This window comes from Protopterus annectens, chromosome 3.part0 (genome assembly GCF_019279795.1).
Source record: "Protopterus annectens isolate FY-2018-M chromosome 3.part0, PAN1.0, whole genome shotgun sequence".
Classification (NCBI taxonomy): Eukaryota; Metazoa; Chordata; order Ceratodontiformes; family Protopteridae; genus Protopterus; species Protopterus annectens.
The window spans coordinates 1,841,032,740-1,841,176,918 of NC_056731.1; positions in this window are offsets into that span (position 1 = coordinate 1,841,032,740).

The window sequence follows — 144,179 nt, forward strand, 5'->3', positions numbered from 1 at the left end:
GTTTCCAATGTCTCTGTTAATGAGTTCCATGATGATGCACTCCATAGCCTTGCAGACCAGGCTAGTCAGGCTTATAAGGCGATAGTTCCTGGGGTCCGTTGTGGCTCCACCTTTGTGGAGTGGGATAACCGTTGCTGTGCGCCATTCCATGGGTACGTAGCCTGTAGAGAGGCTGCGTTTGAACAGTGTGTTTAGGTGAGGGGTTAGTTCATTTTGGAGTTCATGTAAGACACAGCCTGGGACACCGTCCGGTCCCATTGAAGCTGTGTTTTTGGTTTGGATAGGGCTGTTTTAATGTGTACCAGTGATTGCCAGGGCTCTACATTCTTCTGGTATGGTTATGGGCCCTTTACGGGGTGAGAGGGGGGTGAAGTTTGCACTAAACCTGTCTGCCAGAATGTTGGCAATATTAGTCATTTCAGTGTATTTTGTGCCATTCTGCACTAACTCAGAGTAGATCTGAGAGTTTCCACTTAGGTTCTTGACATAGCTAAAGAATGCTTTGTGGTTATCTTTGGAGTCCTTGGCAATTTTTCTTTCTAAGCTAGCATTGGATGATTTTATGAGGGATCGTAGTTTCTTGCTGATACTGATTAGGGATGTCTTTCCTTCTTGGGATTTTACTCTTTTCTGTACTAGTTTCCTCCTTCTATTGTATAGCTTGTTTATGACAGGGGTCCACCAGACTGGTTTCCTTTTCTTGGAGGAGTAAGTCTTGGTTTTGCTTGGGATAGCACGATCCATGAATTCTTGCAGGTGCTCATAGAGTGCCTTTGTAAGGGATTCAGCAGCTTGAACAGTGTTGTCCTTTAGCATGGGGGCTGTGAACCTTTCCACCTCGGTCTTAAGTAACGTGAAGTTTGCTTTTGAAAAGTTTTTCATGGTGGTTTCCTTGATTGGGGGTGGGGACGAAATGTGGATATCCAGAGTGATTAGTCTATGGTCTGATCTAACCAGTGAGGGGTTGACCTCCGGTATAGAACACTGATCGCTCATGTTGGTGATGACCAGGTCCAATATGTTGTCACCTCTGGTGGGGGTGTTGGCCAGTTGATCCAAGGCATTCGAGTTTATAAATTCTAGGAAGCATTGGGCAAGGGAGTTAGTACTTGAATAGTTCTCCCAGTTAATGTTTGGGTAATTGAAATCACCCAATATTAGGGTGTTTGGTAGGACCTTCATATTTTCCATTGTCTCCAGAAACACAGAATGGGGGTCCTGGGACATGGTGGGTGATCTGTAGCAAGCTACAATTTGAATTGCAGTTTTTCCTGTTGTTAGTTGCACATGGATGATCTCTCAGGCATTGTGCTGCACCACTAACCTGGAGGTGTGGGTATCCTTGATGACTATGGATACACCCCCGCCTTTTGTGTTTCGGTCTGGGTTCTGTGGCCGAAAAGTATGGTATGAGTTATAGCCTGGTAGTGCTGGGGTGCTCTCTGGAGCCTTAAACCAGGTTTCTGTTATTGCATAGATATCAATGTTCTCCATACTGAGGAGTGCCTCGAATGCATGCATTTTGAGGTTTAGACTTTTGGCATTGAGTAGCATTACCCTTAGTTTTTGGTTACTTGTGCTATTTACGATGGTGGGTTTGTCTTTTGAGCCTTGCCTAAAAAAGGCACTATGGGAGCGGCAAAAGCCTTGGCCAGTATTTGAAAACCTAAGGGTGACAGGTGCAAGCCATCTCTTGTGAAACAACATGGCTTGTCGAGCATATCATCCCAGGCGGACAGATACTGGATCCCCTTTGAATGACACCAGAAACTTAGCCAATTGTTGAAATTGATCATTTTTTCTTTATACTGTGGCATCATTCTTGGTGAGGGCAGGATGCTACTCAGGGTCACGGTCATACCAGCTTGGGCTAAGTGATCAAAGAGCTCCTCCATGTCTCTTTTCTGGTCCAGGGAGGTAGGTCTCAGATCATTCACACCAACATGGACAATGACAGAGTCATATTTCTATTTGTTCTGGAGCGACCTGAGTGCTTGTGTTATGTGGCAGATCCTGGCACCTGACAGGCAGCTAACTGTAACCTTCTCCTTGTCCAGCCTAGTTAGTGGGACATCAGTGTGTCTGACTATAGAGTCTCCTATTACTAGTGTGTTCAGTATGTTATTATGCCTTAAGGGCTGTGATTGCATGGCACACTGGTTTTGTGAAGTATGCGTTTCATGGTTTGTGACGGGGTGTGGAGGTTGCTTGGGTGTCTGCTTTGGAAGTCTCTGTTGTTTTTGCAGATTTTTATTTAGAGCCTCTGAGTATGTTTTTGTGTATTTATGTGTGTTATTTGTCGGTGTTGGTTTAGTAGGTGTATGTGAGATTGGTGATGTGTTGCAAGTATTTTCCTTCTCCTCTTGACTGTCAGTTCCAGTCTTGGGTTGTGAGAGCTTGGCCTCTAGTTTGGCTGTATAATTGCATCTCTCGCATATATTAGTGTTTGGTGGTAGGAGGAGAGGGTTGTTTGTGTACATAAGGCAGTTGTAACATTGCCTCAAAATACTCAGATTCACCAGTTAGACTGGAGAGTACACCTGAAACTGCCCTTTGTACATGCCTGAATAGGTAAAGTGGGCTGTTTTACTGATTCATTGGTAGGGACGAATAGAGAGCCTTGTCCTTCTGGACAGTATAGGGGGGGGTCTAGTGTTATGGTTAATTAGTGCTTGCTATGAGTTTTGAGCAAGTGCTGGGCTGTGAAATGAATGGTTTGAGTGCATAAGTTAAACATTTGTCTAGTTCCAAGGGAAGAATTGAAGAGTAGACTTCGTGGAGCCGGGAATAGTTTAACCCTTGCTAACCAACGCTGCCTGGCACACAAAACCACGCAAATGCAGTTTTTATAGCAGGGCAATGAAAGAGATAGAAATTAGCCCAAAATGGCTAATAAACTACTAACTTCTAGACTGAAACCACTCCTCCAGGGACAGATAGGCTGCTCAAAGCTCCCCTCTCTCACAGGTGGACAGAGAAACTTCCTTCTACCCAAGTAAGGTATGGGCAACACAGAAACTTGTAACACAGCCCTGAATTCAGCAATAACTTGAAAACTGGACTATACTAGTTCAGAAAGGTGGGAAACAAGTATATATATATATATATATTTTTTTTTTCCAGAAATTAAAGCAGATACAATAAAAAAACACTTTAAATGCACAGAAATGGCTATTGCACTTTAGTGTGTAGCCTACAACAGTTAAACAGATTATTTAAACACAAAAAGACTTAGTTCAAGTGCAGGCAGCAAATAAGTACAATAGGTAGTAGAAACAAGCTTTTTAAATCACAGAAACACTAAAAAATTGACGTTTTAGGCGGAATTAAAGACAGCAAGAAAATGCAGAGAAATTATACTTAATCACTCCAAATTCTCTCTTTTGTCTCTCTGCTGCTGTAGAACTCTGCAGGACACCTGGCAGGCAATCGCTGAGCTGAATACAAGCACAAAAAATGTGCAAATGTGGTTTTTATAGCAGGGAAATAAAAGAGATAGAAATTAGCCCAAATTGGCCAATAAACTACTAACTTCTGGGCTACAGCAAACAGTTCAAATAAGTAGGCACAATAAGCCTTTAACCAGAAATTCCCAGCTCAGAAGGGCAGGATCTAGCTTCTCCTCCCACAAGAGTGCAGACCACAAACCTTCTTAATGTAAAATAACTGGCCTGAAGCCGAAGTGCTTAAACCAGAACTAATGTGCTTTTAGAATAACAGACACTGAGCCTTCATTCAGCAATTCCCAACTTAGAGGGATGTAAGCTACCTGTCCTGCCACAACAATGCAGTCCACAAACCTTTTTAATGTAAAACAACTGGTCTGAAGCCTGAGTGCTTAAACCAAAAGGCTTAGAATAACAGTTACAGTGGAATCAGGCTACTACCAACCAGTAATAATTGAATACTTTTAAGAAGAAGCACAAGCAAAATGAGATAATAAAGTGGGAAGAAACACAATTACAGTAAAAGCAGATTAATAAAGTGCAATTTTTTTTAGCAATCGTAAACGAGCAAACTGATTTAAACAAATTACCCAATTAACCAGTAAAAAACTCAAAACTGAGCCTTGTTCCAGCAGTCTTCAATCAGACAAGTTCTAACTGCACACTCCTGCCAGTAGGGTGCAGGGGAACCTTCTCCAAGAAAGATGGCCTGGATTAGTGCTCAAGTTATACAAACAAAGCTAGATTTAGCAGGCCTGAATCTAATCTATGCTACAGCAGACAAGGTGCACCAATATCAGAAAAACAGTTCAAATAAACAGGCACTTTAAGCCTTTGGCCAGACATTCCCAGCTCAGAAGGGCAGAAACTAGCCTCTCCTCCCACAAGAGTACAGACCACAAACCTTTTTAATGTAAAATAACTGGCCTGGAGCCCAGGTGCGTAACCTGAACTAATACACTTTTAGAATAACAGACACTGAGCCTTCAATCAGCAATTCCCAACTTAGAAGGATGTAAGCTACCTGTCCTGCCACAACAATGCAGACCACAAACCTTCTTAGTATAAAACAAATGGTCTGAAGCCCAAGTGCTTTAACCAAAAGACTTCGAATAACAGTTACAATTTAATCAGGCTACTACCAAGCAGTAATAAATGCAGCAGAACAAACACAATTGAGTACTTTTAAGATGAGACAAAAGCAAAATAAGGTAATAAAGTAGGAAGAAACACAAATACAGTAAAAGCAGGTAAAGTGCAACATTTTTTTTTTTAATATAACAATGGAAAACAAGCAAACTGATTTAAACATATTACCCAATTAACCAGTAAAAAAACCCCTCAGAACTGAGCCCTGTTTCAGCAGTCTTCAATCAGACAAGTTCAGGGCCTAAGTGGGTATGCCTACTCAGATGTTCTCTCTGTATTAGTTAGGATGAGCTAATGAGACTAGACTAGGCTAGAGCTGGGATAGGGCTGAACAGATGGGAATGGTAGGAGTGTCTGAAATCAAAATATGATCTCACTGTTCTCGGTTGAGTGAGCAAATGAGATGGGCCCAGGAGGAGTGTTCAAACAGAATTTTACAGGAGGGGCGGTCAATTCCAAAGCCACCAAGATTAATACCAAACCAAGAACAGGGAGTGTGGGTGGGGAAAACTAACTGCAGACACAGAGAGAACTCACAATTTTCAGTGAACAAATAAATAAGCAGATAAATGCAGTACTATTTTTAACACAATATTCAATGAAATAATAAATCAAATCATGCCAGCCTTGGCTAAATCCTGACATACCTACACCCAGTCATGGATTATTGCTTAACTGTACAACTCAAAGAATGGGTAGAAAGTGAGAACATTTTCTTTGGCTTTTTTTCCCCTTACATCTCCAGCTATATTTTTTGTGCTCAGTTCAAAGTGTTATCTTCTCATTTGTTATCTTCTCATTGTGAATTTTAAAGTTAAAGATCAGCCAGCTCTTCAGTTTCCTTGGGGTCAGTCTGTCAAAAGATAGAAGGTGCTGTATTCTCTCCAACCAGTATAGCCACTGGGATCTCAATGTCCAAATCTTCTCCTAAAAATGACAAGTCATATCAGAATTCTTTAGTGCTTGTTACTATTTCTACCTTATTTGTTTATCTTCTTGTTTTCTGTTATAAAACTGATGCATAGAAGCCATTCTCTTCTGTTTACAGTTCCTGTATTTTGACTCAACAGGAATATCATTGTGGCTCAGTTCAAGGTTATGTTTCTCTCAGTATGCACAACCATAGCTCTCAACCTTCTATCTCCAAAATGAGGAACACTTGCCTTCATAATGTGGAACAAATGGGGAAAATGTGGAACACATACTAATGGCTTACTAACAACTTCAACTAGGAAAGTCATAGGATGATTAAATATGCTGGTTTTACTTATAAAGAAGATCATTTAATGAATTAATATGATTAATTTCTATTTACCATGGATTTCACTTAAAAAATTCCAAAGACTGAATCTGTGACAGACTCTTTCAATGTGGAACTTTAAGAAACTTCGAGGAACATGAACTTTTTAAGACCCCAAATGAGGTACACTTGAGAGGTATGTGCACAACTCTCCAGTGTCATTTCTTTAGTTTTCTCTCCCACTATCTTATCTTGAGTGAGCACTGTACTCACTTTTTACTTCCCCTGCTTGTTCTCCCCTCTGCAATGGGTATCTCAGTAGAAAATGTATATTTCATTTTAGTTCTGTTTTCCTTATTTGCTTAGAGTGTTCCCTTACTTGATTTTTTTGTCTTACACTGACAAAAATGGTTTATATAGCTAACCAGATACATTTTCTTCTTTTCTTACAACACCAATGAAGTTTTTCTTATTAGTAAGTTTCTCTCTCAACACTTAAGCTGCTGCTTAGAATTCTCCATCTTTGGGGTATTCTGTTTTAGCTTGACAGAAAGTTTGAAATTCTACTTATGCTGTGCATTTCCATACTCCTCTACTTTATTTCTTTGGATTACAGTCCTTCAGTGAATGATTCTTTCTCTCCTGTTCTTCTAGTCAATATATTTCCCTAGTTGGCAACACTTTTAGGATGCAATGTTTTGTTATGCACCTCCCTTCTGTCTACTTCCTCTGTTCTTAAATTTGTGCTTGATCTTTTAGACCCATATAATCTTATGAGTGTATATGGTGGTTGCTCCCCTCCCCTTTTCCATGTTAGGTAGAAGTGTGTCTGTAGATTTATTTGATATTTTCTCTCCCTAAAATGATAAGTTTGTCTCCCAAAAGGAATATCTTCATTCCATTGTCAAGTTTTTTAAAGAGGGCAGAATCGTTTCCTATTATCAGATTTAACTCCTGTAACTCACACACTTATCCTGTACTCAGTGGAGTTCATCGAGGCTCTGTTTTCAATCCCCTAACTACCTTGTACTCAGTGGAGTTCCTCAAGGCTCTATTTTCACCCCTCTATTATTATCTCTTTCTCTCTCTCACCTTCTGCTTTATTTATACACTAATGACATGCTCCTCTGTCACTCAAACCAATAATGATATGTTCCTCTATCTACAAGATGAATTACAAATCTGATTTCCTCTGCTTCAGTGAATGGATCAAAAAGAAAACTCTCATTCTTAACACATCAAAAAACAATATAATGCTATTCATCAGTAATAAGAATCTCAGCAGATCCCCTAATACTATAACGATCTAAGATCACAACAATTCTTCGAACAAGTGTACTCCTTCAAGTACTTTGGTCTCTGGTTAGACCCCTCACTCAATTTCATCATTCATCTTAAAAAAAAAAAAAAAAGAAAACACATCAAATAACAAATACCCTTCTATTCTGGGCACAAAAATATCCCTGTTCCTGTCATACTCAACCAGAGCTGCACTAGGGAAAGAAATCAGATTCCTCTTGTCTCAGCAACATCTGCTAAAAACTCCACTACTGTCCAGGCACTAGAAAACAAAATATGTAGATTTATCACTCATTCCCCAAGAAAATAACACCACTGTATAACTTTAGAAAAAGAAAACCGGATCCCAGTTAAGCAAAGAGAAGACCTACAACTGTACATACTACTACATGGTTATATTCTCCCTCCTTTTTTATCAAACTAGTAAGACATGCCCCCACATACATCCTCAGAAATCTTAATCATTTGGGTCCTTTAACACAAATTCTACTTTCCAAACTTCATGCCTCTGACAATGCCTTCTCAATTCTTTGCCTTAAGCTATGGGACTCTTTCATACTCAAAGATACTTAATCTTATTCCAAGTTCTACAGACTGCTAAAAATATCATCTACTTAATCAAAGTAAATGTTCCTGCAATCCAAGTCCCCAAACCTAAATCAACTAATATCTCTCCACTACATTACCTTCTCTTCTAATTTCCATTCTCCATTTCTCCCATCTCAAATTTCTATATTCCAAGCTTATAGATATCGATCTGTCTTCCCAAATGTAAGGGCAGCTTTGTACTAAAATGGTTGTAAAGACTAAACAGAGATTATTTCTCAGGAATACATACAAGTATGAATAAGAAGATAGATATCTATAAAGTACATTCCAAAAGGGCCATTGTATGCAAAGACATAGGTTCATAGGTAGGTACTATGCTATTGGCCCTAGGGCCTATATAAGCCTAGGCAAAAAGGTACCCTGGCTTTCGCCACCCAAGAAAATTATTTTTCCTGTTTCCCTGTCGAGCAGAGCCCCTGAGGTGATCCCGGGGTGAATTTCCTATTTCCCATCCAACCAGCAAGATTTTTCTTGAAGAGTGCTAATGTTGAGCTTTGTTTGATATAGATAGGTAGTTTGCTCCAGAGTATGGGAAGTCTCTGGGACAGGAATCTATCCCTCCAGCATGTTCTGTTTTTTGTGACAAGGTTTAGGTCCCTAGAGCATGTAGCTCTGAGGGATTGAGATTTCTTTAAGGGGAGCATGTCCAACAGCTCTGGGTTTGACATAGCTTTGTATGTTAGGCAGAGATCACCTCTGAGTAGGCAATATGCAACGGAGTAAAGCTGGAGTTTCTTTGAGACGGTCTGCGTAGGGCGTCTTTTTGAGGCTGGTAATCCTCTTTGTGAGGTATTTCTGCGGCCTTTCCTGTTGTTGTAGATGTCTTGTGGGATACATACCAAAAGGGGCATTGTACTCTACAATGGGTCTAATGAGTGATGAGTAGAGGGGAACAATGACTTCTTTTTTCCTGGATGAGAAACCTTTTGTGATGAGGTGTGCCATGTAGAAGGATTTCCTGACTACTGTGGCAATGTGATTATCAAAGGAGACACTACTGTCTACCTGTGTCTCAAGCTTTCTTATCACACTTTCAGTGTTAAGTAGACAACCACCTATGTGGTAGCTCATGGGTACAGAGTTTTTAACCAAAGGGGATGACAATGCACTTTTTGGCATTGAGCTTGAGGCCATGGCTTTGACACCAGCCATCTGTCTCAGTGAGGCTCCATTGTAGGATGTCCACATTGTTAGGAGTTTCGATTATGGCTCCTAGATTGCAGTAATCTGTGAACTTTGTTAGCCAAAGACCTTCTGTGTTAGCCTGTACTTCAGAAAAGTAGATACCAAACAGGAGAGGACCCAGAACTGAACCCTGTGGTACTCCACTTGTCACTGGTCTGAAGTCGGATTTGGAGTCTACTACTTTCACAGTGTGGGTTCTGTCAGTGAGCCATTTGGCAACCCATCTTGTGACATAGGGATTTATACCTAGTTTAGTGAGATTATCTATAATTCCAGAGTGGGGTGGTGGTGTCAAAAACCTTGGGTCCGTGGTGGCTCCCCCTTTGTGGAGTGGGATAACCATTGCTGTGCACCATTCAGTGAGCTCAAAGCCTGAGGTGAGGCTATGATTGAACATGGTGCTTAGGTGGGGTGCCAGTTCATTCTGCAGTTCATGTAGAATGCAGCCTGGGATGTTGTCAGGTCTCATGGATGCTTTGTTTTTGGCTTTGGAGAGTGTGGCTTTTACCTGTGCAGCCATGATTACAGGAACTTTGCATTCTTCCAGTATAGAGATGGGCTCTATAGGGGGTGAGAGAGGAGTAAAGTTAGCACTGAACCTATCTGTCAGGATGTTGGCAATATCAGTTGGATCTGTATATTTAGTGCCATTGTGCTGTAACTCAGAACAGATCTGAGTGTTGCCATTGAGATTCTTGACATAGCTATAGAATGCTTTGTGGTTGTCTTTAGAATCAGTGGCGATTTTGTTTTCATAACTAGTTTTGGAAGATTTTATGAGGGATCTCAGCTTCTTACTGAGGCTGACCAGGGAGTTCCTCCAATCATGGGATTTTCCTCTTTTTTGCAACAGTTTCTTTCTTCTGTTGTAGAGTTTGTTTATGGCAGGGGACCACCAGATTGGCTTCCTTTTTTTGAAGGATAGCATCTTGGTTCTGTTAGGGATGGCAAGATCCATGCACACGTATAAGTGCTTATAAAGTGCATTTGTGTAGGATTCAGCAGTCATACCTCTATTGTCCATTTGCATGGGTGTCGTGAAGTTTGCCACTTCCGTCTTAAGAAATGTAAAGTTGGCTTTGGAGAAATTGTTTATGGTGGTTTCCCTAATGGGGGGTGGAGGTGGGATGTGGATGTCTAGGGTGATTAGCTTGTGGTCGGATCTGACCAATGAGGAATTGACCTCTGGTGTGGAACACCAGTCGCCCATGTTGGTAATGACCAGGTCTAGGATATTGCTGCCCCTGGTAGGGGTGTGAATAAGTTGATCCCAAGGCATTGGAATTTATGAATTCCAGAAAACATTGAGCAAAATAGTTGGTACATGAGTAGTTTTCCCAGTTAATGGTGGGGTAGTTGAAATCACCTATTTTGAGGGTGTTGGGTTGTACCCTAATATTTTCCAGTGTATCAAGAAATGAGGAGTGGGAATCCTTGGGCATGGTGGAGGATCTGTAGCAAGTTACAATTTGGATTGCGGTCTTGCCCAGAGTTAGTTGCACTTGGATAATCTCAGATGCATTATGCTGAGCAACTAGCCTGGAGGTGTGGATATCCTTAATGAATATGGACACGCCTCCACCTTTAGTGTTTCAGTCCAGGTTAGGTGGCCAAAAGGTGTGATATGAATTATAGCCTGGTAATGCAGGGGTGCTCTCTGGAGCCTTGAACCAGGTCGCTGTCACTGCACAGATGTCGATGTTCTCCATTTTAAGGAGTGCCTCGAGTGAATGCATTTTGAGGTTTAGACTTCTAGCATTGAGTAGCATTACCCTCAGATTTTGCTTGCTTGTACTGGTTACGGTGGTGAATTTGTCATTTGAACCTTGCCTAAAAAAGGCACTATAGGGGTGGCAAGAGCCTTAGCCAGTAACCGGAATCTTAAGGGCGAAAGGTGCAGGCAATCTCTGGCAAAGCATCGTGGTCTGTTGATCATGTCATCCCAGGCAGACAGATACTGGATCCCCCTAGACTGACAGCAGAAGCTTAGCCAATTGTTGAAGTCAATCATTTTTTCCTCATACTGTGGTATCATTCTGGGTGATGGCAGGATGCTACTCAGGGCTAGGGTCATACCTGCCTGGACTACAAGATCGGAGAGCTCCTCCATGTCTCTTTTCATGTAGTCCAAGGAGGTACATCTCAGGTTGTTCACACCAACATGGACAATGACAGAGTCATATTTGTACTTGTGGAGTGACCTGAGTGCATGGGTTATGTGGCGGATCCTGGCACCTGACAGGCAGCTGACAGTATCTTTTTCCTTGTTTAGCCTGGTGAGTGGAACATCAGTGTGCCTGACTACAGAGTCACCTATGACTAGAGTGTTGGGTACATTGTTATGCCTTATGGGCTGTGGTTGAGTGGCACACTGAGTTTGTGGGCTATGTGTCATTTGGGTTGTGTTGGGGGGTGGAGGTTGCTTGCATTTCTGCTTTGGAGGTCTCTGTTGCTTGAGCAGATTTTTATTGAGAGCCTCCACAAATGTAGGTGTGTGTTTTGTGTTTCTATGTGTCTGTTTTGGTGGTGTAGGTTTTGAGGGACTATGTGATGAGTGTGGTGTGGTGCAAGTGTTTACCTTCTTCTCTTGACTGTCTAGTCCAGTCTTGGGTGAAAAGCGCTTTGCTTCCAGTTTGGCTATATAAGTGCATCTGTCACAGGTTGTAGTGTTGGGTGGTAGGAGGAGAGAGTTGTCTGTGTACATGAAGCAATTGCTGTATTGCCCTAATATGCCCAGATTCATTAGGTAGACAGGAGAAAATACCGGGAGCTGACCCTTAGATATGCCTGGATAGATGCTTATTTATTAAATACTAAAAACAGTTTTCCTCTAAACAAGTGAGGAAAGTTGAGTGCTGTAGTAATTTGTAACTTATTTAGTGCTTACATCAAGTTCTGAACAAGTGCTGAGCTCAAAGAAACAGATTTGAGTGCTAAAACTGAAAAAGAAATGGCTAGTTTTAAGGGAAAATTTAAAGAGCAGACTTTATGGCACTGGGAATAGTTTAACCCTAGCTAAGTGGTGATGCATAAAGTGTATTTTTTTTTATATAACAATAGTGAATGAGCAAACTGTTTTAAACAAATTAACCAATTAACCAATAAAAAGAAAAAAAACTGAGCCCCGTACCAGTAGTCTTCAATCAGGCAAGTTCTAACTGCACACTCCTGCCACTAGGGTGCAGGGAAACCTTCTCCAAAAAAAGATGGTCTGGATTAGTGCTTAAGTTATACAACCAAACATAGATTCAGCAGGTCTGAATTTAGTCTACGCTACAGCAAACAAGGCGTACCAATTTCAGAAAGAAACAGTTCAAATAAGCAGACACAATAAGCCTTTAACCGGAAACTCCCAGCTCAGAAGGGCAGAATCTACCCTCTCCTCTCACAAGAGTGCAGACCACACCTTCTTAATGTAAAATAACTGGCCCAAAGCCCAAGTGCTTAAACCAGAACTAATACATTTTCAGAATAACAGACACTAAGCCTTCAATCAGCAACTCCCAAATTAGAAGGATGTAAGCTACCTGTCCTGCCACAACAGTGCAGACCACAAACCTTCTTAATGTAAAATAACTGGTCTGAAGCCCAAGTGCTTCAACCAAAGGCTTAGAATAACAGTTACAATTTAATCAGGCTACTAACAAGCAGTAATAAATGCAATTAGGTACTTTTAAGAACAAGCAACAAAAGCAAAATAAAGTAATAAAGTAGGAAGAATCTCAAATACAGTAAAAGCTAACTAATAATCGAAGAGTATGGCAGGACCAAGACTGGAAGACTTGTGAGAGACACCTCCACCGATGACCACAGTGAGTGTGAAAGACTGCACTGTGATCAAAATAAAGCTCATTATCAACATAAGTCATCCACTGCTGGATAATTGCATCTGTTCTGCTAGTGTTACTGGCAGTGATTTAATCGGAAGCAGTGGTGGTGCATTTAACTGATGTAAATAAACTATATTTCTTGGCATTTAAGGTGAATCCATAACTAACACACCAGGCATTGATCTGGTTCAGCCCCTGCAGGAGTATGTGTGGGTGTCCCAGGGAGATTTCGCAACTGTGCCCTGTTAGTACTCATTAGTTAACTTAGTTAGCTACACTGAATTCACTTCTGCTTTCACTTCTGAAAAGTAGATGCTGAAGGCCCCCCTCCACATCCCTTGTGTGTACATACAAACCAGATTGAATTTGTCCCTTCTGTGCATGTTAAAGCTAATGTTTGCTAATGGATGTTAAGTGTGTCAACATATTAGCCTCTATATAGACAGATAGATGCAGACACACACGTGTGCGCGCGCGTATGCACGCATTCGCACACACACACACACACACACACACACACACACACACACACACACACACACACACACACACACACACACACACACACACACACACACACAAATACTCTTCAGGTACTCTGGAGTATATGGTAGAAATGGAGATGAAGTCATTATTTTTTTCTCTGAAGTGACCTCATTTCCAGAAAGTTTTCATGTAAATTACATATAGTCCGTTTTATTTTGAGTGTATTACTAACACTTCAGAAAAAAAAAAACATGTCTCTTGTCAATTGAAATGTTATTGTTGTCTGTGAGGACAGCAGCATAGTTGTAAAGCAATTGCTGAGCATAATGTAAATGTACTGAATTAACATTTGCCTGAAGATGTTATGTTGAATATGTGCAGTGCTTTTGGACCTTGACCATGCATTTTATCACTATCAACTAGTGTAAGTGTCTTGTTGTGGGCATGACCCTAACACCAAATGCACACACATACACAAATCTACTTTGTGGTGCATATTTTATACATCCCTCCTGTGCAGTCTGTAGGTGAGAGTTTCATAACATCTATGAGTCTGTAAACAGTACAAAGACAAAATTATCAGTTTTAACAATTGGCTTAATTACTGGTATCATTCTAAGGGGATCCAATGTCTGTCTGCTTGGGATGACATGCTCGACAAGCCACGCTGCTTTGCAAGGGATGGCTTGCACTTGTCACCCCTGGGCTTCCGGATATTGGCCAAGGCTCTTGCCACCCCCATAGTGCCTTTTTTAGGCAAGGCTCAAATGACAAACCTACCTCCCTAGAAAACACAAGTGGAAAAAAACTAAGGGTAATGCTGCTCAATGCCAGAAGTCTAAACCTCAAGATGCACGCTCTCTAAGCCCTCCTCAGTATGGAGAACATCGATGTCTGTGCAGTGACTGAAACCTGGTTCAAGGCTCCTGAAAGCACCCCAGCACTATCAGGTTTTACCTCATGCTTTCCGGCCCCAAAACTCGTACCGAACCACAAAAGGAGGGGGAGTATCCATATTCATCAAAGATACCCACACCTCCAGGTTAGTGGCAACGCACGAAGCATCGGAGACCATCCAGGTGCAACTAACCATAGGCAAAACTGCCTTACAGTTTGTAGCATGCTACAGACCACCCTCTCAAACTCAGGAACCCCACACAGCCTTCCTGAAGACACTGGAGAGTATGAATGTCTCTCCAAATACCATCATATTGGGAGACTTCAACTACCCAAACATAGACTGGGAACATTACTCAAGCCCCAACACCCTAGCCCAAAGGTTCCTAGAATTCATAAACTCAAATGCAATGGAACAACTTGTCACCATTCCCACAAGAGGAGACAATATACTAGACCTGATCATCACAAACATGGGGACAAAATGCTCCACACTGGAAGTATATCCCTCATTGGTAAGATCAGACCATAAATTAATCTCACTGGAAATCCACATCCCCCACCCCTGCACAAAGACCACAGTGAAGAACTTCTCAAAAGCCAACTTCACACTTCTTAAGACTGAAGTGGTATCCTTCAAGGCCCCTGGGCCAGAGGAAACCACAACCCACACTGCTGAATCCTTTACAAATGCCTTCTATGGGCACCTTCAAGAATGCATGGATCATGCAATCCCAAATAAAACCAAGACCCATTCCCCCAAAGGCAGGTGCCCGGTCTGGTGGACCCCAGCCATAAACAAACTTTACAACAGGAGGAGGAAGCTACTACATGACAGAGCAAAATCCCTAAAAGGGAAGGCATCTCTGATCAGTACTAGCAAAAAACTACGATCACTCATAAAATCATCCAAGGCCAACTTTGAGAGAAAAATCGCAAAAGATACAAAAGACAATCACAAGGCCTTCTTTAGCTATGTTAGAAACCTGGGTGGAAACTCCCAGATATGCACAGAGTTAGTCCAAAATTACACAAAATACACTGAACCCACTGACATTGCCAACATTCTGGCAGACAGGTTCAGTGCAAATCCCCCCCCCCCCACCAAAAGGAGAAATAACTATCCCAGCAGAGTGTAGCCTCCCTAACATCTCAGATGCCCAGGTGAGAGCTGCCCTCTCTAAAGCTAAAAACACAGCATCAATGGGACCAGACGGTGTCCCGGGCTGCGTGCTACATGAACTCCAAGAGGAACTAAACCCACACATAAATCTGCTGTTTAATCTTAGCCTTACTACAGGATACGTACCCAAAGAGTGGTGTATGGCAACAGTGGTCTCACTTCACAAAGGCGGTGCTTCTACGGACCCTGGAAATTACCGCCCCATAAGCTTGATGAGCCTGGTCTGCAAAGCTATGGAGAGGATCATTATGGAACTCATAAACAAAGACATTGGGGACCTACAGACATTGAATCCTACCCAATTTGGCTTTGTCAAGGGCAGATCCTGCCTTTTGAACTTGGTCGACTTTTTTGAAACAGTCACTAAGGCCATTGATGAGGGTAAGGCAGTTCACACAGCCTACCTTGACCTTGCAAAAGCCTTTGACACAATACCCCACTCAGTATAGACAAACTCACCAGCTTAAAAGTAAACCCATATGTCACAAGATAGGTTGCAAACTGGCTCAAGGACAGAACCCACAGGGTCAGAGTTGCTGGAGCTATGTCAGACTCTAAGCCGGTCACAAGCGGTGTCCCACAGGGCTCAGTCCTGGGACCCCTCTTGTTCGGCATTTATTTTTTCGAGGTACAGGCAAACATAGGAGGATTGTGGCTGACAAAGTTCGCAGATGACTGCAAACTAGGCGCCATAATTGATACTCCAGCGGACACAAACATCCTTCAGAGATGCCTCATAGAAATGGATAATTGGTGCCAGAGCCATGGCCTTAAGCTGAACGCCAAAAAATGTATAGTCATACCCTTTGGGAAAAACAAGGTACCCACAAATTACCACATAGGTGGTAATCCATTAAGTACGGAAGAGGTAATCAGGGACCTAGGGACCCAGGTTGACAGTAACCTCTCATTTGACACTCACATTGCCAAAGTGGTTAGGAAGACCTTCTATATTGCCCACCTTATCATGAAGGGTTTCACAACTAGATCAAGAGAGGTCATTGTGCCCCTGTACTCTTCTCTTATCAGGCCAATGATTGAGTACAATGCCCCATTTGGGATGTACCTTACCCAACACCTTCAGCAGTTGGAAAGACCCCAAAAGTTCCTCACCAAGGGGATAAAGGGTCTTAAACATATGTCATATGCTGCCCGACTGAAAAAACTCCAGCTCTATTCAGTCGCATACTGCCTACTCAGAGGTGATCTGTGCCTGACGTACAAGGCCATGTCCAATCCGGAATTAATGGACATGCTCCACCTCAGAAAATCCAAATCCATCAGAGCCATGAGAGCAAGAGACTTAAACCTCAACACAGAAATAAATAGGACATGCTGGAGGGACAGATTCATAACCCAGAGGCTCCCTACACTCTGGAACAGAATCCCAATCCATGTTAGGCAGAGCCCCTCACTAACTCTATTCAAGAGAAATCTTGACGAGTGGATGGGAGATCGTAGATTTACCCCGGGGGTCATCTCTGTGTCACTACGACAGAGGCACAGTAAACTAAACCCTAAATGGGCGTAGTATTCTCATCCTAAGGGGTGGTGAAAGCCACACACACTCTGGCTAGGCTTATAAATGCCCTAGGGCAGATAGCCTAGTACGAACCTATGAACCTATGAACCTATAATTTGCATGCAGGTCTACATGAGACTTGTATAGAACACTTGCATTTATCCCAGTATGCGGATGCATTTACACATGGTTACAGTAAACACAGTATCCCCAAGACTTAATGTAATGCACAATTACTGCATTGTTCACCCCACTACCACCCAGTTACCTCAGCTAAAAACATTGCAACCCAGAAGCAGAGCATGCTTCACCATTCCATAAATCCATGCTGTGTCCTGTCTTCATGGAAGACATCCAAAGAGCAACGTGTACATAGCACCGAAATAAAATATTTACTCAGTTGTGTGCAGAAGTGTAAATGTGTGCTGCTTATACTTATTTTTTTCCCATGAACATGCATTCCCCTTCAGATCTACATTCTCAGCACCAAACTACTGACTCACCATGGTCCCATACAACTGAGATATGTAACATGCTATCCCATCCACATATCTTCCCAAAAGTAAATGTTTAGATACAACTATCTTACTAGGAACCTTTTATGAAGAATTGTTCATTAACTGTTGACCATCATCATTCTTAATATCACTAGATACATTATTTTATAGTTTCAGTACTGAAAACAACATGCCATAGTAGTATATCATGTAACGTGCCATAAGAGGTAGCTTTGGTGATGTCCCTGAAATTTCCTCTGACAAGAACTATAGATGGTTTCATCAGCACTGTAGGTAGCCTTGCCACAGTAATGCATATCTTACCAAGCACATGTCAGTGTTGAACATGCTGCACATGCTTTTTCACTACCATTACTGAGATGCTGAGTTTCAGTTGACCAGATTATTGCCTTTTCAATGTAACCGGTGAGTGTGTGGAAAGCCTTCCATCTTAACTGCCTGCATTGCTCATCACAGCGTAGTTCAGTGGCATTGCTCATTTTTGCTTTTGGGTTTGTACCATTTTATTGTATTGCTGATAACTTGGGTGTTTGATGGACAGTATAGTATTTTATTTACCATTATGAGCTGTGTACATGACAATTGTTGTAGTTTTGGACTTTTCAAGTTCAGCAATGAATAAAGTGATGGGTTCAGTTTGGGAGGTTGGATGCAAATTTACTTATTTTACTATAAACACTGTTGAAGCTTGTTCATTAATGTACTCTGAAGATTAGTGAAAATTGTAGGTGCATAGAATAAGCTAGGAAGTAAGAAGGATGTTTCAGTTACCTTCCTGTTATAGTCATTGAGAAATGGCCTGGCCTTGTTAAATAGTTCTAATTTATGAAGGTTTTTTGAACAACAGCATTGACACACTCGTCAAATTTAAGCTTGTCATTTATTATGATGCCCAGTAACTTGGTATGGGTGATTTACTGGTCATATTTAAGCTTGTCATTTATGATGATGCCCAGTAACTTGGTATGGGTGATTTACTGGTCAAATTTAAGCTTGTCATTTATTATGATGCCCAGTAACTTGATATGGGTGACTTACTAGTCAGATTTGAGCTTGCCATTTATGATGATGCCCAGTAACTTGGTATGGGTGACTTACTGGTCAGATATAAGCTTTTCTTTTATGATGATGCCTAGTAACATGGTATGGGTGACTTGTTCTATTTCAGTGTTGTTAGATGAGACTGTATTTAGTGCAGTGCTAGTTTGTGGGATGTTATTGGAGGTAAATATGATTCATCTAGTTTTTTTTTGGGGGGGGGGTTAAAGAGTAGCTAGGATTTTTGTAACCAGGTCTCAACAGAGGAGAAGGCTTGGGTGATTGTTTGGGGTTGGTACAGTGTTGTGCCTGAGCAGACAAAAGTTGAGATATCATCATATTTGTATGATTATTGCATGTCTGGCTACCTTGTACATGTCATTTAAGAATATATTAGATAAGGGGGGTTCTAGTATTGACTCCTCTGGTACTCCTGCTTGTACTGGCTGGTCAGTAGAGTAGGAATCCTGCCATTTGACAGATTGTGTAAGGCTGTTATTAGAAACGGGGGTGGCACCTTTAACATCGATTACAAAGGGTAATATTACTTAAGTGGACATAGAGTTCCACAGTTCAGAGCCAGAAGACAGTGATTCTGATAACATGGACTAAATTGGGACTTCCAAAAATGGCTGCATAATGATCAACAGCTTAACTTCAGCTTTCTCAGTGTGAAAAAAAGAAACTGAGAGATAATGGCTAGTAATTCTGACAGTTTTAGCAAAGTTCAGTTAATAGCTGGAAAGTAAACTGCCTGGATGCTAGACAAAAAGAAACTTAGAAATCCCAAAAGAAATCAACTAGAAAATGTGAAGAGAAAAAACTGACAGGGAAAATCCTGCAGTTGTTCAGCAAAAAGCAGTTCAAGCTCCAGCTTTGGTTCAAGAGGTAGCTTACAATAATTTACAGGAAAAATAAATCAAATGTGCTCAGAGCTGATTAAAATAAATGAAACATTAAAGGACTATATTAACTCAAACAACAAATAGCTGGAAAAAAATGGAAGAAGCATTAAACAGTTACTCGGATGAACTAATAAACCTGCAAAAATCAGTGGTCAAAATGAAGAAAAGGCTGGCTGAGTATGAGACTGCTCAAGAAAAGCTGTTTCAAAAAATAGTTGAGTTAGAGGACAGAGCATGCAGATAAACCCCGAGGTTTTCTGCTGTACCAGAGAAACTGGAAGGAGCAGAAAGCAGACTGTATTAATTTTATAAAAGCACATGTAAGTAGCTGGACTGGTAACCCACAGCAGGATTTGTTAATTGAAAGGGCACATTGTGTGTATGCTCCAAGCCTGTCAATGAGAAAGCAGCCAAGACCTGTATTAGTAAAGATAGAATTATACCAGCATAAATAGTTGATGCTGACAAAACTGATCAGTTATTAAAAAACTGAGACAGTAAAGCATTTGTAGAAAGTGATTATTTACTGTATACCAGAAAGAAGAAAAGCAAATTTATCCTAGCAATCAGGGAATGCTGTGAGGCAGGTGTGAGATTTTAGCTGCTACATCCAGCTGTCTTCAGAATATTTTTTCCTGGTGGATCAAAGTCATTTTTGATGCAGGACAGGATAAGGAGGAAATACAAAGATTTGTTCAACAAAAGTGAGAAATCAAACAAAAGAGGACTCTGCTTCTCATTCTGCTGATAATAAAGTCGATAGAGATTCTTGACTTTGCTAGTGAAACCTTTTCTAATGTTCCAAACAAAATGCTTGAGAGACAGAAAAGAGCACATGAATACACTGGACTTGAACCACAGTCTATGGTTGGGAGATGGAGATGAACAGGACAAAGACCAGCAAAACTGAATAAATGTGAGACAATAAAGCATCAACCACATTTGTGAAGTATGGCTTTACAAGAAAAAGTGGATGAGAAAGACTGGATTTTGTTGACTAAAAAGAGTAACTGTAAGTAAAACAATTTTTGTCTTAAAACTATTTGTATAAAATATTTCATGATGTAAACTGCATGTTATATATTAAAGCATTTTTCATGACTGTATGTGATAAAGTACTAAAGTAAACAAGTTCTTTTTTCATAATTGTATGTGATAAAGGTACTAAAGTAAATAAGTACTTTTTTCTTTTTTAGTTTTAAGAAATCTAGGCATTGCAATGTGAAATGATATGAAAGGCTGGACAAAAAGCATGTTCAAGTCAATATACTGTAATCTTGGGAAGTTGAGATGGGGAGGTGGGGGTAAAAGTCCACTGATTATAATATATGTAGAGATGAGATGTTTTCTCTTACATTTGCACAGGTGAATGTATGGACTAATACCCTTGGCTTAATCTAAGAACAAGTTTCTTCTGTAAGGACATGTGTTATAAAAATAAGAGAACACTGAAAGTAATGAAAAGTTTACCTTTAGAAAATAAATATGTGTGATTTGAGAAGTTTGCAGCTGGGGGCAGCTATATATTCTGTTCTTATGTTTCCATGGAGGCAAGCTGACTATAGGTCCAGGCAATAAATCTTGAGAGCTCTGGAAATTGGGTGCTGAAAGAAAGGTAGATTAAAAGGTAGAAGGGCAAACACCCTAGTAAAAAATAATGTTTGAAATTATTTGAAGTGAATAAGAGATAGTAGTTTTCCGGGTACCTAAACACCTTACTGCTTTTACTAGAACAGTGTATAATTTAGTTTTACTTATATAGCCACTGCACTCTTTCTTAAGGCTAAAAGTTAATGTTTTATGAAAGCATACAAGCTGTTTTTCACATCTGGGAGGGGACTAGAGATAAGACAAGGACATACAACAATCATTGTAAGTATGAGCACATGTTGTAACATGCACTTTAGCATGGATAACCTTAATTTTTGGTTAGGTAAGGATTGCAGATGCAGCTTTTGATTTGGGACAGTTCATATCAGGAGGGTTAAACTTCATTATTTGAAGATGTATATAGTTTTGTATGTTTGTTTTAAGCTAATAGGTTAGGGAGGTGTTCTGGGTGTGTGTATGTGTGTGTTTTGAGGGTTTTCATTAAAAGAAAAAGGTTTGTAAAATGTAACATAGGTTCATAGATTCAAATGGAGATGGCAAGAAACAACTGAATAAAAAGTCAAGCTGCCAAATATTAGTGGGTGCATGTAATAAAAAAAGCAGGGCATATACACTTAAAAAGCTGACATACATAATGGGTGGTTATAATAACTTCTTATCATAATGGCTACAGTATCCATATTATTTTGGAATGTCAATGGCCTCACAGGTGAAGACAAAAAGGTAAGAATATTGAAATATATTAAGAAATGCAGGGTGCAACTAAAGGAGACCCAAATGGAAAGAAGCAAGCATTTGAATTTGATAAAGAAAGGATTTCAGGATGGATATTCAACAGACTATCAAGGACAAAGGAAAAGGGAAGTAATTATATGCATTGCTAGAGGAGCTCCAATAGTGACAGAAGAGGAAAAAAAGATACTGATGGATTTGCAGCAGTAAGGGGCTACTGGCAAGGGATTATGCTTATCATGTATTTATATTATACCTAAAACTTGTATTATAAAGCTTAATAACATTTTGGGAGAAATAATCAGCTTTTGGCAGAGAATATTACCTGTATGTGGGGACTGGAACTTGATTTGCAACGAGGACATATCTGGGGGACCTAAAAGGAAAATTATAACAAAAGTTGGTAGATTTCTAAAGACATGTATGCAAATATTTGGTAGGAAAGACAAGAATTCAATAGCAATAATTTACATATTATTCCCTAAGGTACAATAACTAGGCTAGACTAAACAGAAATTATATTTCACAGGAACATGTGTATTTAATTGAAAGGTTCAACACACATCCAATTACTATTTGAGATCATGCACCAATAACAATTAGGATTAAATTTTAGGGTAACGAAGTAAAAATGAGACACTGGCACTTCCCCAACTACCTGTTCAAAAGAGAAGAATTTAACGAATGGGTAGGGGAAATTATTGGAGATTTATTACAGAAGATAGAAATTTCTTCAGAAGTTATAAGTAGTGAGTGTGATAAAATGAAAGTGAAATTTAAAAGGGCCTAAATAAAAGAAAAAGAGATATGGTTATGAAGTAGCTAGAATTATTTTGAGGGGATGACAAAGGTTAAAGTATTACAGAATATGGGGAATCTCTCAGAACAAGAAGAAATGCAACTGCAGAGTGCAGAAGAGAAAAAAGAGAGTATCTGGATAATATGCATGAATTTAGAAGGATTACTGTTAAGCAACTGTTGTTTGAAAATAACTCCAGAGCACAAAAACTTTCAGCACAACTTAGACAACAGAAAATAAAAAGGATTGATGTCAAACTTACGGAGCATATAACAAGAAAATAGCTAGAGATCCTTGAGAAATTTTGGATTTTTTTAAATGCTGTATAAAGCACAGAAATGTGGAAATCAAGAAAGAGCACAAATGGAAATATTTGTGGACGCCTTAAGTATGACAAGGTTAGAAGGAGATGAGGCTCAACAGTTAACAGTTAAGATGGGAGGAGATGAGAAAAAAATTGTGACGTATAATAAATCTGCAGGAAAGTCTGCAGGAATAGATGGTATGCCTGTAAAAGTTTAGAAGCTTGGCAGGAAGAAAGTGATAAAGATCTAATAGTTTTTAATGGTATTTTAAAAGGAAGGGAAGCACCAACACACTGGAAGAAAGCTGTGGAGGCTGTTAAGACCTATTAGACTCAGCTTGATATAGGCCCATTTCAATTTTAAACCATGACTACAAAGTGTTTATATCCATAATAACTAAAAGAATGATAAAGGTGTTACCAAAATTGATAGGTATGGATCAATGTGGCTTTGTGGAAGGAAGGCAAACATTTGACAACATTAATAGAACAATAATGATCGAGAAGGAAGCAGAAAATACCACTGTTATTGTAGAGTTTTGATGCAGAGAAGGTATTTGAGAGTGTAAGCTGGGATTTTTTGAGTAGGGCAATGGAAGCATTACCATTCCCTAATACAATAATAAGGTTAATTAGGAGGATATATGAGGGAACAGAGGCAAACATTAAAGTGGAAGGTTCCTCTCTGATAACTTGTGTATAAACAGAGGAACCAAGCAGGGGTGTCCTATTTCCTGTTTATTTGCATTATATTTAGAGCCACTGGCAAATAAAATAAGGGACTTAGAAATTAAAAGATATAATTGGTGCATTTGTAGATGATATTACATTGTACCTGATAAAAACAGAAAAGAACATCATAGTGTTGCGGAACATTTTGAGACAGTTTCAAGTCTTTTTGGATATAAAATTAATGAAGATAAACGAAAGGCTATAGCTGCAAACTATGTACCCACACATGAATTGGTTCAGCAATACTCATATTTATGGGGTCACTATAAAAACAAGTATTTAGGAGTATGAATTAAAAGAGTTTCTGTTATAGCAGCTAAGGATATGTGGGAAAAGACTAAACAAAAGAAAATGCAAAAACTGAGAAACTGAAAGCTCTTGTTTTTTGATATGGATAAGATACAAACTGTGGAAATGTTTTTAAGTCTCTTTAGTTTTATCAACCAGAAGAGAAGTTGTGAAGACTAATTAATACGGAGTTGAAGGATTTTATCTGGAAGGGAAAAAGGAAAGAGTCAAGTGTGATAAGTTGATCATTCCAATAGAATAAGGTGGTTTAGGATTACCTGATTTGAAGGGATATTTTCGAGTTAAACATTTAAGGTTCATATACGTAACACAAGCAGAAAACTATAATTCAGAGTAAAAAGAGATGAAGAAGAAGACAGATCTTCGAGAAGTAAGGAGAGAGAATGGGATTTTGGATACAGATCCTTAAGGAGAATAACAATAGCAATACAGAATATTGTATTCATAAAGTAGCAGAAAGTATTCTAAGAACTAAGCCAACATGAAAATGGAGAAAGGAGTATTTGCTGATAGGGATGGCTGCAATTAGGGATACAGAGAATAGGCAACAGGGGCTGGAATTTACTGGAGAAAAATGTCAAAATAACCTGAGTATTAGGTGCAAATAGCTAGAGAGGGAAAGGTAACAGAATGGGAAGGGGGCAAGAAGACATTTGAACTGCAGGCTGGGGACTTTCTTCCTATCAGGGACTGGTATCTGAGTATAGGCAAAAGAAAGGGATAAGTGAATCCTAAGTGAAAGACTTGCTCTGGTAGAGTTTGTAATTTACTGTAGAACATATGTTAATGTTAAAAAAGGGATAATTAGTAGGGCAGGTACAATATTGCATGATAATATTAGGAATCAGTCAGATGGGATTAGAAAAGATTGGGAAGAGTGCTTGGATAAGCAATTCACAAGGAAACAATGGGAGGACATGTATATGTCTCCTAAATATGTAACACAGTCTAGAACATTTAGGATTTTTGCTTGGAAATGTTTGTATAGGTATATTTATTCCCCAAGCAGACTCCAAATGATTTTTCCTCAGGTAGATGGCAAATATTGGTAGTGTTATGAGGAAGAAAGAGGTAACTGGGAACACGTTTTGGGAGAGTTGGCAGACCAGAGTAGATATTACACATATTAATGAGGACTAGATCAAGTATGGTTGCACCCCTGGTTGGTGTATTGACGATCTGGTCCATGAAGTTTGTGTTTACAAAATCCAGTAATCTCTGTGCCTGTACTTTTGGTGTCATATATGACTTCCAGTTAATAGCGGGGTAATTAAAGTGACATATGAGTATGATATTGGGTTGGATGGAAAGTGTTTCCAATAAGTTTAAATACATGGTATGGGTTTCCTGGGTCATAGAAGAGGATTTATAGCTTGCAAGGAAGTGGTATTGGATTTTGCCTATGGTGATTTGAATGTGGAAACGCTCAAATGCATTGTCCTGTTTGACCAGCATTGAGGTATATTTATTTTTTATGTATATCAAGACACCTCCACCTTTAGTCCGTATCTGTGTAGTAGTTGGTCTAAATGTGTGGAAAGCATTATAACCTTGCACTGTTGGTGTGTTCTCCATGGCTTTAAACCATGTCTCAGTGACCACACAAATGTCAGCATTCTTTAGGGTGAAGAGGGAGCTTCTAGGGAGTAGAGTTTTTTTGTTTAGACTCACAACACTGAGCAGTAACACCTTTAGATTGTCTTGGTTTTGATTTGCTATTTCAGGAATGTACTTTCACTTTGGCATTTCTTAAAAAAAAGGCACTATGGGGGAGGACAATGATTTAGGTAATATTCAAAAGCCTAGAGGAAAGAGGTGCAGACCATCCCTGGAAAAGCAGCAAGGTCTGTTGACCACCTCCTTCCATGCTGACAAATATTGCACATTGTTAGAATGACACCAGGAACTAAGCCATTTATTAAAATCATTCATCTTTTCTTTGTATTGTGGCTTCATCCTTGGAGATGGTAGAATGCTGCTCAGTGCTAGGTTCATATCTGCCTGGGACACATAATCTGAGAGCTGCATGATGTCTGCCTTCATATAGTCTAGGGAGGTACATCTCAGGTCATTTACACTCACATGGACTATGACTGAGTAATACTGGTACTTGTGGTCCAATGACCTGAGTGCGTGCGTAATGTGGTGGTTCCTGGTTCCTAATAAGCAACTGATCGTGACTTTCTCCTTACTCAGCCTGGTGAGAGGGACATCAGTGTATCTTACAATGGAGTCTCCAATGACTAGAATGTTTGATTCTGTGGTAGCTTGCCTTATGGACTTAGAGGTACAGGCTCCTTCAGATGTGGCTCTATGTGTTGATGTGAGTATTGCTTTGAAAGATTGCTTTTGGGGGCTGCTGAGGGTGTTTGTTATATGTACTCCATCTAGGAGGTATTTGGGGTTTAGGAAGGTCACATTTAAGTGTCTCAGCATATGTGGGTTAATATGTCTGCTTTGAATTGTGTGTGATGGGTGTAGTGTATGGAATACTGATAACCTTATTGACATTAAGAGTGCCTTTATGTGAGAGCTTTGCCTCCAGTGACATTGTGTAAATACACCTCTGACATACCATATCGGTTTGTTTGAGAATTAACTGGTTGTCAGTAAACATGAGGCAATTTCTACATTGCCTCAGGATGCCCATATCCATCAAGCTGGTAACGGGGATAGTGGAAAAGTTAATATCCATGGCAACAGACATTTTTTTTATTGATTAGACAGTTGGAGTGAGAATATAACATAATGTCAGTAGTATCTGGTTTGCAACTCTGAGGGCAGTGCTTGTCACTGCAAACTAGTTGTCCTGTGTGCAACTAGGTACTGGTGAAATTTCAGCGATGCTTTTACAGGAAAATGCCAAATCAAGGTGTCTGTGGCTACACAGGGCACTGCCAAACACTTGAGGGGAAACTAATAAATAGAGTCTGATGATTTATGGATGAAGTATTTAGGTAAGTATAAGTATTCTGAAGTTAGAAGCAAATCAAGCAGTACTTGCTGAAAAGAATTAGATTAGTGTTGGTTTCACCACAGCTTCACTCTGCTGGGATACAGTGCTCTTTTGCTTTCCCTCTCACCAGAAGCAAAACATTAGCATTACTCCCAAGATGAAAAGCAGGCCACAGCCTGTTTGGTGATCCACAGTCTTGTCCCAAATGATGTATGGGTCTGTAGGCTTGTTGCAGCCTTATCTTGGTAGATACCTTAAATAGCAACCAGACCAATCAGGAAGGCCAAGCACAAACACTTACTTCAGAGCCAGAAACAGTCAAGAATCTATGCACTCTGCTCCTTCTCTCACCAGGATCAAATTCCAAGCTGACACATGTGAAGCAGTTATTAGGCTTTCCAGCGATCCACAGTCCCCAGGAAATAATGTCTCTATGCTCCTTCTGTCATCAGGAGCAAAACAGAAGCATTAATCCCAACATGAGTGCTGAGAAGCAGAATGTGAACTCTCCAATAATTCGTGATCTTGGAAAAGATGTTGCAGATTTTAAAGGTAAGATGGAAAATTGATTGATATCCTAAGAGCTGCAGTGTGCACTAAGTAGTTAGATATAAAAGGGGGGGTAACTTAAGCTTTAGCTATCTAAGTGGAGAGCCACTAATTTTAAAAGAGCAAGATATACTGGAAGGGGGTGGGCACTTTGTATTATGGTTTTATGGAATACAGTGGGATGGCCAGTAAATGTAAATAGCTGAAGGGGAGTGATTATACAAAATGATAATTTTGAGCTTACTCACAATAGCCAATGAAAGAGGAGAGGGAAGGAGATGTGTGGTCAAATTAACATAAGGGACGGGAAACTAGAAAAACAACTGAGTTTAAAAACACAACAGCACCAGGATGGTGCGGTGGGGAAAAACTTTATTTCTGTGTGACTCACAAGAGACACAGCTGTGGTTTCTTTCCTAGTTTAAATATGCAGTTAAAAGCAGAATACAAGTAAACCACACTGTAAAGAAAATAAATCACAATATACAGAACAGAAGAAAACAATAAAGCAATGCAAAATACAAGAAAGCAAAAACAAACTAGCAAGTTGTGGCAGAATCTGGGTGAGCTTTTTGAGTAAACTTAATAAACTGGGGAGTGTTAAACACAATCAACTTAGATAAAGCTGCAGCATTATTTAAAGGAGCATTTTTAAAAACACTAAATGAGGCTGCACCAGTAAGGACCAGACAAATTAAATTAAACCCAATTCCTGATTAACCAAGGAAACTGAACAACTCATGAAAAACAGGGATAAAGCATGGAGAACCTGGAAAAAAAAACAATACTGGTGCCAACAAAGAGAAATACAATTACCTTAGAAATGTTTTTAAAACCAAAATCCAGTCTGACAAAAAAAAAAAAAACTGCTATATACAATTGCAAACAGCAAATCAGAACAACCCTAAGATATTCTGGTCTGCCATCAACATGCAATCTGCATCATGGACATGCTGCACCTCAGAAAATCCAAATCCCATCGAGCTACGCGCTCGAGAGACTTGAACCTCAGCACTGAAATAAATAGGCTCCCTTCACTCTGGAATAAAATCCCATTCCAGGTTAGGCAGAGTCCCTCATTGACTCTCTTCAAGAGGAATCTTGATGAGTGGATGGGAGATCGTAGGTTTACCCCAGGTATCACTTCTGTGTCACTGTTAGACAGAGGCACAGTATACTAACCTCGAAAAAGGGCATAGCAAAATAAATTTAAAATGGGTGGCGAAAGCCAAACACATTCTGGCTAGGCTTATAAATACCCTAGGGCAGATAGCCTAGTATGAACCTATGAACCTATGAACAAACTCAGACATCCATTCACAACACCAACGCAGTCCCAAAACAGGTACACCATGAGACTGCATTGCTAACCTATTTAACTCATATTTTGTAAATGCTGTTGCCTCTCTCTTAAACCCACAATCTACTGCATTTAGTATAATACATCTAGAACCTGCAGCTTATTCCAGAGTTCTCAATCATCAACTCATCCCAAGCTCCATGATCAGAAAACTACATAAAACATTGAAACCCACCACCCTTTCACAGACAACTTACTAGCGGAGTACAAGAAAATAGCGACAAATGCTTTGACATACTCTGAGTCTATCTTAATAAACTGGTCTATCAAGCAAAGCTATGTTTCCACCCTTTGGAAAAAAAATCCTATATACTTCCCTTACATAATGGTGGAAACTCCACAGACCTGTCTAATTAGAAGCCCAAAGCCATTCTATTTCCTCTGTCTAAAATAGTTAAAAAGTGTGTAAAATCCCAGGTTCTTACCTACATTACTGAAAACTCATTACCTTCCTCAGTATGATTTCCTTCCACATCACAGCACCACCACTGTACTAAGTTTTTACAGCAGTAAATCCAAGCAGAAACAATAACTTTGTCTCTTAAACCCACAATTTTCTACAGTTAGCATATGTAACAATCTGTTCAAAGACCAAAAATTACTATGCAAGATGTCTTCTTTAGGCTTTGATAAACTCTTACCATTCTGGTTTGAGTTACCTCTCAAACAGAAAACAAGCTGTAAAGGGGTAAAACAATATGGGAGTCCCTCAAGGTTCTATATTAGGTCCATATTTTTTAATATATTCATTAATAACTAGCAATCAAACAGGCAACCATCATTCAAGGTCCTGCAAACACTCCACACTCGACCTGATTATTGCAAACATACCAAACTCTATCGTCAACATATTCTGCCACCATCACTAAGTGACCACTGCCCAATTACCTTTACAGTTGTTAACAATCCTATAAAAGTACCACCATTATTAAAAACCTCCAGAACCAGAGCAGCACAAACATAGACAAACTCAGAACCTTTCTCATGGCCCACAACTGGAATCATATACACCCCTTACATGACCCTAATACAGCAGCTATAAGCCTAACCAATGTCCTACTTCAGTTGGCTATCCACTGAACTCAAACATTTTTTTAACTTTAAGGGATGAAGCATGGCAAAAATGAAACAGACCCCCATGAAGCATGGCAAAAATGGAAACAGACCCCCCCCCACAACTGACAACTGTACTGCCTTTATAGTCTTGTGTAACCTAGCCAAGAAGTCCCTCAGAAGACACAAAAGAAATCTCGAAAGAAAAAAAAAGAGAGAGAGAAACAAATTACCCTCTTGCATTCCTTCAAACACTTTTGGAAGAGAGTAACCTACTTATAGGAAGAAAACCTCCTTATGATAGCCTGTCTACAACCACTATTCAGTATGGTACAGTAAAACTTTCTCCAAAAGATTTCCTTAAAGAACTTAGCAATCTCCCATCAGTAAACTCCATGCACCTCACAGATCATATATTACCCAACCCACCATCTTAAGTCTCCCTCTTCCACTTCAAATGCATACATCCCAAAGTTGTCTCTGTTCTGCTTGAAAATATTTCCACTGATACCCCTCCTGAATCTGACAACATAAACCTCTGGTTCATATATCACTGCAAAGAGCATCTATATCTTCCTCTCACCGACAAATATAATCTATGTTTCACACAAAACATCATTCCACAAATTTGAAAAGGTGCTCTAATTAAACCCCTCCTAAAGCAAACCAACCCAAAAGATACCATTCACTTCTATTGAGTATTCATCCTCCCAATTCTGGGTAAACTTCTTGAAAAGATAGTCTACACCCAGCTCTCTCTCTATATCCAACAGTACCACCTGCTCTCACTCTGATAGTGGCTTCCTTACAGGTGCCTTGTTTATAGACCTGAAAAAGGCATGTGACATCATTGATTACTATCTTTTCCAAAACAAACTAGATGAAATTAGTATCAGTCCAGATGCTGCTCCCTGGTTTAAAAAATGTGCTCCCTGACAGACACTTCAGTGTTAAAATTGTATCCTCCCAATCCCAATCTGCACCTATTGCCACAGGTGCAACACAAGGATCCATTTCTGCCCCACTCCTCTTCTCTATATTCATTAACAAACTTCTTTGTGACCTCCCCCATCTCCTGCTTATTCTCTATACTAACGACATGGTCATTTACTGATCAGGTCACCCTCACACCAACATTCAATCTCAACTCCAGTCAGACATACATGAGCTCCACCGATAGCTCATAAATTATAAACTACTTCTTAACCCCACCAAGTCCAAAACTATGCTGTCTGGAAATCCACAGAAAATTTTCAAGCACCTGACTCTTTAACTATATTTGACCTATACAACCATTCCACAGAGACAAACTTCACCTTCAAATACCTAGGACTGTGGCTTGATCAGTCACTAAACTTCATTTTCCAAATAGACAAAATGAAATCCAATATAAACTCCCTCCTCTTCTGGGCCAAAAAGATCACCCCTTTTCTATCCCAACCTACCAAAGCAGCCATTGGCAAAGGGTCTCCTGATTTTCACTTCTGCCTCCAAGAAAAACATTGCCATACTCCAGACTATCTCTAACAGCATCTGAAACTTAAAACCTCTGCTAATGATATGTTTGCTAATTCTACTATGTCAATTATACTTAATTATTTTGTAATAAGCTTACACTGTATGCTTGTATATTTTCTAAATATGCTACTTTGAAATTAAGCTTATTCTTTGAGTTTAGATATATTCTAAATGTATTTCTTGGAGCTTTTCCGGGCCACCACTAAAAATGGGCTTTGCTTGGCCCAGTGGACTATCCCGGTAAACAAATTCCAATAAATAAATAAATTACAAACTCACCTCTCTGTGAGCATCACTGTATCACCCTACAAAAAGTCAAATGACAGCCCATAAAACAAACATCTAATCTACTTTTAGGATTCCAGCTCTACAAACTACTCCAACTTCACACATTGACTCCCCTTGCAGCTAGACTTCACAAAAACACCTCCTCTTGCAATCTGAGACATTCTCCACAAGCCACACCAACTCTCATTACCCGTAGAAACATACTCCACAGCACTGCACATGTTTTCTCCTCTCAGGTGCCTACTCTTTGGCAAGCTCTCCCCATCGACATCAAGGAAATCAACCCTTATTCCAAATTCAGAATGTAACTCAAAACACACTTCTTTATCCAAGTCAAATGTTCATGCTTCAACCCAAGATATATCACTTAACGTGTCCCTTTCCTAGTCTCTTCTCCTCTCTCAAGATTCACTGATGAGTGATCCACTTTAGACACTAGTGATTTTACATTGCACTGTGCTCATTCACTGGAATGTACATACACTGTTTTTTTTCTATGTAATTAGTCTAAACTATTCTGTTATTGGTTGAATTTCTGTAGTTTTTGTCTGTGAAATGTTTTGATTTCACCCAGGCTGAGCCTGAAATTGGTCATTATTGATCAGTACACTACCTCAGTAAACAAATATAAATAAATAAATCCAATAAGGAGACAATTTCACAACCATCTGTACTGCCAAAAACATGGTTAAACTAAAACAGTACATCCAAGAAGCTTTCTCACAGACTGAGACATGGCTAACTGACTGACAGCTCCTTCTAAACCCCCCAAAATCCAAACTTATCTTATTCATCTCTAAGCAATTATTCGACCCTGTCATCAGACTATACCAAGAAAGAAATGGTAACCCATGCCAAACTACTAGGGGTTACCTTTCATGAAAATCTGAAATTTAGAAAACCCATCAAAAATTGGGAGGTCTCTATAGATCCAAAGCCTACCTAACAGAACAGGCTAGGATGAGCATTGCCTCATCTTTTTTCATCCATACTCTCCTATATTCAACCCCCCATACTTGTCAAGTTGCAATCCAGTCAACTCTCTTCACTCGAGCAATGCTATAATAAAACTGTAAAATTTGCTGCCAAGCATTATTACAGGACACATCACTGCCTCTCTCTAAAGCAACTTCAGTGCCTGGAATTAAGGCACTTTCTATCCTGCTCACACCTTGTCATAGCAAATACGCTCATATATGACCCAGACAAATGCCCAAGTCTAAGCAATATTCTGCAACTCTACAGTCCAAAGGATCACTATGCTCTTCTGACAAAATATTGAAAACTGTAACTAAATCAAACAGTGGGGGAGACTCCCTTTACTTATACTCCTCTCTCTTTCTATCTAAAACCTGGAATTCCATACCCCTCTTTTTCTTAGAATAGTAGAAATCAATACATCTTTCAAACTACACTTAAAACATCACCTAAAAATACTTGCCATGCTCTTGCACCTCTACTGGGATAACCTAAATGCTGCCTCTCTCTCAATCTCTTTTACTGGCCTCTCTACTCTCTATATAGCCTCTCTACTCACTAAATGGCTTTCATGCTCCTCCTGGTATAATCACAATCTGGGATACTGATCTTTGTGCTTCAGAGGACCTCCTACACTTATTTTCAACCTCACAATTTCAAAAAAAAAATCTGCAATAAAGCATTGTAACAAATTGCATTATATGTCAATCATAAATAACCTATTTTCATTTTCTTGTCCTTAAATGTTATGCTGTATGGGCTTTTTATTCAGCTGTGTATCATTTCAATATCGTGTAAACAATATTTATCAAACTCTGACTAATATGTGTTAACCTGAAATGTATTTATGCTTATTGTCTAAAAAGTATTAACTATTTTTTATTGTGGAGCTTTTCTCCACATGATTCCAATGAAAAGGGGCAGCTTGTCTACCCAGTTGGACCATCCTGGTAAACAAATGCAATAAATAATAAATAAACTGCTGATATCACAGATGCACTGCTTCTGTCTTGGTTAGCAAGAGATCTTGGGTGTCTGTGCTCTGAAACCAAAAACACACGGACTATGAAGTGAATAATAAAATCAAGAACAAAAAGTCACCTAGAAAGAGCAAAACAATACCCATGGTCCTTTACTAAAGCTTGATTGTTCTCATCTCACTTTTGTGAGACTTCATCCGAATCTAAAAACACCATGCCTCTTTTATATCACTATCAGTTAATAATCTAATTTGACAATTAACTTCAATAAAACTCAAACTGCAAACAGATTAGACCTAACAAGATGTGCTTTGTACTGACAGCCTAACTATTAAATAAACATTCACATGCAAACATTCATTACCATGTACTCATAACTTAGTCTGCTATGTATGTGGTAGTTGTGAAGAAAAATTTTGAGGAAAGAGTAAGCCAATGTGACTGCTGAATCATGCATGAGGTTCTCTGTCAGCAACCATTTATATTGAAGTGGTTGAAGTAGTCATTGTGATGGAGGACTAGTCATGACAAAATGGCTAACCCTTCTGAATCATGTGTGTGAAATGCAAGACAACCATAGTGATGTTTCCATGCAGCTAAATTAACAGATGTGGTTTAATAAAGGTCAGTATATATGTATCTCATACATATGCATTACCTGTTGTGAGCAGTATATTATTACACAAGGTCCAACTGGGTAGAAGGAGAATTGGTATGCTGGAATCTGTGTTAATATTTTTGTATCCCTGATATTGTATATGATAGACTAATTACACTGTACTGCATCTCCTTTGTCGCATTTACTATTATAAGAGATAAATTTGTTTTGTTTTTTCCTTTCTTTGTATTATTGCAATGCATTAACCTCTGTTTCACTGTGGAGCTTTTCTCCCCGGGCCTCCGCTGAAAATGGACATGTATCCAGTCGGACTATCCCGGTCAACAAATGTAAAATAAAAATAAAATAAAATAAAAGTATAGTTGTGGACTGGTTTGTATACCTTTGCCCTACTCTTTGGAAAGTAACAGTAAATGATGCATTCCAATATAAATGGTGTCTATATCATATTATCGTACAGATAATATAGAAACAACAACAAAAAAAAACTTAAACACAAATTTAAGTGGGGGACTGTGTCCCCTACACTGCCCCTCCTTAAATATACCAAATCTGAGATTGCACCATAGCGGAGGAAATGGCAAAGTCCCGAAGATGGCCCACCAAATTTTTTCCCTGGGAAAAAATTCAATGTTCCGTGACTTTGCTATTTTGCCATTTCGACAGTATCGGATCCACTAAATAGCATTCGCTATTTAGTCCATTCAATACTGTCATATAGACCCTATAAATGTACAGGGCTTTATGTGACAATTGTTTGAAATAGGCACTGTAGACAAATATCTTGTTGTGCATAATAATCAGGGTAACACTTGAATGTGCAGTGCTGAGTAGGTAAGTGAGAGTGTACTTCCATGATACTCTTGCCGTACTATGGTAAGGGGTATGCTAGTATGATGGATGGATGCACCCCTCCCTAGAATGTTAACTATTGCCATCAACATTATTAGCTAGGCATGCAATTTGTAATTGTAAAGTAAGAAAAAACAACCCTCCCCATACTTTTGTGTTACTTTTGTAGATACGAGCATACAAATTATTGCCAACTCAGCTATTTGGCACAACGTCTCATTTATCTCTGCTTCCTATCAGACATATACACTTGAATCCTGTCACAGAGTAGCCACATTATTCACTCCAAAATGATTCATTGCTTGTGCCAGTGGCATAGAGGGATAAAGCCCTGATTACAGCCCTGGTGACGTGACTTCAACTAGTGTCTCAGGCACTTGACTGTACAGGAAGGGGAGAATGGATGCAACTATCCTAACGGAGAAGTGACTGTGTTTCTCTCCTGGATCGTATTGCTGCTTTAATGACAGGGCCTCAGCTAGAGAGCAGAAGCCCATTATGAAGTGGGGTTACCAGTCAGGGAGAACCATATTCTATAGGCTCTGCCTTGTGTAGATATCTGCACATTATTCTGATGTAAATGAAAAAATCTGTAAGTGAAACTATAACAATGCATGTGGAATTGTTTTTTAACTTCTTCTTTTCCCAGCAGGTGGTTGCATAAATCATAATGCCTGAAGAATTTATTCTGGAATAGTGGGGGTAAGTCTCATTATGCAATATAACATATGCCATACATAACAAGATTTATAGTAATTGATTTTTATGTATTTTGTCATCTTAGCTGTTGTTTGTCTTGTTCAGTTTTGTTAAATCAAAAACTGTGAAAAAATGTAGGTTAAGCAGGTTAATGAATGAGTAAAACCAACTAAAAAATCCATATGATCAATCAACTAATTTTGCACAGAATGCATACTGTTGCATATTATAACTCTTATTTCCAGTAGGTGGTGACATGTCTACATGAAACAGTACATCTGAACACTACAGAGAAATACAGGAACAGTTCAAGGCAGAGTAACCTCTGCTATTTCCACAAGATGGCAGTAAAATTAGGGACTTCATCCCTTGTAGTGACTATGACAAAGTACAACATTAATAGGTAGGCAGAAGGTACTACATCAGAAAACAAATTCTGGTGGAAAATGTAACTTTTCAGCAGATTTTCAAAATGACACAGGACAGTTTTCCTTCAAGTAGTTTATCTGATATAGATATATGGGGATTAAAAATGCATTTATAAAGAAACTGAATATGGGTGCTAACTGCTATCCTGAAAAAAAAATCAGTTGCTTTAGAACTGCAGAACGCATCATTGCCTGGCAAAGAGAATATATCACTACTGCATATAGTGAGTACAAAATCAAGTTTACACTCAAAAATGAGTAAAGCAGTTGATTTATTTATTGAACAGAGTAGGGCACTGATTCACTTTGATCTTTTTCAGATTTAGCCCGGCAACATTTTGAATTGCTTAGAATCACACAGTGGGTAAATGTAGACTGACAGAATCAAACCACAGACTACAGGAAAAAGCTCATTGCCTTAATCATATGTCCTGTCACTTCAGGCTACACGTCCACCAGACAATATTTCATTGATCAATCTAATCTACCACAGAACTTGTACGTCCAAAGATTATTTATTTATTTATTTAATTTTGATAGCTTGTTTGTTGACCAGGATAGTGGGCCGATTCACAAAAGACTCATGATCAAAACTGAAAGAAGTGCTGAACACAGTGGAATCAGCTGCACTAAGGTTTATAAGGTCTGTAGATTACAGAATGTCATAAAGTATAATGCATCTGTGCTCTTACATTTCATCGGTCATTGTTGAATACTGCCTCTTTCCACAGTAAAAACATTTTTTGTGAGACGCAATGAGTGTACATCATAAACCATAAGGCTGTATGTAGCCTCACCTCTCTTTGTACGTACTTGGCTAGAACATCTGCAGAAGTCAAACTGAATATTGTTATATATCATGCAAGATATTAACAAGCCTCCTTTCTAGCACACTATTCCTATATTTTAAGATATAATGTGTTCTGTGATGCATGTAAACCATTACATCACATGCTGAATTTGTTGGCATTTGAAATCAATGCAACAACGTAGCAAAAGTGTACTACACCATTCACCACTATAATCTTACTCCACATAAGCATAGTGAAACATACACATCTTGAGTTTTCTGATCCTATTTTATCTGAAGTATTCTTTCTGGTTTATCCCTGATAAGGGCTGCTGCACTGTTGTTTAACCTATGGAACTAAAATAAAGAATAAGGCAAATGTCTAAGGCCGATGTCATTACGGTTTCCCAGGTTGGCTGAGAGTGCATTTTACATTCCTTATACAGAGTGTGACTGCAAGTAAGGACTGCTTGGGACCACCAAGTTTGTCTGATACATGACTCCATGGATAAGCTGTCTGTGAAATAACTTGTACTTACTGTCTCCCTGCTGATGTGCACAACTTGTCTGTCCAATGACAGCTTGAAATCTCCCACAGTTCTTGAATTCACCAGCTTCTGATGAGGTCCATTACAGGGATCTACAACCCCTCAGTGAGAAATATTTATAATTTCAGTACTGAGCAATCCTCACCCTCTATCCCCCCCCCCATATGCTTTATGCAGTTGCTTTTTTCAGTGAAATGTTTATTTGTTCAGTTGTTCTTAATGTCATCAGTCCCTCCGGCCTGAGGTCATTTTTACAGGTGAAATTTGAGGGATAAGGACAACATGTCCAAATGCAGGTAGGATACAGACATAACAATGTTGTTGTTGTGTCTTTCGGCTTTTCCCGGTTAGGGGTCGCCATAGCGGAACTCCGGTCTGCTAATGACTGGCAGTAGATTTTTACATGCCGAGTTGCCGGCCCTGACGCACAACCTTCAACGAAGGTACGCCCATTCACACATGTCTACACACAGAAGACGCTCTAGCTGAGAATCGAACAGGACAACGTCTTACTGTGAGGCGACAACGCTACCGCAGCACCACCACCGCAGCTGATACAGACATGACAATATTAAGGATATGTAGCACGTCATTTATTTATTTATGTATTTATTGACAGCCATAGTTTGTTGCTGTCAGTAACAAATAATGTATAGGCTAGAGAAAAGTGATAAACTTAAACCAGACCAGGCAATTGCAGAAGATATACAAGTTTTTATAAAGTACTGCATTATTATTTTTAGTCTGCTGACCAAGATCCTCACTTGGTAGAGTCAGTTTTTAAAGAAAAAACACAAAATATAGACAGTAAGCATGGTAGATATATGCAAGAATGTGACATGGTTAGCTACTATCCATTTCATCAAAGCTCATTCATTTAAGCTCAGAAGACCAACCGTGCAACTTAAAGACAATGTTTTAAGTAGGAAATGGAATCCCCCATATCACCTATGTGGGAGAAATTTCTGCACCCTCCCATGCCTCCATAATATGACTAAACTAGAGAATAGTAAACTAGTTGTTAAGCTGTAGCACTTGTGATGGGTTGTCTGTTCAGCTTCCAGAGGCAACATAGGAGTAAAGTTTTTTTTTTTTTTTTGCAATTGATAATACTGGATAACAGTAAAGTATAAGAGAGAGAGATGAATACAGATTAGCAGATTGTTATCAAGGTGGGTTTGAGCAGTGGCAGATCCAGTGCCCTTTGAAATATTCTTTTAAAGTTAGTTTAAATTGTTTGGAATGTGTGAGTATTTGAATTTCAAGAGGAAGTTTGTTCCATTCAATAGAGGGGTGGTAGCTATATAGGTTGCACCCTGCTTTAGACTTGGCTTATAGATATTTAAGAGGTTTTGGGAAGAGCTACTAAGGTTTCTTAAAGGTGGTGGTACTGCGGTAGCGTTGTCACCTCACAGTTAGACGTTGCACGTTCGATTCTCAGTTAGAGCGTCTTCTGTGTGTCGACATGCGTGAATGGGCGTTCCTTCATTGAAGGTTGTGCATTAGGCCCGGCAAGCCAGCACGTAAAAATCTACTGCCAATCATTAGCGGACTGGAATTCCACTGTGGCGACCCCTAACCAGGAAAAGCCAAAAAACAAGTGGGAGATGACAAGAGTGTAAGGCTGGACAGAAAGATGGCTGGTAAAGAATTGAGTGTATAGTTTGGAGCTGAGAGAGGAGGAGGAGATGAGGCAGCTCAAGCCAGTTTAAATATTTTAGAGAGAGAGAGAGACAGTGGTGAGATCTATAGGACTGTTGAGTTGCAAATCTAACTACTTTGTGGTATGTAGTCTCAAGTCTAGTAAGGATACAGGGGTTAAGGTTAGTAAGGATTTGTGAGCAATATGTTAAGCAGGGGAGAAGGTAAGCATGAGTGAGAGAAATTCTTGCTTCTTGAGTGAGAAATTTTTTATTTCTATATGTTGTTGTTGTGTCTTTTGGCTTTTCCCAGTTAGGGGTCGCCACAGCGGAACTCCAGTCCGCTAATGATTGGCAGTAGATTTTTACATGCCGAGTTGCCAGCCCTGACGCACAACCTTCAAAAAAGTACATAACAGTCCTAATTTAAGGTGAGTTTTCCTGATGCAATTATTTATGTGGAGATCAATTTTTGTTGATCATCAATTGTGATACCGAGGAGTTTTGAGCTAGACTCAACTACAATGGGGGTATTCTTAATTGACTGGATAGTAAAAGAGGTCTGAATGTGGTTGGCTGTTTTAGGGAGGAAGAGTAGGAGTTTTGTTTTATTAGGGCTGAGGATGAGTTGGTTGTTTGAGAGCCATGCTTCCACCAAGTTATAGGAAGACTGGCTAGCTGATAAGAGTTTGGAGGGAGAGTTTGCTATTGTTATGACTGTAGAGTCATCAGTGTATTGGATAATAGAGGAGAGTGGACAGGAGGTATAGAGCAAGTTGGTGAAAACCAAATTAACTAACCTACTTTGAGCACAGCAGTTAAAAGTGCAGCATAGTAAGTTTCTACACAGAAATAACACTGATACATAAGTAGAGAATTTTAACAGGTAATGAAATTAATGTGTGCAATGCTTGTTGGGTAATTGTGATAAATAAACCCTAGGATTCATTAAACTCTACACGGAGTGTAGGAATAGTGCAGCAGCTGTTGCACGGAATACGGCCACTGAGCGATTCAGCAAACAGCTGATCTGACGTGCATGAGCTTGGCAGCACTATTCCTGCACGGACAGCACTGCCTAATGCTAATTACCTCATTTGCTGGTGAAAACCATGCAAATTAGGTGAATTAGTGATTCAGCAAGCAGGCAGGTGTCCGTGCAGGAATAGTGTAAGAAGCAGAAATGTGTTCAGTTACTAGCTGAACACATTTCTGCAAATTAGAAAACGGAGGCATGACAGCTCATAATAAAGCATGTATTATGCCCATACATGTCAAGCTTAGCCTCTGTGGCCCTCTTCAAAAGAAACCTTGACGATTGGATGGGAGATAGGAGTTTCACCCTGGGGATTACGTCAGTTGTCCTGCTAGACAGGGGACCAGGGAAGTAAATATTCTGGGAAGAAATAGCCAGGGAATTAATAAGGCTAGGCTTGTATAGGCCCTAGGGCCAATAGCCTAGTACCAGCCTATGAACCTATCAACCTATTATATCTAGTAGGCATGCCAATGTCTAAATATATGGCCATTGGCATGCATGATAAATAGTTTCAATTTTTTTAAATAAAACTTTCTTTTTTTTTTTGGCTGATCTCGGCCGTTTAAGCATAGGGCAGTGGCACGCAAATGGGATTGTGCCGAAAATAAACAAAAAAGGGGAAAAATAAATTTTTACAGAAATCTGCATTTTGCCATTATAGTCAATGGCAAGCAGAATGAAAACAAGACCAGGGAATAGTAGCTGCTAAGGAGAAAGGCCCAGTGTAAGTGTGGTAATTATGGAGTAAGGCAGTGGTGTATGCAAATGAGGGGATTTATACTGAATCACAAATTTCTTTTAAGTGTCAGACTGCACCTAACCGTGTAGGCGCTCTAACACCACCATGTAGACAGGAGGAGCAGCTAACATGAAAAGGGGGTGTGACATGCTTGCTGTAAGCACACTGGAGCTCAGTGGCCCAAGTTTGCCGTTAGCTAAGCACAGCTAAGGAAGGGGATGTGTCTGAGGCTGTATTGTCTTATTCTATGAAATGCAGAGTGTGTCCACGTCCAGGGAGGGCCAGTTCTGCTTAAAACTGTTTACTTTAGCTAAATGGGTTTGTGTGCTGCGCACCGGACCTAAAAAAAAAAAAAAAAAAAACCCAAAAAACAAAAAAAAAAAAATACAACAGAAATAGCAGAACTGTTTACAATTGAGCACCGGGTATGCACGGCGTGCATTGGGGCTTAAACAGAGAGGAAATGGGAAGGGGAAACAGCAGAAGGAAGACAATCAAGGAGAACTACCATAGCTGGCAGGTGGAATGTATCAGAATCAGCCAATTACATAGGCAGCAGCCCAGCACACTACTATAAACTATGCTAACACCTTTCAGTCTGGTTTATCCCACAAACTCTACACCACTGGTATACACATTTGGGGAAATTTTGAACTGACAAAACTAACAAAACATATTACAGGCTGCTGTTGCTCTGATCTATTACTATGTGCTAGAGACTGAGGGTGGTGAGGAGGATAATGCTGACAACAATTCAGACCGAGGAGGAGGAAAAGGTTATTCAGACCCAGGGTAACCTACCAGGGGCTACATGATCTGGAGATAGTAGAGTGCTACAGGGTGGACAGGGCTATACTTCAGCAACTTGTTGAGCTGTGCCAGCCTCGCCTCAGACCCAGAACCAATAGAGAGGAACCCATCCTAGTGGATACCAAGGTATGTGTAGCCTTAAGAATACTAGCTACAGGTACTTTCCAAAGACCAACTGGGGATATCATGGGGGTCTCACAGGCATCAGCGTCCAGGATACTCCAACAGTTCCTGGATGCCATGTGACCACATGGCACTGAGCACATTTACTTCCCCAGCACCCATGAGGAGAGGACCAGCAATATGCATCTCTTCCACCATGTAGCAGAATACCCGTAGGTACTGGGTGCCATAGACTGCATGCACATCCACATCAAAGCACCACCTGGTGACCAGGGTAGGGTCTACCTAAACTGCAAGGGTTTCCACTCCATCAACTGCCAGGTTGTGTGTGATGCCCAGGGCATTATCATGAATGTCTGTGCTGGCAGCCCTGGAAGCTATCACAACTCCCACATCTGGCATTTATCACAGCTGTACCAGGCATTTGCCAATGGGGACATCCCATATGGCCATCTGGTGGGGGATGCTGGCTACGCACTGGAGCCGTGGATGATAATACCCATCAGAAATGCACCCACACATCCACACAAGAACGCCATAATGAAGCACACGCACAAACCAGGATCATAACAGAGTCTATGTTTGGGATGCTCAAGTCACGGTTCCACTGCCTTGACATATATGGTGGAGCCTTGCAGTACTCTCCAACCACATGTGCACACATGTTCATAGTATGTGCCATGCTACACAATATGATCCTGCGGAAACAGCTGCAGCAGGATACAAATGGGGAAAGGCCACACAACCCCTCACTATTGTCAAGGTCTTCACAGGCACAGAGGGACTCAGAGGAGGAACATCCTGATCCTGCCCCTATAGGCAGATGGAGGCGTGCCCAGTATGCCCTGTCCTTGGCAAAGAGGCAACGCACAGCACATACTCTGACACAGTAGGGCCCAAGGGACTGATCTCTCTCTCTGATTCATACACACAGTAAAATGGATGCCAAACATCATACCACCTATACAGTGTACTGTGTGCATCCGACATAGTCAGCCCTCAAGCACCATCCTCACAACAGCCTCAGACACAAGGTAAGGCAGTCTCCTTAACAAAATAAATGAATGGAGTGGAATGTTCTGATAGCATATCTATGGTATTGAATCGAGTATGCAAGGGAATGGGGTGGCTTACTGGGATAGCAGCAGACAACTGACAGCTCTGTGGGACAGCAGGAAGTGTATTCTTAGTACTGGCCTATCCACACCATGCAGTACCACCCTAGTTGACAAATACCACTGCAGTATATATGGTGAGCCAAATAACTGGGAGGTCATAGGTCACATGCATGGATGTCAAAATGGGAGTCCCATACCTACCCCCAGCCTCACCCAGCAGATCAGCTGTAGAAAACCATACAGAAATCTCTGGCAAAGGCCCCCACATGGTGACATCCATGAAATCCCCACCTACAGACTTTTACATGGTGATATCATAGCAGGTCTGGCAGTGGCAGAATGGCTTTGAAAGATAAGAAGTCTGAAACTACAAATGTTTATGCCAGAACAATCTGACCTGTGATTGATACTGTTATGCCTGTAGTCTCAAAGGTAGGGCACACTGCTATGCTAAATGGGACCAAAATGTTAAGCAAATATCAGCACAGTCTCTGCAAATGAGTATTGTGTATAGATGTGTCACTCCCCCCCCCCCACAGTCCCATAGAAATGCAGTAACATGTCCCTAGACTTAAGCAGCATCCGGCCGTCAACTACAGTGATGGCTCAACACAATTAGAAAGCAATTGTCAATAATACCCACAGTCAACTTACTGGTACCATCCCAGGGTTGTCTACTGCTGGCAGCCTGGAAACATATGATCATCAGAATGCACTGCTTTGCTATAGATGACCTGCATCTGTCACACATGGCCTACAGGCCTGTGGCAAATGCCCATGCCTCACACACAGTGCCCTTTTGGGGGTGTCATGAGGTCCATAACACCAACATAACTCAGTCTACAAAATGCAAAGAAAGGCCATGCTACTAACTGCTAGGAGAAAACCTGCCAGTGTCAGGGAGCCAGAAATCTGGACAAAGCCATGAATAATAGGGTGAAAAAGGTCCAAAGAGAAGGACACCTTTGAAATACTGCTCTAATAATGATATAAAGTTGATGGAATGATTGTTGTAGCATGGAATGTCTGATGGGTACGAAGTCTCAAACTGCAATGTCAACTGTCAGTAATATCTCACTTCAGCCCTGAGTGACTTGCAAAACACTTTTCCTTGAAAACCACACTTGTTTGGGTAATCAACAGGATATATGAGTCATGGATGTGGACATTCTATGATACTCTGTACAGTCGACAGGCAGGGCTATGAGTCTAAATATGAGAATGCACTCATTGGAGGCAGTCCTAACCCTGGAAGGTGACATGTCTGCACCCACAGAACCCTGGCCCACAGCCATGGGAAGTAACACACCCTTCCCTGATCACTCATCCTATGCAACATCCTGACCCCAAAATGTGGCCATCTAAGCAAAATGAGGTGGGCCATACATATATGTGAGACAAGCACACACCTCCAGGTTGGTCAAACAGTCTGACACACACAAGACCCTCCAAGTGCAGTCAACCTTGGGGACGACCCCTATGCAAAGTACTGGTAGCTATAGGCAAACATATCTGACCCAGGACACCCCCCCACACACATATCTTATCCCCTACAAATATATCCGGTGTCTGCCTATCTCACCCTGATGTTATCTGACTTATATTACACAACCATGGACTGGAAATCAGACCAGGCCAGAACAGAAATGCACAGAGATTCCACCACTGTAATATATCACCAAGGTGCTGGACCGTTTCCGCAGCACCAGCAGTCAATTGCTTGTAGGCACACCTCTCAAAAGGTTGGATTGTGCAAGAATGTTTAGCATTTGGCCCATAATCCTGGTGTGTGCATCATCCATCCTGTATTCTTCTGGTAAATCACTGTGATGATTTGAGGAGGTATGTCATGAGGTACTAAAACAATACATGACAGTGTCAAATGGCATATAAGTCAGATAAAAACAGATAAAACAAGCCCTGTAACCCTAGCAACCCATACATTACTGAGAGAAATAGTCACAATCACCGTATGGCCCATTGTCTCCCTATTTTTGATAGGCTATCTCCAGATATCCTGCACCAACAGATTGAGAGGTATGGCTGTAGCACAGTATAAACTGGACTGGAGTACAACAAACCCTGGTATGGAGTCCCACATGCACTATAGAAGGTCACACTGGGCATGCTCATACACTTAGAGAAATGTCAGTAGGATCTAGGAATGAACAGGCCTTCCCTACCCACTGCACTTCCCATTGCCCTACTTTAGCAGTCCTGAAGATATCAGTCACCTTAGAAGTCCCTTTCGTCAGGCCTCAGCAATGTGGCGCGTGCGATAACTGCATAACACTATAGTACAAATAACTAGTTAGGTTGGAGTTATAATCTCAGTTCTGGTAAATGTAAAAGTGTGTGTGTGTGTGTGTGTGTGTGTGTGTGTGTGTGTGTGTGTGTGTGTGTGTGTGTGTATTTAGAAGTTAAAGCTTTTGGATCCATTCAAACCCAGTACACTTCCCCTTTCCCTACTTTAGCAGTCCTGCAGATATCAGTCACCTTAGAAGTCCCTTTCGTCAGGCCTCAGCCCCATAAGCTCTGTGGTGCATGCGATAACTGTGTAATACTATAGAACAAACAACTAGTTAGGTAGGAGTTCTAATCCCAGTTCTGGCAAATGTTTGTGTGTAAGTGTGTATATATGTAGTTTAAAGTATTTTGTGACCTGTCTCACCCAGTACCTCACCCATTGCCATACTTTACAAGGGCTGGTGATGTCCCTCACCTTAGAAGTACCTTTGGACAACCTTCACCCTAAAAGATCTGTGGCACATGCGATAAATGTGTAACACTGTGGTAGTAATAAATAGATAGGTAGGGGCTCTATTCTCAGTCCGGGCAAGTGTGTGTGAACCATATCCATTGGGGGGTGGGTGGGTTTTGCTACTTTTTGCTGTTGCCCACCCAGTACATGTCCCAGTGTCCACATTACAAGGCCCACAGTTGTCATCCACTGCAGAGGGACCTGTAGACACTCTGCAGCCCTATAAACATTGTGCCATGTGCAATAACTATGTGACAGTATGGAATAGATAACAAGATAGGCTGCCCATCTAATCCTTGGATATCACTCTCCACTCAGGAATCATACACAAACACAGTCAGTTAGGCAGCCACACCTACATCAGTAGGTGGCCTGCAAACCGGCTCACAGATAGAACCCACAGTGTGAAAGCAGCAGACTCCATGTCAGACTGCTGAACAGTCACAAGTGGAGTCCCACAGGTTGTGGACCTGGGTTCCCTCATGTTTGGGATCCACACCTCTGAGGACCAGCCCAATACAAAGACCCCCTGGCTGACAATGTTTGCAGATGGCTACAAGGTCGGTGCTATTACTACCCCCCACGTGAGGTTGACATCCTTCACAAAGGCCTCTCTGAGACCTATGACTGTTGTCAGAACCCTAAATATAAGCTCAATGCCAGATGATGTGCCGCCATCCCCTTTGGGTATGACATAGTTCCCATAAAGTAATACATTGATGGAAGTCCACTGAACACTGATGTTGGTATAACAGAACTGGGAACACAAGTTGACAATGAGCTGTATGGTGACCACCACAGTGCCACTGTCTTCTGAAAGTCCTACCATGTGTCACTTCTCCTGACTCAGGGTGTTGAATCCGGGAAGTAAAAGGACAGTGTTTCCCTGTACACACCCCTCAGTAGGCCAATCAATGTGTACTATGGTCCATTTTCCATGTACCCCACTGGACACCAGCAACAACAGGAGAGGCTGCAAATGTAGCTCACAAACAGGATCTTACGTACTACACACTTGCCCCATATGGACAGACTCCAACTGCTATGAATCCATGTCTCATATTGGCTACTTAGGTGCGATCTCTGCCTGACATACACAGCCATGCCTGACCCAACCCTGTCAGGAATGCTACATCCATGGAAACCAATCTGTCCACACAAAATGCCCCAGATACCTCAACCACATATTCACAATCAACAGGACATGCTGGAATGACAGGTTCACAACCCAGAGACTGGCCATGCCATGGAATAGACACCAAATACATATCAAGCTGAACACATCACTGGCCCTCTTCAAGAGAAATCAGGAGGAGTGGATGGGGAATAAAATACCCACCCTGTGATCACTCCAGTGACTATACTCAGTAGACACACTGGGGAGTATCGTCAGGTGGCATGATGCCAGTGTATTCCCATGGGCTAGCCTTGTAAAGCCTCCATGGCCATTTGCCATGTACACACCTATGAATTTTTGAAGCCGTGGATCTCAGTACTGTCAAGTGTGTGTGTGTGTGTGTGTGTGTGTGTGTGTGTGTGTGTGTGTGTGTGTGTGTGTGTGTGTGTGTGTGTGTGTGTGTGTGTGTGTGTGTGTGTGTGCATTAGTGTGTCTGAAAGTGTTTGTGAGTGTGTAAACATGTGGGTGAAAGTAGTTGGTGGCCCGTCTCACCCAGTACAACTACCACTGCCGTACCTTACAAGTGCTGTAGAAGTTATTCACTATATAGGTACCTTGGGACACTCCACAACCTATAAGCTCTGTGGTGTGTGCAGTAACTGCATAGCACTATAATACCAATAACCACATAGCTGGGGGTTCTAATATGAACCAAATGGGTCAAATGGGTGTGTGTTTGTGTGTGTGTGTGTGTGTGTGTGTGTGTGTGTGTGTGTGTGTGTGTGTGTGTGTGTAAGGGTTTTTATGCGTAGGTTACAGTATTATGTGGCCTCTCTCACCCAGTACATCACCCATTGTCATAATTTGCAAGGCCTGGTGTTGTCCCTCACCTTAGAAGTACCTTTGGACAAGTGGCACCCCAAAACCTCTGTGGCTTGTGCAATAAATGTGTAGCAATGTAGTAACAATAAATAGGTAGGGGTTCTACTCCCAGTCCTAGCAAATGTGTGTGAGAGAAGAGTATCTTATGTGTTTGTGTGTGTGTGTGTGTGTGTGTGTGTGTGTGTGTGTGTGTGTGTGTGTGAATGACATCCACTGGATGGGCATGGATTCATATTTTATGTTATGGTACACAATCCTAAGTCTATTGTATGAGGTCCACTGTTCACATCAACCGTAGTGGTATCTGTAGACACTCTTCTGCCCTATAAGCCCTGTGCAATGGTATGGAATAGTATGGTATGAATAACAAGGTAGGGTGGTCTGCTTAGTGTTACTAATACCAATAATACATCATGGTTGAATAGGTATACACACACACACTTTGATGTGTATCCATTACAAATGCCAGATGACAGCACCTTACACAGCATTAAATAGCTACACTCTACTAAAGCCACCCTGTGCATCAGACCCATATAAGCATGTCCCTGCATCGATGGTATGGATGGCATGGATGTGGCACAGGTATCATCATATGCACAGGGTGTTGTGTGGGTTTGCTAGAAGCCTAGGCTGGGCCACATGGTTGACATCATGTGGGTGTGTTTGGGGGGTGTTCATTAAATGTGCAGTGCATGGGTAGTGTGTGTGTGTGTGTGTGTGTGTGTGTGTGTGTGTGTGTGTGTGTGTGTGTGTGTAGGTGACTTTTCTGATGGTGATGTGTGTGTGTTTGTATGTACACAGTCACGCCATGTGGGCACCCTACACAGGGGTATTTTGGACAGCTGAGGGCCATACATGGCAGGGTGTACAGTTCACCATCTCTGGCCACGGACACGGGAACTGGGTCTGCTGAGGGTATCACCAGCACCACCAGGGCCGATTCCAGATGCAGTACTACTCCCCGCTGGTGACTGCTGCCTGCTGGATCCGTGTCCCTGCTGGGACTGGCCATGTCCTGCTGCATTGTGGCATGGACAGCACTCCCCCTTCAGTAGTGTGGTGATACTGCCAGCATGGGAATGTGATGGTGCACAATCACATAGACCCTCAGCTGATCATGGTGCTGCCCTACAGCCACATGGCTGTTGGCCAGTGTCTACTAAATGCTCAGGCACAGATATTCTACTGTCAAGGAGTGCCAAGGTCTCCCCCCACCATCTATCCATGACCCCAGTATGCTCAAAGATGGCTGCAGTGAGTTCGTACTGCCACAGACATCAGGGATGTGCTCATCCACGACCCTGCGTATATGCCTGGTATTACATTTATTATGTGCTTGTGCCCCCATGACAGCCTGAAACATGCATCTGGTGACTGCTGCTGCTGTGGCACTTGCAACAGGGGCATGATGGACTGCAATCCTCCTCCGAGCACCACTGCCTATCTGCCTGTGTGGGACCTTGTCAGCAATCTGGCTATGGCTAGTGCCTGCACCCTCACTTGCCATAGTCACCACAGTAGCCTGTTCCATGCCACCACCCGCCAACTGTCCATTATCTGTGGCCACTGGTGATGGGGTGTGTGTGGGCATTGTGACTGTGTGCGGGGATGGGGTTGACAATAGTGGGATGCCAACTGATGGCACAGTATCAACCCCCCACCTGTGCCTCAATATGAGTATCATCATGGTCAGATTCTGCAGAGACACCGACATCAGTATCAGAGCATGAAGGACCGCAGCCACCATGTCCACCTTTGACAGAAAAACAACATATGTAAATCACTACTGGTACTATAATGTTTGCTGGTACACACACGCACACACACACACACACACACACACACACACACACACACACACACACACACACACACACACACACACAATGTTCCTCAAAGGCCTTACACAGACCTCACATTAGCTGACTGGGGGCATTCACGACACACAGTCAGATAATAACATACACACTCTGGATGGACCCTCAGCATCATTCAGTGCAGCCCTTTCCAATTAACGTTACTACTAATATATACCTCTGGGATACGTGAGTGGTGTTAGAAGGTGATGGCCCTTCACCTAGCACACACTACACCCATGTAAATTACTGCTGTTCACTTGTATAGCACTGTGGCAACTCCTACAGAACATACCCCCAACTGTACAGGGTTTTGTTGAATGTCTACATGTATGTCTCATATGTTTGGTCTGTTCCTCATAAGTCCTGTGTTTGTCTGATACATTACTGGGCTGGCCTGTGGATTGGTGCCACTAAGTAATGTCCTAATTGGAAGTGCAGACTGCATAACCTGCAGTACATGTATTTTAAAACAAAGCTGGTTACTCAAACAACTTCCCAAACATACAGTGGATATAGTAAGTGTACACACACCTGTTAACATGCCAGGTTTTCGTGGTATATCACATGAGACCTCAGAAATCAGGCCATAACATTGTCATCATTTCATATGACATATGACCTGTGCAATCCAAATGAAGAACATGCACATCAGTTACAGGTAACATCTGGTAACTAAAACAGGTACAATAGGCTGGTTGCATGAGTGTGTACACCCTTAAAGTAATACTCATTAAAGCAACTTTTTATTTAATCACAGCATGCAGTCCTCTTGGGAAGGTGTCTATCAACATGGCATATCTTGACTTGCCAATGTTTGCTCACTCTCCCTTGCAAAACACCTCTATGTCAGATTGCAAGGGCATCCCCTGTGCACTGCCCTCTTCAGGTCGCCCTGCATATATCCTATTGGATGTAGGTGTGGGCTCTGACTTGGCCAGTGCAGAACATTGCATGTGTTCTGGTGAAGCCATCCTTTTGTTGCTATGGATGTATGGTTTGGGCCATTGTTGTGTGGAAAGGTGGAATTCCTCACCATCCACAGCTATGTGGCAGACATCAGAACGTTTTGGAGCCACAAGGGACCAGTGCTTGGAACTGTTCAAAATCCGCCCTAACTTGGCTACAGCCCCAGTTCCAGCATGTGAACAGCAACCCCAAAGCAAGACACTGCCATCCCCATGCTTCACCATGGGGGTAGTGTTGTGGTGATGTGTAGTGGTGATATTGTGCCAAACACATCTGTCAGAATTTTGGCCAGTGAGTACAACCATGGTCCCCATATTATCATAACACATTTTCCCACTTGCATTTTGGAGACATGATATATTGTTTTCAGACTTTCACCAGGCCTGGATATTGTTTGATGGGAGGGACTTCTGCCATCTTCCAATCATACCCTATAGGCAGGACATATGGAGACCATGGAAGGTTATTGTGACATGTAATATACACCCAGTACTTGCTGGAGATCCCTGCTACTCCTTCACTGTTGCTGTAGGGCTCCTGGCAAGTTTTGGTCTTGTATTCTTATAGACTATGGTGGGATGTCCACTCCTTCACAATGTCACTGTAGCCCCATATTTTCACCACCTTCTGATGACTGTCTGCACTGTGTTCCATGGTATGTGTAATGCTGTGGAAATGTTTGGGTACCCCTCTCCAGGCTGATACATCTCAAACATGTGGTCCCTAAGCAGCTTTCTTCAGCTCTATGTGAACCATGGCTGTTGCTGTAGCAGGCAACTGGGTATATGTTAGGATAATCCTGGTAGGGCAGCTGACCATTAGTTGCTTTTAATCAAAGAGTCTCTGTAATTAATGGCTATTGTGTACCCAATAAGATGAAAGCTGTCTCAACACAGTACTAGCTTCAGCCTGTGCACACATATGCATCTAGGTTGTTGTACTATTGTTATTTGTCATTATTGTTCCCCTAACAGATTTGTTTGCTTTACAATTGAATTGTACAGGTTATAGATCACATGAAAGGTTGGCAGTATTCTGAACTTGTCTGTTGTGCTCTCATTTTTGTATATCACACATACCTGGCATTCTAGCAGGTGTGTACACCATTTATATGCACTGTATACCACTAATTTCTACAATATGACCCTAGTTTTGGGCCTTTTCTCCTCCCATTTTGTTGGTCTTTGTCAAGGTGTCCTGCAATGACAGGTTGCGAGGTATGCTACAGATATGTGACATCTCCTGCAAATAGGCTCCTGTTATGACCACCATGATGCAATGCCGTAAACACCACCACAAGTAAACATGCAGATATTGCCAAATGGCAGAGTGTAACAGTTGTGTGCATAGTCACAGGCATTAATTTTAGCATGCCTGAGGTACTGGTGACCCACAACAGGGAAACCCCATACTTACTGGGTTCAGGCTGCTGTCCCATGTGCAGACCAGAGGGACCTATGTAGTTGTGAGGGAGATGTATTGTCAGCAGATTCACATTAGGCAGTGTTACAAGATGAACGCTACGTTTCTACACAGGTACAGTACACACTATGATATTACACAATTTGCTGTCCTTCACCATAGATGTGCACTTGTGTGCATTACTACACACTACCCACTAATCCATTTTGCACTGACATATACATCTAGAGACTTTGTAGAAGAGAGTTTAAATGCTACCTCATTACATTGATGTGCACTTTGGCCTTACCTGGATGCTTTTCGCCTGTTGCCTGGGTGCCACCCACCTACACAACTGCTGTTTCCCGTGTTTGAGTTTGTGTGGGGGCTACCTCAAGGTTGGCAAGGAGCTCCTCTGTCACCGTAAGTGGGGCCTGTGTGGCTGGCCCCCCACCATTAGCAGTATAATCCCTCACTTACAGCAGCAGCCCTTTGCCGGGCATGACAATTCAGGTCAGTTTTTCTATGCCGGACCTGATTGTATGTGCATTCATGGTGGGCCGACAATGTTCACTCTGTGGATGATCTCATCCAACAGGGCAGTCCGCTGCTGCAGATTTTACCAGCTATGGCCAGAAGGGATGCCATAGTTTAAGATTACAGCTTCTGTGATGGCTGCTTTCTCCACATTGGTGTAAGGCATTTGCTGCTGCATGGCACCTGGAGGATATACACAGGGAAACACATCAGAGGACCTCAGACATTGCCCAGTGTTCTTTACAGAGCCAGCACATGCATATGGACTATCATTAGCCACTACTTACCAACACATCATACCCCTGTACCTGGTAGCACTGTATGAACATGCATTGTACTCCTGGTCCTGATGTGTCATGTTTCCCTCAGTGAGGGGCAGTACATTGCATAAATTTCCATTCATCATTCCGATTTGTGTAGAGGGATGACAGTGGTTATGTTCTTTGCAGATGGGATGTCAATGGTGCTCAGGTTTTGCTTGCATATAGTGTGTAATGGAGCTGGAAGCATATGCCTGGGTTCATGTAGGACGCAGACAGGAATGTTATCAGGCCCCAAGGAGACCTGCTTTTGTCAACTTTGATTAGGCAGTTTGGACCTGATCAATGATGATGATGAGGGGAGGGGTGCGTGTGCTGTGCATAGCCACCTATACTGATGGTGATCCAGGGTGGTGATGTTTGCCCTAAACCTGTCTGCAGCAGGTTGGCTGTAGCTATGGTGTGTGTGTGTGTATGTGCTGTGATTGATCACCATTACAGGGTGGGTTGGGTTGGTGTCTCTGAGACGGCAGACATATGTGAAGATGGCCTTGTGATTGCCCTTAGTGGACGTGTCCAATTTTTACTCATAGTTAGCCTTACAGTAATCCACCTGTGACCTATTATGCTCGTTCAGACAAAGGTTGACATGCTGCCCAGTTGGTGCCTGCTCCTACTTTGCTCTGTACAACCAGTATAGCATCACATTATGTGTTTTGTGCATTACTACTGTCCGGCAAAGGGGTTTTCTCTACTTTGGTGGAGACAGATTTTACAAGTAAGGTATTGCTGAGGCCATACAGCTATGTAGGTGGTTATATATCTGTTTGTAGTAGGCATGGACACAGGGTCAGAACACAGTTAGCCACCTCTACAATTTCAACGTGATACTCATGCTTATTATACTACCCATGTCTGTGTCAGGGCAATGACACCACCAGTAGCTGTAGAGTTGTAACTCTGTTGGATGCACAGAAATTAAGGTTACACACGTGTACAGCTTATTCACCTGACATTTAGCATCCCATGTCAGTTGCTATGAGGCAGCCAGGTACACCTACCCATACATACATACATATGCACAGATAATACCTGCTATACATTTCTGTTCTATGTCAGAATGTCACACTGTAATGACAGTCTTGCTTCTCAGTCAGTCATGTCAATCTGTTAGGGGAGGACATCTGTAGGACAACGCACATACACGGTGGGCTATGGGCTGCAATTAGTGACACTTTCTTCATATTGCTGTAACACACATATGTTATTTGATAGTGCAGTAGCCTTTGCATTCACAGACATACCCCGGAGGATGTCTAATGCTCATATGGCAGGCAGAGAGGTGAAAGGCTAGGTGTGTGGTAATGAGGGTAGGAACTGTTAATGTTGTGAGTATGACTAATATGGGAACACAGCTAGCTGATATGCTGGACAGAGGAAAGGTGGATATATTGTATGTGCCAGAGACCAGATGGAAGGGGTGTACAGCTGTGTGTATCAGAGTCGGCCGGGTACAAATAGTTCTATCATGGCGTGTATGGGAAGGGAAATGGTGTAAGGGTTAACCTGAAGGAACATTATGCAAAGAGTGTTTGTGGAGGTGATAAGTGTGTTGGGTAGAGTGATGTTCGGGAGGCTAGGAACTGATGGTGTAATGTTGACAGTTTTTAGTGCATATGCTCCACTAATTGCGTGTGTGATGGATGAGACAGACGTACTTTGGTGTGGTTGGATGAAGTGGTGATGGGCGTACCCAAGGGTGAGTGAGTGGTGATTGGAGCAGATTTCAATAGGCATGTTGGTGAAGGGGATAGAGGGGATGCAGAAGTGATGTGTAGGTATGGTGATAAGCAAAGGAATGCAGAAGGTGAGATGGTGGGGGAGTTTGCAACAGAGGTTGGACATGGGTGTGGTGAATACATAGTATTACAAGACAAAGGGCCATAGGGTGACATACAAGACTGGAGGAAGATGCACACAGGTGGATTATCTCCTATGCAGGTGGGTGTGTTTGAAGGGGATTGGTAACTGTAAAGTGGTGACAGGGAAAGTGTAGTTAGGCAGCATGGAAGGTTGGTCTGTGGGACAACATTGGTAATCATGAAGAGGGGGAGGAGTGTGAGGGCAGCACCACGGATCAAATTGTGGATAATGAGAAAGGTAATTGTGAGGTTGAGTTCAGGGAAGAGTTAAGACAGGCAGTGGGTGGCAGTGAAGAGTTAGCAAATATCTGGGTAACTACATCTGAGCTAGTAAGGGAGATGAGTAAAATGGGGCTTGGTGTGACATCTGCACAAAGGAGGACAAGGACACCTGGTGGTGGCATGAGGAGGTACAGGGGTGTATAGAGATAAAGAGGTTGGCCAAGAAGAAGTGGGATTGTCTGACAGATGCAGAAAGCAGACAGGTGTATAGGGAAATGGGGTGCATGATGGATCCAAAGTCTGCAAATTCCTATGTCTTTATTTATGAGGTCCATTATGATCCTCCCATGGCTTGCAGATAAGGCTTGTCAAGCCACGGGGGTGTGATTTCCAGGGTCGGTGGAGGAGAGGCTTTTTGAAAGTGGGGGACAGTTGCAGTGCGCGCCCCTCCTGATCACGATTCAGTAAGACTATGATTATTAAACAGCTGTCCTAGCTGTGGGTTTTAATTTTCGTTGAGGTCAGCGCGCACAGACACCGCTAGTCCTATGGATGCTGTGTTTTTTGCTTTGTTTTTGCTTTTTCACTTGGGCGTTCAGGATGTTTGGGGAGATGTTGGGGGGCTGTAACGCTCCTTGTTGGGGGAGATCTGGGGAGGGGGGGAGGGGGGGAGTGTTGGCAAGCCAGCCTGTATGTTGGCAAATGTAATCTTCATCAGTCATCTCAGTTCATCTGATCTCTTAGTTCTGTTTCTCTCCAGGTTTAGCCTTTTTGTTATAGCTAAAGCAGCCCTAGGCCTTATGATTGTCTTTTTTTTCTTTTTTAATTTTTTCTCTTTTTTCTTGCTTAATTTACTTTGGATGATTTTCTTAGTTTACCTTTTAAGGATCTTTTAAGGTGTTTTGCTCTTTCTTGTAGTTGCTTCCTCCTGTTGTAGCTTCCTCCTTTTGTTTTAGAGTTTGTTTTTTGCCTGGGTTGGGTTTGGACTGGACTGTTTTGTTTGCTTTGTGCAGTCTGTTTTGCTTGGGTTTGGTTTGCATTTGTGCAGGATTCTGCATGCTGGTAGTGGAAGATTGGTTTAAAGGGGCTTCTGCGGCTTGAGTACTGTTTTCTGCCGAAGAAGGCCAGCTAAAGTGAGACCACACTTGTGTGTGGGTGGACAGGTGTGGGTGATTTTGTGTGGGTTTTTAGTTTGGTGGGGTTGTGGATCATAGTGAGGGGAGAGGACCTGCAGCTGGATTTGTGCTGTGATGAGATCGATGATGAGATCAAGTATGTGTTTGTTGGCTCTTGTGATGATGATGTTCGTTGTGTTTGTTTGAGCTATTGTTCCAGATGAGGAACTTTTGGGCTAGGGCTTTTGGCATGGCATTTTCCTAGTCTTAGGAATGAAGTCACCTTTTTAGGGTGTTGTTGTTTTCGTTTATCCCCTGGTAAGTTTCTAGGAGTGGAATGTGATGGTGTTCCTGAGGTTTTGGTGTTTGTGTTGGTATTTCCCCAGAGGAGTGTCCTGGTTCCAGGTTGTTCCTGCCCGATGGTCTTGCATGCTGATGCACCTGTACCATCCACCATGCTGGAGGTAGTCCAGTCTTGATGATGGTCTTTTTGATGAATGGTCTTCTTGATTTTGTGTCTTCTTTGAGATAAGGGGTTGGAACTCCTGACTTTGAACCTGGTAAGATTGGGGTGGGGGTCGTATGTTCTGGAGGTAGGGGCCACTGCACAGACACAGACTGCCTGAGCCTTAGACCTGGGGTGAGAAACTGTGAAGACATCGATGTTCTCCATACTGAGGAGTTACGAGCCTTTTTCCTTTTTTTTTGGTGGTCTGTTTGTGTATTGAGCCTGCATTACCTTTAGGTTTTTTTTTGGCTTGTCTAGGGTGGTAGGTTTAAATCCCAGGGTCCAGTAAAAAGCCGTTACAGGATTGGCAGGAGCAGGTTCAGCATGTCATCCATCCAGCACAGACCCCCATCCAGAGAGACACAGGAATTGAGCAATCCAGCATTGCATCCCAAGCATCTTGAACATTCTCTGGGGCAGGGAGGAGACAGAGGTTGTTTTTAGGGATGATATGTGGTCACATTGCTATACATGCCTTCCACCATCTCCAGCTGTGAAGGGCCTGCTTTCTAGGGTACGATCCATGAGGCTATCAGACAGGCTCCAATGAGTAAAAGAGCTTCTGGTCAGACGGCCTCTGCTGTTGAGAGTTAGTGGTGTCGGGTGATGACACCATCTAGTTCCAACCTGCTGTTTTACTGTGACCTTACTCAATTTGTAGTCTGGAGCGAGAGAGGTGGTCTGCTTGATGAGTCCACCAGTGACTCTCTGTGGTGTGGCGGTGTGTTTGGCCTGTGGTGTCTGGGGGTTTGTTTAATGACTGGGCTGTCTCTGTACTGTGCAGGTGAGTGTCTTGAGTGTGTGTTGTTTGGGTGTTCGCTGGGTGGTTATGCTGTTTTGGTAGATTTTCTACGTGAGGTGACGAGTATGTTCTTTTGTGTGTTATGTTTGATTTGAGGTTGCTTTGGTACTATGTGAGACTGGGGTCTTACTGTTGTGGTAATATTTCTGAAGGAGGTGTTCTTCAGTCCTATGTGTTGAGACTAGCCGAGAGAGTTGTGGTAGTAGTTTGGTCTGACTTGTGTGCGGTATTTGTGGGTGGAGGAGAGGGTTGTTCAGAATCACGAGGTGATTGTGACATACATGCAACAATTTCAGGTTGGGAGGTTGAGGTTGAGAGGACAGGGTGTCAGAGGCCATCAGCAACTGAAAGTCTTAGACAAAAAACTTAAAAAGAGATTCCGGGGACAGAGTGAGAGACAAACTTGGGTTTTTCTTTTGATAGAGCTAACTAGAGGAAAAATGCAAAAAGTAAAAAAGAGGACAAGTGCGAACAGTTAAGTTAAGTTTGGAAATTGGGAAGAGTTCTGTAGAGAGATAATCATAAATATAGAAGCAGTATTAGGGATGAGGACAGGTAAGCTTGAAAGAAAGAAAGAAAAGACTGCAACATAGTGAGTACTAGAGAAGTTTAGGTATAGTAAGAGTAATCTTTTTAAAAAGGTAAAAAGCAAAAGAGGCAGTGTGAGAGTAACAGTAAGTAAGAAAGAAAGTAGTGGAAAGGGTTGTTACTTTTTTTTTATGGAAAGTTAAAGTGAAAAAAAAACAATTGGAGTTAAAAATAATTAAAACTGAAAGGTTTTGTGATTACTATAATATTTGTGCAGGAAAGTATACTGAAAAAGAGGTGGATGGCTTGATTATTAAGTGAAGGTATGATAGAAAAGACAATGGTGAAGGTGAAGTATTAGACAACTCAATGGGTGGGAGGGAGGAAAAAATCGATCTGACCACAGAAGAGAGAGTGGTAGACAACTGAAAGTTTATGTATGGGACAGAGACACAAAATGCAAGTGGGCAAAGAGAAAAAAAGAGCAGTACTCACTCAAGAGAGCTGTGGTCTCTAAATAAGAAAAAAATGCAACACTAAAAGAACCTTCAAAGCAAACAAAAGTGTAGTTTCAACATGCTGGCCTTTCTGTAATTTGGCAAAGAGAGTGGTGGCAAAGGCTGAGGATGGGGCATCTGAAGGGTTGTATGTGAGGTTGGACATCAAGGATGGAAAATAGGACCTTTACTAATTGGCTTGACAGAGACATGTAGCTAGGAAGGATGTGCAGCAGATAAGGCTGAGAAAGGATAATGGTCGAACTGCACTCACTAGCGAGGAGAGTGTGTCGAGCAGGTGGAAACAGTACTTTGATGGGCTGTTGAATGAAGAGAATGAGAGAGTGAGAAGGTTGGATGATGTGTATATGGTGAATCAGGATGTGCAACAGATTATCAAGGGGGAAGCAAGGATAGCTATGAAGAGGTTTAAGAAGGGAAAGGCTATTGGCCCAGATGACATACCTGTGGAAGCATGGATGTGTTTAGGACAAATGGCAGTGGTCTTTTTAACCGGATTATTTACTGTAATCTACGAAAGTGAGAGGATACATGAGGAGTGGATAAAATGTGTTTGGGTACTGATTATGAGAATAAGGGTGGTGTGCAGAACTGTAGTAACTACAGAGGGATAATATTGATCAGTCACAGCATGAGGTAATGGTAAAGGGTGGTGGAAGCTAGGGTAAGAAGGGAGGTGAGGATTACTGATCAGCAGTATGGTTTCATGCCAGGATAGAGCAGTACAGATGCGATGTTTGCTCTGAGAGTGTTGATGGGGACATACTGAGAAGGTCAGACGTAGCTGCATTGTGTCTTTGTGGACTTACAGACAGCATATGACAGGATGCAGAGATAGGAGTTGTGGTATTGTATGAGGTGGCCAGGAGTGGCAGAGGAATCTGTAAGAATGCTACAGGATATGTACAAGACTAGTGTGACAGCAATGAGTTCTGCATTGGGAGTGACAGGTGTGTTTAAGGTGGAGATAGGAATACGTCAGGGATCAGCTATGAGCCCTTTCCTATTTGCAGTGGCGATGGACAGGTTGACAGACATGATCAAACAGGAGTTTCCCTAGACTGTGCTGTTTGCAGATGACATTGTGGTCTGTAGTGAGAGTAGGGAACAGGTTGAGGAGACCCTGGGGAGTTGGAGGTATGGTCTAGAGGGAGAGAAATGATGGTCAGCAGGACTAGGATGGAATATATGTGTGTGAATGGGAGGGAGGATGGTTGAATGGTGAAGATGCAGGGAGTACAGTTTGCAAAGGTGGGAACAACAGTTCAGAGTAAAATGGCAAGTGTGAAGGAGAGGTGACCACGTGAGTACAGGCAGGATGTGAATGGTGGGGAAGAGTGTCATGTGTGATTTGTGACACACAAGTACCATTAAGAGTGATAGGGAAGGTCTACAAGAGGGTAGTGAGACCAGCTATGTTATATGGATTGGAGACATTGGCATTGAAAAAGAGGCACAAGTCAGAGCTGGACATAGCAGAGTTGCTGATGGTATGATTTGCACTGGGTGTGGCCTAGCAGTGTCACAGTCGGTATCGTGCAACACACACTCCAGTAGTGGTCATTTGTGAGCCATTCTTTCAGGGCCCTGAGCTGTGCTCTATGTCACTGCAGACAGACACAGTTTCATAGGTTCTTCTCAGCAATATATCAGTACAGCATGTGTTGTTGAGACATAATATTGTTTGAACTTCTAGTTTTCCCTGCTTACATGCCCTCTACTACATTCCATTACAGGCTTGATTGTTTGACGTAGCTGTGTTTATTTGTTTTCAGTTCAGTTGGTATACTCTATCAGTCTCAATGTGTCTGTATGTCTGTCTGTCTGTTTCTGTGTGTGTGTGTGTGTGTGTGTGTGTGTGTGTGTGTGTGTGTGTGTGTGTGTGTGTGTGTGTGTCTCTCTCTCTCTCTGAGACAGATGTAGGATATACATCTGTTTTGTATAGGCAGCATCTTGCCTTTAGTAGGTAATGCTCAAGAGCAGCTGATGCCCTGTGCACCAATTGGAGTCCCCCACTTGTTAATTGCATGTGGAACAGCTGTGGTATCATTCCCATACCCAAATAGCATGGAAACACACTCCTATAACTGAGTACTTCATGTGGACATTGCCCCTTTTTCTTGCCTGGGAGGAGTACGTCATGGAGGTGTGTGACAAACAGCATCGCAGAGTGTAGTTAGGAATACCTCTTACAACAAACACTTGGAGACAACCCATCAAACTGGGGGAGAATGTTTCAGACAGAGGGACAGAATGTAAGTATTGCTGTTATACAGTTGAACTAATGCTAGTTTGACAGGGTTTGTGTAGATATGGCTGCTCTGCATGAATTTGATTCTAATAGTGTTATGTGGTTGACATAACTTCCAAATGTAGGGCTATCCGCAGACTGGCCAGCGTTTGGACTCATATTTGGTGTGTTACTCACACATTTCTTGGCCTTGGGAATTCAGTAGCATACTCTGAGGATTGCAGTCAGTAAATGGTAACATCTATGTGTGTTTTATGTTACAACAACCCTGTTACACCAGCAACTTTCTCATTTTATGACAGCAATAGGTCAATAATGCCCCTTTGTTTGGGCCTCTGCCTCCAAATATGTCAGGCTTTGTCCAGATGTCATGCTGTAAGAGGTGTATAGGTGTAGTATATCATTATATAGTGAATTCATTCCAGATGTCATCCCAGTGATGTATCAGACTGCCAGACATGTTACGTGTAGAAGGCCTTATATATGAGGATGAAGCCTGAACGTTCTGTGGGACTCTATACAGTTGAGAGGACTGTGTATTTCTGCAATTGTTGATAGACTGTCAGGATTGTGTAGCAGTGTATTGCGAATGTGTTATTTGGCCTGTGTGGAGGATTGATGTAAGTGTTGAGGGTCCTTTTCTATCTGACTTTGCATGCTGCTCCAGCTTCTGGTGCTCTGTCAGCTGGATATGTTTGTAGGGGCAGACTGAGATATGTCACATATCACAGTCAGGCATCAGACTACACTGTGGATTGGGCCAGTATATATAGGAGTAGTATGTGAGTGGCAAACATGCTGATTATTTTGTCCACACAGTTCATATACTCGACTGTTCCTGTGGCTTACCAGTATGTCACTTTGAATGTGGTGAGATTGGTTTTGGGTAAGCACTTTCACGCTGGTGTCTGTTGGTCAGTGCTGATACATCTCTGTATTGCCTGATATATTTGCAATTACATGTGTATTCCCCCATAGCAAAATTGGGTTTGTGTTGTGTCAGTCTGCCTGTAGTTAAGACAGTATTTGGTGACATGCCTAGCAACTCAGTGTAGTTTTTCTACTGTGATGTTATGTCCCGATATTTATCAGATGTACTGTTGCCTGGCCCCCATATGTGTTGTGTATGCCTGACAAATCAGTGGGATGATATGAAAATGTATGTCAGTGAGTAGGGAGTAATTTGGTTTTGGACTTGGGCTATTCCAGTCAATATATGATGCAACAGACAGGAGGGTGTTACTGCATCAACTGTGTCACCTTATCTACTCCAGTATTTGGGATATGTTCCCAGTTTCATGGCTTTACACCCCCCCTGGTCAGGCTTGTTCCAGATTTGTTGCACTAAGGGGTTCTGAACATACTTCTCGACTGGCCAGATTGTTTCAGACTGTCCAGAATTATTGCTCATATATATGTTCTATTGCATAGAATCATTATTTTAATTTCTGTGGTAAATCACAGTGATGATGTGAGGATTTCTGTCTGCAAATGATGACATACATTTCTCACATCCTTCTGGACATGTATGCTGACACAAACCCTGTTACCGTAGGAACATTCTACATTTATAACTGCAGTACATACATTATGTCCCTGTTCTTGGACCATTGTCCCCCCATTTTGACATCCTTTGTCCAGAATTATTGCACTAAGAGGTGTAGAGGTATGGTGCTGGGTATGATTCCACTGCATGTTATGGGAATACACACACATACACACACACACACATATATATATATATATATATATATATATATATATATATATATATATATATATATTCCTTTTTTGATATCTATACATATGTTTATATTACAATATATATATGTATGTATTCTATACTATACGTATTTGTTTTATATGTATAGCTACATATATCTGATGAATATACTTTTTAATATTTATCTATCACCATACACATCTATATGTGCATATTTATGTATACTAAACATGACTGATTCCACAGTGTTTGTTCCCTGCTATTCTACACCTGTACTGACTGATATATTTGAAAAAACAGCATTTATTATTACATCTCAGATGGTGTAGTGGTAAATTGCTCTGACTATGGTGTTCAGGACTTGGCAGGGCTGATTATTTTGTTGCTGGGCAGAACAGTGGCTGATAGAGACAGGGTGATTAAGGCAGTTTTAAGCAGTTGTAAGTGGGTTTGTGTGGGTTTGCGTGATGGTAAGCGATGCCAACCCACGGTTAAATGGGAAACTGCTTAACCTGTATAGGTATCGCTTAGCATCATGCAAACTTGCTTACTGCCACTTACTGCTGCTTATTGCAGCTTACTCCCGCTTACCCCCACAGTAATTTCTTTAAAAGAAAAGAAAAAAGGGGCAATAGTAAAGTGGTGAAAAAGGAGGCATGCAGAGGGAAAAATGATGTGACAGACTGCTAGGGATGTGCAGGATGGGTGTAGGGAAGGTCAATAGCTGTCCCTTTCTAATACAGCAACAGCTGTGCATTTGTACAGAATGTGGAGGTGAATTTGGACACTCAAACTCCTGACAGAGGGGTGAGGACAACAGTAATGTGTTATTAAGTCAATTAGACCAGATTACATGTGTCCAGTGGACACGTGTATGAAATGGACAATTATGTATGGGGTGAGATTTTTTTGTGAGAACAGAATATCTTTTTTTTTTTTTTTATATGGTGAGAGTGGGATGTTGGGGAAGGATCGTAGGTATATTTGGGGAGGTAGGTTGGGTAGGAAGACAGACAAGACAGCAGAAACGGGTGGTATATGACACATATGGGGGGGTAAACACCTTGGATGGGGAGGGTGGTTGGGAATCAGACACCCACGAGCCCCCAAATGGATACAGTGGGACTGAGGTCCCCACCCATGGCCAGTCACCACTGCACCTTCATGGCCCCAAAGGTGGCTGTGCTGGGGGCTGAGCAGGAGAGGCAAGCTGACCCTCAAGATGCACCACAGGTCCCTCAAGCTGGCATAGCAGATCTCTGAACTTATTTCGAAGCTCGCTATGCACCAATACCCAGACCTGACTTTGGATGACAGTGTCCTGTCCATGCCCGGTCCCAGGAGGAGGATAGGTCCCATCCCCTGAGGCGGTTCCACCTGAAGGTGGTGCAGGATCAGCAGCTGAGGATGTCCCAGGTTGGGTCCCAGACATGCTGGGGCCTAGTGCTACGGCCCGTTGAGGCAGGACAGGTGGATCCGTTGGGATCGGCCTTCCCAGACGTGCTGTGGTGTTGCAGTTTTATAACATATGTTGGTTAGTCATGAAAAACACATTCCAGGATTAGTTATAACAGCATGCATAGGTATTCACATTAACCCAAAACAACAGATTTGGAACAGTTGCATAGCAAACAGAACACATACATATATGGAACCACAGTGGGCATTATAACGGCATGCAGGTTACATTGATAGCAACAAGCCAGCAATGATAGTATTTGAGCAGGGAACATTAATAGTCAAATGTTTAAATATTTGTAGAACAATAGGACACATGTCTCAACAGTAGATTTGGTGAAAAACATAAACGACAATTCAAAAAAAGAAGAAGGCCAGCACCAAAAGAGTAATAAACGTATATTTATTGTGGCTACACCAAAAAAAAACACCACCCAATCAGACCGGTTTCGGCAAACCTGCCTTCTTCAGTGATGATTAACAAACAAACCATATGGACATAAATATATACCATGATCAATTAAACAATTAAAATATTTAAAGCAACAGCACCATAAGGCTAGAAACCCAACGGTATATTATAAATGATCATTAAGGCCAGGGGTGAACAATCCACCCAGCATGATTATCCAAGTTTTTTCTTTTTTATTGAGTAGGGCATGCCACCCTAATTTATTGGACCTATCCCCCTGGATTTTATCAATTACCTTAAAATTAAATCTGGCTGCGGTGTGGATTAATGTGTGTTTATATAAGGCACTGGATGTCCGCTTGTTCTGGATATCTCTAAAATGTTCGGACATGCGTGAACTGCATTTTGTGAAGAATCTATTTTGTGGACTGGCAACAGATGGGGTGTTGACTGTGGCCCATTTAGGTTTGTTTCCTTACTTATTACCATCAGGTGAACCATGGAATCATTGCTGGGCATGGATGGTGTGTTTACACACTTTTCTTTGCCTTTTCTGCTGTCAGCGTGAGTTTTGACCACATATTGTATGCTGGGCCTGTACAGGCATACGTGTTTACTGTGTTGGACATTTATTCAAGCTTTGTTCCTGATGTCAGCATTTATTTAAGGGACAGACGATGGCTCCAATGTTCATTGTGGTCTATGGTCTTTTTGGATTCTTATTAGGGAATTATGTCTGGTGTAGAAGAATTTATTTAGTGGATTGGCGACGGATGGAGCGTTGATTGTGGTTCATTCATGGGAGTTAATTCCTTTCATTATCAACAAGTGAGCATGGAGTAATTTTTTGGACATGTATGGTTTGTTTATATACTTTTTTCCTGCTTTTTTCGCTGTCAGCAATTGTTCGGGGCGTTTTTATTCACTTTGGGCCTTTTTTGGGTCCTGTGACTAGGCAGGCTGCATTGAACTAGTGTGGCGAGTGTGAACATCATTGGATTTATTAATTTACCATAGAACAACAAACGGATTGTCATATGATATATGATTATTTTCACATTATTTTTCTTATTTTGGTTCATCATTACTGTAAGTACTGACTTTCTTGCTGGTTGTTTATTCTTTTCAGCATTTACAACCTGCTGATGGGAACTTATTTTGATTCATCAATATGGAGATGTTGGATTGAACTGGTTGTTTTACATTCCATTTAGAACAACATTTGATCTTCTCAAGTGGACATTTTATATTTTCCAAGCATTTATTTATGTATATATTGTACAACTAGGGTTTGATGGCATTTGTGCATCTCCTTTGTATGGTGAACACACTGTCAATTTTGCAGTTTGGAATCTAAACTAGTTCTGGGATAATTTTCATCAGTCCATTTTGGACATCTTCAGCACAAATGTATTATTAGATATGTGTATGTTTGATCAATAGTTGATTCCATTTTGGATGTATGTCACTTGTTTATTGTTTTTGCTCATAGTATATTTAAACATCAGGGCATTTCTCATAGTATCATCTAGATCATAATATTCATTCTGCTTGCTACTATCCATTTAGATAAAACTCCACAGCCTATTGTTATTATTTTCCCTTCTTATTTTCTTTAGGGGATTACAATACACACATATATTTATTTTTTAAATAGGATTTGTTTTTTTTACATCATGGATCTCACAACCATTCTGCGGGGACTTTCAGCTGACAAACATGATGTACATGTTTTTGGTTTGGCTGAGTCTGGGGAGTATACAAGGGGTTCTATTGCCCAAGATCCTACAGATTGTTGTTTTGAGTTATTTGGCAAACTGACCAAAAGTATGCCCACTTTCCGTACCAGTGTTTGGCATTTAAAATTATTTAAAGCCTATCAGGCCAAAAACATTACCCCTAGAGGTTTGAGAATTTGTAAACAGCCACTAGTGTGTTTTAGTGATGATAGACTAGCTGAAGAATGGGCTAAGCCACAACAAGAGGCCTCAATGGGCTTTGTAAATATTTTAGCATCTTACCATGAGCGCATTATTGACATTAATATTGCAGAGGTCCAAACAATTTGTGAACAAATCAAACCATACGAAGAGCAAACCCATTACAAAATGTGTTTTCATAGGTTAACTAAGGATTTGTTAACACTTAAGAAGAATTTGAAGGTCAAAAGAATTCATACGTTCAACTGGGATTTAGGGGATTATGAAAGAGGTAAACCTTTTTGCCTCAGAAAAAATGTTAAATTCTCTGATTTGGATACCCCTTCAACCAAGCCAAAAAGAAAAAGACCCCGTTCCGTTCTTAAAAAGCCCAAACATGGGCAAAGCAGTACCTCAGGAGAGGAATCCTCTACCACTGATACAGAACTTGTTCATACTCAAGAGTCCCTCGACCCCAAGAAACATAGAGGTGATGACTACCCTTTCGGTTTGTCACACATTGGGGGGGTAGAAAGCATAGAAAATATAGACAAGCATTGCTACAAGTACTAACTCCTCGATGAATGTTTTTTATAATGTACACAATATTTCATCTGTTGAATTAATGGAGGTTGAACAACAGCTGCTTAATAAAGGATTGAACTATATCCCTGTTTTTTTTTGTTACAGAAGACAGTGTGGTTGAAGATGTATTAAGTTTTTTTAGAACTCTTAATCTGAATTGTTTTTTGGTTTTAAAGATGACTCTCAAAGATCTGATGAGTTTAGATTTCATCATTCTAGTTTTGTGCCTCCTATGTACAAACATGTCTCGATATTTCAAGACACTGTGCTCAAACATTTACATTTTCAGACTGGTCAGTCCAGAATACTCAGTAATAATTTAACAACTGTAGAACAACAGGCACTAAATAAATTAAAAAAGAACACCAATTTAGTTAATGTGCCAGCTGACAAGGGTGGCGCAGTGGTGGTAATGGATACCAGTTATTATCTGTCCGAGGCTTATAGACATCTGCAAGATGCCAGATAGTATATGCGGATGCCAGTGGACCCTACCACTGGAAATAGACACTTTCCTTGAACAAGCAGTTGATGAAGGCATCATTGGTGCTTCTGTTAAGAAACATCTTATGGTTGGGGACCCTCGAAAACAATATCTATATTTGTTGCCAAAAATTCATAAGAACTTGGAGAAACCACCAGGCAGACCCATTGTCTCCGGTATTGGTTCTGTCACTGAGCCTTTATCTGCCTTTCTGACCAAATATTTACAGCCATTATTAAAACTTAATCGATCTAGAATTCAGGTCACTACAGAGTTCCTGAAAATAATATCTGACTTACAGTTAGAGCCTGATTGGTTGTTATGTACATTGGATGTCTCCGCTTTATACACTAATATACCGCATTGGGCAGGTCTGGAGGCATTGAATTATTGGTTGGAAAAAGCGGATTTGGATCCTCCAGGATTAAAAACCCTGCTTATATGTTTGGCCGAACATGTCCTCATGAAAAATGTTTTCTTTTTTCAAGGTCAATGTCATTGGCAGGTGTGGGGTACGGCTATGTGAGCATCTTTTGCACCCATATATGTCGACTTGTTTATGGGATTCCTTGAGGGTCAATTGATTTATGATAGCTCACATAATATCTTCCTGGAGGAAATAGATATCTGGAGAAGATATCTAGATAATTGCTGGATGATATGGCAGTCGGATCATACATATATATCAGAATTTATTCAATACCTCAATGATAACAAATGGGGCATTGAATTCATTGTCAACACTAATTTACAACAGATCAAGTTTTTTGGATGTTATTATCACCAGAAATACTGACAACACTTTAAGTTCACAGATGTTTCGTAAACATCCACAATATAATAATCTATTATTAGCCACCAGCCTTCATCCACATCATATTATTAAAAATATACCAAAATCACAATTTTTACGTATTAAGCGTATTTGCTCCATGGAGGATAGTTATGAAGTTCACAAGAGGGACCTTATATGCAGATTTTGGGTGTATCAACACAGGCACATTGTATCTGCCAGCACTTGGGCAACTAACCAAGACAGGAGGAAACTCTTGGACTATCGGAACAAGTCACAAACCAAGAACAATGTCATCAGGTTTGTAACCACTTATGACAGAAACATTAATGTTATCAGGGACATTATTAATAACAAATGGAACATTCTTCTTGCTAACGAGGATCTGTGCAAATTTCTGACCCCCACATGTTCTTTCTCTTATCGTACGGGCCGTACTTTAGGGTCTTACTTCAATCATTACAAACAGGGGGCTCTACTGGACATTTGGAATGCCAACTCACTTTGGTTGGAGACAAATTGATTGGGTCCTTCCTCTGTGGTCACTGCTCCTTCTGCCAGTACATGCTGAAATCTAAACAATTTTCCAGTAGGAATACTAGTAAAGTTTATGGCATCCATTTTTTTGCCAACTGTGGTACTGATTGACTGGTATATTTAGCCACATGTTCATGCTCTTCCGCTTATGTGGGACAGACATCAAGGCTGCTACATATACGCATGTCCGAACATTTTAGCGATATTCAGAACAAGCGGACATCCAATGCTTTATATAAACACACATTGATCCACACCATAGCCAGATTTAATTTTATAGTCATTGATAAAATCCAGGGGGATAGGTCCAATAAATTAGGGTGGCATGCCCTACGCAATAAAAAAGAAAAAACTTGGGTAATCAGGCTGGGTGGATTGTTCACCCCTGGCCTTAATGATCATTTATAATATACTGTTGGGTTTCTAGCCTTATGGTGCTGTTGCTTTAAATTCTTTAATTGTTTAATTGATTATGGTATATATTTATGTCCATATGGTTTGTTTGTTAATCACTGAAGAAGGCAGGTTTGCCGAAACCGGTCTGATTGGGTGGTGTTTTTTGGTGTAGCCACAATAAATATAAGTTTTTTACTCTTTTGGTGCTGGCCTTCTTTTTTTGAACTGTCGTTCATGTTTTTTGGCCTAGTGCACTGGCTGTACTTGCGAAGGTTGCTTTAACAGCTTGGTGAAAAACATACCCATTGATTTATGTGTTTAGATTATTGGTGCAGATAGGGTGAAGGAGAGAGAGAGATGTCAATTAACAACTGTATAGGCTTCGATTGCTCTCAACTTTAATGATCATTGCTCTAATCATTACTCTCCAGGTATTACTTCACTTTACATCGACTTACGGCCTTGGGTTGGGCAGTGGTATGTTTGTACACAGAGTATAATTACAACCTTCTTACAGCTAATTTATACCTTTTCTTACGTGGCAGACCTGTGGAGGAAGTTTCTGTTAACACTACCTGTTTCTACCCATATTCACATAGTCAGGGTTACATATGTGCACTCATAGTGTGTGTGTGTGTGTGTTTGTATGTGTGTATGTGTGTGTGTGTGTGTGTGTGTGTGTGTGTGTGTGTGTGTGTGTGTGTGTGTGTGTGTGTGTGTGCTACTGCCATACTCTGCCTCGATTTCTATTGTTCACTCTGGGTGTTGGTGGCGTGACCACTAGCTGTGACAGTGTGACACTTGAGGGACATTTCTTAGAGGAGACTTCTTGGTGTATGTACTTATCCTGCTGTCATTTGCAGCCTTGAGGTTGGACAGTGGGTGTTGTACACAGTGTATAAGTACAGCCTTCTTACACCTAAGATATACCTTTTCTTACCTGGCAGACCTGTGGAGAAATTTCTGTTAACACTATCTGACTATTTCTACCCATATTCAGATAGTCAGGGTTACATATGTGCACTCACACTGTGTGTGTGTGTGTGTGTGTGTGTGTGTGTGTGTGTGTGTGTGTGTGTGTGTGTGTGTGTGCACGCACGCTACTACAATATTCTGCCTTGATTTCTATCGGTCACCCTGGGTTTTGGTGGCAGTGATCACTAGCTGCGACAGCGTGACACTTGAGGGACATTTCTTCGAGGAGACTACTTGGTTTATGTACTTATCTAGCTGTCATTTGCAGCCTTGGAGTTGGACTGTGGGTGTTGTACACAGTGTATAAGTACACATTTCTTACAGCTAAGATATACCTTTTCTTACCTGGCAGGCCTGTGGAGGAAATTTCTGTTAACATTACCTGAATGTTTCTACACATATTCACATATTCCTGGGTAAAATTATGCATGCAGCTTACTACCACTCCCGGGATTTGAACAGTGCCTGTTTGTGCAAAAAAATACAACAAGTTTGTGTTTCATCAGAATGAGGTATTGAGAAACTGCTATCTCCTGTTTGACTGTTTTCTGCCTAATACTGTCTTGGTTGTACAATCTGAGCTTGCAAGTCTGACATTTGTGCATGGCAGATAGTTTTTATATTGTGTATTCAAACTTTGACATAGCACAGTCTGGAAAACACTGGTCAACACAACATTACTATTCAGGTATCAGATCTTGGTGCATGGAACATTTCATATAGCTAATCTCCTATTTTACAACTCCACAATCTTTGTCAGATGAGCCTTGATTATTTAATGCTTTCAGAGCTATAGTTGCTGTGCAGAAACTGTACAGATTTCAATTCATACCACCATATACCAAAGTACTGCAGTGGTGGTGCTGCGGTAGCGTTGTCGCCTCACAATAAAATGTTGTCCTGTTCGATTCTCAGCTAGAGTGTCTTCTGTGTGGAGACATGTGTGAATGGGCGTACCTTCATTGAAGGTTGTGCATCAGGGCCGGCAAATCGGCACGTAAAAATCTACTGCCAATCATTAGTGGACCGGAGTTCCACTGTGGCGACCCCTAACCGGGAAAAGCCGAAAGACACAACAACAACAACCACCATATACCAAAGTAAACATGACCAGTCCGGTGTTTTGACTTTTATTGACAGGTACTGACACTTTTATTGATATATACCCTGTATGTCACTATTACTCTGCAAATGTCTTGTTTATTCAGTACAAACCATACCCATTTTTAAATACTGACAGGTGACATTCTTCTCCTTTCTATTTATTTGCCCTGGATACTACAAGCTAGATTTGTACTCACCAGCCTCGCAACACAGCCTTAGCAGCCTGCTGGCGTGGGTGTCCACATTTCCAGCCCTCTTATCTGCAGCTGTACAGGAGATACAGAAACATTTATGCATACCTATCCATCTCATACTTATGTTGGACTTTGTTACCCAATAATTGATAGTGATACTTACACACTGCTGGGAAATTCTGTGTCCGAGCGTCTTGGATCCACTGGTCCAAGAGGTTCCTCTTTCTATGCTTCAGGTCAGCATAATGGTGCTGGACCTGCTCACCAGTCTGTGGGATTCCAGTAGCACTGGTGAGGTCACGTGCGAGATGGTCCCAGTATACATGCCCCCTGCACTCTAGAATTGCCATATGGCAATTCTAAAGCAACTAACAGTGTCTGCGGACACTGTTATCACATTGGCTTTGTATTGGGAGCTCTGGTACTGGTCCTGCAGCAGTCTCCCTTCATGGTGTTTTACAAGAAATCCAACCATAACCCTGGACTCCTAAATGCCCCAACGCTGTGTCTGAAAGCATACACCTTCACCAACACCAGCCATAGTGCCTGCAGTGATCAGCTACAACTGGTTATGGTTGTATTGCCACCTGCGGGGTTTAAATTGGACTGGATTCCCACCCTTTGACCTGATCGGCCGATTTTAAATATGCTGAGCTAAGCTAAGCAATGGGCAAACCTGCTTAGCATAGATAAGCATTGCTTAAAGGGGTAGATGCTAAGCACTGCTTACCAGTGCGCAAATCTGCTTAGCTACACTAATTATTGCTAAGCATACAATTTAAACACTGTTTACTCCAGCTAAGCATAGCTCAGCACAATTTAGCATTGTTCAGCTTTCAATTTATGGACTATCAGGATTGTGGGGTTGATTCCTTCTTAATGACATCTTATGATATGTATGTTTCCCTTCCATAACACCCCCCTATGTGCTTTCATTACATTATATTCTTTTCTGGCTATACTGTATGGGACACCTATGTTTATATGGGGGTTTCACATCTGTACTACACTGACACCTCACATTTGGACCTGCTACACTACCCTGGTTAACAAATATATATTATTCACTATCTATTTATAAAAAAAGATACTTAGGTTCATAGGTTCATAGGTTCATACTAGGCTATCTGCCCTTGGGCATTTACAAGCCTAGCCAGAGTGTGTTTGGCTTTCGCCACCCATTTTAAAATGAATTTTGCTATGCCCTTTTTTGAGTTTAGTATACTGTGCATCTGTCTAACAGTGACACAGAAGTGATACCCGGAGTAAATCTACGATCTCCCATCCACTCATCAAGATTCCTCTTGAAGAGAGTCAATGAGGGACTCTGTCTAACCTGTACTGGGATTTTATTCCAGAGTGAAGGGAGCCTCTGGGTTATGAATCTGTCCCTCCAGCATGTCGTATTTATTTCAGTGCTGAGGTTCAAGTCTCTCGAGCGCGTAGCTCGATGGGATTTGGATTTTCTGAGGTGCAGCATGTCCATTAATTCCGGGTTGGACATGGCTTTATACGTCAGGCATAGATCGCCTCTGAGCAGGTGGTATGCCACTGAGCAGAGCTGGAGTTTCTTTAACCGGGCAGCATATGGCATCTGTTTGAGCCCTTTGATCCTCTTGGTGAGGTACTTTTGGGGTCTCTCCAGTTGCTGCAGGTGTCTGGTAAGGTACATCCCATAAGGGGCATTGTACTCAATTATGGGCCTGATGAGGGATGAGTAAAGAGGCACGATGACCTCCCCTGATCTAGATGTGAATCCCTTCATGATTAGGTGGGCTATATAAAATGATTTTCTAACCAATTTGGCCATGTGGTTGTGGAATGAGAGATTGCTATCAACTTGGGTCCCCAGGTCCCTAATTACTTCTTCCGTACTTAATGGATTACCATATATATGGTAATTTGTGGGCACTTTGTTTTGCCAAGGGATGACTATACACTTTTTGGCATTTAGCTTGAGGCCATGGCTCTGGCACCAGTTGTCTTTTTCTATGAGGCCCTTTTCTAGGATGCTTGTGTTGGCTGGAGAGTCGATTATGGTGCCCAGTTTGCAGTCATATGCGAACTTGGTCAGCCACAGTCCTTCCGTGTTGGCCTGTACCTCTGAGAAATATATACTGAACAAGAGAGGTCACAGGACTGAGCCTTGTGGGATGCCACTTGTAACTGGTTTGGATTCTGACATGGCTCCAGCAATTCTAACCATGTGGGTTCTGTCCTTGAGCCAGTTTGCAACCCATCTAGTGACATAGGGGTTTATATTTAAGCTGGTGAGCTTATCTATAATGCCAGAGTGGGGTATTGTATCGAAGTCTTTTGCGAGGTCCAGGTAGGCTGTGTGGACCACCTTCCCCTCGTCAATGGCCTTGGTGACTGTTTCAAAGAAATCGACCAGGTTTAAGAGGCAGGATCTGCCCTTAACAAAGCCGAAGTGGGTAGGATCCAGTGTCTGTAGGTCTCCAATATCTTTATTTATGAGGTCCATGATGATCCTTTCCATAGCTTTGCAGACCAAGCTAGTCAGGCTTATGGGGTGATAGTTTCCAGGATCCGTTGAGGGACCACCTTTGTGGAGAGGGACCACTGTTGCTGTACGCCACTCTTTGGGTACATATCCTGTAGTAAGGCTGAGATTGAACAGTAGTTTTATGTTTGGGTTTAGTTCTTCTTGGAGTTCATGTAGGACGCAGCCCGGGACAACGTCTGGTCACATTGATGCTGTGTTTTTTGCTTTGGAGAGGGCGGCTCTTACCTGAGCATCTGAGATGTCAGGGGGGCAGCACTCTGCTGGGATAGATATTTGCCCTTTTGGTGGGGAAGGGGGGTAGAAGTTTGCACTGAATCTGTCAGCTAGGATGTTGGCAATGTCTGTGGGTTCAGTGTATTTTTGTAATTTTGGACTAATTCTGAGCATATCTGGGAATTCCCACCCAGGTTTCTAACATAACTAAAGAAAGCCTTGTGATTATCCTTAGTGTCCTGTGCAATTATTCTCTTGAAGCTAGCCTTAGACGATTTTATGAGTGCCCATAGTTTTTTGCTAATACTGATCAGAGATGCCTTCCCTTTTTGGGATTTTGCTCTATCATGTAGTAGCTTCCTCCTTCTATTGTATAGTTTGCTTATGGCTGGGGTCCACCAGACAGGACGCCTGCCTTTGGAGGATTGGGTCTTGGTTTTGTTTGGGATTGCATGATCCATGCATTCCTGAAGGTGTTCATAGAATGTGTTTATAAGGGATTCTGCGGTCTGGGCCGTATTTTCCACAGGCCCGGGGGCTTTGAAGGATTCCACCTCAGTTTTGAGGAGTGTGAAATTTGCTTTAGAGAAGTTTTTCACTGTGGTTTTCTGGACAGGGGCTGGGGTTCGGATGTGAATATCTAGTGAGATTAGTTTATGGTCTGATCTTACCCGTGAGGGATACACTTCTGGTCTGGAGAATAGAGTCCCCATGTTGGTGATGATCAGGTCCAGTATATTTTCCCCTCTTGTGGGAGTGGTAACAAGCTGTTCCATAGCATTTGAGTTTACAAATTCTAGGATCCTTTGGGCTAGGGTGTTGGAGCTAGAGTAATGCTCCCAGTCTATGTTTGGGTAGTTGAAGTTGCCCAATATAATGGTGTTTGGAGAGACCTTCATATTTTCCAGTGTTCTCAGGAAGGCCGAGTGGGGTTCCTGGGTTTGGGAGGGTGGTCTGTAGCAGGCTATAAACTGGAAGGCAGTTTTACCCACTGTTAGTTGCACATGGATAGTCTATGATGCTTCGTGCTGTGCCACCAACCTGGAGGTGTGGGTATCTTTGACGAATATTGATACTCCCCCTCCTTTTGTGGTTCGGTCCAAGTTTTGGGGCCGAAAAACATGGTATGAGGTATAACCTGGTAGTGCTGGGGTGCTCTCGGGAGCCTTGAACCAGGTTTCTGTTACTGCACAGATATCGATATTCTCCATGCTAAGGAGAGTTTCGAGTGCGTGCATCTTGAGGTTTAGACTTCTGGCATTGAGTAGCATTACTCTTAGTTTCTTATCCCTTGTGATACCTATGGAGGCGGGTTTGTCTTTTGAGCCTTGCCTAAAAAAGGCACTATGGGGGTGGCAAGAGCCTTTGCCAATATCCAAAAGCCCAGTGGTGACAGGTGCAAGCCGTTCCTAGCGAAGCATCGTGGCTTGTTGAGCATGTCATCCCAGGCTGACAGGCATTGGATCCCTTTTGAATGACACCAATACTTAAGCCAGTTGTTGGAATTGATCATCTTGTCTTCATATTGTGGCATCATTCTTGGTGAGGGTAAGATGCTACTCAAGGTCAGGGTAATACTGGCCTGGGCTACATGCTCAGAGAGCTCCTCTATGTCTCTTTTCATGAAGTCCAGGGAGGTACGTCTCAGGTCAATAACACCAGCATGGACAATGACTGAGTCATATTTGTACTTGCCTTGGAGTGACCTGAGTGCTTGTGTTATGTGGCGGATCCTAGCGCCCGACAGGCAGCTCACCGTGACCTTCTCCTTGTTCAGCCTGGTGAGCGGGACGTCAGTGTGCCTGACGATAGAGTCACCTATTACAAGTGTATCAGGTGTGTTGTTTAGCCTTAAGGGCTGTGACTGTTCGGCACACTGGCTTTGTGAGCTATGTGTTGCACGTGTTTTGTTTTGGGGTAGCAGTTGCTTGGGTGTCTGCTTTGGAGGTCTCTGTTGCTTAGGCAGATTTTTATTTAGAACCTCTGAGTATGTTTTTGCATGTTTATGTGTTTGGTTTGCTATCGTGGTAAGTCTATGTGAGACTGGAATTGTAGTGAGTGTGGTTTCCTTCTCCTCCTGGCTGGTTACACCAGTACTGAGTTGAGAGAGCTTAGCCTCCAGTTTGGCTATATGGTTGCATCTCTCACATGTGTTGGAATTTGTTGGGAGGAGGAGAGGGTTGTCTGTGTACATGAGGCAGTTGTAACATTGCCTCAAGATTCCCAGATTCACCAGCTGGACCGGAGAGGAGATTGACAACTGACCTTTGGACATGCTAGAATAGTATTGGGAATTCATTTATAATTGAAAAAAGGGCCAATGGGGAACAAGGTACTCAAGGGGAATTTGTGAGGGTGTAGTGCTTTTAATTTTTTAGTGCTGACTTATATAATTGTTTTAGTGAGCAAGTGCCAGGCTTTAGAGTAGGAATAGGGTGTTTATTATGAGAACTAGATCAGTTCTTAGGGAAAAAGTGAAGAGCAGACTTTGTGGAGCCGAGAATGGTTTAAACCCAATTAAGCGGCGTTGCCCGATGCTGCGCTATGTGCAAAATCGCGCAAAGCAGCACTAAAGCGGGTTTTATACAGGGGGGGATTTGAAAGAGCTAGAAATTGGCCCAAAACCGCCAACAGACTACCAGATTCTTGTGCTGGGAACACTCCTCCAGGGATAGATAGGCTGCTCTAAGCTCCCCACTGCCACTGGTGAACAAAGAAGCCTCCCTTTATCCAAGAAAGGAAATGGGCAACACAGGAACTTTCCAAAAGTCCAGAATACAGCAAAGCCTGTATTTGGACTACTCTAGGTCAGGAAAGATGGGAAACAAGGATAATGTTTTTCTTTTTTTGCAACAAACAGCAGGAAAATGCAATAAATATGTAACACAGACTAGCACACTTGAGTGTGTAGCCTCAACAGGTAAATGCAACAAACAGGGCAAACTTTAAATGTGCAGGTGCAAAAACAACTTTAAACAGTTTAAAACAGTTCAAGAAGCAGAAATACTTGCAGTTTAGCTAGATCTGACAGTCGCCCAGGTAGTAGCAGCAAAAAAAACACTTTTATCAGGTTAGCAGTCACTCTGCTGCTAGCACCACTCTGCAGGACCACGAGGAGCTTGGCTGAGTAGTAACAAGCGCAAAAAATGCGCCAAAGCGGGTTTTATACAGGGGGACTTGAAAGAGCTAGAAACTGGCCCAAAATGGCCAATAGACTACCAGATTCTTGTGCTGGGAACACTCCTCCAGGGATAGATAGGCTGCTCTAAACTCCCCACTGCCACTGGTGAACAAAGAAGCCTCCCTTTATCCAAGAAAGGAAATGGGCAACACAGGAACTTTCCAAAAGTCCAGAATACAGCAAAGCCTGTATTTGGACTACTCTAGGTCAGGAAAGACGGGAAACAAGGATAATTTTTTTTTTCTTTTTTGCAGGTGTTTTCACATATGAAAATGAATAGACTGCATTAGGGCTCGAACTGTGAATGACTGCATGCTAAGCATAAGCTCTAACAACTACACTATTTCACTTTGACTATTTTGTATTTTGGCTGTATATTTCTATTTATCTCTTTCAGATGTTTAAGCTCTACTATACACATCTGTGCAATGCGCACACCCACTCAGCTATGATTAAACTTTATTGGGAATGGAAAAAATAAATAAACATGCGTTTTCTATTAATTTACTTTAGGGGTATGCACATTGCTTTCTGCCTCTTAGGGCAGGACATCTGGGCAACTACATCATACAGGGGGTATTATCTTACATGTTCTTCTCAGGAACATGCTTACTTATTTGGTATGCCAGTATGTACACTGGCATACCATTGTGGACATTATCTGTGCTGGACCATTGTAGGGGCTGTGCTTCTGTGTGTATTCTAATCATACCTCTCACCTCTTAGAGCAAAAACTCTGGACAAAGTCTAAAATGATGGGGGGACAAATAGGGACAGATTTATAATATTGCTCTTACAAACTTAGAAAGTTGATAGCATAATATGTTTTGCATTAGCATGAATTTTCTGAACGATGTGGAGTCTTAAACTCAAATGTTAGGAGGAACACATCAAAACTATGAGGCAAAAATCTGGACATTCTGTGAAAATCTGTACAGTTGAGAGGTATGTTTAATGTATTTTGTCCGCGGACACTGTTATGTTTTTTATTACTCAACTTTTCGTTATTTACTGTCTTACTGAAATGAATTATATACTAAATGATTCACCTAGATTTTAATTTTGTTAAGTAGATCAAGGTGTTAGACTGATTGCTATTACCTGCTACTGTACTCTGTTAGTGTTGTGTTTACCTTATTTAATTAATACCAGTGTTAACTCTATATTGAAATTCTGCTTGTCTCATATTTTACACATGTTGTGGTAACAGTGTCCGCAGACACTGTTAGTTGCTTTAGAATTGCCATATGGCAATTCTAGAGTGCAGGGGGCATGTGTACTGTGCGAGAAATGCTTGGACATGCCCCCTGCATTTGTTCACGGATCGTGCACGTGGAGGTTATACAGCAGCACACCTTCATGAATATGCAAGGTGCACTGCTGTGCTGCACTGGCATGATCCGCTCCGTGCAAGAATAGCACTATTCCTGCATGGAGTTTAATGAATCCCAGGGAAAATGATATTACAGAAGAGCTTCAATTCATGTTGCACTTGAAACTTGAGATGTGAAACAGAATGCAGGGACTGGGGTAGATTATGATGATGATGAGGTGTAAATAAGAGACAGAAAAGTGTGGCAAAATAAGGAGTATTTAGGGAATTATGGGAGGAAGAATATATAAACATACCCAGGGAGGAGGCCTGGGTATTTGGGTTTGTAGTTTACAGTACTACTTCCACAATTCTACTAAATACCAAATTTAAATGTACATCCTCCATTCGTTTGTAATGCTTAAAATAATTTAGGTTTAACAGCCATATGTGTAATACATGTAGCAGTATGTTTCCTCTGCCAAGCTACTGATTAAGTAATTATCTACAATATTATGACAATATAGCTAGAACTACTGCAAATTATTAAGTTACTAAATCCTAACATGAGTTTAGTATGGTTGTTATATGGTTTATCATGTTTGGTACTGGACATTCAGTCTGCTGAGGAACAGAAGGACAATCAGTAGATGTTTTACAATAAACATTTGTCATAACAAACTCATAACTTAAATGTTCTAACACTTGGTCATTTATTCATCCACAATGAGTCCTTCTTAAAGGACAACACTATCCCAATATTAGACTTTTCTCTTTTTTGACATATTCATTTCTATTATCAGATTAATGTAGTGCTACAAACACATTAATTGGCATTTGAAACAAATCTGATAATTTGATTCCCTCAGCCTCCTTTGCCTACCTGCGCAACACTGAGCAAGACACTTAACCAGATACTGCTCCTGGGCTGAGTCTGAAAAATGTCCATGAAGATCAGTGCTCTACCCCAGAAAACAAATACAAGTAAAGTAAGTACATTTTCTTTCTCTTGTGTACCATACTGATGTACAGGCATCCATACTTTTAGTTCACAGTTGAAAGTAACTGAGTTTGGTCCAAAGCCAGTTAAAACACAGTTCTGGTGTAAGTGTTTGAACATTGTTTCCCATCCAGTTGTCAAGGAAATTTTTAAAAGTAATTAAAGTCCCAGTACTTCCAGCAGCTTGTGAATGAAGAAAACTCCACAGCAGCTGTACAGCCCCAGACATGGCCTACGATGAAAGAAGAAGAGGACCCCACTCTAGATGACTAGCACTAAGGCAAATAAAGTCAGGGAAAATAGCAGACTTAGATGAGGTCACAGCAGATAGGATAAAGATGTTGGGTGAGATAGGGAAGAAATGACTCCTGAGGGTACTCATAGCAGTGCCAAGAGAAAGGCATATCCCAGATGGCTGAAGAAGAAGTATACTCATGTCAGTGTACAAGAACAAAGGGGACATTCACAACTGCGGGCAGTACAGAGGTATCAAACTCATAGGATCATAGGTTCATAAGAGTTTACTAGGCTAATGGCCCTAGGGCCTTTACAAGCCTAGCCTTGTAAAAACCTGTGTACTCTAATTGACCATAGTTAGATGGTTGTTGTTAGCAGAGTGATTCTATGATCAGCACTGACTACCCCTGTCCATGAGGGACATAGGTCCCACCCCAGGGTGAATTTACGATCACCCATCCAACTGTCAAGGCTGCACTTAAACAGGGTCATTGAGGGGCTCTGCTTCATGTGCATTGCATGAAAGTTCTGGAGAGGGTGATTGATAAATGGATATGCAGAATAGTAGAGAGTAGGATGTGAGATGAACAGTTCAAAGTCAGATCAGGATGCAGCAAAAGTGACCTGAAGTTTGCAGTGAGATAGATAGTTGAGAAGAAGCTAGAGATGAGGAAAGTGTCTGGGCATTCCTAGACTTGGAGAAAGCATATGACAAGGTCCCAAAAAGCTGATTTGGGCAGTACTGCAGTGATTCAAAGTCCCAGAAACATTGGTATATTTAGTGCAGGCTATTTACAAGGATCCAATGATTTAAGTATGTACAGTGTTCGGTCTCACAGAGGGGTTCTGAGTGGTAGTGAGTGTGCACCAGGGTTCAGCTCTTAGCCCACTGCTCTTCATACTGGTGATGGACTAAATTAGCAGACAGGTCGGAGGGGACAGATCAACGAAGTTGCTGTATGCAGATGATGTGCATTGCAGGCAGACTCTGAGCAAAAACTTCTGAAAAGGATAGGGGAATGGAATGCAAAACAGAAGCACATGGGATGCAACTAAGTACAGAAAAGTACTGACAAGGAAACCCAATACAAGATAAAACAAGGAATAAATGCCAAACAGTTCAGACCACTGCAAAACGGAGCCAAGGAAAGCCAATGCGTAGTTCCAAAACTTTAATCAAGACTTAGCACTTTCACCAACAAACTGTGGCATTCTCAGAGTCAATAGTTACAATACAAAGACACCAAGTTTAAATAGTGTAATAATTATTCAGTAAAGCAATTACACCCTCAATCAATCAAGCACAACCATCCAATAAGTCCTTAAAAACATAAAACTATTAAATTTCTAACCATAAAATAATATTTAAAAATATATTACATGTTCATTGTGATGCATAAAACATTGTGTACAAAAAGAGGAGAACAACATATTCCCCCATTTTAAGAAAACATATGGTTGATAAAGGATTGAACAGGGTTATTGAGGGTGCACGTTTCAATGAAACAGAGAGGATTGATGTGGGTCCAGTTTTTGTTTTAAATTTTAGTGAAAAAGCTTCAGAAATGCGTACTGTGATGAAGCATGCATGGGACAATAGTTTGAGTTCTTGAACCTAGGATTGTTTTCAGTAAGGGACCAAATTTGAAGAGTATCCCTGAAAGGGTCTCTAAGCCAGCAAGGTCTATGATGGGTAGATGTGGAACATGTAGTGCATGTAGGTTTGTGGCGGAAGGGCCTTATATTTGTGTGCCAAGTTATGGGCGTACTTTAGCATGCCCAGGTACATGTAACTGCAATAGTAAAAACATCATTTATGTAGCTTCATGTACCTCTTGCGACGCATTTTATGTTGGAATGACCACCCGTAGGTTAAGGGATAGGGTTTTAGAGCATGTTAGATCTGTGAAAAACAAAGATGCTCACAACGCCCTATATCTTCATTCTGTTAAATGTTCTAGTTTAAAGAAATTTGTGTTTTTCATTATTGATCGGGTGGTCACCGATCAAGGTGGTGATATTGGTAACAAGGTTGCGCTTCGTGAAGCAGAGTGGCAGCTTAGGCTTAACGCAATGAAGCAACCTGGTTTAAATGATTGTATATCTTTAAAACCAATTTTGAGGCAAAATTCATATGTGATTTAAGATTCAATTTATTGCATTTGTATTATTATATTAATTATCATACAAATGTTTTATGCATCACAATGAACATGTAATATATTTTTAAATATTATTTTATGGTTAGAAATTTAATAGTTTTATGTTTTTAAGGACTTATTGGATGGTTGTGCTTGATTGATTGAGGGTGTAATTGCTTTATTGAATAATTATTACACTATTTAAACTTGGTGTCTTTGTATTGTAACTATTGACTCTGAGGATGCCACAGTTTGTTGGTGAAAGCGCTAAGTCTTGATTAAAGTTTTGGAACTACGCATTGGCTTTCCTTGGCTCCGTTTTGCAGTGGTCTGAACTGTTTGGCATTTAAGTACAGAAAAGACTGTTATAATGGCAGCAAATGGGAGAAATCAGAAGAAGCTGAGAATTGAGATAGAAGGGACAATAGTGAAATAGGTTAATAGCTTCAAATATCTGGGAGAGGTGGTTGAGGAGAAGGGAAGTCTGAATGAAGAGGTCAAAGCTAGAATCAGAGAGGCTGCAGCCAACTGGTATAGAGTGTCTGGTATAGTGTATAACAGAAGAATGCAAAAGAAGCTGAAAAGTAAGATGTACAAAACATTGGTGCAACTGGTATTACTGCATGGTACAGAAACCTAGGCAGTAAAAGCAGAGCAGATGAGAAGGCTAGAGGTGATGGAAATGAAGTGCCTGAGTAGGGTGGTAGGACACATGCTGTGGAACAGATGAAGAAATGTGGATAGAAGAGTAGAAGCCAAAGTTCTAATTGCAGAAAAAATCAAAGAGAACAGATACAGTAGTTTGGGAACATGTGCAGAAAAGCTGAAGACAACCTGGTGAAGAAGATTTGGAACAGACAGGAAGAAGGTAAGAGAAAATGAGGGCATCCAGCAAAGAGGTGAATGGATTGTATGACAGAAGATCTGTGACAGTCAGGCATGAGGGTCGAAGAAGGTAGTTGTGTGGCATTGAATTTAGAGAGATTGAGATAATTAACACGACACCTCGACTCCATGCAGAAAATGGGGAAATGGTCGATGATGATGATTTGGTATATAAATAGAGAGATCGTGTTCCACAAATATCCCATTGAGTTGTTAAGAACCTTGATCGTAGTGTGATCCTATACTTATTAAATAATTAAGTGAAATCCCTTCCTCGGGATGTATGTTTAGAATATAACAGCTCAACATTCAGTAACAGGTGAAGTTCCTCATCTTGAAGCCCCCTAAAAGTAAATTACAACTTGCCACACAGATGCCTGAGGCTAACTGACTAAAACCCTACCTGTTACTGTCTTGCATTATATGGAAGATGTTTAATGTACTAAAATTGTCTGGTATACTTTTACTGAATGCATTCTAAAATAAGGAACTCTCTTGTTATAAGCATACAACAGTGAGTTAGATTCATTTATTGGACTCACATAAGCTACAAATAACTTTGTCAGAAAGACAGTATCTCTTGAGATACATTTTTTATATATTAACCCTGATACTCTCACTGCATTAGCTTTAGATATCTCTGCTTGCTTTCTAAACTTCAAATTATTGCATGCAGTAATCCTAAAATATTTGTACTCTGGCCTTACAATAAGATAATCCATCTCCAAACAAACAGCTATACTTATAGTTGGATTTCCAAAATATAAGATGCCACATTGTCCTTACTAATGTTTAATTCTTGTTCTTTCAACTATACAGCTACCTTTGTCAAATAGTTATTAAATTTATATCTGTCTTATAGGACATGTTATCATGGTGCCAAATATGATGTAGCTGCAACATGTGGTACAAAATATACTCTGGTTGCAAGCAGCCTGACATCACCATGGCTTACAAAGATTTGTATTTTTTCCCATAGACCATCTGTTCAGTGACATCATGTAGGCTTTGCAAGTGTTCTTATCCTCCTGGTCCTTAAAAGCAAGTGCATGTCTGTGAGAGCTTTTTTAGCACTTGAGATTCCACTAATTTTATTTCTATATGAGAAATTGACATCTCAGTTGGGATCAATGCCAAAATAACTACTGGAATGATCATGAATAGTGAAAAGCTACAGAAGAAATTAATTCTCTTCTTTTTTTTTTTCAAAAGAATTGCACGTTTTTATGCATTGTTGCTTTTGTCAGAGTGAGGTAGTCAGAGACAAGGACAAATGCAATTGTGACAATAGGAGGTACTGCCAGCACAGCTAGCTGGAATTTTGTAAATAACTATATGTCATTTGTGAATATCAAACTGATTTATACAAGATGCTTGTTTTACAAATGTATTAGAACTGTATGTCATGTGTATATCAAACTGATTTGTACAGATGTCTGTGATGAAAAAATATTTGTAAAGTGCTTGTGTTTGAAATGTATCCAAAGTGTGCCCTACTGGACAGAACAGAAATGTACATGCACTATTGCAACTGTTTAAATGTATATGTTTTAATAGAGGAAACTAGAAGGTTAACCTCAGTCCAGCAAACTTTAAAATATATCTGGAATTAAATCACTTTACGAACTAGGCCTTAAAGATGCTATCTCACAGGTTCCAATGCAGCCAGAAACACAAAGTCTTTACCAGGAAGCTTTCTGTATTGTCTTTTGGGTGAAATAATTACAACTTTGGAAGTGTAGATGTATGACTTCCAGCACCTGGCATAGATATGAATAAAAGCCCTTGTGTGAGTATTTTTACAGGTAGTTGCTAAATCCTGCCAGCTTCCAGCAATGAGGGTTTGCATGGGAACTAGAAATCAGATGACCGGAAGTGATGTAATTCTGCAAGCTATCCAGATGTGATAGTTTAGATATTATTTTGAGAAGTCTCTTAGTGAGACAGAGCATTCTGTATTCTGTCTTGGGCCTGACAACAAGAAGGACCATTTACCACATTATCTGGCTTGCTCTATTAAGTAATTAGAGAATAATAATTCTCTTAGATTTTAAATATTTCCTGTGATTTTGAACTCTAATGTCACTGTAAACACATACTTAGTATTTTCTTGTTATTTTATTATTTATTATTAAATATATTTAAACCTTTCATTGTGGCTGATCTTTGTAGAGATATTTAAGTTTTGAGAGTATTTGTATATTTACTTGGTAACACTGTGTGGGCCACTCCTAATAGACTTGCTCTTGGTCAAACTACCATTTGTATTAATATTAATTTCCTTCAATATATTGGCTACCCTTGTAAGGGCCTTATGGTAGCTGGCAGGAGTGTTTGGTGATGGTGGTAACTACCTTATAGTCTGGGCAGAAGGGGTATAGCTATTAAACCTGTGCCAGCCTTTCCCAGGTGTGTGTGTGTGTGTGTGTGTGTGTGTGTGTGTGTGTGTGTGTGTGTGTGTGTGTGTGTGTGTGTGTGTGTGTAAATCAAATCTCCAAGAGTGTATGTGTCAGCTACTTCGGCAGGGATACGAAGCACTGGTTGGACAGAGAGGGTGCTGAAGGTCTTGGCTTGGACACTCAGGTGAGAACTCAACTCTATAGCTGTGCCATTGAGGAGTCTTATTGGGGATTTGGAGAAAGAGGGAGAAACCAGCCCTGGACTGACTGTGTTCCCCATGTGCTCTGAAGGGGAAATTGTGCTTGATTATGCTTGATGTAGAGACCTGCATCTGGAGATACGGTGTGTGTACCTGTTATCCTCCCAGTGAACGTTCCCCACAGGTGCCAGTGGTGAGGATTGAAGCTCCTTGATTACTGGCACAGAGGTGAAGTGTCACATATTGGTTGGCAGTGGTGGGATCACAACATCACATATTGGTGAACAATGGTGTGGATATTGAACACCTGTAGCCTGTAAGCAGTGGTCACTAAAGAAGGTGTTTGTACTCAAGCAGCCACACAGTAGATATTCAGAGTTTCATATCACAATAGTTTTATTTATTTTCTATTAGCTTAATTAGTCAGGGAGAGCAGGCAAGGATGTCAGCAGAGGATTATGGCAAGCTGACAAGGAGTCAGTTGGCTGACATGTGCCAAGCCAGAAGAATGGTGCATGCCAACCTGACTAAAGAGGATATGACTGCAGGCTTAATCACAGCTGCATCACAGATCAGCAACCAGGAAGACAGCCAGACTGGCCTTGGGGATGTACAGCTCTCAGAAAATAGACAGTTTAACGTTTCCTCAGAAGACTTAAAAATCCATCTGGACTTAAAGAGACTTGAACTGGATGCCAAACAGTTAGAATTAGAATCAGCAGTGCAATGCAGCATTTGGAGGCAGAAAAAAAAGAGAGGCTGAGACATCTGGAAGCCGAAGAAAATGAGAGGCAGAGGCAACATGAAAAGGAAATGCTGACTCTTTGCCAAGGTCATGGAGGTAATGAGGAAGGGAGTAATCATACCCCAGAAGCAATAAAGGTCAGTAAACTTCTACCTCGATACTTAGAAGGTGACAATTTTGATAGTTTTATTCATATATTTGAAAGAGTTTGCAAACAGTATAATGTTGACCGAGGGCTCTGGCTACAGTTCCTGACCCCCTTACTCCATGGTAGAGCTGTAACTGCTGTTTCTAAATTGTCTGATATTGATTATTTAGACTATAAACAAAGTAAAGAAATGCTTATTAGAGTGTTTTAAGTTAACACCTAAAGCTTATAGAAAAAAAGTTTTGTGAGCATAGATGCAAGGCAGATGAACGTGTGTGTGATTATATTGCTGAACTAAGCACTTATTTTCATAGGTGGGAGAGTGGGTGTCAGGTCATCACTTTTCAAGGGCTGGCAGACCTTTTGGTGAGGAAACAAGCCCTTACCACTTTGCCTGAGGACATGAGAGTCTGGATGGCAGATAGGGAATGCAACACCACAGATGAGCTAGGGAAAAAAGGGGATCGCTACTTAGCAAGCAGTGCATCACCACACAGGAAAGGGATACCCAGTGCTGCACATGGATATCAGGGAACCCATGGTGGGCAGACTAAGCCACCCTAACAGACTCCATAAGCAACAGGGGAAGCCAGTAGTTCAGGTACATGGCCAGGATCTGGGGTTAAATGTTGTAAATGTAACCAGTGCTGCCATGTATCATATAGATGTCCATGGAGGCAAGGTGGGGAACAAAAGGTAGGGGAGACAGCAAGTGGGGATAACAGAATGCCAGTGGTAAGTTGTCTGGAGACAACAAGGATACTAAACTACCACAATAGATTATATCCTATCTTAGTAGATGGGAAACAGGCCACTGCTAACAGAGACACAGCCTCTAACTGAACCATTGTGAAGCTTGCAATGGCTAAAGAGGAGCACTACTTGCTTGGACAGTCAACTCCAGTCAGAGTTTTAGGAGGGAACCCATTCCAAATACCTTTGGCCAGGGCTCACCTTGACTGTGAGGGTGGAAAAGGAAGCAAGCAAGTAGTTGTGTTTGAAAATAGCTCTGCAGATGTTTTGATAGAGAATGATTTTGATAATGTAGTACCTTCTGTGCATGCAGTGGCAGTCAGGCTTGGAGACAGGCATGTGGGTCTGGTAGCCTGGGGAGGACCCAGATAGACCACACACTTGAAGCCAGGACTGGTGAGGTGGCTACTTCAGGGAGGGCGCTACTCTGTAGCAGTGAGACTGAAGGTGAGCCACAGCTGCTTGTGAGTACTGATATTCCCTTGCACAGAGTAACTGCAAGGGTAGAGGTGAGTAGTAGTACCCAGGCTGACAGTGAGGCACCACTGTCAGAGGATACCAGACTTCTTGTGGAAGGGGAGCTAGGAAGGGTTACAAAGAGAGTTGAGACAGATTCATCTCTCAGACCCTACATTACTAGGCTTGAGGGAGGTAGCTAGGGAGGCACCTGATTCTCAAGAAAAAGATGATTCTGTATATTGGAACAAAGGGTTTCTGTATAGAGAATGGACCCCTGGGGGAGGGCTAGAGGTTGAGTGAATACAGCAGTTGGTAGTGCCCAGAACCTACCATCTGGCACTTCTAGCCATAGCCCATGATATTCCTTTTGCAGGTCATATGGGAATCCGTGGTGGCGGTGCTGCGGTAGCATTGTCGCCTCACAGTCAGACGCTGTCCGGTTCGATTCTCAGCTAGAGCGTCTTCTGCATGGAGACATGCTTGAATGGGCATACCTTCGTTGAAGGCTGTGCATCAGGGCTGGTAACTCAGCACGTAAAAATCAACTACCAATCATTAGCGGACTGGAGTTCCGCTGTGGCAACCGCTAACTGGGAAAAGCCGAAAGACACAACAACAACAACATGGGCATAAAGTATACCAAGAGATGTATTATGCAGAACTTTTAATTGGGCTGGGATTGCAAGGGATGTAACAGGGTACTACAGGACCTGTGAACAGTGCCAAAAAGTAGGCAAGGCAGGAGACAAGGCCAAAGCTCCTTTGGTGCCTTTGCCTGTGATTAAGGAGCCATTTCGGAGGGTAGTTATGGATATTGCGGGGCCCCTGAGTACTTCAAATTCCACAGGGAAAAAGTATATCCTAGTGGTAGTAGATTATGCTACTAGATACCCTGAGACGGTGGCTATGTCCTCCATTGAGACAGAGAAGGTAGCAAATACTTTGCTAGAGATTTTCAGCACTGACCACATCTTTACGTTGTGATTCTTCATAGTCTAATGGGGACCAAAACATGGACTTTTTAAGGCCATGACCCCTGGCAGTTGTAGCAGCAAAAACACAGCAAATATATCATCTGGTAAACAAGTGGGTACAGACCAACAATGTCTTACAAACTTCTGGACAATGTGTTTCTTTCCATAAAGCAATGCTGCAATCTTAGGAACCAAACAAAATACAACACAGAGTAATGCACAAATAACCATGCCAGCAAACAATACACACTGATAACCACCAATACATGTATAATGCACCACACAAATTTTATTTTTTACTTATTTAACGTGTTTACTAGGAAAGTCTGACTTGGAACAAAGCCAAATTTTAGTGGAGGCCTGGGGAGAAATGCTCCAGATGCACCTCTTTGAAACGTGAAAGGAAATTGGAGCACCTGGAGGAAACCCACACGAACGCATGGAGGACATGCCGACTCCACACAGAAGGCACTCCAGTCGAGAATTGAACCAGAGAATCTCTTGCTGTGAGGTGACAATGCTACCACTGCACCACTGCGGCATCCAAACAAATAAGCACCACACAAAGTTAGACTTGGCACCCCCAACACCAAAAACACACACACGCACAAACATGCACACACAGACACACACACACACAGACACACACACACACACACACACACACACACACACACACACACACACACACACACACACACACACACACACATGTCAAACAGACACAGATTCCCCTTTTGCAGCATATATCACAGCTGCATCCAGTGATTGGAAAAAATATACCACATGATGGAAAAGAAATCCATTCTGAGGAAGTCTAGTTTACAAATGATAAAATTGCTAAATAAATGTGATTAATTTTGCATTCCACTGTTGTGTTTTGGTAGTGCTTATTTACTTATAAGTTCAATTTTTATGTGCATAGTGGTTGGGCTTGACCTGATCATAAGTTTACAAAGACACCAACAGTCTGCAATATGAAAAAAAAGATATACATAGGTTCATAAGAGGTTAGTATGCAAATGGCCCTAGGGGCTTTACAAGTCTAGTCGTGTAAAAATCTGTGTACCCTAATTGACCATAACTAGATGGTCATTGCAAGCAGAGCAATTCTATTATCAGCACCGACTACCCCTGTCTATGAAGGACATAGGTGTCACCCTGGGGTGAATTTGTGGTCACCCTTCCAACTGTCAAGGTTTGCTTAAATAGGGTCATTGAGGAGCTCTGTTTTACATGAAGTGGGAGCTTATGCCAAAGGAATGGCAATCCCTGGGAGATATATCTGTCTCTCCAACATGTTTTGTTAATGCTAGGTTGAGATCCTTTGAGCAACTGACTCTTGTCCCATTTGATTTGTGGATGTGCAGCATTTCCATTAGGGCAGAATCAAAGACTGCTCTGTAGGCCAGGCATAGGTCGCCTCTCAGCAACCTGTATGATACAGAGTACAATGACTAAGTCACATTTTAGAGGCATTGGATTCTCTTGGTTAGAAACCCCTGTGGTCTCTCCAGTTGCTGCAGGTGTCTGGTGAGATGCATACAGAAGGGAGCACTATACTCGATTAGTGATTTGATAAGGGTCAAGTACAGCAGAGTTAGGGTCTATATTATTTGAATGAAAGTTCAAAATGTTGATCGCTGTAAACAGCGAAAATGCCAATAATTGATGTCTGTTTTGTGAGGTCGCGGTACAGAGAAGATCGGGAAATTTGCCCTTTCCTCACTGTAGTGCGATCTCGCAGTTGGTATATATAATTAGCTGGGTGTTGGGGGTACAGCCCCCCCACAATACAGGATTCGATTATCGGCATTTTCGCTGTTTACAGCGATCGACATTTTGAACTTTTGTTCAAATAATATAGACCCACAGAGTTATAACCTCCTTAGTCTTGGATGTGATGCCATATTTATGAGATACGCAATGTAGAAGGTTTTCCTTACCACTATGGACACATGATGATTGAAATTTCAATTGCTATTAACCTGTGTTCCCCAAGTCTCACTCCACTGGGTTTGAGCTTAGAGGGGTGCTATCTATATCATAATTAGCAGGTGCTATTTCATTGCCAAAGGGGATAATAAGGTATTTTTTTGCATTTAGTTTTAGTCTGTGACTTTGCAGCAATCATTTGTCTGCATCAGCAACTTCTGTAATATGTTTACATCATTGGGGGACTCGATTGCACCCAGTTTGCAGTCATCTGCAAACTTGGCAAGCTACAGTCCATTTACTTTCACCTGGACCTCAGAGAAATAGATTCTAAACAAAAGGACCCAGCACAGATCCTTGTCATACCCCACTGGTAACTGGTCTACTGGTGGAGGTGGACTCACCGACTTTGACAGTGTACGTTTTGTTGGTGAGCCAGTTGGCTACCCTTCTAGTGATGTGTTGGTTAATACCCATCTGGGAGAATTTCTCAATGATCCCTGAGTGAGGATTGTATCAAAATCCTTGGCTAAATCAAGATATGTGGTATGCACTGCTTTACACTCATCCAGGGCTTTGGTGGCATTCTCAAAGAAGTCCACCAAGTATAATAAGCAAGATCTGCCCCTGATGAAACCAAACTGGGTCAGGTCAAGAGTCTGAAGGTCACCTGTGTCCTTGTCGACTAGGTCCATGATGATTCTTTCCATGGCCTTGCAGGTAAGGCTGCTAATGCTTATGAGTTGATAGTTGCCTGGGTCGGTTGATGGATCCCCTTTGTGAAAGGGGATTACAGTTGCTGTTCTCCACTCTGCTGGAACAAAGCCAATGGTCAGGCTATGATTAAAGAGAGTACCAAGTGGTTCCACTAGGTCTTGTTTTAGATTGTTTAGTAAGCAACCTGGGATGTTATCTGGTCCCACAGAGGCTGTATTATTGGCCTTGGAGAGCATTTGTATGGCCTGTTCTTTGGAGATGCTCGGTAGAGGACTGGTGTCAGGAATGCTTTGGGGTATGGCTGGTTGGGATAGGGGGATGAAGTTATTGTCAAATCTGTCAGCTAGCAGGTTGGTAATTCCCTCAGGTTCAGTGAGTGGTACCATCCAGTATAAGTTCAGCACGCAGATGGGCATTCCCTTTTAGGTCTTGGATGTAGCTAAATAATGCCTTATGGTCGTCTTCCACTAGGGATGCTAATTTAGTCTCATAACTAGCCTTAGAGGACTTTTCAAGATCTCAGATTTGCTTGTTCAAGCTGTGGAGAGTATTCTTCCTCTGTTCAGTAAATTCCCTCTTGTTCTTAGATATCATTTTTTTTTCTTTTGTTATACAATTTATTTATACTTAGCAGTCCACCAGGGTGGATTGTTTTTTCGTGAGGACATGGTTTTAGTCCTGTCAGGTACAGCTGAGTCAATACATTTGTTTAAGTGGCTATACAGAGCAATTTTGTAGCAGGGGGTTTGAAACTTTCTATACCAACTCTTAGTAGGCTATAGTTTGCTTTGGAGAACATTTTCAGTTTTTTTGCTCCTGTGGGGGTGTCAGGTCTGATGTTTACTTCAAATAAGACTGACTTATGGTCTGATCTTACCAGGCAGGGAACACACAGGATGTAGTGCAGTGTCCCCCCCATGTTGTTGAGCACAGGTTCTAGGACATTTGAGCACCTTGTGGGGGTGCACACCAACTATTCCAGGGCATTAACAATTAACAAAATCCAGGACCCTCAGAGCAATCATGTTTCTGCTCGTATAAGTCGTCCAATCATTGGAAGGATAGTTGAAATCTCCCATGACCAAGGTGTTTGGCTGTACATTGAGCGACTCTAGCAAGTCCAGGTAGGTGGTGTGCTTCTCCTGGTTCATGGCGGGGGATCTGTATCTAGAGATGATTTGGTAGAGTATTTTTCCCTATAGTTATTTGGACTTGGAGTAACTCTTGAGTCTTGAGGTTTATTTGGACTTAATGAAGATGGATACACCTCCACCTTTAATTCTTTCATGTTTGCTTTGAGATCTGAATATGTGAAAGCATTGTAACCTTGTACAGCTGGGGTGATGTGTGGGGCCTTGAACCAAGTTTCAGTGACTGCACAAATGTTGGCATCTTCCAAGGTGAAGAGTGCTTCCAGGGAGTGCTATTTACTGTTTAGGGTCCTAGCATTAAGCAGCATGATCTTGTGTTTCTCTCTAGAAGATTTCTTTATGTTGGAAGTTTTGTTATTTTGACATTGCCTAAAAAAGGCACTATGGAGGAGGCTAGTGCCTTTGCCAGTATCCGAAAGCCTTGAGGAGACAGATGAAGGCCATCTGTGGCAAAGCAACATGGTCTGTTGACCATGTCTTCCCAGGCTGTCAGATACTGGATCCCCCTGTAGTTACACCAGAAGCTAAGCCAATTATTGAAATTATCATTTTTCATCTGTATTGCGGCATCATCCTATGTGAAGGTATAATGCTGCTTACGCCGAGGGACATACCTGCCTGGGACACATAATCTCAGAGTTCAGTCATGTCTATCTTCATATAGTCCAGAGAGATACATCTCAAGTCATTCACTCCAACATGTACTATGACAGAATCATAACAGTAATTATTTCTGAGTGACTTGAGTGCATGCGTGATTTGATGGATCCTTGTCCAATCTGGTGAGGGTGAAATTTGTGTATCTCACTACTGAGTCGCCTGTGACTAAGACATTAGGTTTTGAGGTGTTTTGCCTTAGGGGCTTAATTGTTGAGACAATAATATATGTGTTGTTATGTGTAGTGTTAGATTCTATTCATGTACCAGTATGTGTAGGTTGTTTGTGCTTGGGAGGTCTCTGGTCTTTTGGTAGGCTCTTAGTGAGTACCTCTGCATATGTGGGTTTATGTGGCTTGACCTTAACTTATGTGAGTGGAGAGATGTATGTGCTGACAACCTGTTTGATGTCTTGTTTATTGCTATGTGAGAGGACTGATTCTAATTTCATGGTATAGTTGCATTTCTCACATACTGTATTTGTTTGCTTTATGAGCAAGTTGTTGTCAGTATACATGTGGCAATTACTACATTGCCCCAGGATGCCCATGGCAATCAGGCTGACTGGAGAAATATTGGGAAACTGACTGTCCATAGTAGCAGGTAATTCTTAACTACTAATTTATGAGGGTGCAAATTAGATCAGCCATTGCTCTGGAATTAACAAGGGGACATATTCTATAGAAGATCAGGGATGGAAAGTGGGGGTGATGCTGTTCAGTGCACAGATGAGTTGCCTGCAGTGCAGAAGTGTGCAGCTGAGTTGCCTGCCAAGCAGTGGGGAACCTGGGATGGTTTCACTGACTGGTGTCTAGGGAAAAAGTAGTTTCTAGCTGTTTGCATCTATACAAGGCACCAATAACCACTGTTGCATGAAGCACAGCTATGTGCAAATGTGAGGCTTATATACAGACAAACTTAAACAGTTTTAAAGTAGTCTGCCAATAGGAAATCACTCAGTGGTTCTTCTTCCAGCAATCCCCAGCTCAGACAAGGCTATATCCACACTGTTATGACACAGGGGTGCAAGGGAGCCCTTCTTAACTCATTACGACTGAGTGCGCTTCCAGGTGTTTCAGCAGTTACTTCCTACTGAGCCTCTAGGTGTCAAATATTGATTGTTCATATTTACATTAATAATTCCAAAACCATGCTACATATAAGGTATCAGAATATTTCATTTTGATACATACATGATGGCAAACACAATTGTATTGATATTTGACCTCTGGCAATGAGTATTTGGCAGAGTTGTAAGGTGATAATGTCATTTTTTAAAGGTTCAAGCCGCATCCACTGGGAGTTAAAGGTACACACTCAAAACAGCTGTACTGGGGGGAATAAGTTAATCTATGATGGCCGGATTTGAGTTCAAGTGTATGACTCCTAGAAGGCTGTTCTAGCTGAGACACCAGAGTGTGTTATTAAAATTTTATTTTGGATTTTCGCTGGCAAAGTGCTTTTTTTATTTATTGTTTTTTTAGGATTTGTGGTTATTATGTATGAAAAACATGCTAGATTCAGCAAGCCTGTATAAAATGCAATCAAAATAAAATTAATTTTTTGTTGTTAAAATCAGTTTTCTTTAACCTGGCACCATAATTTTCCCCCACCATAAAAACACCAAGTAAGTCTTCTAGAGGCATATCTTAAAAAATGAAGCTCGAAACAACTGTGTACTCATTTAGTACATTAGTCTATACCCTTTTTAGACAGGTCATCTGCATTAGAATTAGCAGTACCATTTCTAGGCTACACAGTCATGATATAGCACTGCAAAGTTAAACTCCATCCAAGAAGCTTTCCATTCAGCCCACTTGCCCTAAGTAGCCAGTGTAAAGGATTGTGATCTGTAAACATAGTCAGCCTTCTGCCATGCAGGTAGAGTTATAGCTTTTTTAGAGCCCAAAAGAGGGCCAGCACAGCTGGTTTCACCCATCCATAAGAGAATCGGTTGCAAAAAAATATCTGTGTAGGTCCTGTGTACTTGAGGTTAGTTAAGAAAACACTTTGCTTCCGCATGAAGTCTGTTGACATAAAATTATACAGAATGGGGTAGAGTTGTAGAGCAGTTATAGGAATGCTGGCTGCAGTTAGAGTTACTGGTTATATCACAGAGCAAAGAACAGGGGAAATAACATTTGAGGAGCTAAATAAACAGGATGAGAGGTTGTAGAGAAAGATGGAAGTAGAGGCTCATTAGCTTGTGCAATATGGCTAGGGGAAGTAGTTTAATTACTCCCTAGAGGAATCTAACACATATGTCACTAGGGATATTTTAAAATGACCAGTTAGGGATTAGTTATAGGAATCTTCAGTACAGTGTCCAGCTGTCTACACTTTTCTGATGGAGGTAGTACAGTTATGGGCTGTGTCTATTTTGCAGAGCAGAGTGATGGAGGTCAATGATGGACCTCCTGTGAGTTAGTTTCTAGGAAGGTACCACCTTTTTTCCAATGGTTGACTATAGAAAACATGCCTTAAAATTTGCTTGAGTTAATGTAAAGAGAAAAGAGGGGGATCCAGTGGCAGACAGGCTGAACTGGTGGAGATATATGTCTTTATAAGAAGTATATGCTAAGCCAGACTTGATAAACTCACACAGGTACTGGAAAACCAAGGATGTCCCCCCTTGAGATGCATCCCATTTTCTATTTTAGCACCAAAAGGAAACTCTTTTTCATTTGAAAAAATACAGTTTCCCATTACCAGGTTTTCTTACCTTCTTCAGTACCTGGTTGCATGTTCTCAGAAAAAAAAGGATGCATAAAAGTGATCAAACACTATCATTCATACTACTAGATTGAGATTTTAAATAATGGGATAAATCAATCTAGTATACTGATTCCTAATCCTGTCCATCATTGTCACACCCAATGCAAATCTTAACATCTTTAACTCTGACACCTCCAGCTCTGACTCCTGCCTTTTTGTCAGTGCCACCATCTCCAATGCATATAACATAGCTAGTCCCACTATCCTCTTGTAGACCTTCCCTTTCACTCTTACTTTTAGCCATCTGTCACAAATCACTCCAGACACTCTTCTCCACCCACTCCATCCTGCCTGTACTCTCATCTTCACCTCTCTTACACACTCACCATTAGTCTGAACTGTTGATCCCAAATATTTAAACTCATCCACCTTTGTCAACTTTACTCTCTGCATCCTCACAATTTCTCTATCCTCCCTGTCATTCACACACATATATTCTGTGTTAGTCCTGCTGACCTTAATTGCTTTTCTCTCTAGAGCATATCTCCACCTCTCCAGGGACGCCTCAACCTGTTCCCTACTTTCACTACAGAGCACAATGTCATCTGTAAATATCATAGTCCACGGGGACTCCTGTCTGATCTTGTCTGTCAACATGTCCATCACCACTGCAAATAAGAAAGGGCTCAGAGCTGATCCTTGATGTAATCCCACCTCCATCTTAAATGCATTTGTCACTCCTATTGCAGACCTCACCACTCTCACACTACCCTCACACATATCCTGTACCACTCTTACATACTTCTCTGCCACTCCCAACTTCCTCATACAATACCACAACTCCTCTCTAGGCACCCTATGATATGCTTTCTCTAAGTCCACAAAGACACAATGTAACTCCTTCTGACCTTCTCTATACTTCTCCATCAAGACTCTCAGAGCAAACATTGCATCTGTAGTGTTCTTTTCCAGCATGAAACCATACTGCTGCTCACTCATCATCACCTCCCTCCTTAACCTAGCTTCCACTACTCTGTCCCATAACTTCATGCTCTGACTGATTAATTTTATCCCTCTGTAGTTACTACAGCTCTGCACATTGCTTTTATTCTTAAAAGTCAGTACCAAAACACTTCTGCTCCACCCCTCAGGCATCCTTTCACTTTCCAACATTTCATTAAACAATTTGGTTAAAAACTCCACTGCCATCTCTCCTAAACACCTCCATGCTTCCATAAGTATGTCATCTGGACCAACAGCCTTTCCATTCTTTATCCTCTTCATAGCTGTCCTTACTTCATCCTTGCTAATCCGTTGCACTTCCTGATTCATTATCCGCACATCATCCAACCTTCTCTCCCTCTCATTGTCTTCATTCTTCAGCCCCTCAAAATACTCTTTCCATCTGCTCAACACACTCTCCTAGCTTGTGAATATGTTTCCCGCATTATCCTTTAACACACTTACCTGCTGCACATCTTTCCCAGCTTGGTCCCTCTGTCAAACTAATTGGTACAGGTCCTTTTCTCCCCCTTTAGCGTCCAACCTTTCATACAACTCTCCATACGCCTTCTCCTTAGCCTTTGCCACCTCTCTCTTCACCATATGCTTCATCTCCTTATACTCCTGTCTACTTTCTTCATCTCTCTGACGATCCCACTTCTTCCTTGCCAGTTTCATCCTCAGTATACTCTCCTGTACTTCCTTGTTTCACCACCAGGTCTCCTTGTCCTCCTTCCTCTGACCAGATGTCACACTAAGCACCTTTCTAGCTGCCTCCCTTACCAGTTCTTTTCTAGTTACCCAGCTATTCAGTAACTCCTCACTGCCACCCAGTGCCTGTCTTAACTCTTCCCTGAACTCCACCTCACAATAATCCTTTTTCAATTTCCACCATTTGATCCTTGGCACTGCCCTCACACTCCTCCTCCTCTTCTTGATCACCAATGTCATCCTACAGACCATCCTATGCTGCCTAACTACACTTTCCCCTGTCATCACTTTACATTTTCCAATCTCCTTCATATTGGCCCTCCTACAAAGGATATAGAACACCTGTGTGCATATTCCTCCACTCTTGTACGTCACCCTATGCTCCTCCCTCTTCTTAAAATACATATTTACCACAGCCATGTCCATCATTTTTGCAAAATCCACTAAGATTGAGTAGCATAGTTTAAATACATATCTGTAGCATCCAGAGCTTCAGCAGTAACAGCACCAGTACTTATTAGTTATGACCACCCCCTCCTGGTATGATTGTAGGGCAACTTCCTGCACTTTCTCCTGCTAACCTGGTGCACTTGGGCATTCTGAGACAGTGTGGCAACTGTCTAATGTATACAGACAACCCTCTTCTCTTACCTCCCAACACTCATACATGTGAGAGATGCACTTATATCACCAAACTGGAAGCAGTACACACTCCAACCAAGGCCAGACTAGCTGGTCAAGAGGAGAAGGTCGACACCTGCAACTCACTACAAAGAACACACAGCCCTCCAAAACACCAACCATCACAACCCACACATAGAAACACAAACCATACACCCACCTTCGCAGAGGATCTCAGTAAAAACTTACCCAAACAACAGAGACCCCCGAGACATAAATGCACTCCACAACCACAGCACAACACCAACCCCAGAACACATAGCTCACCACCACAGTGTGACCCTCAACCTACGCCCTTAAGGCAAAACACTTTCCCCAATGTACTAATCATAGGAGACTCAATTGTGAGACACACTGATGTCCCACCCACTAGGCTGAACAAGGAGAGGGTGACAGTCAGTTGTCAATCAGGTGCCAGGATCTGCCACATAACACATGCACTCAGGTCACTCCACAACAAGTACAAATATGACTCAGTCATTGTACATTTGGGTGTGAATGACCTGAAACCTACCTCCCTGGACTACATGAAAAGGGATGTGATGCATATTTTAGTAACAAACTCAAAGAAATTAAGAATAAACTTTACAATCTTAAATTATATAAATGGTAACATTTACATCTTGAAGCCTGCCTACATTTTAAGGTAGTCCCTAGAGGGTTAAGTGTCTTGAGGATGCCAACCCATGGGGCAGCCTTTCCTGAATTATTATGTAAATAGCAGGAAATGAACCTTGAGTTTAGTTTTAATTACATGCATTTGCTGAATAACTTTTTGAAACCTATGGAAGATGAATTGTCTGTGACTATTGATAACCTCCTTAAAGAATTGAACACGAGGGATATTCCTGACAGTTATAGACTTAGACTGGATGAAATTTTTACCATTGTTTCTGTATATGAAGGCAAACTTAAAGCCTTAAAAACTAAGAAACTGAATCGTGATTTCACTGATTTTCAAGCTGGTAATATTTTTGTTTGGCCACGCCGTCAGAATGAAAGGGTTTCTGTTCAACAAAGGGCTGCACAAGCCACTGTTTCGGGTTGTACTAGAGACACTATGAATATTCATGAAGATATAGGAGCTGCTATCCATTCTGAACACACAGTTGCTTCAGTTCCTCCACCCATGGTAGAAGCAAGTACGTCAGCTCTGATACCGGATGTGAGGACGTCTAGTATTATCATGAAAGAGAATACAACGTCTTGTAGTGATAATGGATATCTAGGAGCAAGACCTAAGGCTGCTACTATTTTAACTGGGCCTAGTGCTCCTTTTCCCACACTTCCAGCTTCGATAAAGGATTACAACGCCCAGAATGATTGGCAGAAGAGGAAATTACTGTTCGAGAGAGAAGGGGTGAAGAATGCCATGTGGAAACAACAGAAAATACATTAGTATTCAATCTTTCTAGTTTACAGCTAACTGAGGAACAGGTTAGTGTATTAAATCATGATTTGTCATTCATACCTGCTACTAAAACGAATATTACTGAGACTATTTTACAGCTTAGCAAGGAATGTAATGCTTAGAACTATTTTTCCAGTTATTAGCACTTCTGGTATGCGTAATAAAAAGCCTAGTGTCTTCTGTTCACCTACAGCTGGGTCTGTTGAGATGTTTATTAATCAACGTATAAAAGATCTACTGGGGCCAGAGATGACACCGAATAAAGGAACATTTGTTAATTTAACAGGAGCAGAAGTCGAAGCTTTGGCCTCATTAAAGGAAAATAATGACATTCAAATACATCCTTCTGACAAGGGGCAGGGATATTGATCTTTGATAATGCTGTATATAAAACAAAAATGTATGAAATGTTGTCTGACTGCAATGTGTATGTTGAGTTACATGCTGCTTCTTTGACTAGGTTGGTACAACATGTATGAAATGCGCTTTATGATTTGCTAATGAATTGACTAATTGACATTGAATTATATGAATATTTTTCTGTAGAACATCCTGTCACACCCGTAATTCATGGACTGCCTAAGAGTCATAAGTGTCTGTCAGACCCCCCCCCCAATAAGTCCTACTGTATCTGGCACTGATTGGCTTATTTTTGTAGAACATAAATTAGGGCAGATTGTTAATAATGTTCACACTCCAAAGAGACTAGGTCCCTTTTGAAACAAAGAGATCATGCTTGGAAAACCTGGACTAAAACTAAACAACCACCTTTTCTTCAAAAATACAGGCAACTAAGGAACCTTGCAAAAAAACATACAACTAATGACAAAAAGTTATACTATAGCTCTGCTCAGCTTAACAACAAATCCAGTCCTCGAAAATTTTGGTCAACTCTCAACAACATCCTCTATCCTGGAAAGCCGTCTAATCCCTCCCCATACCCTAACTCTTCCTCTCAGGAAACAGCTACCCTCCTGAATCAACACTTTATCTCTTCCATCCAAAATCTGGTAACCTCTAAGCCAAACTCTACTTCAACACCCACCCCTCCAAGTCCCACTAACACAACCTTGTTTTCTTTTGAGCCAGTTCCCATTACTTACATCAAATCTCTACTACTCAAGCTAAAACCTTGCTCTCCTTCCACTGACAATCTATCTCCTACATTCCTCAAACTTGCTGCTGACTCAATTGCCTATCCTATATCTATACTAATTAATCGATGTATTCTGGAATCAACTGTCCCCACCCTTTGGAAACCTTTCATCACTATCCCTCTTCATGAAGGTGGAAACTCCACTGACCCCTCAAACTACCGACCCATTGCCATTCTGTCCCCCCTCTCCAAGATATTAGAAAAATGCATTCACTCACAGCTTTGCAGTCACCTCCTCACATAACACTTACTTATCCCTACCCAACATGGATTTCGTCCTCACCACAGCACCACCACTGCCCTCCTCTCCTTCACTCATATAATTGCAGAGGCCCTAGACAACAATAAACTAATTTCCTGTCTCTTCCTAGATCTCTCCAAAGCCTTCAATACTGTTTCTCATCCTCTACTACTACTATCCAAACTCACAAATCTCCACCTATCCCCCTCCGCACTTGCCTGGTTTAATAGTTACCTATCTGGCAGGGAACAATCTGTCAAATGGCTCTCATCCTCCTCACCTTTCCTTCCCATCTCCACTGGTGTTCCCCAAGGCTCCATCTTGGGACCCCTTTTGTTTAACATCTTCACCAATGATCTTTACACCTCATGCAAAGAATCCTCCCTTATTCAGTATGCCGATGTCTCCAGACTTATATCCATCTCAAATAACATTCCTGAACTACACTCCCTGACCCAACAGGCCCTACTATCCACTGAACAATGACTCTCTCACAACCTATTGATCCTAAATCCCACAAAGATCAAACTCTTACTTTTCCTTCCCCATTATCTTTATCATCACAAAACCTCCTTTTTTATTGCATCTTCTAACAATACAACTACCCAACCTGACACTCACACAAAACTCCTAGGGGTCATTATCGATGATGAACTAAAGTTCAACCTCATCATACTCCAATGTATAAAAAAAAAAAAACAGAAACTAGGTCTGCTATATCGGAACAAAAAATTTCCTAACCCCTGAATCTAGACTTACCCTGGGCCAGGCACTCCTCCTCCCCTCCCTCTTATACGCCGCCCCAGTTTTTACTAATATCCAGGCCTCCACTCTAAACAAACTCCAACAGACTTACCATAAAATAGCCCGATTCATTACTAACTCCCCATACAACTCACACCACTGCATTTCTTTAAACTCTCTTCAATGGCTTGAACTTCCCCAATTTCTGCTATCTTATCAATTTCATATGCTACACTCTATTCTTTATAAACCCTCCTTCTGTCCATCTCTATCTTCCTTAGTCTCCATATACATCCCATCCCAGACCCTCTGTATGTCTAAACAACAATTATTTGATATTTACCACCCAAAAAGGTCAGTAGGTAAACTACTCTACAAACACTCCTTTGTCCATGCTTGGAACAAACTTCCCCTTGACTTACGTTCAATCTCCCACACCTCACACTTTAAAAATGAACTAAAGGCTTATTTTCTCAATTCCAGAACCTGCCCTTGCCATGACCCTACCTAGTCTTCCTTCCCTTTATGTACCCTCAAAAGGACCATACTTAGTACCTCATTACACCTCTCTCTCCAATGTGTCTACTATGCATTTGCATAATTTTATACAAACAAAAAATGTTTATTGTTGACCTGTTGAACTAGATCAATGTAAAATTGTTACTTAGCTTCTTTTTAATGCAACTTTAACTTTATGCATGTAACCCAACATATGTGAATCTTTTTGCTATAACTGCTATTATATCAATATTGTTTAAAATTGCACTTGTTTAAAATGTACTAATGAAGCTTTTTTCCTCGGGTCTCCACTGAAAATGGGCCACAAGCCCAGTTGGACAAACCCGGTTTACAAATGTCAATAAATAAATAATATAATTTTGAGAGATACTCAACATTTTTTAAAAGAATTGTTTGAATTTAGTTCTACTCATGACACATCCAATTTATTGTTTGATACACCTGATGTTAATACTTTGTTTAAGGTGATACCCAATATGTAAGGGGTGGAAGCGGTTAGATTATTTTTATACAAGTATAGTGCTTTTTTTAAAGACTTGATCTTTGTGATTTGTAAACTTTTAGACCTTATTTTAGAGAACAATGTTTTCATGTTTAAAGAACACATTTACTTGCAAAAGTTTGGCATGGCTATGGGCACTTCATGTGCCAATAGCTACGTCAACCTTGTTATGGCACAATGGGAATTTGAAAATGTCCTAAATCCTCATCCTTTTTTGAAACACCTTAGATTGTTTAGGAGATTTGTGGATGATGTTTTTCTTTTATGGGATGGTAATATATCTGAGTTGCAAGCTTTTATTACCTACCTTGAATCCACTACTGAATTTTAAGGTTCACTATGAATGTACATGATCAATATATAGATTACCTTGATGTACATCTATATAGGGATAGAGAAAGAAGTTTACATACTTCCTTATACAGGAAATCATGTAGAAGGAATACACTTCTACATCGTAATAGCATGCACCCTGGTTATGTTTTTAAAACTATTGCTCTGAATCAAGTGCATAGAATGTTTAGGTTACATACTAGTGAATATAGATTCCAGCAGGCACTTGGGACTTTAGAGCAAGATTTAATATGGCGTGGTTCATAGGTTCATAGGTAGGTACTAGGCTATCGGCCCCAGGGCCCATACAAGCCTAGCCAAAAAATGTACCCTGGCTTTCGCCACCCAAGAAAATTATTTTCCTGTGCCCCTGTCGAGCAGAGCCACAGAAGTGATCTCCGGGGTGAATTTCCCATTTCCCATCCAATCAACAAGATTTTTCTTGAAGAGTGCTAATGAGGAGCTCTGTTTGACATAGATAGGTAGTCTGTTCCAGAGTATGTGAAGTCTCTGGTACAGGAATCTATCCCTCCAGCATGTTCTGTTTATTGTGGTGACAAGGTTAAGGTCCTAGAGCGTGTAGCTCGGAGGGATTGGGATTTCTTTAAGTGGAGCATGTCCAACAGCTCTGGGTTTGACATAGCTTTGTATGTTAGGCAGAGATCGCCCCTGAGTAGGCGATATGCAATGGAGTAAAGCTGTGGTTTTTTGAGACGGTCTGCATAGGGCATCTGTTTGAGGCCAGTAATCCTCTTTGTGAGGTATTTCTGTGGTCTTTCCAGTTGTTGTAGATGTCTTGTGAAGTACATACCAAAAGGGGTGTTGTACTCTATAATGGGTCTAATGAGTGATGAGTAGAGGGGAGTAATGACCTCTTTTTTTCTGGATGAGAATCCTTTTCTGATGAGATGAGCCACGTAGAAGGATTTCCTGACCATTGTGGCGATGTGATTATCAAAGGAGAGACTACTGTCCACCTGTGTCCTAAGGTCTCATCACATTTTCTGCATTAAGTAGACTACCAGCTATGTGGTAGTTCATGGGTACATAGTTTTTACCAAAGGGGATGACAATACACTTTTTGGCATTGAGCTTTAGACCATGGCTTTGACACCAGGTATCTGTCTCAGTGAGGCCCTTTTGTAGTTTGTCCATATCATTAGGAGTTTCGATTATTGCTCCTAGTTTGCAGTCATCTGCAAACTTTGTTAGCCAAAGACCTTCTGTATTGGCCTGCACTTCAGAGAAGTAGATACCAAACAGGGGAGGAGGACCCAGGACTGAACTCTGTGGTACTCCACTTGTCACTGGTCTGATGTCGGATTTGGAATCCGCTACTTTCACAGTGTGGGTTCTGTCCGTGAGCCAGTTGGCAACCCATTTTGTGACATAGGGATTTATACCTAGTTTAGTGAGCTTATCTATAATTCCAGAGTGGGGGATGGTGTCGAAAGCCTTGGCGAGATCTAGATAAGCTGTGTGAACCATTTTACCCTCATCTATGGCTTTGGTGACTGCTTCAAAGAAGTCAATCAGGTTTAGGAGACATGATCTGCCTTTTACAAATCCAAACTGAGTAGGGTCTAGAGTTTGGAGATTACCAATGTCTTTGTTTATGAGTTCCACGATGATACATTCCATGGCCTTGCAGACCAGGCTCGTCAGGCTAATGGGGTGGTAGTTCCCGGGGTCTGTCGTGGCTCCCCCTCGGTTATTCTCATAAAGATCTTGGGGTGGCTAATGATGTAGTGAGGTGTAATAGATGTACTTCAGCTAAACCATAGTTTTCAGATAGACAAGACACTTGCAGTAGGAAAAAGAAGAAGAATAAGGAGGTGAATTTTGTCAGGCCTGTTATCACATTCAGTAGTGATGTAAATAAGATATGTGATGTGATTCGTAAAACCTGGCCTATACTTACCTCTGATGATTCCATATCAGGTATAGTAAGCAGTTCACCTCATTTTTGCTTTAAGAATGGTATGTCTTTTGCTATGATAGAAAAAAAGGTGTTGCACCTCTATCTAAAAGGAAAGGTACTTTTGCTTGCAGGAATTGTGCAGCATGTCAGTTTATTTCTACTTCCCACGAATTTCATCATCCTGTTACTAGTTTTGTATTTAAGCCCAGAGTCTATGCAGATTGCTCCACCAGAAATCTGGTTTACCTTGCTTCATGTAATAAATGTACCAGTTTCTATGTGGGAAAAACTAGAACTTTGACAGAGAGTTTACTTGAATACTTGCCCAATATTAGACATAGAGATCCCACAAGTGCATTATTTAAATATGTTCATGATAATGTTGATCATTCTTTTAGTTTCTTAGTTTTACAACGTTTTAACAGAGCAGGTAATTTGAATAATATTGTAGAGAAAGCAGAGACTAAATGGATAGTGCTTTTGCAAGCACATAAGTGCCCTGGGTTAAATGGGTATGTTCCCTTAAAGTCTTTGCTTAGGGAATGTAAATTGCTTCATTGAATAATTGATTGCACTATATATATCTGATGTATTTTTTGTATTTTTTCTGAAGAAGTGCCTAGTATACGGGTATGAAAGTGCTAACCTATTTTTTATTAGAAACTTATGATTTTCATGCTATGTTTGCTCCAGTCTCATTTGTTTTTCTTTCTTGAAATTTGTAGCATCTAAGCCCCTGTGGCACAATATTAAACTTTAGACATTCAGGTAAATAACCATTATCAAGTTGAAAGCTATGCACCCTCAAAAGTTTTTGCTCAAGTTATTTAATTAATTCATTCAGATGTATAAAATTCATGATTAGCTGCCACAGAGCTACCGCTAGAAAAGGTAAAAGTTGTTGCAAACCAATCATTCAGATTTGTCTGTTTATTGTTCTGTTCCACCAGGTTTTGTTCTGGTGTAGCAGAGGTAGAAGGGTTCACATTTACAGTACCTAGGAAGTTGCCATAATTCACAGTTCAGCAGTTGTTCACATTTTTAGACAGCACCCAAAGCATAGATAGATGTCTCCTTGCTATCTAATGCTGGCATACTGTCGTGTTGATGCACATGGACTTCCAGAAATCTACAGTTCCCTTGAAGTGTATCATCAGAAGACTGCGGTAGAATATCCCTGCATTTTGACAAACTTCGCTTGTTTCTGTCACATATGGATTGCAGGATGATAACCTTCCCATTTTGGATGAACTGGGAGGAGAACTGGCTGAAAAGTTCCATTAACAAGTTTAAATTCCCTCTGACTGATTTCATTACAGTTACTAGGTCAACCTGATCTGCAGGAACAGCATCACCACTGGAGTTCAGGAACGGCTGACTACAATCCAAAGTATCCATTCTGTCATTTCTCAAGCTGCCACAAGTAAACTTGTACACAAAAAATGAAACAAAGCAAGAACACAGCTAGTGAAACCAGCAACCAAAAAAAGTATACACAACTGGCAACAGAGGATACAATCTGATGAAAACAAAGTTTAATAAAATAATGTAAAGGTTGAGCCCAAGGCTTTTCTCCTAAACAAATTCATGGGATTTCCTCAGAACCAAACATAAATGAAAAATTATGTGCCAGCAAACTTCTTTATATATTCTGACCAATCAAGTGCAATCAAAGATTTAAAGAACCTGAGCACGATTAATAGCATGATAAAAAATACAATTAGAAGTCAGGAATGAATACAACAAAATGTTAACCATTATTACTATATACAGAACAACAAACTAATCTGTAAAAAAAAACACTACAAGCAAATGCATTGTTTTATTTTCACTTTTTTCCACTTTTTTAGTCTAAGTCTCTACACCTTTAAAACTTGTGTACACCATTTTTTTGGTTACTGGTTTCACTGGGTACATTCCCTCCTTGTTTCAACTCTTAAAATGTGTTTACAAGAGGAGGGAAATGAGACGTGAAAAAAATGATATTATTTTTGAATTCTTGTGCATCTAGATAGTACAGAGTGATGGCACTTAGTAGAGTTGTTTTGGCCCACCCTGGCAGAAAAGGAATTAAATCCTGCAATGGAGATTTGAAATTGTCTATGAAAGTCCAAGCCAAAGATCCTTCTGATATAACCAGTGCCAGGCTAAAACAGGCTAGTTCTCAGATGACTGGCATTATATCTGAATCATTACTATTTAATTTCATAGGTATGTAGATTCATAGGTAAGAACTAAGCTAGCTGCTCTTGAGGGCTATTTTAAGGCTACCCAGTTTCCCTTTTTGTGCTCGAATTAACCTGTCCTGTTTGGTTAGAGAGTGACCTTATCCATTCCATGGTCGATAATTATATATTACCCCTAATGAATATAGCTTGGATCATACCACAGATAATCTGAGGGGACACATGCATGGGATAAAGCATTTAGGAACTGCCTCTGTCCATTAGAAGTACAGGGGGCAATTCTGGAGTAAATTTTCTGTTTCCAATCCATAGATCAAAGTTGCATTTAAATATGGACAGAAATTAACTTTGTTTTATGTAGATGGGGAGTCTGTTCTAGAGTAGTGGTATCCTGTACAAGATATACCATCTTGTCCTTCCAAACCATGCTGTTGATGTTGCAGAAGGGGTTTATACCCCTAGACCAAGTATTTATTTGCTATTTACTTGCCGATGTGCAGTAAATCCATCCATACTGGGTCAGAGGATGACGTGTATACCAGACAGCAGGTCACCTCTTAGCAGTCTGTAGTAGATGACAGGGCTTTGAGTCAGTCCATGTAAGACATGTTGTTTAGGTCTTTTATCCTTTCTGTAAGGTATCTCTGTAGGCATTCAAGTTGTTGCATGTGTCTGGACAGATACCTGTCAAAGGTGGCATTATATTCAATGATTGACCTAATGAGGGATGAATGAAGGGAGGACAATGACATCCCGAGATCTAATCACAATCCCTTTGTTTATAAGCTGTGCAATGTTAAAGGATTTTCTTACAACAGTGGACACACATTGGTTAAAAGTTAGGCCACTGTCCATGTAAGTTCCCAATTCCCAAACAACTGGGTCAGCTCTCAGGGGCATATTTTTAATGTGTTAGTTCCATGGGATAGATGACTTCATATGGTATTCCCTTCTATTAAACAATCAATTATTTTATTTTTTTGAAAGGTGCTGTCCTCTGTATAATTTCAGAACAGTTAGAGGATACAGAGCAGGTATCCCTGTGTAACACAGTCCCCAATAGGTGTGCAAGAGGGCATGCCTCCCCCACAAAAAGTCTTGCTAAAATGTGTCACTCATCTCATTTGTTTATTTATTTGTTTGTTTATTTATGGTTTGTTAGATAGGTGGACCGGTCTGAAGACAATTTTCAGATGCAACCTAGGTCACAAGGGCAAGACAATACATTAACAATAGATAAACCAGAAAGTGAGTTATAAATGTCACCATGAAGTTTACATAATATTAACAGCAGACTTTACATCAGAAGGAATATGAATTGCATAAAACATTTACATAACTATTAATGCAACTAAACTTTGTAGACAGACACAGTAATAACTTTTAAAGCTGACGCAAAGAAGAAACACAAAAGTTAGACTAATATGCAAGTGTACATCCACAATGTGATCTAAACAGAGAGCAAGCAGACTGGTATAATGAATAAAGTTACAGTTTTACTCAGGAAGAGGCAAAGTTAACAATTGTAGAAAGTGTAGCATACAATATTCCTTTTCAGTATTGTGGAAGACCCATTTTGACTTTTGTGGCGAGTCTATAGGACTATGCATAAACAAACAGATACTTACACATTGATAATTCTTCTGATGTTATGCCCTGCCATCTTAACGTTTGCCGATTCACTTAAGGTACTTAAAAGATTATTTTATTTGTTTAGCAGTGTAGAGAGCACTTATCAAATTGGAGCTATTTTCGACTCAGCCTGGAGGTTACAATAGAGTTATCTAAATAAGTGATATATACAAAACATTCAGAACAGTAAAAATTAAACAAAAAGTCCCAGAAATGTGATATAACTGTAGAATAAAAGTACACAGAAATAAGATTCAGATGTGAAGCAGACATAGTTGGCAATAGTTCCAGTCTCACATAGACCTACCACGACAGCAAACCAAACACATAATCACACAAAAACATACTCAGAGGCTCTAAATAAAGATCTGCCTAAGCAGCAGAGACCTCCAAAGCAACCGCTACCCCAAAACAAAACACGTGCAACACATATCTCACAAAGCCAGTGTGCCGAACAGTCACAGCCCTTAAGACTAAACAACACACCTGATACACTTGTAATAGGTGACTCTATCGTCAGGCACACTGACGTCCCGCTCACCAGGCTGGACAAGGAGAGGGTCACGGTGAGCAGCCTGTTGGGCGCTAGGATCCGCCACATAACACAAGCACTCAGGTCGCTCCAAGGCAAGTACAAATATGACTCAGTCATTGTCCATGCTGGTGTGAATGACCTGAGACGTACCTCCCTGGACTACATGAAAAGAGACATAAAGGAGCTCTCTGAGCATGAGGCCCAGGCCGGTATGACCCTGACCTTGAGTAGCATCTTACCCTCACCAAGAATGATGCCACAATATGAAGACAAGATGATCAATTTCAACAATTGGCTTAAGTACTGGTGTCATTCAAAGGGGATCCAATGCCTGTCAGCTTGGGATGATATGCTCGACAAGCCACGATGTTTCGCTAGGGACGGCTTGCACCTGTCACCCCTGGGCTTTCGGATATTGGCAAAGGCTCTTGCTACCCCCATAGTGCCTTTTTTAGGCAAGGCTCAAAAGACAAACCCACCTCCATAGGTATCACAATGGATAAGAAACTAAGAGTAATGCTACTCAACGCCAGAAGTCTAAACCTCAAGATGCACGCACTCGAAACTCTCCTTAGCATGGAGAACATCAATATCTGTGCAGTAACAGAAACCTGGTTCAGGGCTCCCGAGAGCACCCCAGCACTACCAGGTTATACCTCATACCATGCTTTTCAGCCCCAAAACTTGGACCGAACCACAAAAGGAGGGGGAGTATCGATATTCATCAAAGATACCCACACCTCCAGGTTGGTGGCAAAGCACGAAGCATCAGAGACTATCCATGGGCAACTAACAGTGGGTAAAACTGCCTTCCAGTTTATAGCCTGCTACAGACCATCCTCCCAAACCCACGAACCCCACTCGGCCTTTCTGAGAACACTGGAAAATATGAAGGTCTCTCCAAACACCATTATATTGGGCGACTTCAACTACCCAAACATAGACTGGGAGCATTACTCTAGCTCCAACACCCTAGCCCAAAGGTACCTAGAATTTATAAACTCAAATGCTATGGAACAACTTGTTACCACTCTCACAAGAGGGGAAAACATACTGGACCTGATCATCACCAACATGGGGACTCTATGCTCCAGACCAGAAGTGTATCCCTCACTGGTAAGATCAGACCATAAACTAATCTCACTGGATATTCACATCCTGATCCCACCCCCTGCCCAGAAAACCACAGTGAAAAACTTCTCTAAAGCAAATTTCACACTCCTCAAAACCAAGGTGGAATCCTTCAAAGCCCCCGGGCCTGTGGAAAATACGTCCCAGACCGCAGAATCCTTTATAAATGCATTCTATGAACACCTTTAGGAATGCATGGATCATGCGATCCCAAATAAAACCAAGACCCAATCCTCCAAAGGCAGACGTCCTGTCTGGTGGACCCCAGCCATAAACAAACTATACAATAGAAGGAGGAAGCTACTAAATGATAGAGCAAAATCCCAAAAGGAAGGCATCACTGATCAGTATTAGCAAAAACTACGGGCACTCAAAAATTGTCTAAGGCCAGCTTCGAGAGAAAAATTGCACAGGACACTAAGGATAATCACAAGGCTTTCTTTAGTTATGTTAGGAACCTGGGTGGTAATTCCCAGATATGCTCAGAATTAGCCCAAAATGACAAAAAATACACTGAACCCACAGACATTGCCAACATCCTAGCTGACAGGTTCAGCGCAAACTTCTCCCCCCCCCTCCCCACCAAAAGGGCAAATATCTATCCCAGCAGAGTGCTGCCCCCCTGACATCTCAGATGCTCAGGTAAGAGCCACCCTCTCCAAAGCAAAAAGCACAGCATCAATGGGACCAGAAGGTGTCCTGGGCTGCGTCCTACATGAACTCCAAGAAGAGCTAAACCCAAACATAAAACATAAAACTACTGTTCAATCTCAGCCTTATTACAGGATATGTGCCCAAAGAGTGGCGTACAGCAACAGTGGTCCCTCTCCATAAAGGTGGTGCCTCAACGGATCCTGGAAACTATCGCCCCATAAGCCTGACTAGCTTGGTCTGCAAAGCTATGGAAAGGATCATCATGGACCTCATAAATAAAGATATTGGGGACCTACAGACACTGGATCCTACCCAGTTCGGCTTTGTTAAGGGCAGATCCTGCCTCTTAAACCAGGTTGATTTCTTTGAAACAGTCACCAAGGCCATTGACGAGGGGAAGGTGGTCCACACAGCCTACCTGGACCTCGCAAAAGCCTTCGATACAATACCCCACTCGGGCATTATAGATAAGCTCACCAGCTTAAATATAAACCCCTATGTCACTAGATGGATTGCAAACTGGCTCAAGGACAGAACCCACATGGTTAGAATTGCTGGAGCCATGTCAGACTCCAAACCAGTTACAAGTGGTGACCCACAAGGCTCAGTCCTGGGACCTCTCTTGTTCGGTATATATTTCTTGGTGGACAGGCCAACATGGAAGGACTGTGGCTGACCAAGTTCGCAGATGACTGCAAACTGGGCACCATAATTGACTCTCCAGCCGACACAAGCATCCTCCAAAAGGGCCTCATAGAAACAGACAACTGGTGCCAGAGCCATGGCCTCAAGCTAAATGCCAAAAGTGTATAGTCATCCCCTTTGGCAAAAACAAAGTGCCCACAAATTACCACATAGGTGGTAATCCATTAAGTACAGAAGAAGTAATTAGGGACCTGGGGACCCAAGTTGATAGCAATCTCTCATTTGACAACCACGTGGCCAAAGTGGTTAGAAAAACATTTTATATAGCCCACCTAATCATGAAGGGATTCACATCTAGATCAGGGGAGGTCATAGTGCCTCTTTACTCATCCCTCATCAGGCCCATAATTGAGTACAATGCCCATTTTGGGATGTACCTTACCAGACACCTGCAGCAACTGGAAAGACCCCAAAAGTACCTCACCAAGAGGATCAAAGGGCTCAAACAGATGCCATATGCTGCCCGGTTAAAGAAACTCCAGCTCTACTCAGTGGCATACCGCCTGTTCAGAGGCAATCTGTGCCTGACGTATAAAGCCATGTCCAACCCGGAATTAATGGACATGCTGCATCTCAGAAAATCCAAATCCCATCGAGCTACGCGCTCGAGAGACTTGAACCTCAGTACTGAAATAAATAGGACATGCTGGAGGAACAGATTCATAATCCAAAGGCTCCCTTCACTCTGGAATAAAATCCCAGTCCAGGTTAGACAGAGTCCCTCATTGACCCTCTTCAAGAGGAATCTTGATGAGTGGATGGGAGATCGTAGGTTTACCCCGGGTATCACTTCTGTGTCACTGTTAGACAGAGGCACAGTATACTAACCTCGAAAAAGGGCATAGCAAAATAAATTTAAAATGGGTGGCGAAAGCCAAACGCATTCTGGCTAGGCTTATAATTGCCCTAGGGCAGATAGCCTAGTATGAACCTATGAATACATACAGAACGATTTATACTATTTACAAAATGTCAGTTTCTGTGTCAAAGCTGTCAGTTTCCTGTCAGTAGAAAGTAAGAGTGAATAAAAAGTGAAGAGAGAAAAAGGAAAGAAAGTATGGGTACAGAAAGATGAATTGCTACGTTTAGTAAACTTTAAGTTAAACTTAGGCTTATATCATGCCTCCACTCCCACTACTCTGTAAAGCTCTGCATTTTATTTAGAATTTCAGTGAGAAACAGAAAAGGGAATATCACCTACATTGACAAAGAAGGTTAAGTAGAATGGAATTATTCCCCAGTAAGGATGTGAATGTGGCTTGAATCTTGGGGGAAGGAGGTTAAGCATAATATAAGAACTATTTTCAAATTAGTGTGTGTGTGTGTGTGTGTGTGTGTGTGTGTGTGTGTGTGTGTGTGTGTGTGTGTGTGTGTGTGTGTGTGTGTGCGTGTGTGTGCATGTGTGTTTGTGTCTGTGTGTACCAGTGGGTCTGAGTTGCAGGACTGCTGAGTGGCTGATTGACCCTGGATGTGTGATCAACACGAGGTGATAAACACTTGATGCCATCACTTTTTTCAAAAATTATTTTCATTGAGTGCTAGTAATTAGCAAACATGGTGGTGTAGTTAGCTTTTAACTTATCTGCATCTGTCTGGCATGGCATCTTGGCTAATGCCAAGTTTCATGCATTATTTCCTTTAGAGAATTATGTCCAACTTTCATCATTTTGGGATTGTATTTTCTTTTCTTGAAATATTTATAAGTAAAAAAAAATGTTAAGAAGAAAATGTTGTTATTTAATAAAGGCCACAGTATATCACAGTCTGTCTAGATTTAGTACAGTTATATATAAACTGCTGTTTACTTACTTGAATGTCTGGTCTTAATAGCTCTAAATAAGTTCTTGCTGTGGACACGTGGTTGGTTATGACTTCTCAGATCATTTATGACGAGGGCTATGATTTACACGTCTTTCTGCCCAAGTTTGCTTGCAGTGATACTTCTCAGTTGTCTACATTTTTGCAGAATGTACTGCGCTTTGCTATATATTTTCTTTTGTTCCTTATAAAATTTCTAATTCATGTAATTAAATGAGAGATATTTGAGTTTCAGACTTCATATCCATACGAAATGCATACTTATGCAAAACCTGTTTGTTATTCTAGCAACTTTTTAAGTGTATAAGAGAGAGTTTTAAAATCTGTCCCTTTTTTGAGGCCCTCGTCTCTCCATTGTTTTTGTTTTTGACCAGATTTCTTGTGGTAAGATGCTGATTGCGGCACTGAAACTTACAAATCAGTCTAGATTGGAGCTAAAGAGATATGCAGACTTTTTTAGAAGAACTTCATTATGATAAATTGTAATAGACTAGGCATGGATGTAAATTTGTCATTATATTTGATATTGTTTATGAGTATATTTACAATGCTGTCTGAGCCTCATGTAATAGCACAAATCCTGAAGTAACCCTTTCATTCCACAAACTGCTGCTGCTGCTTGTACATCAGGATCTCCTTATATTTTCTTACAGGTAAGTTCTACCTTTAAAAACATTTTAGTCCACAACCCACATTTCAGTGGCTGTTTATTTTGAATGTTATATTTCTGCATGTAGAACCGAAAACAAAAGCCAAGTTGTGATATTCTGTACCCTTTGTTTAAACTGAGGGTAGCAGCTAAACCTATACTATTACAACTTACTGTTTGTATGGGTATGTACAGATGGGGGAGGGATCTTTGCCAGAGGGAATACCATAAACAGCAGTTCCTGTGGCAATCAGGGAAGTAAAACTGGGCACAGTAACATGCTACTGATAATGACATCTCATGCTGCACATTAATTGTCCTACACCCTACTTTTCACATATTGCTGGCACTAAAGAGAACACTGGGTAAATGACCCTAATAAAACAAGAACAGGTAACACAGTAGTGGTAATTACACAATCTCAGGTTACAACACAACATAAAAAATCAAATCAAAGAGGACTATTTATCATCTGAAGGGCTGCCCCAGGCAACAACATTCAGGTGTATATTGCTTTAACTCTGTTCAACCCTCCCCCTGCCCAAACTTCACTGTTTCTATCAAGTTGCTTGGACAGGAGTTTGCCTTGCATTTTTACTATTTATCAAAAGTCACTCTGAGAAGACCAAACTTTATATTGCACTGGAAATATCAGATCTTTAGGAAAATTGTTAACAGAAAAATATACTTTCGTTTTTTTGTTAAATGTGCAGTTAAGACTGTGAGGTACTTACTATATGCCCCATACGTCTCAATTAAACAGATTTATGCAGAATGTCCAGATTTTTCTCTCATATGTTTGGTTTGTACCTCCTAAAATTTGTGGTTCACTGACAAATCAGTGAGGACTGAAGTCACTAAATAATAACATACATTTGAGTTTCACACTTCATATCTTTCACAAAATGCATGCTTGCACAATTCCTGTTATTTTATCGACATTCTAAGTTTATAAGAGCAATGTTTAAAATGTGTGCCTATTTTAGGGCCTTTGCCCCCCATTATTTTAGGCTTTGTCCAGATTTCTTGCACAAAGAGGTGCTCTTTTACTTTAAGTTCAGCAAGTCTGAAATATTTCATAATCTGTATTTATTGCCATACTGTAATGCTCTTTGTATTATTTCGGAGTGTGTATCTCTGTTCTTTAGTAAGGCCAGCAAAAAGATAAACTGATCGATTTTCTAATCTATTGTGTCTCTGTTTTGTTAAATCTTGCCAGTGATTCTCTGCACTTGATTCCTATAAGTGGCTTCCTACCACTAAGAATAGATTAGAGGTTCACTTTATAACTACCACGAATGAACGTTGGTCCAAATCACCTGGCAGTAATTTGCAAGACATGCACTTACAGAAGTGGAAGGATTCAGGCTCAACAGCATCAAATAATACAACCCCAGAGTATTTCATTGCTAAGTAATTCTTTTATCCTTTCACCGTAGTACCAACATTCAAACCGTGACAATTTCTAGCTGAAATAATCTGATATTTACTGCTTTGTGATGTGGAATGCTCTCTTAAAATGTAGGTTAAGTACATTCATAATGGGGCAAACAAGTCTGATGAGCAAAATGAGAAAGTACTGCATGAGGCAGGAGGTGATATGTTGTATCTTTCGGCTTTTCCCGGTTAGGGGTCACCACAGCAGAACTCCGGTCCGCTAATGACTGGTAGTTGATTTTTACATGCCGAGTTACCAGCCCTGACGCACAACCTTCAACGAAGGTGCACCCATTCAAGTATGCCTCCACGCAGAAGACGCTCTAGCTGAGAATCGAACCGGGCAGCGTCCGACTGTGAGGCGACAACACTACCGCAGCACCACCACCGCGGATAGGCAGGAGGTGATATAATTATATAAATTCTCTGCAATCAAATAATTGCACAATGAATGACATCTAGGAGATCCATGATGTACTCTGAAGAAATAACTACATTTAAAAGTTGTAGCTCAAAATGCTACAATACCGTTAAAGACCTATGCTGGCAAACATGAAAGTAAGGTAAATACAGTGTTTGATACCTCTGATATCTTTAAAACGTTTTTGTTTTCTTTCAATACTCATATACATAAATATATATATATATATATATATATATATATATATATATATGGGTCTACTACTAATTACCGACACGACGATTCCCCGACGGAAAACTCCCCGACGCCAGATGACCGACATCACACAAACCCGACAACGCAAAACACCGAACACCATTACACCGAACACCATTACACCGACACGGGCGTAAACAACACGACACTACATAGCATACACACTAGCCCTGACCCAAACCCTAACCCTAAGGTCCGACACTATCGCACACTTCACCTACCTGCACCCTAACCCTAACTCACTTAACCCACCCCTAGCCCAAGCTCCGACACTACGCACACATCACCTACCTGCACCCTAACCCTAACTCACTTAACCCACCCCTAGCCCAAGCTCCGACACTAACGCACACTTCACCTACCTGCACCCTAACCCTAACTCACTTAACCCACCCCTAGCCCAAGCTCCGACACTAGCACACATCACCTACCTGCACCCTAACCCTAACTCACTTAACCCGTCCCTAAACTACAGTCCCTCACTAGCACACACTTACCTTACCCGAACCATACCTCCGACACGAACACACACTCACCTTTCCCACAGCCTAACCCAACATCCCACAATCTCGAGCACTTACCTGACCGCTCCTAACTCCGTCACCATCGCACACTTACCGTCGCGTCGCACATTCCCTTGTCGGTCTTTCCGCTGTCGGCAAATCACCCTGTCGGTACACTTACCTGTCGGTCATCTGGCGTCGGTGAGTTTTCCGTCGGGGAATCGTCGTTTCGGGCATTAGTAGTAGACCCATATATATATATATATGTGTGTGTGTGTGTGTGCAGCGGTAGCGTTGTTGCCTCACAGCAAGAGGTTCTCCCGTTTGATTCTCGGCTTGGGTTGGGGATGCCTTCTGTGTGGAGTCTGCATGTCCTCCCTGTGGTCGAGTGGGCGTTCAAAAGACATGCGTTGAATGGGTGTGCCTTCGTTGAAGGTTGGGCGTCGGGCTGGCAACTCGACACCATAAAAGCCAACTGCCAATCATTAGCGGACCGGAGTTCCGCTGTGGCGACCCCTAACCGGGAAAAGCCGAAAGACAAACAACAACAACATACATATACACATATATATATATATATATATATATATATATATATATATATATATATATATATATGGTTTACTATCACATGTTCAACACTACTGTGGCTGAAAGTGCAGATATCCGAAGAAAATGTTCGGAAATCACAACGTTGACCACAGTAAATGCCGAACTAAGCATTTCAGTGAAGTCGAATGTCGAACATTTCAACTTCACTGAAATGCTCATAGCCGCTAAACATATTTTAACATGTTATGCACAACCCCTCCCTACTTATATATACAAACTCCGAGATCGCACTACACTGAGGAAAGGGTACATTTCCCAATCCCCACTCTAGGGCAATCTGTACTACACTGTCAAACCTTGCTATAGCGGCTGTTCGCTATTGTAAGGTTCGACAATATAGTACTCGCACTAATGGTTCTGCTACCTGATTTACGCACATACGTTAATCGCATACAATGCAATCGACTATGTGATAATAAACCAAATATATATATATATATATATATATATATATATATATATATATATACATATATATTTTTTTTTTTGGTTATTAGAGTAGAGCACTGATCACAGAATAACAAATTGTAGACTCAGACCGGGTTACAATCACACTGTAACAATGAAAGGCGAAAACAACAAATATCTACAGAAGCATAATACAACAGATATTTGACTAATAATATGTAGGCATGAATGCAAAAGAAAAGTAAAAGATATGCAAAGAAGATGAAGTACTGGGACAGAAAATACAGTTTCATTAGTAAACTTAGCATAATAGTAAATGTTGGAAATTATAACTGCTGCAGCAGTCTTAGCTATATGGATTATAGCACACTAATAATGTAACAGATGACCAGCTTCCAAAACCTAAGTGGAGTCAAACCATTACCACCTTTAACAGAGGTGAAGAAAAAGTTCAGTTTGTGTTCCGAACCCTTCAGAGCTTTCAAGCCAAGTAAGACAGGGAGACTAGAGCCATGAAAGAGGTAAATGCTAGGAAAACAAAAATAAGCATCCTCACCCTGGCAAAAACAAAATAAAAACAGATGAAATAACGGGGATGGACAGAAGGAACCTCTACTTCAGCAGTGATCATTTGAACATCAAGCATTATGGGGTAACCATTTAAAATGTCAGGAACCACTAGAGTGAACCCAGAAATAAGGAGACTGAATGGGCAAAAGAACAGACTTACATATACTAAGTCTGAGATGGCCATTTCCTGGAATATTCTCTTTTCTCCGAGGTATGGAACTGTATATATAAATTTGGGAGTGTGGTGGCTTGCCCCCTACATCAAAGGGTTTAAGGAGACTTACCCCCTGCAAAAAAGAAGATTAAAGAAGAAATTCGCTCTTGTCCTAGATTTTTGGTCTTTTTTTGGCTTGTCTGCCCTTGGCATTTTGCATGTCAATATTTCAATAGGAAGCCATCTTGTGGCAACTGTACTATGCTCATCAGTTCATCACTGCTGCAGTAGCCTTTGCTATATGGGTAGACTACCATAGCTCCAACTAACTAAGAGGAGGAAGGATGTGAGTCCAGGAGCCTCTGTAGAATCATCCTAGCAAAGCCTGCTTTAGATCTAGAAAAATAATCTAGTTTGTAATAGTTTGTAAAGGTATGCACAGAGAACCAAGTTGCTGCATCTTGAATATTTCTAGAATCCAACATTTTCTAAAAAGCCACAGATAAAGCCAAGTCCCTTGTAGAGTGAGCCTTGACCCTGCCTGGAATTGCTTATTGTGGTGGGTTTAACAAAAGGTTATAGCATGAAAAAAGAAGTTATGTACCTACCATAACGTTCCATGTTAGTTGTCTTCATCTCACCTTCTTTCTTGCTGGTTGGGATTGGAGCCGATCCTCGGCTTCGACTCGGCCATCTTCAATAGCTCGAGAGCTGTTTACTGGCTTGAGGCTACCCCTTATCCCATGATGCCTAGCGCTAGCTACCCAGATCTCGTTTGAAATAGCTAACCCTAGACACAGCTATAGAAAGAATACTTCCAACACAAGGAAAGACTAACCTGTCCTACTCTCTAAGTCAGTAGAGGAAACAACCAGAGAACACTCAACCAGTGAAAACCTGAAACTCCTCTCGGTCCAATAGGACAGGGGGATGGAGGAGGGGACGCAAGGTAGAAGGCGAGATGAAGACAACTAACATGGAACGTTATGGTAGGTACATAACTTCTTTATGTTAAGTTGTCTATCTCACCTTCATTCTTGCTGGTTGGGACAGCGTCCCTAGCACCTACAGTCCTGGGTGGCTCATTGGAACAGACTCTTGAGAACAGTGGAACCCAAGTTAGCTCTGCTCCTGGAGACCAAATCCAACTTGTAATGAGAAATAAAGGTATGAGGGTTTGCCCATGTAGCAGTGGCACGGATAGAATCTATGGGCAACCTAGACTGGAAGGCTACAGAGGTAGCTAAGGCTCTAGCAGAATGACCCTTCAGTTTGCTAGGCAATTCTTTATTCCTCAGATGGTAGATAAAGGTAATAATGCGAGATAACCACCTAGATAAGGTCACCTTGGAAACTGGGAGACCTTGTTTGCCCCGAGCATAGGAAAGGAAAAGTTGGTCAGACTTCCTCACATCCTTTGTCCTGCGCAGGTAGAAACGCAGTTGCCTATGAACTTCCAGTTGATGTAACTTGTATTCTTCCTTGTTGGTGTAGTTAGGAAAAAACACAGGTAGGTCTATAGATTGGTTCAAATTATTTTCTGAGCAGACTTTCAGAAGAAAAGAGGGATTAGTCCTCAGAGCAACCCTGTCCTTATGAAATACTAAGTATGGAGGATGGACACATAGTGCTTGAAATTCAGAGACGCGTCTGGCTGAAGTAATAGCTACCAGAAAGAGAGTTTTCCAAGATAAAACTTCATGGAGCAGGACACTGTAGGTTCAAAGGGGGGCATAGTCAATGAAGCTAATACCAAATTAAGGTCCCAAGGAGGAGGGGGATCTCTCACCGGGGGTCTAAGGAGAGTAGCCCCTCTTAAAAACGCTTTACATAACTTATGAGACATAATGTTTGCATTAGACAACCCAACATGAAAATTTGAAATGGCCACTAATTGAACCCTGAGTGTAACAGAAGCGGTCCCTGAATGAAAAAGCTCCATTAGGAACTCCAAAATTTTGTGGATAGGGGCTGTGAAGGGATCTATGTCCCTAGCTTCTGCCCAGCAAGAAAAACGTTTCCATTTGCTAGCATAAGTCCTTCTAGTGGCAGACTTATGGGAGGAGACAAGAATATCACGTACGGCCGGGGAAATGGAGGGGAGCCTGGCTAAATTTGGAATTGGAGCAACCAAGCTGTGAGCTGGAGTGTTTGTAGGGATGGATGCAGCTCGCCTGATTGATGAACCAGTAGGTCTGGAATCGGATCCAGATTCCAAGGCTGCTCGAGAAGGTAATGGTGCAGGAACGGAAACCATATCTGTCGAGGCCAGTAGGGGGCAATGAGGATCATTTTGCAACCCAACGACATAGCTTTCTGTATGAGTTTCGGTATCAGGGGAAACAGAGGGAAGGCATCTAGAAGTCCCTGGGGCCAATCATGGACTAGAGCGTCTCTTGGAGAATGACCAGGAAGTGGAAGAAGGGAGAAGTAGTTGCTGCATTTGCTGTTGAAGGGGGTGGCAAACAAGTCACAGCAAGGCTTTCCCCATTTGCGGAAGATTAAATCCACAACTACCTGATTCAGAGACCACTCGTGAGGCATGAGAATAGCTCTGCTGAGCCTGTCCGCTATGGCGTTGGACGTCCCAGGGATGTGCGTTGCAAGCAGAAATCGTTGGGAGGAAATCGCCCATTGCCAGAGTCGGAGCGCTTCTCGACATAGGGGGTAGGACCTGGTTCTGCCCTGCTTGTTGATGTACCAGACCACTGACATGTTGTCCATTTGAACTGCAATAGTCCCAGAAGGGAGAGAGTCTTAAAGAGCTTGCAATGCCAAGAGCACGGCTCTCATTTCTAGGACATTTATATGCAGATGGTACTCGTGAGCCTGCCAAGTGTCTTGGACTGTCCTTCCCTGATAATGCCCCCCCCACCCTATCAGGGAGGTGTCTGTGGTCACTGTAGCAGCTGGAGGGGGCTGAATGAAGGGTCTGCCCTGAGCCACCAGTGGTGAGACCATCCGCCAGGAGAGGTGCCTTTTGCATGCTTCTGTGATTATGATCTTGTGAGACATGGGAAGCTGTTGGAAGGACCACTGTGTGAAAAGAAGCCACTGCAGGATTCTCATGTGAAAGTGGGCCAGGAGTACCAGAAGAATTGCCGCCGCCATAGAACCTAGAGTTTGAAGGACATGCCTGACCTGAACCCATTTGCATTGCATAAGGACTTGAACCTGCTGGCGAATTGTGGATACCCTGTCTGAGGGAAACTTTGCAGACATGCTCCTTGTATCTAAGTCTGCTCCTATATAAGTAAGAGACTGACAGGGCAACAAGGCAGATTTTTCAAAATTTATGGCAATGCCTAGCTGGGAGCAAATTGAAATTGTATAGTCCCTGGCCTGAATGAGTTGATGCCTGGTAGTAGCAGTAAGGAGCCAGTTGTCTAGGTATGGAAACACTTTGAATCCTAGATGCCTCAGGTGAGCCGTGACCACTGCCATACATTTGGTAAACACCCTGGGGGCTGTGGTGAGACCAAAGGGCAGGACTCTGAATTGGTAATGGCTGGCTCCCAGCTGGAAGCGAAGGAACCTCCTGGAGCGTCTGTCCATTTTGATATGATAGTACGCATCCTGGAGATCTATAGAGCACATCCAATTGTCCTGACCCAGAAAGGGCAGAATGGACTGTAGCGTGACCATCCAAAACTTTGTTCTTTGAACAGACTTGTTCAGTCTGCTGAGATCCAAAATGGGCCTCCAGTCCCCTGTCTTTTTTGGTACCAAAAAGAACCTTGAGTAAGTTCCGGATCCATGTTGGTCTGCCGGGACTTCCTGGATGACTCTTTTTTCTTGCAGTTTTGAAACCTCTATAACTGCTTGGCCCCTCAGATTAGGTGTAACATCTGGGAGGGACTTGTGTGATGATAAAGGGGGTTGAATGAATGGGATTCTGTAACCTCTGGATATGATTGAATGTACCCATTTGTCTTGCATTATGATAAGCCAGGCTCTTGGGTACAATGAAAGTCTTCCCCCGACTGCCTCCAGAGACGGACAGTAGGGCAACACATCAGGGATGTTGGAAGGGCTTGTCAGAGAAGGATTCTCTGCTGCCCTGGTTCTGCGGACCCCCTCTGCCATGAGAGCGGTGTCTATTGTTATTGTTATTTCCTCCTCTGCCCCTGGAGGAAAAATCATTACGTGTGTCAGGCAAGGCTCCCTGGGATTTCCAAAACCACATTTTACCACTCTTCTGACCCTTAGGGTATGGTCTGGAAGGAGTGGAAAAATGGACTCCCACGGCAGAGAGAGTCTTGCTTTCCTGCTCGTACCTAGTGAGAGTGTCTTTCACCTGTGTTCCAAAAAGAAAGGAACCGTCAAAGGGGGTGTTGGTGAATGACGCCCTAAAGGGTTTCGCAAAATTACACAGCCGCATCCATGCGTGTCTCCGAAGTGCCACGCCTGTGCCTGCAGCTCTACTCATACCATCAGCTGCATAGGAAATGAGCCTCATGGAGGAGTTGACTACTGAGTTAAGGGTTACCAGCTGAGAGGCCATTTTAGCCTGAGCCCCTTCAGCTGATGGATCCTGAAGGGTATCTCCATGCTCTTTCAGGAGATCCCTCTGAAGCCTGGTAAAATGGCACAAGTAATTCAGTGAACTCATGGAGAAGGTCGCTGAAGCAAACATCTGCTTCCCATATCTGTCCATGGTCCTGGACTCCTTGTTAGGAGGATGGACAGAGGAAGAAGTTTCCGCTAACTCCTTTTTAGTGGCTGCTGCTACCACCATGGCATCCATGGGAACACCCTTAGTAAGGAACTGTTTATCAGGGGGTGCTGTGATAAATTTTCCTGGTCTCCTTGGGGTTGGTTCCACTGTATCCAGAGCTGACCAAGCCCTTCGAGCCACCACTGACATCAGTGGATCGAAGGGCGGAGACACCCAGGAGGTGGAAGGTTGGGAACCAAATGCATCCAGGAATACAGATTCGTCCTCAGTAGGGGTTAGGATATTCCAGTTCCCCCTCTGCTTAAGCATTTCTAGGATGTCCGAGAAGGAAACATCTTCAGAGGGGGACCTCGGGGACCCTTCCAACTCTTCCAAATCCATATCAGAAGTGACAGACACGGGGGAGTCAATGTGCTTCCTCTTGCACTTCTTCTTCCGAGGGGGCTCCTCTGAATGAACAGGGGAGGCCTCGGAAGAAGAGGAAGCACACAGTGGAGTACCCTGGAGAGCCGGTTCCCCACGCTTGGGGTCTGGAGGAGGGACAGAGGTTGATGCAGGCACTACAGGGGACGGAGCCAGTGGGATCGAGGATGGAGCTGACTCAGAGGCCAGCACACTCCTCATGACATCGAAGGCATCCCTGCCACAATGCAGAGAAGGCTCCAGCTCTGAGGAGACCGGAATCCTCCTCCGTACCGAGGGAGATGGCTCCGAGGCTGATGTAGGGGCCGAGCTCACCTGCGCCGACACTCTGAGAGGGACAGCGGGGTCGGACAAGGGTCCAATGCCACTAGCCCCCTTGGAGCCAAGGAGGGAGCCTTGGTGCCCAGATCCCTCGATGGAAGGCACCATCGAGGGGATCGGAGCCAACAATGGGTCCGAAGGAGAAATTGTTATCGGAGCTGACAGTTCCATGACTCGAACCCCAATGAACTCCGGCTCCGAGCTCAATGGAGTCGGAGGAGGAACACTGATAGAAACAGATGGAACCGACATCTGATGAGGAGGCTGGACAACATTTTGTCCAGTGCCTGCGACTTTAACAGCCTACTGACCACTCTCTCCACATCATGGTCAGAGAGCCTAGAGGGCCAAGAAGAGTGTGAAGACCTGTGACTATGGTCACTCTGTAAAAGGGGGGACCGAGGAGCTGAATGAATGGACTCTAGCGAAGGGGACCTCTGCCTTTTTTGAGACCTTGATGGCTCTGACGGCACCAGTGGAGCCGATGAGGAAGCAGTCTCTTCGGTTCCAGCCGGAACCGAAGTAGCAGGCAAGACTTGGGCCAACAACGGCTTCAAACTGGAAGCCGACGGTTTGGCTGGTTTAGAGGATTTCACTGGCTGAGTCTTGGCCGGTGAATCCTGAGGCTTAAGCAGACCTCTCAATATCAGTTTATTCTTGCGCTCCTGCAGAACTCTTGGACTAAATGCATGGCAGATAGAACAAGAGTCCTGCAGGTGCATTGTGCCTAGGCAATAGACGTAAGAAGTGTGCCCATCTGTCAGAGACATTTTCTGACAGCATGAGTCACACTTCTTAAATCCCAACACTTTAGACTCCTTAGACATATCCTGAAAAGTAAAAGGAGTAATTACACCTGAACTAGCTTAACAACAAGCCGCTAACACTAAGAACTAAAAGGGAAGTCTATGACAAAAATAAACCGACAGTATAAGAAAGATATTTTTTTTTTTTTTTTTTTTTTAAGGGACTAGGAAGCCTCTAACTTAAACGGCTACCTAACCAACAGACTAAAACTCTACTACAGAGGAGAAGGGGGGGAGGGAGAACTCTAGAACTTAAATGAGTTCTAAGGGAAAAACTACAATACACTAAACACTCTAAACTAAACCCACTATTAAACGACTATGAAAAACAACAATTAGAACACAAAAAAAACTCTAATCTGACAAAAAAAGGCAGATTAATAAAAATATACAAGCCTGAGCCAGTAACCAGGAACCTCGTAGCTGAAGCGGCAAATGAGATCTGGGTAGCTACTGCTAGGCATCATGAGATAAGGGGTAGCCTCAAGCCAGTAAACAGCTCTTGAGCTATTGAAGATGGCCGAGTCAGAGCCGAGGATTGGCTCCAATCCCAGCCAGCAAGAATGAAGGCGAGACAGACAACTTAACATCAACCATTTGGAGATAGTCTTCTTTGACACAGGTTGTCCTTTCTTTTTGCCCTCAAAAACAATGAATAACTGTTCAGAGTTTCTTCAAGTTTGAGTTCTGTCAAGATAATATCTGAGTTGTGTGTGGACATCCAAAGTATGGAGTATCCTTGTTCCCTCAGTTTTAGGTTCTGGAAAGAAGACAGGTAGATGGATACCACTTTAGGCGTAAAGGAAGGATTAATTCTTAAGGAAGCCCTGTCTTTGTGGAAAATGAGATGAGTGATCCACCATAAGAGCTTGCAACTCAGATACTCTTCATGTATAGAACTGAATGTCTGTTTAAAAAATCTTTGTAAAATGTTGGAGTGTTTTCCCTCAGACAAAACCTTGATGGATGAACCTGGTAAACAAAAGCAAAATAAGTAAGTTTTAACATGGGAATGCATTGAAAAAGGAGGATTCCTAGTTAGACAGGCAGAAAAGGTAAATAAAAGAAACTTGATAGAGTACTAAGAAATGCCAGAGGATAATAACTCATACAAAAATTGTAGAACCTGAGAAAATACTTGCCTTAAAAGGGACCTGACTCTTGTCTTGGCAACAACTAGAATTTTGTTTTTCCATTTTCTAATGTTTATTTCTTAGTAGCAGTTTTTTTTCCTCCTTGTATACCTGCTGCAAATCCTCAGTAAACAGGTGCTAAAAACGACTCTATCTTCCAGGCAGCTAGCTGAAGTTGTTTCGAGTTGGGATGTATCAAACACTCCCTGTCCTGAGTGAGTAGGTTTAGTCTGTGAGGAAACTTGTAGTAATTACCCTTCATCATCTCCAAAAGAAGGGAGAACCACTGCTGTTTGTGCCAGAATGGAGACACACTGACAAAATGATCTTTGAAGAGTCCTTTAGAATCTTCAGAATGACCCTGGATATAAATGGAAAGGATGGAAAAGCAAAGAGAAGCATTCTTGTCCAAGGAAAAGAGAATGCATCTGTTTTCTCATTGAGTCCTGGGGCAGATTTTGCCAGCTGTTTGATGTGAATGGAGGCAAACAGGTGTTCCCCACAACTGAATCAATTCCTGGAAGATCCCAATTCAATTTACATTTGTGAGTGTCTGCCCTGATCATGATCAGCTTGTCTGACACAAACCTTTGCTCTGACAGGATCTAAGACGTCTGTAGCATTAGGCCGTGCTGAAAAAAATATCCCGGGCTACCATGGCTAGTCTGCACAGTTGGCAAGATCTGGTTCCCTCTTGTTTATGTACCACATTTCAATGGTTTTGTCTGTAGCTATTTGTGAAGAAAAGTTGGCTTTATTTGCAGACAATATTATTTTCTACTTGATAATACCAGACATGACCATCTCAGTGTTATGCTGCATTTTGAAACAATTTTTTTTCAGGTTGTAAAATTAATGAAGACAAAACAAAGGTTATAGCTATAAAATATGTACCCACATATGAATTGTTTCAGCAATACTCAGATTTAAGGGGATACAATAAAATGAAGTACTTAATAGTATGGGTTAAAAAGGATTCTGTTATGGCAGCTAAGGATATGTGGGAAGAAACCAAAGAAAAGATAATACAAAAACTGAGAAACTGGAAGCTCTTGTTTATGGATATGGATAGTGAGATACAAGCAGTGAAAATATGTTCAGTGCCTTTAGTTTTATATATAGCTCAGGCATATTTTTATCAACCAGAGGAGAAGTTGTTGACAGAAATTAATAAAGAGTTGAAGGATTTTATCTGAGAGGGGAAGAGGGGAAGGGTTAAATGGGATAAGCAGATCCTTCCAATATAACTAGGTAGTTTAGGATTATCTGATTTGAAGGAATGTTTTACAGCTACACAGTCAAGGCTCATATGCATAACAGAAGCAGAAGGCTATAATTCAAAGTGGAAAGGAATAATGATGATGAAGCAGGGGGGAATTCAAGAAATAAGGAGAGAATGGGATTTTGTAAGGAGAGACTGGGATTTTGGATGCAGATCCTTAAGGAGAATAACAACAGCCATACAGAATTTTATACTCATAAAATAGCAGAAAGTATTCTAAGAACAAACCAATATGAGAATTGAGAAAGGAAATTCTGATGATGAATTGCCAATTAGGAGTACAGAAAATAGGCAAGAGGGAGGTTTAATCTACTGAAAAAAAATGGCAAAGACCAAGGTATTGGGAGCAAATAACTAGAGAGGGAAAGATAATAGAATGGGAAGGGGCCAAGAAGACATTTGGACTCCAGGCTAGAGACTGTCTTCCTTATCAGTAACTGATATTAGAGTATAGACAATGAAAAAGGGATAGGGGAATCCTAAGTGAAAGAGTTGCTCTGGTAGAGTTTTTAGTTTAATCTAAAACAGTATCTGCTGTTAAGAAAGGGATTATAATTAGTAAGGCATATAAAATATTGCACAAAAACTATAGGAATCAGAGGAGGTAAAAAAAGATTGGGAAGAGAGATTGGATAAGCCATTCACAAGGAAACAATATAAAGGTATATGTATGGCTCCCAAATATGCAACAAAGTCTAGAAGATTTAGGATTTTTGCTCAGAAATGTTTGCATAAATATATTTATACCCCAAGTGGACTCAAAATGATTTTTCCTCAGCTAGATGGCAAATGTTGGAGGTGTGATAGGGACGAGATAACTGGCAACATATGTTTTGGGAGTGTAATGAGTTGGCAGACTTTAAAAATTCCCTGCAGAGAAATATCGGATGAGCAAATGGGTGTAGCTAAGCAATCATTAATTCGAGTTGGGATACAAGATTGGAATTGCCTAGACAAAGTAAAGCCTTGTTAAGTTTAATCCTAGTAGCTGCCTAAAAAGCAATTACTAGAAAATGCAAATCAAAGTCGAAACCAGCTGTATTTGAAGTAATGAATGGTGTAACAGAGATAAAAGACTGCAAGTGAGATCTTTAGAATAGGGTAGAAGCTAACGATATAAAAAAATGGAAATTGTGGGAACAATACATGCAGAATAATGTTTTGGAAGAGGAGTGAGGTTTAAGAGAAGGCAGGAATTGAGCAATTTATGTAATGTTGAATTGATGATAATTGTTTAAAAACATGTATGTGATATACAGTGTTTGTAACTGTGCACATGTTAACATGGTTTGTTTTCTTTTATATAAATGTATTTTTGCCTATGTATTAAGTGATTTATTTATTTATTTTATTTTACATTTGTTGACCAGGTTAGCCCTTTTTCAGTGGAGGCCCGGGGAGACAAGCTCCACAGTTTTACAATTTTATTGTTAACAGTGAAGCAGGTTACAATGTATACATACAATGAAATACATTTTATCAGAAAAAAAATAATAATAAAGAAAAAAAACACAATAAGCATACATAAGCGAAATTATTCGATACAAGCATTTTCAATAAACAGTGAAGACAGTTCATAGTTTATGTAGTTATTTCATGAGATATGTGACATTAGAATTGGAGATAAGAGATGGAGAAGAAGAATGATACTTTGAAGAGGTTTATGAGCTAAAAAGGTTTGGAGTTTTGGTGATTACATATGAATTAACGGGCTACATCAGTGAGGATGAGTGCAGAGGCAGGACCTGTGAGTTCGGAGGTACTCTCTAGTGGCAGTTTTGAATTGATTTGGATGTTTGAGGGACCTGATTTCTAGTGGTAATTTGTACCATGATATGTTAGGATTGTAGCTGTAGAGGTTGCAGCTGATTTTAGTCTTAGGTTTATATATTTGTAGTAGGTTAAGATCAGAGCTATGTAGGGACCTAGTGGGGGGAATATTGAGAGATGAGGTGAGACAGGCTATGGCAGAAGAATTTCAAGTACAGTATAGAGTGAATTATCTGTAGTTGAGAGAGTAGAAGTTGGAGAGGTAATTCCAGCCAGTTTAGGTATCTTAGTGAAAGACAATGATGCGATTTATAAGTTTGGTGAGCAGCGTATCTGGCAACCTTGTTATAGGTAGACTCTAGCTTAGTTAGTAGTGTGGAGTTAAGACTGGTAATAATTTGGCAGCTATATAGAAGGCTAGCTAGGAGGCACTCATGACAGAGGGTTAGTTTTGCTTTGTTAGTTAGAAACTTTTTGTTTTGATGAAGGTCAAGTTTTTGGTGTGTCTTTTTGATGCAGTTGTTTACATGTAAATCAAACTTGAGTTAGTCATCTATCATTACTCCTAATAGTTTTGTAATAGGTTCAACATTAATGGGGGCGTTATTGAGGGACAGTACAGAAAATGTAGATTTAAGGTGGGTGAAGTTCTTTGGGAGAAATAAGAGTTTTGTCTTTTTAGAGTTAAGAATTAGCTGGTTGTCACAGAGCCAGGATTCAACTGAGTTAAAAGATGCTTGGGTTGCAGAGATAAGGTCAGAGGGAGTATCAGCGATGGTGATGATGGTGTTGTCATCTGCGTTTTGTACAAGAGATGACTGTGGATATATATATATATATATATATATATATATATATATATATATATATATACTGAACAGTAATGGGCCAAGGATAGATCCTTGGGGGACTCCCATTTTGACAGGAAGAGTAGGGGAGAAAGCTGAGAGCCATCTCACTGATTGTAGATGGTCAGTGAGATAGCTAGAAAACCAGGTAGTAGTAGAGGCAGAAAAGTCTAGGTTAGCCAGTTTGTTCAGCAGAAGAGGGTGAGAGACCATATCAAAGGCTTTTGAAAGGTCAAGGAATAGGCAGGAGACCAACTTGTTATTGTCTCTGGCTAGAGAAATAGTATTAATGAAGGATTTAAGGGCAGTTGTAGTGCTATGTTTAGGGAGAACGCCATGCTGTGTTGTGTAGGAGTGAGCAAGTTTTCCTGTAGAAGGTATTTCATGATTTGCTTGTGTATGCATTTTTCCAGTATTTTTGAGAATGGTGAGAGGATTGTGATGGGTCTGAAGTTTATAATAGGTTCATAGGTTCATAGGTTCATACTAGGCTAACTGCCCTAGGGCATTTATAAGCCTAGCCAGAATGTGTTTGGCTTTCACTACCCATTTTAAATTAATTTTGCTATGCCCTTTTTCGAGGTTAGTATACTGTGCCTCTGTCTAACAGTGACACAGAAGTAATACCCGGGTTAAACCTACGATCTCCCATCCACTCATCAAGATTCCTCTTGAAGGGAGTCAATGAGGGACTCTGCCTAACCTGGACTGGGATTTTATTCCAGAGTGAAGGGAGCCTCTGGATTATGAATCTGTCCCTCCAGCATGTCCTATTTATTTCAGTGCTGAGGTTCAAGTCTCTCGAGTGCGTAGCTCGATGGGATTTGGATTTTCTGAGGTGCAGCATGTCCATTAATTCTGGGTTGGACATGGCTTTATACGTCAGGCACAGATCGCCCCTGAACAGGCGGTATGCCACTGAGTAGAGCTGGAGTTTCTTTAACCAGGCAGCATATGGCATCTGTTTGAGCCCTTTGATCCTCTTGGTGAGGTACTTTTGGGGTCTTTCCAGTTGCTGCAGGTGTCTGGTAAGGTACATCCCAAAAGGGGCATTGTACTCAATTATGGGCCTGATGAGGGATGAATAAAGGGGCACGATGACCTCCCCTGATCTAGATGTGAATCCCTTCATGATTAGGTGGGCTATATAAAAATGTTTTTCTAACCACTTTGGCCACGTGGTTGTCAAATGAGAAGACTGCTATTAACTTGGGTCCCAAGGTCCCTAATTACTTCTTCTGTACTTAATGGATTATACCACCTATGTGGTAATTTGTGGGCACTTTGTTTTTGTCAAAGGGGATGACTATACACTTTTTGGCGTTTAGCTTGAGGCCATGGCTCTGGCACCAGTTGTCTGTTTCTATGAGGCCCTTTTGGAGGATGCTTGTGTCGGCTGGAGAGTCGATTATGGTGCCCAGTTTGCAGTCATCTGCGAACTTGGTCAGCCACAGTCCTTCTGTGTTGGCCTGTACCTCTGAGAAATATATACTGAACAAGAGAGGTCCCAGGACTGAGCCTTGTGGGACACCACTTGTAACTGGTTTGGAGTCTGACATGGCTCCAGCAATTCTAACCATGTGGGTTCTGTCCTTGAGCTAGTTTGCAACCCATCTAGTGACATAGGGGTTTATATTTAAGCTGGTGAGCTTATCTATAATGCCCGAGTGGGGTATTGTATCGAAGGCTTTTGCGAGGTCCAGGTAGGCTGTGTGGACCATCTTCCCCTCATCAATGGCCTTGGTGACTGTTTCAAAGAAATCAACCAGGTTTAAGAGGCAAGATCTGCCCTTAACAAAGCCAAACTGGGTAGGATCCAGTGTCTGTAGGTCCCCAATATCTTTATTTATGAGGTCCATGATGATCCTTTCCATAGCTTTGCAGACCAAGCTAGTCAGGCTTATGGGGCAATAGTTTCCAGGATCCATTGAGGCACCACCTTTGTGGAGAGGGACCACTGTTGCTGTATGCCACTCTTTGGGTACATATCCTGTAGTAAGGCTGAGATTGAACAGTAGTTTTATGTTTGGGTTTAGCTCTTCTTGGAGTTCATGTAGGATGCAGCCCGGGACACCGTCTGGTCCCATTGATGCTGTGTTTTTTGCTTTGGAGAGGGCGGCTCTTACCTGAGCATCTGAGATGTCGGGGCGGGGGAGCACTCTGCTGAGATAGATATTTGCCCTTTTGGTGGGGGGGGGAGTTTGCACTGAACCTGTCAGCTAGGATGTTGGTAATGTCTGTGGGTTCGGTGTATTTTTTGTCGTTTTGGACAAATTCTGAGCATATCTGGGAATTCCCACCCAGGTTTCTAACATAACTAAAGAAAGCCTTGTGATTATGCTTAGTGTTCTGTGCAATTTTTCTCTCTAAGCTGGCCTTAGACGATTTTATGAGTGCCCGTAGTTTTTTGCTAATACTGATCAGAGATGCCTTTCCTTTTTGGGATTTTGCTCTATCATTTAGTAGCTTCCTCCTTCTATTGTATAGTTTGTTTATGGCTGGGGTCCACCAGACAGGACGTCTGCCTTTGGAGGATTGGGTCTTGGTTTTATTTGGGATTGCATGATCCATGCATTCCTGAAGGTGTTCATAGAATACATTTATAAAGGATTCTGCAGTCTGGACTGTATTTTCCACAGGCCCGGGGGCTTTGAAGGATTCCACCTCGGTTTTGAGGAGTGTGAAATTTGCTTTAGAGAAGTTTTTCACTGTGGTTTTCTGGGCAGGAGGTGGGGTCGGGATGTGAATATCCAGTGAGATTAGTTTATGGTCTGATCTTACCAGTGAGGGATACACTTCTGGTCTGGAGCATAGAGTCCCCATGTTGGTGATGATCAGGTCCAGTATATTATCCCCTCTTGTGGGAGTGGTAACAAGTTGTTCCATAGCATTTGAGTTTATAAATTCTAGGAACCTTTGGGCTAGGGTGTTGGAGCTAGAGTAATGCTCCCAGTCTATGTTTGGGTAGTTGAAATCGCCCAATATAATGGTGTTTGGAGAGACCTTCATATTTTCCAGTGTTCTCAGGAAGGCTGAGTGGGTTTCCTGGGTTTGGGAGGGTGGTCTGTAGCAGGCTATAAACTGGAAGGCAGTTTTACCCACTGTTAGTTGCACATGGATAGTCTCTGATGCTTCGTGCTGTGCCACCAACCTGGAGGTGTGGGTATCTTTGACGAATATTGATACTCCCCTTCCTTTTGTGGTTCAGTCCAAGTTTTGGGGCCGAAAAGCATGGTATGAGGTATAACCTGGTAGTGCTGGGGTGCTCTCGGGAGCCTTGAACCAGGTTTCTGTTACTGCACAGATATCGATGTTCTCCATGCTAAGGAGAGTTTCGAGTGCGTGCATCTTGAGGTTTAGACTTCTGGCATTGAGTAGCATTACTCTTAGTTTCTTATCCGTTGTGATACCTATGGAGGTGGGTTTGTCTTTTGAGCCTTGCCTAAAAAAGGCACTATGGGGGTAGCAAGAGCCTTTGCCAATATTCGAAAGCCCAGGGGTGACAGGTGCAAGCCGTCCCTAGCGAAGCATCGTGGCTTGTTGAGCATGTCATCCCAGGCTGACAGGTATTGGATCCCCTTTGAATGACACCAATACTTAAGCCAATTGTTGAAATTGATCATCTTGTCTTCATATTGTGGCATCATTCTTGGTGAGGGTAAGATGCTACTCAAGGTCAGGGTCATACCGGCCTGGGCCACATGCTCAGAGAGCTCCTCTATGTCTCTTTTCATGTAGTCCAGGGAGGTACATCTCAGGTCATTCACACCAGCATGGACAATGACTGAGTCATATTTGTACTTGTCTTGGAGTGACCTGAGTGCTTGTGTTATGTGGCGGATCCTAGCACCCGACATGCAGCTCACTGTGACCTTCTCCTTGGTCAGCCTGGTGAGCGGGACGTCAGTGTGCCTGATGATAGAGTCACCTATTACAAGTGTATCAGGTGTGTTGTTTAGCCTTAAGGGCTGTGACTGTTCGGCACACTGGCTTTGTGAGCTATGTGTTGCACGTGTTTTGTTTTGGGGTAGCAGTTGCTTGGGTGTCTGCTTTGGAGGTCTCTGCTGCTTAGGCAGATTTTTATTTAGAGCCTCCGAGTATGTTTTTGTGTGTTTATGTGTTTGGTTTGCTGTCGTGGCAGGTCTATGTGAGACTGGAATTGTAGTGAGTGTGGTTTCCTTCTCCTCCTGACTGGTTATGCTAGTACTGAGTTGAGAGAGCTTAGCCTCCAGTTTGGCTATATGGATGCATCTCTCACGTGTTGGAATTTGTTGGGAGGAGGAGAGGGTTGTGTGTGTACATGAGGCAGTTGTAACATTGCCTCAAGATTCCCAGATTCACCAGCTGGACCAGAGAGGAGATTGACAACTGACCTTTGGACATGCTAGAATAGTATTGGGAATTCCTTTATAATTGAAAAAAGGGCCAATAGGGAACAAGGTACTCAAGGGGAGTTTGTGAGGGTGTAGTGCTTTTAATTTTTTAGTGCTGACTTATATAATTGCTTTAGTGAGCAAGTGCCAGGTAACTTAAATGCAATGTGTTACAGGTAACTTAAATGCAAAAATGACAAAGAGTAACTTTCTTTTAAGTGAAACAAGGAAATAAGTACAGTAAGCAATGCAGATATCACTAGGGATCCACATATGTCAGTGGAGTTACCTCCTTTGTGAATGGGTATGGTGTAGAGTTATTTCCAGATAGATGGCACCTTAGATTCTGAGATGGAGCAATTTATTAGGAATGATACAGGTAGGGCAATGGGATTCAGCAGAAATTGTAGGAAATAGGGAGGCAGATTGTCAGCAGAAGCAGAGCAGGGTTTAAATTTAGAGAGAAAGGATTTTATATAGTTAGTGGGTACTGGTGTGAGGGAGAAAGTGGTAGAGGAGTTGAGAGTAGGAGAGGATTTGGAAGCATTAGTTGAGTTGGTAGTAGAGGGGAAGGAATTTATCAGTTTAGATATGGATTCAATGAAATAGGAATTGAATGAGGTAGCTGTTTCTTCTGGATAGTTGTTTAGGCAGGGAATCGGAGAAGAAGGGTTACCAAGGTGCAGGATTTGGTTTATAGAGTTCCAAAATTTCTTGGAATCTGTTTTTTGGGCAGCTGGGGGGGGGTGTTAAAGTAGAAGTTCTTTTTGTCTTTGTGGATGTGTTTTTTGACAGATTTCTCCGTTCTTTATATTTTTGCAAATGAGAAGGGAGCTTAGTTTTTACCCAGCTTTTCCATGTCTCTAGTTTTCATTAGGGTGCGGGTGGCATTGGTAAGCCATGAGGATATATTAGATTTGATGCGAGCAGTGCGGGGTGGAGCAAAGAGTTAAGAATGTGAAGAAAAGTAGATTTGAAAGAGTGATAATTCAATAAAAATATTTAAAAAAAATAAAACCAAGTCCCAGTTACACAAGATTCTCAAAATCTGTAATCGATTGAGTGCAATTGCCTTATTATGATATAAGACTTCTTCTGAATAAAGTGCAATCAGTAAAAATCTCCTTATAAACCATTAAAATCAGTCACAAGGTTGTTTAAAATAGCCAACAGTATTAACCAATGTTATAATGCTTATTTTTTTCAAAACAGAAGCAACAGAACTATTTCCATTAAGTCTGGTAAACCATCTGATTCATACAGTAATTGCCAGTATAACTTCCTGCAAAGTAATTGATTATTCCTGCCCCCATCATTCATTTACATAAAATCTTTCCAACGCAAAAAAACCCACAAATGTGTTAGAAACAAAGCATGGGCTTTATGGCGTTCTTCTAAAGACCTCCCAAGATCACATTAAATACAGACAATCCAGGAACGAAACTAAAAAATCCATTTTACAAGACAAAAAGCAATACTACTGTAATTTACAGACAGTAAATCAAAATAACCCTCAGAAGTTTTGGGCAGGTTTAAATAATCTACTACATCCTGGACAAACTTCAACCCCAATCCCTGCTGCTACTATTGATAAAACCCCTGAAGATGTTTCTGACAGTTTTAACCTATTCTTTACTGAGACAATTCAAGCCCTAACTAGCCAACTACCTCCTAGCTCCCCTGGTCCTGAAAGTACCACCCCTAGAAACCTACTCGCATTCAGCTTCCAACTAGTTGCCACTTCACTTATCCGTACCTTGATCAAAAAATTAAAACCCACTACACTTTCTGCTGATTAACTTCCTGCAGAGTACCTACAAAAATCAGCTGATGCTATTGCTTACCCTGTCTCAATACTAATCAATCGAACCACAGTAGAAGCTAAAACTCCCACCATCTGGAAAATATCCTTTGTAATCCCACTTCACAAAGGAGGCAGCTCTACTGAATTCTCCAGTTATAGGCCAATAGCTATACTCTTTCCACTTGCAAAGATTGTGGAAAAATGTATTCATAGACAACTCATGCACCACCTAATCCAGAATCACCTTATGGCAGACACTCAGCATGGCTTCCGTCCTCATCACAGCACTACTTCAGCCCTCCTAGCCTTTACCAACACCATAAACCATAATCGCAACAATAATTATATATCCTCAGCCCTCTTCTTGGATCTTTCCAAGGCATTCGATATGGTTGATCACCAACTTTTAATCCACACCCTGCAAACATTCTGTCTAGATACTAGATCCTTTCAATGGTTTTAATCCTACCTGAATGGTCGACAGCAGGCTGTCTTCTGGCAGAACAAACTCTCTACTCTTCTACCTAACACCCTTGGAGTACCACAAGGCTCTATACTAGGGCCCTTGCTGTTCTCCATCTTCATTAACGACCTTTATACTGTCATCCCAAAAGTCAGCTGTGTCCAATATGCTGATGACTCTACTCTGATTTGCTCAGCCACATCTCCAATAGAGTTATGGTCAGCTACCCAGACCACCTTTAATATAATAGAAAACTGGCTTTCTGAACTTCGTCTGATCCTAAATCCCAAAAAAACTAAAATGCTGTTATTTTCACCAACACGTAGGTCTACCACTTTCACCTTTACCATAAATTCAAATGATGGCACAATAATCTCCCCTGACCCCTCTACAAAACTATTAGGTGTCATCATAGATAATAATCTAAAATTCAACCTACATGTTGACCAAACTATCAAAACCATCAATAAAAAACTAGGGTCACTTTACAGAATAAAAGCCTTCCTAATCCCTCTAGCTAAAATCGCCATAGCTCGCTCTCACCTTCTTTCAACCCTTCTGTATGCATCCCCTGTACTCTCGAATTTAAACAAGACTGTTCTTAACAAACTCTCAATTTGCTACAACCACATTGCCAGGTTTGCCACTGGGCTGCCTTTTAGGACACATCATTGCATCAATCTAAATCAGCTTGGGTGGCTTGAACTATCCAGCCTAATCCAGTATAACCAACTGATTATGGCCTATAAAATCCTCTGTAATCCGGACAATACTCCTGCACTTAAAAATATTATCACCCCCTATAACAATCCTAGACCACTTTGATCCTCTAACAAACTACTAATTCAGACTAGCAAAATTAATAACACAGCCGGTGACTCTCACTTTGCAAACTCTGTAAGTAGACCCTGGAACTCTTGTTGTTGTTGTTGTGTATTTCAGCTTTTCCTGGTTAGGGGTCACCACAGTGGAACTCCGGTCCGCTAATGATTGGTAGTTGATTTTTATGTGCCGAGTTACCAGCACTGATGCACAACCTTCAACGAAGGCACACCCATTCACGCATGTCTCCACGCAGAAGACGCTCTAGCTGAGAATCGAACCGGACAGCGTCTGACTGTGAGGCGACTCTCTTCCAGCTGATATTATCTTACTTTTTACCTTAGGTCAATTTAAAACTAGACTCAAACAACATTTGGCACTTAACTGGCTATGTCAATGTATCGAGCCTGGCTCTTTCTCTAGAATGTGTAAAAAATCTGTTAACCAGCTTACTGTGTAATTTAATTTAATCCTGATTTACGCTCAGGATTAACTCTAACCTGTGGAACTTGTTTAACTTGCTTATTTATGTAATCACTGTAAATAGTCTGTTTGTAATACATAATGCTGGTATTATGTAATGCTGTATCTGCTTACCCTTGGAGCTTTTCCTCCCCGGGCCTCCGCTGAAAATGGACATGCATCCAGTCGGACTATCCCGGCCAACAAATGTAAAATAAATAAAATAAAAATAAATGTGTTGGTCATTACATGCACAACTGTGTCTAGCCAGTGAAGTCATCATATTCTTTTTAAGCATGTATAATTATGTTGATGAATGTGGGTTTTAACAGTTTTTTCTATCTTACTAATAAAATGTACTGAACATGATAAACAAATGGCAACATAAGCAACCCCGATGTGTTACTTTCATAATGCCCATTGAATGTATGCACTTGTTTTGTTATAGTGACAAACTTCCCTGTATTAGTAAATCTACATTGTTTGCACCTCTGACATGTGAACTTACTGGGGGGCCTGTGTAGAACATGTGGTATGATCAAATCACATTTGTTCTTTAAACTCTTCCTCTCCTTTATATATAAAAAGTCCTTTCTACTAACTTGTCTCTTACTTCTTTTGAGACTGAAAATGTTCGCCAGCATTGTTTGATGATTCTTTGAATGTCTTTATTATCCACTGAAAATCTAAAACACTTAGCCTTACCAAAGTTCACTTAAACCTGTTGTTGCTTGTGGTTAGTCTTTTTCATAAAATCAAGGTGAATGCCATCCTTAATTTCCTTAAAAACTCCTTCTAATGTTCTAGAAGGATAACCTCTGGCTAAAAAAATATTTCTTTTAAAAATTCCTTTCATTAATGAATCTTTCTCTTCCAAAACCAATTATTTTATATGCTGTAAAGGGTATGGGAGTTATGTTTAAGTGGAGTATACTTTATTAGCACCAAAGACTTTCATGCAGAGCTCAGCTATAGCATGGTAGGATGGAACTGCAGGAAGATGGATGAGGAATGTTAAAATCTAGTAAGATTAAGGACTATGTTTTTGTACATCCCTTTTCTCCTTATTTATTTTATATGGGAAAGCTGTTTGAAATATGCTTGATGGGGGAGAAAGACAATGCTAGTGCATCCAGTGTTTATTGTGATTGTAGTGGTAGTATACTGTTTTGGTTCAGATAGAAGAAAATTGAAGGAAAAAAATGCAGGAGTAGAGAGACAACTGTCTAGATGCTAGCAAATGCCATAGTTATGGCTTGAGAAGGGCATCAGAGACGCAACAATGGACAAAATCAATCTCCAGCCTTGGAAGGCTTTGTAAATAGTTTTGTTAAAGATGGAGGGGAATGTTTGGTGCAGGTGGAGGTAAGGTTAATTTTTGCAAGTTTGTTTGAGTTGCTAGTTTATTGTATGAAAGTTATAATGAACCTTTGTGAGCAATGGGAATGCAGAGGTAGAGGCGGCTGGAGAAAAAGGGAAGAGGAGTCAAATGAGATAAAGAACTTGAGTTAGAGTTGGGAAAAGGAATGGCTACTACTGGCCACACAGTAGAAGGAAGAAGGGAATGTCAGTCCTGAAACAATGTAGTAGGATGGTAATGCTTAGGGTGCAAGTGACAACACAGAATATAAAAAGTCTACCTAATGCTGTTAAGACAGAGTGGATCCTGTATGATGTTAAAGACAGCAGGGGGGATATATTATTAGCTTTAGTAGACCCTTATTTGGGAGAATATGAACACGAGACATTGGGGAAACTAGGTTGTAAGTTACTAGTAGGTACAAGCTGGGAAAGAAGCACAGCATTGATAGGTAGAAAGTATCTGTCTGCTTTAGCACAGGAACTGTTGCAAGATGACAAGTGATATATGGCAAGATTTAACAGTTCAGAGCTAGATAAGAGGATGATGGTTCATAGGTTCATAGGTAGGTACTAGGCTATTGGCCCTAGAGACTATACAAGCCCAGCCAAAAAGGTACCCTGGCTTTTGCCACACAAGAAAATTATTTTCCTGTGCCACTGTCGAGCAGAGCCACAGAAGTGATCCCCGGGGTGAATCCTATTTCCCATCCAGTCATCAAGATTTTTCTTGAAGAGTGCTAATGAGGAGCTTTGTTTGATATAGATAGGTAGTTTATTCCACAGTATGGAAAGTCTCTTGGACAGGAATCTATCCCTCCAGCTTGTTCTGTTTATTGTGGTGACAAGATATAGGTCCCTAGAGCGTGTAGCTCGGAGGGATTGGGATTTCTTTAAGTGGAGCATGTCCAACAGCTCTGGGTTTGGCATAGCTTTGTATGTTAGGCAGAGATCACCTCTGAGTAGGAGATATGCGATGGAGTAAAGTTGGAGTTTTTTGAGACGGTCTGCCTAGGGCATCTGATTGAGGCCAGTAATCCTCTTTATGAAGTATTTCTGCAGCCTTTCCAGCTGCTGTAGATGTCTTGTGAGGTACATACCAAAAGGAGCATTGTACTCTATAATGGGTCTAATGAGTGATGAGTAGAGGGGAACAATTACCTCTTTTTTTCTGGATGAGAAACCTTTTGTGATGAGGTGTGCCATGTAGAAGGATTTCCTGACTACTGTGGTGATGTGATTATCAAAGGAGAGACTACTGTCCAACTGTGTCCCAAGGTCTCTTATCACACTTTCGGTGTTAAGTATACTACCGCCTATGTTGTAGTTCATGGGTATAGAGTTTTTACCAAAGGGGATGACAATGCACTTTTTGGCATTGAGCTTGAGGCCATGGCTTTGACACCAGGCATCTGTCTCAGTGAAGCCCTTTTGTAGGATGTCTACATCGTTAGGAGTTTTGATTATGGCTCGTAGTCTGCAGTCTGCACCTTCTGTGTTAGCCTGTACTTCAGAGAAGTAGATACCAAACAGGAGAGGACCCAGGACTGAACCCTGTGGTACTCCACGTGTCACTGGTCTGAAGTCGGATTTGGAGTCTGCTACTTTCACAGTGTGGGTTCTGTCAGTAAGCCAATTGGCAACCCATCTTGTGACATAGGGATTTATACCTAGTTTAGTGAGTTTATCTATAATTCCAGAGTGGGGGATGGTGTCAAAAGCCTTGGCAAGATCTGGATAGGCTGTGTGAACCACCTTACCCTCGTCTACGGCTTTGGTGACTGCTTCAAAGAAGTCTATCAGGTTTAGGAGACATGATCTGTCTTTTACAAACCCGAACTGGGTGGGGTCCAGAGTTTGGAGATTACCAATGTCTTTGTTTATAAGTTCCATGATGATACGTTCCATGGCCTTGCAGACCAGGCTCGTCAGGCTAATAGGGCGGTAGTTCCCGGGGTCCTTTGTGGCTCCCCCCTTGTGGAGTGGGATAACCGTCGCTGTGAGCCATTCAGCAGGCACAAAGTCTGAGGTGAGGCTATGATTTAACATGGTACTTAGGTGGGGTGCTAGTTCGTTCTGTAGTTCATGTAGAACACAGCTTGGGATGTTGTCTGGTCCCATGGATGCTGTGTTCTTGGCTTTGGAAAGTGTGGTTTTTACCTGTGCAGCCGTGATTACAGGAACTTTGCATTCTTCCGGTATAGAGATGGGCTCTTTAGGGGGTGAGAGGGGGGGTAAAGTTAGCACTGAACCTATCTGCCAGGATGTTGGTAATATCAGTTGGGTCTGTATATTTAGTGCCATTGTGCTTTAACTCAGAGCAGATCTGAGTGTTGCCAATGAGATTATTGACATAGCTATAGAATGCTTTGTGGTTGTCTTTAGAATCAGTGGCGATTTTGTTTTCGTAACTAGCTTTGGAGGATTTTATCAGGGATCGCAGCTTCTTACTGAGGCTGACCAGGGAGCTCCTCTACTCATGGGATTTTATTCTCTTTTGCAACAGTTTCTTCCTTCTGTTATACAGTTTGTTTATGGCAGGGGACCACCAGATTGGCTTCCTTTTTTTGGAGGATTAGCGTCTTGGTTCTGTTTGGGATAGCACGATCCATACACTCGTGCAACTGCTTATAAAGTGCAATTGTGTAGGATTCAGTAGTTGTAACTGTATTGTCCATCTGCATGGGTGTCATGAAGTTCACCACTTCTGTCTTAAGAAGCATGAAGTTGGCTTTGGAGAAATTTTTTACCATGGTTTTCTTAATGGCGGGTGGGGACAGGATGTGGATATTTAGGGTAATTAGCTTATGGTTGGATCAGACCAATGAGGCGTTGACTTCAGGTGTGGAACACCGGTCACTCATGTTGGTAATGACTAGATCTAGGATATTGTTGCCCCTGGTGGATAAGTTGATCCAGGGCAATGGAGTTTATGAATTCCAGAAAGCGTTGAGCGAAGGAGTTGGTACATGAGTAGTTTTCCCAGTTAATGGTGGGGTAGTTGAAATCGCCCATTATTAGGGTGTTTGGTTGAACCCTAATATTTTCCAGTACATCAAGAAAAGAGGAGTGCGAATCCTGGGGCATGGTGGGGGATCTGTAGCAAGCTACAATTTGGATTGTAGTTTTGCCCAGAGTTAATTGCACTTGGATAACCTCAGCTGCATTACGCTGAGCAACTAGCCTGGAGGTGTGGATATCCTTAATGAATATGGACACAACTCCGCCTTTGGTGTTCTGGTCCAGGTTACATGGTCAAAAAGTGTGGTATGAGTTATAGCCTGGTAGTGCAGGAGTGCTCTCTGGAGCCTTGAACCAGGTCTCAGTCACTGCACAGATATCGATGTTCTCCATTTTAAGGAGTGCCGCGAGTGAGTGCATTTTGAGATTTAGACTTCTAGCATTGAGTAGCATCACCCTCAGTTTTTGCTTGTCTGTTCCTGTTATGGTGGTGAATTTGTCATTTGAACCTTGCCTAAAAAGGCACTATAGGGGCGGCAAGAACCTTAGCTAGTATCCGGAATCCCAGGGGTGACAGGTGCAGGCCATCTCGCAAAGCATCATGGTCTGTCGACCATGTCATCCCAGGCAGACAGATACTGGATCCCTTTAGAATGACAGCAGAAGCTTAGCCAATTGTTGAAGTCAATTATTTTGTCCTTGTACTGCAGCATCATTCTGGGTGATGGCAGAATGCTACTCAGGGCTAGGGTCATACCTGCCTGGGTTACAAGGTTGGAGAGCTCTTCCATGTCTCTTTTTATGTAGTCCAGGGAGGTACATCTCAGGTTGTTCACACCAACATGGACAATGACAGAGTCATATTTGTACTTGTGGAGTGACCTGAGTGTGTGGGTTATGTGGTGGATCCTGGCACCCGACAGGCAGCTGACAGTAACCTTCTCCTTATTTAGCCTGGTGAGTGGGACATCAGTGTGCCTGACTATAGAGTCACCTATGACTAGTGTGTTGGGTACATTGTTTTGCCTTATTGGCTGTGTTTGAGTGGCACAATGAGTCTGCGGGCTATGTGTCATTTGGGTTGTGTTAGGTGGTGGAGGTTGCTTGCATTTCTGCTTTGGAGGTCTCTGTTGCTTGAGCAGATTATTATTGAGAGCCTCCGCAAATGTTTTTGTGTTTCTATGTGTGGATTTTGGTGGTGTAGATTTAGTGAGACTATGTGATGAGTGTGGTGTGGTGCAAGTGTTTACCTTCTCCTCTTGACTGTCAAGTTCAGTCTTGGTTGGAGAGAGCTTTACCTCCAGTTTGGCTAGATAAGTGCATCTCTCTCAGGTTGTAGTGTTGGGTGGTAGGAGGAGAGGGTTGTCTGTGTACATGAGGCAATTTCTACATTGCCCCAAGATGCCCAGATTCATCAGATAGACAGGAGAGAACACTGGGAGCTGACCCTTGGACATGCCTGGCTAGTGCCAGTCTACATTCTACCTAAAGCAAAACTGTGGGCAGTGCAGAATATTATGTCGAAGGTGGTATCATTTTAGGAGGGGATACATTTATTCACATGTGACTGGAATATAACAACTGGGAAGGGTAATGTGAGTAAAGGATCATGTTAATGAAGGCTGTTATTTGAACTGCCTTATTAAATCACTGGAATTTGTAGATGTTTGAGAAATAGCTAGCCATAAGTTGGAAGAGCTGGGATTTATGTAGTACTCTTCTAGACATGGAAGCTGGTCCAGGATAAATAGATATGGTATACATCTTGGTTGATAAGCATTCAAAGTGAGACAAATAGGGGTAGAACCTATTACAATGGTAGATCATGCATTGCTGAGGTTTGAGCTGCTGATAGAGCTGCAGGTGGAGCAGACAAAGCATTGGAGATATTTGATGCATTTATATGAAAATTAATCAAGACACAAAAAGGCTGGGAAAGAAAATTAGGGAGGCTGAAGAAGGAGAGGTAGAGTGGAATAGGAAATTGTGGGATATATATAAAGGCAGGATAAGGAAAGAAGTTATGAATGAAGACAAGAGAGGAGAGAAAAATGAACACTACTGAGGGATTTAAAAAGTTTGCAATCTAAGAGTAACAGCTTAGGGGTTGTTCAGAAGCAATGGTTGAGGGAAATTAAACAGATAATACAGGGGAAGATTAATAGAAAGATAGAAATAAGGAGGGTAAGATGGAGCAAATATACTTTGGCAGCTCACCCAAATTCTTGAGGACAAAACAGCAGTAAGAGTGCAACAACAGGAGGTGGAGAAAAGTGTATTCCACCTGAGACATGAGACCACAGGACAGGATAGGTCCATAC